At 34.8% G+C, this 144,179-nt stretch overlaps 1 protein-coding gene and 1 long non-coding RNA gene across 2 annotated transcripts in view; both read left to right on the forward strand.

Annotated features, from left to right (window-relative positions):
• The first annotated feature begins 3,228 nt into the window (after window positions 1-3,228).
• LOC121725563 (lachesin-like) lies at window positions 3,229-106,835 on the forward strand. The gene is made up of 9 exons (XM_042112576.1): window positions 3,229-3,339; window positions 46,378-46,458; window positions 47,245-47,366; window positions 57,189-57,374; window positions 63,945-64,134; window positions 98,240-98,371; window positions 100,322-100,441; window positions 105,751-105,930; window positions 106,646-106,835. The coding sequence occupies exons 2-9, from the start codon at window positions 46,395-46,397 to the stop codon at window positions 106,801-106,803; spliced, it is 1,152 nt and encodes a 383-aa protein (XP_041968510.1). The 5' UTR covers window positions 3,229-3,339; window positions 46,378-46,394; the 3' UTR covers window positions 106,804-106,835.
• Window positions 106,836-121,346: 14,511 nt separating this feature from the next.
• The window catches only part of LOC121725515, a 22,991-nt gene continuing 158 nt past the window's right edge, over window positions 121,347-144,179 (forward strand). Inside the window, exons 1-2 of the long non-coding RNA XR_006035395.1 lie at window positions 121,347-121,356; window positions 131,152-131,158. This is a non-coding gene — a long non-coding RNA (uncharacterized LOC121725515). The remainder of the gene's footprint in view (window positions 121,357-131,151; window positions 131,159-144,179) is intronic.

Here is a 144,179-nt window from a genome sequence, read left to right on the forward strand (position 1 = left end):
CTAAGCACGTTATGCATGATCATACGCCGAATCTTAAGTCAAGTACATTATCATGGCCAAAACTCCCACTCCCACAGATTTAGTGAAGTCCTTATAAATCTTGTAATACCAACATACCGACGTTTGATACCAGCTGGATCGGACGTTCCGCTGGATTACAGCGGTGAGATTAGTTCGAGCTATCGAGCTATTTTCGTTCCGATGAGCTAGTTGAGTTGAGTGGTACTAGCGCGTAAGAAACGTTTGTCATTTACTAAGGAAAAGAAAGCTCCACTGAGCTTCCATCTAATTTTTAGCCGACTTCAAAAAAAGGAGGTTATCAATTCGACGCGTATGTATTAAAATGTTTGTAAAATTATCATGGTGAATTAAGATTTTTGTATTTGTATTAATTGTGTGTAATATTTCCAGAACTGCCCAGTTTTTGCCTATGTTAATCTATATCAGCTTCTGAACAAATGTACCAAATTTCAAAAATGTATGTATGTACGTATGTTTTTATGCTAGTGCACGCATATCTCCGGAACTACAAGTCCAATTTAAGTGATTTTCTTTTTATTGTACCAGGTATGGTTAAAATTAGGGAATACTGCAAGTTTCATCAAAATCGATTCCGTAGTTTTTGAGATAGGGAATTTTAATTCTTCATTACGTAGAATTTGAAGTCGGTTTTATTTTTTAAGTACTATTTCCGGTGCATTGCTGGCCAGTGGCCTTATTATATATTAAAATATATAATAAGGCCGGCAATGCACCTGCAGCTCTTCTAATGTTGCGTGTGTGCGACGACGGTAGTTGCTTTCCATCAGGTGACTCGTTTGCTCGTTTGCCCCCTTATTTTATAAAAAAAACTATAGATACATTTTTAGGAACATTAGGTTAATTAATAAATCGATTTTAATAGAAAGATTTTACGTCGCTCATGGACGCTTGCAGCAAGGCCGGCAAGTTGCTATGATCGTATAATTTTAATGTAAAATATTTATACAATTTAATTCTATTACTTGCCTGAAACACTCAAAGTGCTTAAATACCCATTAAAATCAATATTCAATAGCTATGTCCACACTGTGCCTATTTTTTTTTATCAAGGGCATGCGTTATAGCGAAAACAGCGCACGTGAGGCATGCCAGCGACGCATGCGCTCTGACTGTATCCAAAACTTTCGCTTTGTTCTTTTTTTTGAATTTCTTATGACCAAATAAGCCGCACATATTCCACCCAGTAAAGTGTTCTCGTCGTACATATGTTACAATAAGCTGACAGACCCTGCAACTGAACAAAAATTACTATGTTGGCGTTGCGGTCATTGACGCATTTAATTATTGAATGCGCCAAAATGAAAGTTCAATGAAAGAAGATGACGAAAATTGAAGATGAAAGTGGATAGTGTGAACACACTACAATGAAACCAACAAAAATCCCCTATATCTCAAAGAAGTCAGATCTATTTTTCCTTAGTCTATGGCTATATAAATAAAAATGAATCCATAAATTCCTTGGTCACGAGATCATGCGTAAACGGCTGGACCGATTTCACTTATTCTTTGGTGGAAAATTACAAAATTTAAGATTATTATTTCTAATCTAATATTAGCGCTCTATCTGGGCAATATGTATAAACTTATTTGATGTAAAATTATGACATTTGACATAGAATTGACAGAATGCTTTTTTTGTGCGACGGCATGGCGATGGAAGTTGTCATGATGTCATACTTATTTAGTCACTTCAATAAAAATATGATGGGCAAAATCGGAAATACTTTATATGGCAAAACAACGTTTACCGGGGCAGCTAGTTTAAAATCGAAAAGATTAAATTGACAAAGTTTTAACGCACACGCCGCATGCGCAATTTTAAGCCTTTGGGACACAAAAGATGTAAGTCTTTTGAAACAAGTTAGGGCTTTATTCGTCGAGTGCAGATGCGACTGAGTGTTGTTTTATCAAATTGTTTCTCTTTATGCAGACAACGCTGCTTTTTATTACGAAGTGCACAATGCACATGAATGGAAAGATACCAAGAAAAGGACAAGGTTCAGAAAACATTTTCGAGCGTTTCGTTTGGTATTTTCTAACACTTTCTTTGACTTTAGTTTTACATACACAACGAAAAATAAAATTAGAATAAATTATAAAGAGTAGGTAAAATAAAAAATAAGATAAGTGCAATAGTCCAAATTTTATAGTAATTAATTGTATTTTTAAGTGGTATAATTCAACCAAACTAGAGATTCGACTTCAAACAAAAAATTGAATTATAAGTTTCAAATTTCAACACTTTTCTATTGATATTCTATTGTCAAAATATTGACTTTACTTTTAAAACATAATTCCTGCGACAGTCTCAGATTAATGAAGTCAAATGATGACAGACTGGCCATGTAATAATTGTCTAACATTATTTAAGATTCAATAAAAAAAATCGATTTTCAATTTGACAACAGACTTCAACCATAAATAAAAGAGTACAATTCGTGTTTATAGGCTTGTCAATCAAGATCTCCTAGTGGGTGTGTTGTAGTGTGTGTAATGTTTTATTTGTAAAAAAAAATTATGATAAAAGTATAATTTCAATATAATAATTATTAGATCGATGCACTCCTTCACCATATAAACTATAGCTGTGCAAAATTTCAATCACCTACGTTTCCGCGTTTTTTGTCAAATGGGATCCAAAGTTTTTAGCTCGCGTATTAATATTAATATGTAGATTACTTAAAATACATTCATAAACGTTATATACTTAATACGTATTTATTTACCTAATCAGTGATTTATGTTCTACTTTATTGATAACACAAAATACAAGAAATATTACTTACCACTAAATTACTACTTACCACTTATTACGTAATTACAGTATGACACCGGTAGATACAAAACTGCAGCGTAGCTACCAATGCCTCTTACAATAATATTTATCAAAGTAAGAGGGTGTCTAAGGGTCAATTCACATTGCAAAGTCGCGAGGCGTAGTGATGCAACTTCAAATGAGACATTCAAAATTCGAACAGGCGGTCAATGCATCCCATTGCATCAACGCGTCGCATTGAAGCCGACCAAAACGCACCAGCAAACCCGCAGCGCGCACCGACTCATTGCCCAAAAGTCTGAACAGAGTCTCCTCCTTAAAAAATGTTCATTCCACCTAAAGAAGTGGCTTCCAAAATCCCCATATTCTCAAAGGAAGCTCACGAGTGTCAGTAGTTACCAGACCTCGGGCGGGGATGGTCGCGTCGCGTCGCACTCCCAGCTGTATCGGTGAACACGTAACTTTGTGACAATGTTGTGTGTGGACTTATGACTGTGTATTGCTTTCCTCGTTGGTTACAAGTAAGTGAATTTTTTGAGGAATATTGAGGGGAAACAATGGATTTGTTTTTGATAAAATAAAGTTGGAATTTTTTTCTTTATTTGCAAAATGATATTGTGTTACAAATTAATAGTTGAAGTAATTAAAATGCTTATTTTTGATTTTACAACCTGTTCTCTGCTTTGGAAGTCATGAAAATAATCTTTATTCTTTTACTTCATAAGCAGAGAACAGGCGCAAAAAAAAGGCAAAAAAATATTGAATTCAAAAATATCTATCACATATTATAAGTCTTTAGTAAATAAGTTTTATTTTTTAAAGTATGTATTTTAATTTGTATTAGATATTATTATTTATCTTTAGTAAACATTTAAAAACGTGGTTAAAATGACAGCGTTACTTTGTTTTTATTATTGTTATTTTATTTTGATCGATTTAACTATTCTTCTGGATTATCAAAATACGGAAAAAAGAAAAATATTACAAGCATAAAATAAGTATTGAAAAAACATTCAGAGAAGAAAATTTGCTGGAAATTGTTAAAGTATCGTTTATGATTCTGCACGTGACATTATAATATTATACTTTTTTTCCTTATCGCAAAGTGGATTTCTTAGTATTTGTGTTAAAATTTCTCCCGAATTAACAGGATAAAAGGATACATAAAAATGTTTTATTCATGGAGCTGGGAATTATAACAGGTTTTTAATGCGCGTAACGCGCGGCTCTTACGATTTTAACGATGCTCTCAATAATGGTGGAGTCCATAATGAGAAATCGACAAAATCGTTTAGAATTTTTTACATTTTTTTGATATATCTGATACATCAGGTTTGTTGAATTTAGTTTTGGGAAACAATCGGATACTATAGACTGATAATAAAATAAGGCATGTATTTAAATCAATATCCCTTTTCTCGATCATTATATTTGTAAGTTTCACCAAAAATACTGACTGACTTGCACACTAATTATGCACCCTAAATAATGCGAATTCAGCATACTATTTAGAGTTATTTGCGAAACTGTTTTACTGAACGAATAACTATTATTAAAATAGTATATCTAACAATTTCTTAGTTCAACAAACATACTACAACTTTTTAAAGGAAAACCATCACCTAAATTACTTTTAGGAACATCATTTATTCTAAATAAAACCCAATTTAATCTGTTATGTTCATATAATTAAGAACACATAAAAATCATCTATAAATAAAAAAAATATCAGACTAAACTTTGGCACAGTGAATGGTAATCAGTTTATAAACAATAATAATAAACAATCGGCAAAAAGCGAGTTGGATTCGCGCACAAAGGGTTTCTTACCGATATTGGCGGGAGCTACGCTGCGCTACGCTCCCGCCTTAGCCGTCTAACCTAACCCAATCAAGTTGTATTGGGCCAACATTGCTATTAATTACTTAAGAATCATTAATGAATTTATTAACCCATACAATTACAATACAGTAGTGAATTTTGATAATTTTTCTTAATTTTTATCAAGAATCCTTGAATTATATAGTTTTGTAATGATAAAATCTTTCACCATATCTCATTTAATTTCATAATTACCAAAAATCTTTGTCGCTACCACAGAAATAGATCAAGATATATCTGTGGTCGCTAAAGAGTGAAGAGCTAGCGCAAAGGAGTGAGTGCGGCGTTTGATGAGGAGGCCCCAATATGTTTTTCAGTAAAACAGAGAAACATAAAAGAAAATAAAGTTAGGTTAAAAATATTTTAGTTGCACGATTTGTCAATTTGTAGACTTGTTTTGATAATAGAAATTGATTTTATTGTGGTGCACCTTTCGATATCGTTTTTAGAAATTCCGTTGTAAGATTGTCCAATTTAGAGTGCAAGTTAGTATTTTTGATAAACAATTTAAATTTTAATTTTACAAATAATATTATATCCGATGTATGAACCATATTTTTGGTGTGAATTCGGTTATAAAGGTCGTCTCGTTTTGTATGATATTTAAGTTTTTTTTGAAGGACATGTTCAGTTAATCAATTGTTTTTTTGATCAGCATTAGTTTTTCTGGTATGCATTCAGTTAATTAGCGGAGTTAAGTGTGCTGAAAAATTATTCTGATGTGCATTTAATAATATCCCATAAAATAATGTTAACGTACTTAAAGAAAAAAAAAACAAAGAATTTAAATAACTTTTATGCTGGATGTAGTTTGTATAATATTTTGGTCAGATTTATTAATAATAACAAGAATATTATTAACGTAGGCACAAATTATGGTTTTGTCTTCAAATAATAATATCTAACATGTCTTGCAAGAATACCTAAAACCAATCTAAATACCCTGTATCTTGTCCACACACAAGAGGAGAAAGCAGCCCTCACTAATACAGGCTATGGATCGGGAACGGACTCTCGCGTCCTCACAATCCATGAAGCTCAGGGATTAACGAGTCCCTCGGTGATCATCATACAGACCAAGTCCCGAAAGCTGGCAATCCATGACAGCGTTCCTCATGCAGTTGTAGCCATATCCCGGCACACTAACACCTGTGTCTATTACACTGACACTGATGGAGACGCTGTGGCAAGCTTCATAAAAAGAGCCACGGAGGTGTCAACCGAACACATAAGAGATTATAATATAAAAATGGCTATAAAAGACAGGAACGATAAAGTCCTAAGCCACATGGCGGGTAGATTCGACACAGAACGATGTCTTTTTAACAACCTAGAAACTCCACCCAGCTTGAGTGACCCCTCTCCACCAAGCCAATGTCACAACATCTAAAGGCAAAGGGTGGAGCAGCATAAAATCTAAGGAAATCGGAAAATGTCGGATCTACTGGCCGCCACACCGACTGGGACCTCACCGTTCAAAACATTAATATTATTATTATGCAATCTATAAAACAATAAATGTATATATTTATTTATTATACGTATAACATATTATACTCTATTCTATTAAATATACATATACACATATATATATATATATATATATATATATATATATATATATATATATATATATATATATATATATATATATATATATATATATATATATATATATATATATATAAAAAAAGTGTCCATGGCGTGATGGACCACAATTAATTAAAATTCATAATATTATTTCAATTATCCTTGGTGCGAAAAATCTAAATAATAAAATAACAAAAAAAGGATATGGACGAACAGTCTATAGACGGCCCCAATTTAATAATAAAAAAAAAAAAAAAAAAAAAAAAAAAAAACATGTCTTGCAATCAAAAATCGTTAGTCCACCTACGAGATCTAATATAGTCTATATCTTATTATTTGTCCTTTGTATAAAAACACAATAAGACTTCGGGTAAAATATACTTCTTTATACAGCATAAAATTATCACAGAAATAAAATCTCTCCAGACATCTAGGGGATGACAGAAACGAGTCGGATATTATACTTCCTTGAGAGGAAAAAAAGTTAGGAGACAGCATTAATAAGTGCTATAAAGATGTCAAAGCAAAAGAATAAAGAAATTTAATCTTTGCAAAGAAAGTACCTGTAGGGTAATGAAATAAAGAATTATGACATCCGCACCGTTTCCGCAAGTCTACGCGACTTTTACGCCGTAGCGCTACGCCGTAGCAGCGCTACGCCGTAGTGGCTCTACGCCGTAGACTAATATAGCACTGTCAACCACACAAATAGGTTTAAATTTCATTTGAGAGAATTAAATTCCGTAAGAAAACAGCTGAAATCTCGGGTATTGAAATTTCGCGTTTCACCAAGTAAAAAAGTGCTATTTTTGCAGCGAATAAATAGACGTTAGTACATATTATTGTGATGTAAGGGCTAAATATTTAACGTTAATTCATACACAAAATAAATATATTACAGTACAGTAAATATACAAAACTTATAAGAATTGCAAAAAAATCACTGGTCGAATAATAAAGAACAGAAAAATAAAGAAATAAGATAGAAATTTGTATATACATAATACCAAAATTTCGCCACGAAATTTTTACGTTACAACACTTGAGTTCCGGCATCAAAAGGTCAATGTTTGAAATGCTAAGACGCTCTCAAATTAAGCATTTATTTTTACATCTTTCTAAAGCAGAAACGTATTTGAAAATTTAAACAAAATCATTATTATCAGCAAGATAAGAACGAGAAAAACAATATTTTCTTATTCGAATTACATTATACCACGTGGCTCATATTCTTATTAGTCTTCCTAGAAATTCCTTTTATATATAAAAATATGTACCTGAGATAATTATTATATTACAAGTTTTTTTTTATTACAACACGTCACTTCGTAACGGAAAGTTCTAATACCGGTAAAATAATAAATTTGAATACTAGATGACGCCTGCAACTCCGTTGCGCCAAAAATCGTTTATCGCGTGAGAACCATAAAATATCCGGGTTAAAAAGTATCCTATGTCCTTTCCCGGGACTCAAAGTATCTCCATAGCAAATTTCAGAGAAATCGGGTCAGCGGCTTGGACGTGAAGAGGTAACAGACAGACAGACTTTTAAGTATTAGTATGGAAGTATGCATTTTGCATTAGTATAGTATATTTATTACTTCATACTTTCGCAGGTTTGGCGGTACCCATAATACGCCTAACATTCCTGCATCGCACTATCGAAGTTTTCTGAGCGCGTCAATATAATAATTATCATAGACATAATATATAGGTATATATTATGTCTATGATAATTATATTGACGCGCTCAGAAAACTTTGATATATTTCAGCTGTCGTATATAATAAATACGACAGCTGAAATATATCACGTGCGCTCCGGCCTGACCGAGCATAAGGCTGCGTTTTCACTGAAGTGGAGCGGATCGGAGCTTAGCGGTGCCGAATTGACCAATCACCATGCTCGAAATCTTCGCTGTCATTCCGCTGGAATAGCACGATTGGTCAATTCGGGCACCGCTAAGCTCCGCTCCGCTTCAGTGGAAACGCAGCCTAACACCTCGCTCGGTCGGAAGATCTTCCTTTGTGGCCACCACGCTTATCCCACACAGGATTCAAAGTAGCACCATCAGGCGATGTGGTATTTTAAAAAATAACTCCCCAGTTTTACAAAAAGGCGTAACATCACCAAAACTCATTTACATCGGCAAAACAAAAGCATTAAAGGCGCATTTAATGTTATTAAAGCAACACTATCCGGAGCGCGCTGCGGTAATTCTAACTACTTACAGAACAACGGAATTATTTTAAACGGGTTTTATCTTCCTCTTAAAATTGAAGAAACAAAAGTACGGTGACATGGATACGAGTTTTTTGTTTAAAAAATAACAAGTGCGCTCGAGAATTAAACCATTATTGGAATTAAGTATACAGGATGTAATAAAACAAAGTGATATAAATACTTTAGGGCAGGGGTCACCAATTAATTTCACTCGGGGTCCGTTTTAAAACATGAAATGACCTTCGCGGTCTACAAATTTTATATAAAAAAACTAGACGCTCCGCGCGGCTTCACCCGCGTAAGTTAGATATTTCACAGACAAATTAGTCCACAAAAAAAAAAGACTATGATCCTTTACGTGGTCTACTTCATATCTGTGTGTAAATAACAAAAAAAATCTAATTCGTGAGACAAGCCCTTTCAAATAATTTCCCCCGTTTTTTCCACATTTCCCTCTATTTCTTCGATTCTGTTAGGCGTAGTGTGATAAAATATAGCTTATAGCCTTTTTCAATAAATGGACTATCAAACACTGAAAGAATTTTTCAAATCAGGCCTAGTCTCTTAGTTCCTGAGATTAGCGGGTTTACTAAAGCCCTTTCAAATAATTTCCACCCGTTTTTTCAACATTTTCCTCTTTTTCTTCGCTCTTATTAGTTGTAGCGTAATAAAATATAACCTGTAGCCTTTCTCGATAAACGGACTATCTAACGCTGAAAGAATTTTTCAAATCAGACCAGTAATTCCTGAGATTAGCGCGTTCAAGACCTTTTCAAATAATTTTGCACGTTTTTCCACATTTTCCTCTATTTCTTCGCTCCTATTAGTCTTAGCGTGACAAAATATAGCCCATAGCCTTCCTCGATAAATGGGCTATCTAATACTAGCCACTAGCCATGCTTCGGCACGAATGGGCCGGCTCAACCGGAGAAATACTACGGGCTTACAGAAAACCTGTGTTTCGCCGAGTTGAGTGAGTTTACCGGAGGCTCAATCCCCTACCCTTTTCCCTTCCCTACCCTTTCCTATAAAAGGGAAGTGAAGGGAAAAGGTAGGGAAGGCCCTACCTTCCTCTATTCCCTTCCCTACCCTCCCCTATTACCCTATTCCCTCTTAAAAGGCCGGCAACGCACCTGCAGCTCTTCTGATTCTGCGAGTGTCCATGGGCGACGGAAGTTGCTTTCCATCAGGTGACCCGTTTGCTCGTTTGCCCCCTTATTTCATTAAAAAAAAATTAATTCTCGGTTCTCTTGTAAGCTAAGCCGCAGTTTCAAAACAATGCAGTAACGTGCACTTAAAACATATCTTTGTAAATTAGTTTGATTTTAAGGATACCACTACTCTTCTGTATCATATTTATACTGTGTAAGTAGTCTGTGATATTTATTTAACTGGCGCTTGTTAGTAAACATGGCGATAGTAAATACCTGATAAAGTTGTTACTAGTTTACGGTAGACTACTCGGTAAAACAAATACAGAATTCAATTTAACTGATTTCATGTGTCGTTTTACAGTGCCGGTTTTAGGTGAGATGTCTTCGGCGCCCAGGATGCTAGTAGTGTTAAAAAAGCCCCTGTTTATCCGGCGCCCTGGACGGTCGCCCAGCGTCACCTCCGAAGTTATTTACGAGTTTATACAGTGTTACATTAAAAAGAGTACCTATTTATATAATAATAAACAGTGGGACATTTTAATAATAGACCGCCCAGACCTTCAAGTATCAAAACAATTCCGCATAACGTGATAGAGCACGTGTATTGTTGGTTTAAAAGGCATGGGTGGGTTATTATATTTGGCTGACTAGCCCTAATGAAATAAGTTATTTCTCTATTTTTATATCAAGTATATGTACTTGAGCTAAAAGTTCCACGCATAATATAATGAAATAATACAATAATATCTACTCAAATTAATGGAATGAAATTGATAAGTCAAATCAAATATCAAGAACTTTAATTGAACATTCTTCCTTGGGAACCGTTCAAATTCCGTGTGTCCTAATTTAAAAATGATATTTCATAAAGTTTTTTCGAATCTATCGCTTCGTTTAAAACGGCGCCAGCAGTAAAAATGTCATGAACACATTGCATTTGAGCAGCGGAACAGAACAAGAATGCCTCTTTGTTCGCGAAAGAACAAAGAGGCATTTATATGCACACTAAGTTATGTTGCAAGTAAATTTTCCGACAGCTCGTCCAAATTTAAATGAAAATGTGAAACCGTTTGCTATTATCTATATCAACTTATGTACTATTATAAATGCGAAAGCCTGTCTGTTACCTCTTCACGCTGCTTAACCGATTATGCTGAAATTTCGCAGGGAGATATTTTGAGTCCATGGAAAAGATATACAGGGTGTAACAAAAATAATGATAATACTTTAGGGTGTGTACGTGTTCCTTGTAGAGAGTTCACTGTGAAAGTAGCAGCAGTACCAGCAAGTTTTCACTTTTGTATGGGAAAACTCGTGACGCTCGGGCCCTTGCCCATACAAAGTATTATCACTTAATTTTGTTACAAACTGTAGAATACTTTTCATCCCGGAAAATGTACGGTTACCGCGCGATAAATGCATTTTGGTGCAACAGCGCTGCGGGCACTAACTATTGACAATATAATTATGTGATCTAGTCATCAATTGACATTTTCCTTAATTTATCATTTCTGTCCCTAGAGAATTATAACAAAATTTATATAAACGTCTTTATTTACACAATTTTTAAATTATCGTAATAAATTGGCAAAATATATAGAAATATAGAAGTCAAAAATACCATTGACATCTTAAATAACGTCTTCTCTTCTTTCTGCGCTGCTATAATATTCAGAGACCACAGTAAACTTTAAAATATAAGGGGCATGTACATAACCTAACCTAAACCTCTTTATTTTGTTGCACCCTCTTTAAAGGTATATGCATAAAAGTGATCGCACATTTATCAGCACTCACGCGCCGCATAATAGAATTCGTTGCATGAAATAATGATTGACGACCTTTGTGGCTGAGTGGTGAGCGCGTCGGTAGCTCAAGCCGGAGGTCGTGGGTTCGAATCCCGCCGACGGAACAAAGAGTTTTCAAAGTTCCCGGGTCTGGATGTGTATTAAATATGTGTATGATATAATAAAAATCTTAAATATATGTATAGTATAAAAGTATTAAATATATTTCCGTTGTCTGGTACCTGTAACACAAGTCCTTTAGGTACTTAGCACGGGGCCAGACTGACGTGGTGTGAAGCGTCCATAGATATATTAAAAAATATATATATATGAAAGGTCGCACATTACTCCGCACAGTACGCGTCGCATTTCGTGTATTATGCGGCGCGTTCGTCGCGTACGGCGCTGAAAAATGTGCGCATGCGATCAGCTTAAGACGCTAAGGAGATGCCAAAATTTACGGTTTTTAGAGCCTTATTAACTCATAATTTGAAAGCTACAAAATTATATAAAAATACAGCATTAATCTTCAATATACAATATTCCTTTCTCCGTTATTAATTTCCTATTTTTGTTTCTAATACTCATGATGATATCTAAGTAATACCAATTTATTCAAATTCAAGCGTACATTCAGAATCTCCCTAGTATTTACAAATTACGTTTATTTGAAACACACGTCAGTAGATCGATAATTTCATTACTTACATATTATTTGCCGTTTGAATTTTTTTTTGGTCAATTTTGAACTAATATAGTAAAAAAATAGGATTTTGGTGCGATCTCGGCTACGCGGCAAATGTATGGTCAAGGTCGTTTGCTCAGGGGATGGCTTTAAGTATGTCATATATTTGGCACTTAGGTATTCGTGTTTTAAAGTTTCCCAGGTAAACAGCAACCAGCAATAATTTTGCACTAAGTGATCGTCTGCGTCTCTCACACTTATCACCTTACAAAGCGATGCCGTGGATTCCGCACCGGAACTGGCCTTTGTACAACGATATTAAGTGAAAAAATCTTGATGCTTTTGAAAGTTGAGTCTCTGACCTAATTGTAATGTACATTGTACACTGTACAGTGTACAGGTTTGTTATAGTTTTGATTTCCTTGGTGAAAGTGAATATTCTAGATTCACATAGTAAATTATCGCTTATTAGCGATCAAGATAGTATCAATATGATAATAATAATTAATTAGTGGTGAAAACTAATTCTCTTTAACTAATATAAATATTTTTCCACAAATAACTTTACAATGTTTTATCTTAGTCTGGCACATTAAAAAAAACGATTGACAGACAACGACATCATAGAGAAAAATAATACACGCGAAGTCTACTACTGTTTATTAAAATTGCCATGAAATTATATTTTAACCTCATGTTTCTGTTGACTTGAAAAATTCTAAATGGAAAATATTAATATTATGTCCTAGAAGCTCAATTCAAATTGTAAGGAATTGTCAATTTATCCTAAAGTGTACCTTTCTATGATACCTACCAGTAGATCGTTTAAAATATAAAATTAAGAGGAGTCCACACCGCCGTTTTTCCATACAAACGTTGTCCCCTGTTTCCTCACTGGATAATGCCGGTAGAGTTATAATTTTTTTCCTGAATATGTATGGCCACTATTAGCATGTCCCTATGTTTTCTTTTTTTTTCATAATGTTATTATTAAAAAAGATAAGAACGTCCAAAAACCCAAAGAAATGGCAAGATTTTCCTCTGTGTTCAAATATCCAGAAAACAAAACTGACTAGAATATACAAAAAATAAAACATAGGAACACAGCTCAAGCCTTGTTTTAATTTTTAATGAAAAAAGTACTTAAATCGGTTTAGTTTTGGAGAAGGAATCAGCGGACAACGAATCGAAGATTTTCTGTTATTTTATTAGAACTTTTGTCGTGTTGTCTCTATCTGCGGTGGGAGACTTGAGATTGGTGAGACAGGAATACATTTTCGAATACCTATTTTCAATTTCTCTCGCCCCTGGTGTATCCTCTTAACTAGCTATTTGACCGAGCTTTGCTCGGTATTCGATAAAACACGAATAAAATAACATTTTCTAAAAATGATTCCTAGCTAGATCGATTTATCGCCCCCGAAATCTACTAAATTTAACATACTAAATTTCATCAAAATCGTTGGAGCCGATTCCGAGATTCCAATTATATATTTATATATATACAAGAAATGCTCGCTTAAAGATATAAGATTAATATAAGCAAAGTTTTTGTATCGGTTTTAGAATTACGATACAGATGAATACGACACAGGAAAACTGATAGAGGTTTTGTTTAAATTAGACTTTGCAAGATGGATTACCGGGGCCGAGTGGTCTTGCATCGTGCATGTTGGAATTTTATCTATGAAAATATAAAAAATTCTTAGCATATTCCTCGATACTTCATACATGCACTAGCTTTAAACAGAATAATCTTCGAAGGAGCTTCGTATTTGGAATCCAAAATTGAGTCGATATCAAAATGAGAGGATATATAGACGGAGTTGGCGCTCGAACAGACTCAGAATATATATTATGTTGTTTCTGTAGAATGCACCAAATGTTAAAACTCACAAATCTTGACCTCAACGACTGCAGACGTGAAACGTACATACGTAAGAATGATCACGCACAATTCAATAGCGCTGCTGGTCTCATCCTGGTCGAGCGTCAATTTTGTCGAAAGCACCTATGTCGTTTTGTTAAATCTACACACAAGATCTGTCGATAGTATGACTCATCTTCATTTAGTATATACGCTATCCCAGAAGCAGAATTTTATCTCACATTCAGAGCCGCGGTGCGGTCTTCTGAAAATTTGGGAGATTATTATACGTGGGAGAGCCATGCTTCGGCACGAATGGGCCGGCTCGACCGGATAAATACCACGTTCTCACAGAAAACCGGCGTGAAACAGCGCTTGCGCTGTGTTTCGCCGAGTGAGTGAGTTTACCGGAGGCCCAATCCCCTAACCCCTACCCTATTCCCTTCCCTACCCTCAACTATTTCCTTCCCTTCCCTTCCCTACCCTCCCCTATTACCCTATTCCCTCTTAAAAGGCCGGCATCGCACTTGCAGCTCTTCTGATGCTGCGAGTGTCCATGGGCGACGGAAGTTGCTTTCCATCAGGTGACCCGTTTGCTCGTTTGCCCCCTTATTTCATTAAAAAAAAAAAAACTTGTGTAGGTACAAGGTAGGTAAACATTTCGTTACTATAGATAGTTTAAGAATATATAGTTTGTTAATATTGAATATAATATATTATGATGTTCTTTATGTTAATGTGGTACAAAAAGTGTAACTATAATACTGATTGATGCTGGCATTTTAATATGCAGTTATATTTGAGCTTGCGGTGACTCTTTAGTATTTTCGAATACAAGAATGATAGAGTCTAAAAGCTCTAGTTTGTCCCCATTCGCACAATCGCCTCAGTCAGTATATCTGACGAAATTGACATTTGAGTTTTGACTAAGTTTTTTGGCTAAGGCTGGCCGCATTGATTTCGTATTGATTTCCTAATGTGTGGTATTTCAATTTGGAATTCTGTGAGACTAGAGGTGGCTTACGGATATTTGCCGCGAGCGACCGCGACCGACATAAATTCATACAATTTATGATATAGGCATAATATAGGTTTCACTTTACTATGCCACTAGCTTTTACGCCGCCGCTGGCGGCAGCGTGGGTCGCCACACAAATATCAGTAGAACATGATACCTTAATAATGTATGTCATAGAGTAGCATTTTATTTGAATTTTTATCGGTCTCGATGCCTAGTCTACACAAACCAAAAAAAACATTGGGAAAACTGGACAAAACCTCCGTTCTTCGAATATTTATCGGTAGTGCTTTCTTTGTTCCTGTAGGTACGTGAAGGTTCTCCCGCCAAAATTCATCCCACTCACGTCAAGCAATAGGCACTGGTATAGTGTATGTCATAGAGTAGCATTTTATTTGAATTTTTATCGGTCGCGGTTGCTCACGCGCTGTCTGGCACTCAAAACGTACATACGGATTTCGTCCCGTTCCGAAAACGTGTGCGTAAGTATATTTTCTACTGATTCTACACATTCAGATTTTCGAAAACGACTTCGGAAATCGAATACGGAAAACGTGTATAAGCCTGCCTATCTACCTAATCGTAAATCGCATCTACCTATCAATTTGTACCGGATTCCAAAAAAAATACAAGCCAAAATGAGTTCCAATAAAACCAAAGTGCATATAGGGAAATTCTAGTGATTTAATTCACAGATAGGAATGCTCCGTCCGATCCCGAGCGAATTCGCCGAGTCACAGCGGTCGGAACAACAATGCAAACTCCGAAGTTCCTAACTTTATCCCACCGTCCCGCAGGACGTCGTATGTGACCGAATAGCAGAGCAATTATGCAATGCTATTTATGCAACACCCAAAGCCCTCTACGCTTAGAACAGTATAAAGCCCTTTGATTGATGATAAAGATTGATTTCGTAATTCGTATCACTTTCCTCCTAAAATACTTTCTCTCCGTACAAACGAATTTAATATCAATGGGCGAATTGCACATAGACGGCCCCAAATTACGTAATAAAAAAATATATCAAGAATAAAATCAGCCAAACTAATTCAGCCATTTTCAAATTTTAGCGAGACTAACGAAATTGAAAATTCATTTTAATCTGTCCAGGGAGATACTTTAAAAAGAAGAGATTTGTTTATTTTTTTGTTTGCATGAAACAAACTTCAACATTACAGAAATATAGTGGACGAGTCCACACAGGTTTCATTTACTTCATACATACGTGACTTCTAAGTTTAATATAATTTATTATTTCAAATTCAAAATTTGAAGTAAGAATCAAAATATAGGAATAGTTTGTTATTACTAATAATAATCGATTACTTTATAAAACATCCCCTTATATTTTTTACCGATTTGAATCGAAAGTCTTATGTGGCAGTTAAGTACTAGTGTTCGGTGATGATAATTATAACAAGAAGATATTTTTGTGTAAATATATTATACAAAACCAAAGTCAATTTATTAAGCTCAGCGGCACCACAGTTCTACAAGATGTACACTTGAACAATTTTCTGCAGTAACATTTCACGACAAACTTTACTTGAAACTAGCTACAGCAGAATTTGGATACGTATTACAAAGCTGTAAGAAATAGAACGAAAATTAATTACTAAGATATAAACATAAGTACTATATAATATGTTTGAAATAATAATGAGGCTTATATTATAAATGTTCGTCAAAATACACTTTCGCCAAATCATCATTTTTCCTGGCTTGCGCCTATAATAGCGCTCTTAAAACTTGGCGGTTTTAAGAGTGCTATAAGAAGTTTTGTGTTTTATTAAATTTGTGATGAATCTTCAATTATTTTATTAGATGAACGACTTTACGAGCAATAAAGATTAACAGTTCCGGTGTAGCGCAGATTAGGCAGTAATCGCCGAGGAGACGGGACTGGTGGCTATTTCCCTTAATGTTTCATTTAAGATATAGTTTAACTTAGGATTTGAGAACTGAGAATAAAGTATTGTATTTATTGTAACATCAGCTTTCAGATATTATTGATTCATAGGCAGGTGGCAAATTTACGTAATTTGGTCGAGGTATGTCAAGACATTATTATTCGTAATGAATGGCAAGTGGCAGCTGAGCTTGACATTAACCGACCAAATTACGTAAGTCCGTCATCTGTCTATGAGTCAATTTATCTTATAGTACTTACTTTTTACTTTTTTTTATAGATTACTTACAGAGCTTTTTTATAGGTTTCTTTTGTTTATAGAGTTGACTATGACACTGCTATATTATTAATTTTACAATTTCTGGGTTGTATCAATAAAAATAGATACGGTTTTTTAATCCACTTATATGTGAACAAAAAAAGAATTTGAACCGACAAGGTTTCGTCAATGTGACACAGCAAAACTTTCTCTAATATTGGACATTCACACAAAAATGATGACACAATAGAAGAATTACTAACTTCACAATGGAACGCTGAAAGCTAGTACAACTTAAATTTGAAGTCACTAAGAAAAACACGGAGTGTAATTAAAATTGAAGCACTAGAGCGGAAAATGTAAAATGATTTTCTGAATAATCTGTGTATTTATGTAGTCAGCCCAGAGTACGTTCTGAGGCGGGCTTAAATCTTTAACCCGTTAGGTTCTGTGTCAGAGTTCGCGTGGGTAAATGGATTTATGTTACTCTTTTCCATTGTAAGATTTTTCAATTATAATTTAATATTATGCAGCTTTTCAGTTCTGCAATTATGATTTCAGCTATAGCTAAATTTATAAAGCTAAGTTTAGTTGCGAGAAATAACATTAGTGTATGTTTAACTCCCAACTAAAAAGGGTTTTTTTGAATGTTTTTTTTTGAGATAGCAGCAATGATATTCTACTTATACAGATCTGTTACGTTCATACTATTTTCCGTTTTAAATCTCTTCTGAACCACATTGACAAATTTGGCAGATAAGTGAAACAAAAGATACGAAATGCCATTTACATAAAAAAGACAGACTAAATAAAAGACGACCCAATTGGGTCGTACTTGAAGCTTCACAACGCGCGCGGTAGTAACATATCTGCTTTGAGTTTTTTATATAATAAGATATCATTGGATAGCAGTGTTCTTATAGCAGCACTTTATCACCATCAACCCGCTTTATACCGGAAAATTAGGGTTTTTTAAGAAAGTAATTAGATGTTGTTTTCAAGTATCTTAATTTTATATTATTATAATTAACTAACTGTAACAAAAGACTGATAATGTTTCACAAATTACGTTTGTGTTTATTTTTTTAGCACGCTCTAGAATTCCAACGGCTGGTCGAATTTAAGCATTAGATTTGTCTTGTGTTTGGGAGTGACTCCCACTGGTTTTCTTCTAAGATAAAGTAAAATCATTTCATATTACACTTAAATAGAAATTTACACACGTAAGCAAATAAATTTAAATAAATTCTGCGAATAAACAGAAAAGGTCTAAAAAATACACTTAGCTATTCCGAAGCGCACTTTTTATTTTGCGGCAAATTATGACTCGCCTCGATGCCTAGTCAACACAAACCAAAAAAAACATTGGGAAAACTGGAGAAAACCTCCGTTCTTCGAATATTTATCGGTAGTGCTTTCTTTGTTCCTGCGAGTACGTGAAGGTTCTCCCGCCAAAATTCATCCCACTCACGTCAAGCAATAGGCACTGGTATATTGTTGAATTCATCGCTTTGTTCCCCGCACCTGGGACTCTCCCGTTGTTCGCAACTGGGACACATGGACCGCGTCTTTTCATTGCAATTGTGTTGCATCGCATTGTCTCGTTCCATTTATTCTCCACATTCGGTGACAACCGCCTTATTTGTATGCGATGTTTCGAATTGTTCTTAAATTTTTGATTCTTGAAAACTCCTCACTTTGGTTACTTCTTAGGGTCAGTGTACAGTGCCATGTCGCGAGGCATTTTAGCTGCCTGTCCGAATGGCTCATTTTAAAATGCTCATAATATTCGAGAAACGGGAAAGCTATAACCTTATAAAGCTAAAACCTTAGCTTTTAGTTTTTTACTTATTTAATTTCTGGATAAGCAAACTGGACTAATATGGGGAGTTGGACTAAAATATATAAAATAAAGTATATTAGGTATGCTATATACTTTAGTTACTTACAAGTTTTATTACTTTTATTTTTGTTCCAATTACAAATCAGTACCTCGAACTACATTAAGAAGTAATAAATAAGTAAATAAGCACTTAGCTGCGTCGATTTATAAACGTCGCCTTAAATTAAGATTTATGTCCCGCTGTTTTTATTTTTTTCGTTTTCGATTTTGTATGGACTGAAAAATTCAAATTTAATATCTGTAGCCTATTAATATTTATGTACTAAAAATACGAAATTAGGACCATACTTACATTATAATAATTCTCACTAATAAAATTAAATTACACATCGAAAACTTTTGAATATATTTCAATTTAGAAACATGTGAAAGCTTTAAAAAGCGAACCGAATTATTTGAAGGTTTGTTTAATAAAGCCTGTAAATAAAATACACTTTTTGCTGGCTGTAAATGAAACATTTTTAACATCAAAAGAGAATATAGGTGCGGTGGAATCGTGGTTTTTTGCTGGGCATATGACAGGTAACCATCTATCATGCAGATATCGCTTTATGCACTATGTATGGATGTTTCAACAAAGCATTGTTACAGTTCTTCAAATTAGTTTTATTTTACTCGCCGTTATAAATCTACACTGGATATAACGAATTTACTCTGGTCTGTTTTGTCTTAGTCAGAGAGGTTTGATTGCTATGCTGAATTTCATAATGTTGTTTTTTTCGAGGCTGGTATTGTTTAAACAATCCAATTAATAGATAAAACGATGTTAAAATATGCTCGCACCAAGTCGCCGTCATTAAGCGAGAACATAAAATCTAGTAAGTAAATAAAAAAAAGTTCTGAAGTAGGTACTATTGCTGAGAAACTGTTTTTAAAAGAATGAAAGGGTTGAGAACAACAAGAAAATATTAAATTAAGAAACGATTTATATCTTGAACGAGTCAAGTTTTTGTTACTACTAACAAGTAATGTTTAAAGAAATAGAACTTCATAATGAAGATACAAATGAGAGAGGAATAGCTTGCCTCAAAGGCGAGTGAGGCCTGATAAAATTGAAGTGTATATTGTTAATACAATATCACTTCACTTTTTTCAGGCCGTAATACCTAATCGTTTATGTTATTTAACCTTGATTTTATTTAATCTTTTATCTTCTTCCGTGATACATTTTAAATTTGCAGTCTGGTTCTTGTCACATGAGAACATAATAATATTACTACACAGGGCGAAATTTGATTCGAGTCCCGGGACAGGACAAAGGATATTAATTAAAAATGTGTAAATATTTTCCCAAGTAATTAAATAGGTGCTGCGCAACGAAGTTATCAATATAATAATATAATAATATCTGTATAAATAAAAATAAACTTTACCTTTTGCTAAAACTCGAGACCGGCACAACCGATTTGGCAACTTTTTGCTTTGAAATATTCGTGGAAGGTGGTTCAGATAAGGAGGGAAGTAATAATAAGTTCGCCGAGTCATCTATGCTAAGCTAAAATATCGAGTAAAACCGTATGTGAGTAACATACGGTTTTGCACGATATTTTTACTCCAAATCGAGTAATAATTACTGTGTGGAAAAAAATCGAAAAATCACAGCTCGATGGCTCGCATAGAGCCAGCTCGAAGGCTTACATTACAACAAACCAGCTCAATGGAATTAAATATATCGATTTAAAGTAAAACTATTGAGCAATGCTGAATATGTGGACGAAAGCCCGAGCCGCAAGTTTTGTTTGACGCTATTGCTCGATTGAGCAAAATAGTGAATAATAATAATAATATTTTGGTAAGTATAAATATTGTATAATATTATCCTAAACGTACTCAGGTATTGGTTGAGATGTATACAGTAATATGGTCATTGGTCAATTCTCCGCAAGTATATGCGACACGCAATATCAAAATGATTGATGAGAGGATCCCGCAGCTTTGTGTGCTGACGGTACACTATCTGATTATACTGAACCGGACTACGCGAGCAGGTTGATTCATGAATATAATATATATAATTTTGTTTACGTTACACGTTCAATGTATTTTTGTAGAAGCAAAAAATCTTGCTCCATATTTTCTCATGTATCTGTATCTCGAGATTAACTAAATCAATTTGGATAATTTTGAATATACCTAGAAGCTCCTTAATTGATATTACAAAACCTTATCTTATTTTAATGAAATTTCAATAATTATAGAAAGGAAATAGCGATTATAGTAGGCTCTGTCCCTTGAAGTTCATTAACTCACGTCTTCAGCTGTTTCTCACCTGTAGTAAATATCAAATTGCCTCGAGCATATTCCTAATTAAAACTTTGCATAGTTAAAGGATTAAAAGTGGATGTAAGCTACAAAGTTAGACAACAAAACCTTTTTATTAGTTATTATAATACCCATGTAAAAAATACAACGCGCATTGTGTGCAACAGCTTGAGTAACGTAGCTTCTGATTTAAGGTTGGAATTACATGCGCCCGCGCGAACCAGTGGCCTGGCCGCAACACTGCAAGACCCCAAGCGATAGTATGTGACGATTGATTTAAATAGCGGAGCGGTGGTGCTGTCATATTTTCCATACAATTTCGTGTGATCTCGCGGCGTAGCCGCCAAACCGCATAGTGGAATCTATGGTAAAATGATTATGCTAAATATACTGCTTGGAAACAGTCTCGTTAAGTTAAAACCATTAAATCATTCTGCCTTAGTAGACAAGTGGCATGCGATTATCATAAACGCTAACAAAATGTATGCGATTTGACATAAGTCGTCGCTTCGCTAGCGAATACTAATGTACACATACATTATATCCCATACATTTTATGGCGTTGGTGTTTACCTCAGAACAGGAAAATAAGGAGAAGTGTTATGTAGCGCCGTTTATAATTATGGAAACCTATTGGCTCATTTTCATTGGTCGATAGGGCCCGCATGCGGGGTGCGGGAGATTTCTGAAACGCATGCCACAGGGCCCGCATTCGGGGTGCGGGAGATTTCTGAAACGCATGCCACAGGGGCCGCATTCGGGGAACCATTTTCATTAGTCGATAGGGCCCGCATGCTGTGTCCGTCAACGTCTGTAACCGTCGCCAGTTACAGACATTCCTACCATGGAACATGGCATGAACGTCTGTAACTACATGGAAAAATAGAAACAGGCATGGCGCGTCAGAAATATTGTGTTGCATTTGGAGTGTGATACAGTAGAAGATCATGATAAGTCATTAGACTTATTTGAACTAACTGACTAATGACTTATAATTGCATTCGGTTCATTTGGATAAAATTCAACTTTAAAAAAAGTTTGTAACCATACTATAACTATGGGGTGGAAGACATCTTGAGAAATCTTTCGAGCGGTGGGAGCCGCAGAATATTATACAACATAACATCTGTTTTGACAAGGTTGCCGCCACCTAGGTGTTTGAAACTTTGTATTTATATATTTTGTTAAACCTCAAACTTACAGAAAAATTAGTGCCATACTGTTACAAATCGTTCGAATTACGAATGAAATCTTAGGATTTTGAAAAAATATTGTTCACATTCACGACCTCCCTCAGGTATGGCATTATCAGACTTCTATTTATGATCATACAGGGAACTGTTAAAAAAAGTTTCAGGGTGGTACAAATAAAAAAAAAATCTCCTTTGCAGTAGTATGGCGGCCATTGGGAACTGTCAGAAACGTGGCAACTCGCGTCCCGCAAGCTGTATATCGACCGATGAATTTCATTGGTCGATATCACGGTCGGTATAAAGCATGCGGGCAATCCCCGCAGGCGGTGTAACGAACACGTATCGACTTGTAACTTTATTAGTCGTTATCTCAGCTGCGGGGACTGCCCGCCTGCTGTATAACGAACGAGTTAACGACCAATGAAAATGAGCCAATGTCTGCAGAGTAGACAGAATTATAGAGTATGCCGACTTAGAACTAATGTTTAATTTTTTTGACGTATTATGACGAAAATCGTCGCTAGGGTTGTTAAATTGTTACCTACGAATTTAAAACTATGACATATTCGCTGGACGTGTTCCTCTTTGGTCGTATTGTTGTTTGTGTTTTGGCATATGCGATTAAAATTGTCAGAATCCAATTTTGAAATCTTTATTTTAAATATTTAAAAATAAATTATATCAGCCAGCGCGAGGCACATTCCGTTCATAATCCTAGTGAAACCCGACGAATTTGACAGATATTGAAACCTGTCCGTTTCTTTGCAGTCGAACTACTGGTCGTTATGTCTATTGTGCCTATGTCGCCGACTTCAATGACACTGTATTGTCAGCATAGTGTCAACGGTACACGGTCTAGTGATGTCCGGTCTATCTACGGTGTCGATTAATTATTATTACGACGATATGGATGTATTTGGTAGGTATTTAAATAATATTAAAAGAATGAAAGTGATAAATAATTAATATTACATTCTAACAAAAACAACTTAAAGGGGCCGAAAGGGGTTGAAATGATCCGTGATTACGAAAAACTTTTACTATGGGATTAACTTAGTTCGGCAAAATAATCAGCTGTTTGGCAAAATCGTAACTAGGCAATAGATAAACAAACATTCATAATATTATATAACCAGATTTTAAGTTGGAAAAAGACAAATATATCTGCGAAAACCGCATTCAAAACGGATCAGTAGTTTTTGTGTGATGCTTGAACAAACATACAGACAGACAGACAAAAAACTAGCCACAGTTTTGGCTTCTATAGCGATGTAGTAACATCCCCCGCATATTATTTTTTGAATATCTTTAAGAAGGAAAAAAAGGACCCTATTCCTAAGACTTCGGTTTTATTGTCTGTCTCGGCTGTATATCTCAATAACCGCTACACTTCTGAAATTTTCACAGATTGTGTATGTCTGTTACCGCTATAATAACAGATACTAAAACAAATTAAATTAAATATTTAAGGGGGGCTCCCACACAACAAACGTGATCTTTTTGCTATTTTTTGCTCGATATCAATAATGGCAACAGGTACTAGGTAGGCACTTAAAAAGTCCAAATAATCCATTGTATTTATACTTTAACAATTAATAATAAAATTAAAATAAACTAAATAATGAAGGATTCGTACAAAAACACATTATTTGCCTAATTTTGCTCTATTATGATAAGGAACCTTTCGTGCGCGAGACCAACTCGCACTTGGCCGATTTTTTTCATACATTTCTCTTTGAATTTTGCGTCTCTGGGAAAACTAAAATAGGACTAAAAGCGATGAAGGTAATACAAATCATTCTTCAAAGATGTATTAATTATTGTGAGTTATTATATGAGTAAGCATTAAGCACCACTTCTTTCGACTATAAAATAAAACTTCCGCATATTTATAATAAATTTAGACCTTCCGCGCGGCTTCACCCCCGTAAATTAGGAATTTCAAAGACAAATTAGCCCACAAAAATAGCCTATAATCCTTCACGTGGTCTACTTTTTATTTATGCCAAACAACATAAAAATTGCTAGATGGTGCGTGAGATAAGCCCTTTCAAATAATTTTCCCCGTTTTTTCCACATTTTCCTCTGTTTCTTGGCTATGAGCTATCTAACTCTGAAAGGATACTTCAAAATTTCAAATCGGACTAGTAGTTCCTGAGATAAGCGCGTTCAAACAAACTCTTCAGCTTTATAATATTAGTGTAGATAATAACGCAACCGCATAAAAAATGTCGATAAAAATATCGATACCAAAATCTGCATCACACCACATCACTAGTGCCTTAGTTTGATAGTTCACGGAACATTTTTCGTGAAGAATATTTTTCGTGAAGAATAATTGATTTTTAAATTAAAAAGTCGTATTAATTACAGTTGGCTGTGATAGGTGATCCCGCTATTTTTGAAATTCACAGTATCGCTGCAATTTTTGTAGGTAATTATAGGACAAGTCAGCATTTTGTTCACAATTTACGGCGTAGTGAAAACGTGTAAGCCGTGGAGTGATTGACATACGACTGACAATTTGTGCCCATATGGGCAGGATCTGGCGACATGTGACACGCTCTATAACATATCTCTTACTTCTAAAATCTGTGGTGTTTACGATAATTGCTTGCCGCTTGTCTAGGCCCTGATAGGATAGGTTAAAACTTCAAAAATCTCTCGTTTGAAGACCCCAGACTGAATCAAAGTTACAAACTTAAATGTTGGATGAACTGACGTTATGCTATAACGGAGGTTGATGATGTTTGGGCGTACCCAAACAACGATACGTTATAACGATTCGCTTTATTTTATTATTATAAATGTGAAGTGTGAAATTTTACCTTTTCACGCCCAAACCACTAATCCGATTTTGACGAAATTTGGTACAGGGATACTTTGAGTCCCAGGGAAGCACAACGGATACTTTTTTACCCCGAAAATGTACCGTTAAACAAATTTTAATTATATCGCAACGGAGTCGCGGGCGTCATCTAGTACAAATATTTAAACGTGGGACTTGGGAGAGCCATGCTTCGGCACGAATGGGCCGGCTCGACCGGTGAAATACTACGTTCTCACAGAAAACCGGCGTGAAACAGCGCTTGCGCTGTGTTTCGCCGGTGTTTCGCCGAGTGAGTGAGTTTACCGAAGGCCCAATCTCCTACCCTATTTCCTTCCCACCCTCCCCTATTCACTTCCCTTCCCATCCCGACCCTCCCCTATTACCCTATTCCCTCTTGAAAAGCCGGCAACGCACCTGCAGCTCTTCTGATGCTGCGAGTGTCCATGGGCGACGGTAGTTGCTTTCCATCAGGTGACCCATTTGCTCGTTTGCCCCCTTATTTCATAAAAAAATGTATTTAAGTTTTGGTATTTCGAAGTAGAAATCACAAATATCAAATACAGCTTTTCATAAATAAAATGTATAATGAAGGAAGCACGTCTCAAAATAACGATCACTTCAAGCGTGTTTGTTTCTCGTCAGACAGAATTGTGTTTGAGCACTAAACGTGACCGCGGGGACAAACAAATACGAACGATTTAACACGTTTTCCGAAAGCCTTTGAACTTTCTATCATTATGAAATATGCATAAATGTGGGTTATAATTATAAACGATGACTTACGTTTACCTTTTTTAGGGTTTCGTACACAATGGGTAAAAACGGGACCCTATTACTAAGACTTCGATGTCTGTCCGTCTGTCTGTCTGTCTCCAGGCTGTATCACAAGGACCACTATAGCTAGACTTCTGAAATTTTCACAGATTATGTATACCTGTTGCTGTTATAACAACAAATACTAAAAATCAAACTTGATTTTTTTTGCAATTTTTTGCCCGACATCAATAATGGCCAAAGGTTGGCACTTTCACAAAATAATCATACAAAAAACACAGTTTTTGGTATATTTTTGCTATATAATGATACGGAAGCCTTCGTGTGCGAGTCCGACCCGCAATTGGTTGATTTTTATTTTTAAGTTTTTGTTTGTTTACCTATAGTCACTACTGGACTGCTTTTAAATTAATTTGATTAGAATATTATGCAGAAAGCTGTATTCTACATTTTGTCAGAGAAACATTTGTGGTCTCTTCATGTTTTTTGACGTATAGTTAAAGATTGAGAGCGATTCAGAGATTTAAGGAGATTACGGGAGATTTAGAACAATACTCGTAAGGAAAAGGGTATAAGAAAAACTGTTATGAGACTTCGATTGGTAAAGCGTTACTATGTTCGCAAAGAAGACGTCTCCAACGATTTTCCATTCTCTGAACAAACATAGATCAATTAGTTTCCATCTTGAATCTGTTTGATGATCTACTATGAATTGCAGGATCAACCCGGATAGACGACAAACATTGGCTCTCCAAAAAACGTACACTTAAGTGTAAGGCTGTGTAGACTTAAGTGCAAGATTAGCGTAGGCGCGCGAATTTATTTTGAATAAAGTACCGAACACCGCGGCAAAGTGATGCGCGGCGAAGAATCCGTTACAACCTCGGATAGAAAATGCGAGAAAATTCAAATAAACGCCAGCGCGGAACAGATAGAAAGAAACTGATTTGGATTTGTTGTATAGAGTACCAATAAAGCTTACGTATTACTTGTTATCTCCTTATAAAAGTCAATACGGGTTTTCTTATTTTTGTACCGATTTTCAAAGTGTATCACTCACCGCTACTCTTATTGAGATATTATAATATCGTTGTTCTTGTGAATAATCGTTATGATGTTTACAAAACATTTAATTCTAAACATTTAACTCGATTGTAATTAAGTATTTAATTGTTGTATGATATTGGTAGTAATAATTATTAAAAATAGACTTTTTATGCTTCGAAAATTTCCGAAAGAAGATAAAAACATAAGATCGAAAGACGCTCAAAATATTTCAATTCCTGTGGCCGTCTTAATTAAAATAAATATAGTCCTAATAGAATATTGGAAAACTTTCAAAGCCTCGTTAGATTAAATAGAAAAATTTCATGATAGAAAAGCAATATTTAACTATAATTCAGTACAAGAAAGACATCTTCGCTTCGTATTTAAATAAAGAAAATTCAAGTCGTTCGGTCTAGTAATATATCAAACAGAATAAAATTGAATAGACTCCGATAAAGTAACACTGAAAGCGGCTTTGCTGGGTAGTAACTTGTAAATGTAGAAAGGAAAATGTTTGTACAAAAACCGTCAGCGGTGCCATTGTAAGGTTAGCGTTGGCAAGCGTTGGCAAGCGTTGCGGGCCGCGGCTGCGATCGAACAAAAAGTGTGTGATTGCGATACAAGAGAGCAAAGTGGGATATTCCTGTCACCTGTCAGACCTTCAATTGAGATCTTTTCAAACATTAATGCTCCTTAAATCTGTCTCTGGATATACGTCTGTTATTTTTGCTTTTTCGATGCGTCTACGTACGTTGAGTGCTTTGAAGTAGTTTCGCAGAGATTTAGAATTTGTTATTTATGATGCAAAATGTGAGTGCCTCGAATACAAAAATAAAATAATTATAAAATCGTCAAATATATTACTTATAGATTGTCATATCGATACGAGAACTAATAATCGCAGGAAAAGTTTGACGAACATAGTTACGGTTTGGTGTTCAAAATATAATAAATATGTTATTAAGGACTCTAAACTAAACACTATGTGGGTTGTGTTTTAGAAAAAAAGATACCACGTGGAAGAGCCATGCCTCGGCATAAATGGGCCGGCTCGACCGGAGAAATACCACGCTCTCATAGAAAACCGGCGTGAAACAGCGCTTGAGCTGTGTTTCGCCGAGTGAGTAAGTTTACCGGAGGCCCAATCCCCTACTCTATTCCCTTGCCTACCCTCCCCTATTACCCTTTTCCCTCTTAAAAGGCCGGCAACGCACCTGCAGCTCTTCTGATGCTGCGAGTGTCCATGGGTGACGGAAGTTGCTTTCCTTCGGTAACCCTTTTGTTTGCCCCTTATTTCATAAATAAAAGTTACCTTCCACTTACATAATATTTTCTTGCAAGAGTGTTTCGTCTTCAAGTTCAATGTTAACGATAATAGCTTCTGATTTTTGATGACTTAAAAGGGTATTTGAGGCTGTCTAGCGGAGTGTTGATTGTGTGACGTAAGCGAAATTTAAAAGGCACAAATGAGAATGGGATTTAATTGCTTTGATCTCAAACATAATTATGTCGAGTCATAGAATACGGGGGAGTGTAATAGAGGGGCGAAGCGACACGTTTATTATTTCGTCAGACATTTCACTTTAAATTAATTTTGCTTACAACCGCTCACAAAATATTATAATCCTCGCAAAGGAGTAAAAATAAAGCAATAATCCAAGAATAATCCTTTTATATATCTAGATACTTGATGACGCCCATAACTTCCAAACCAAAATCGGTGCAGCGTTTTGGCGTGAAGAGACAACAGACAGACAGACACATTTTCGCAAATAGTAACAAGCAACCATCCATCCTTACAATCTTTTAAATTTTGAAACAGAAAATTAAAAACAAAAAATATTAAAGAGGTGAAACTCGACATCATTTTGTAAGTCTGACATGATTGAAATATATTAAGGTAATAAAAGTCAGTCAGTAATAAAACGTTTAAGTATTCAGAATCTTAATCAGTAATTTGTGAATTAGATATCTCAAGTCTGAAATTAATCGGGTGTGACGGGCAACTAACGCATTAATTAAAAACTAAAGTAATTATTAATTAAAAACTCGAGTTCACTTATGCTTTTTTATTTGACGCGAATGACAAAATATTATTTTAATTTCGTGTCACTGCTATAACCTATAAGATATTTTTTAATTAGTTCGAATCGTGATTATATTAGAGAGTCATCAGTTAATCTCTCAATGAATCTACGAAAGAATCTCTTAGTTCATCAAAATTTGTTTAATAACTTCAGCTAGAATATAGCAGTAAGCCATTTTAAGAATAATACTAGATTTATAAGGCTTCAGCATTAGATAAATTTTCAGATCAGGCCACCGCACCAAATTCTAACTACAGCTTCCAGCCTTGGATTGACCGAGGCCTTACAATTACGTCAAGGATTGCAAGCTGCAATCGTACCTACGACGTTGGTTAGTGGCTACCTACACTGTACTCGTACAATATGGGAACGTATATACTAAGCGTACTAGCTTTGAACATCCTTCGTTTAATGTTAGTATGGTAAGTAGTTTCGGAACTCTTTTTTTAAAATGAACCAGGACCTTAGAAGAAGGATCGCATCTGAGAGTTGTGTTTCTAGTCTTTCAAGCCCCGACTGTTTTCTACGCACAGCATATTATAATATCACTGAAGCATGGCACCGCATTTGATAGAATTTAAAAAAATATGTGTGGTGGGAGCTGCTGCATCTTATACCTGTTAAGTGATATCGCAGAAATTCATAGGCAAATTGTGGACCTACGTCCATTTATTTTGGTTAAATGTTAATTCAAGGTAAGTCGTAATCTATCGCCTGGATTTGACAAAACGCAAACAAATTTCGTACGTCTGAATAATTTTCCCTGATAGCACATCCTAATTTTATTCTAGCATTCCACGAGTTAGGTACACTGGAACTTAGTTGCTATTCGTAGCCGAAATGCCCCGAATATTGTGATGGATGTGAATGTTCCTAGTGTTCGAATAAGGTAAAATAATTAGCCCGAAAATATTATCGGGCAACATAAGTAATTATGACGGTCGTAATAAATGTTCACAAACAATATTTTCGTTTCTTGTCTATAGCGTCTATAAGTAATTGACTTTGTTAGTTCTTTTATTGAGTTGCGAGAGAGAGTTTTGATTGATTTACGCGGGAGTGTAAATATTTTTAAGCTCGGCTGACAGTTGCAGATAAATGACACAAAGTAGGCTTTTCTGAAATACATTTTTTTTTTATGAAATAAGGGAACAAACGAGCAAACAGGTCACCTGATGGAAAGCAACTTCCGTCGCCGATGGACACTCGCAGCATCAGAAGAGCTGCAAGTGCGTTGCCGGCCTTTTAAGAGGGAATAGGATTACAGGGTAGGGGGAGGTAGGGAAGGGAATAGGGAAGGGAAAGGTAGGGGATTGGGCCTCCGGTAAACTTACTCACTCAGCGAAACACAGCGCAAGCGCTGTTTCACGCCGGTTTTCTGCGAGCCTATGGTATTTCTCCGGTCGAGCTGGGCCATTCGTGCCGAAGCATGGCTCTACCACGTAAGCTTGTTTCTGTATCGTAAGGGCGTGTTCGAACGAGAGCGACCTCTGCGCGTTTTCTGCGCGCGCGGATTCAGTTCGAGTGTTTTCGCAAACGCTACAGCAGAAAAACGCACGCCTGAACGCGCTGTTAATGTTATGAATTTTACTTGAAATAGCAAATTTTTGTGTAACATGGTGTATCTTAGAAACGTCTTCAAATTTCAAGTTGTATGTGATTAGGATTAGGTTAAGATAGAAAAATCGATCTAACCAGGTCTAATCTCTGGGGAACTGTGTATTTGAGTTTTAAATATTATCCTTTGATGTATTGAAAAAAAATTAAACACTATTTTATCCATTTCGAGGCTAATTTTAATTTAGATACGTAACATTATTTTAAAAGCTTTTATTTAACTTGCTCTGGGCCTCTATCATGAGCTCTTAAATCCATTCACTTTACGTCCTTATACAGGTATAAGGACGTAAAGTGAATGGATTTAAGAGCTCATGATAGAGGCCCTGTATGTATGTATGTATGTTTGGGTGAAATTTTGGAACTCAATTTTGAAGCAGTTATATTTAACCGATTGAGCCCAAATTTTGCATACACGTTTAGTTTAGATGACAATGCACGATATGATATGTGACATTCCTCTAAATCCAATATGGCTGACCATCCAAAATGGTGAAATAGTTACTTTCTATGCAGTCCTATAATATGGATATTAAATGAAAGGGCTTTTTAAGAGTAACTCGAAAACAAATGTAATGTCATTCTACATCCAATATCATCACACATAGGGAAATAGTAATTTTTAATGCACTTCTGCAATATGGGTATCAAATGAAAGGGCTCATCGAGAGTAACTCGAAAACTAATGTAATCTCTTTCTACGTCCAATATGGCGGCTCATCCAAACGGGAGTATTATTTTTAATGCACTTCTGCAGTATGGGTATTAAATGAAAGGGCCCATTGAGAGTAACTCGGAAACGAATGTAATGTCATTCTACATCCAACATGGCAGCTCATCCAAACGGGAGTATTATTTTTAATGCACTTCTGCAGTGTATGTATCAAATGAAAGGGCCCATTGAAAGTAACTCGGAAACGAATGTAATCTCATTCTACATCCAATATGGCGGCTCATCCAAACGGGAGTATTATTTTTAATGCACTTCTGCAGTATGGGTATTAAATGAAAGGGCCCATTGAGAGTAACTCGGAAACGAATGTAATGTCACTCTACATCCAATATGGCGGCTCATCCAAACGGGAGTATTATTTTTAATGCACTTCTGCAATATGGGTATCAAATGAAAGGGCTCATTGAGAGTAAATTGAAAAGCAATAGTGTCGTGCCGTGCCGTGTCGTGTCGTGTCGTGTCGTGTCGTGTCATGCCGTGTCGAGCCGTGTCGTGTCGTGTCATGTCGTGTCGTGTAGTGTCGTGTAGTGTCGTGAAGTGACGTGTCGTGACGTGTCGTGTCGTGTCGTGTCGTGTCGTGTCGTGATGTGTCGTGTCGTGACGTGATGTGTCGTGACGTGACGTGTCGTGGTGTCAGGTGTGTCGTGGCGTAACGTGACGTGACGTGTCGTGTCATGTTAAGTTAAATCCAGCCGGGTTTTAGAAAATGCCCTGTTAAATCCAGTTACTTTTGTTAAGTGAAATTAATTTTTTTAGTCGTATAAAAATAAACGGAATAATTACAAACTCGCACGGTATTTTACTGATCAAAATCAAGTTCAATTTCTTCAGGACTTAATGTTATCAGATTTTATCAAATTCTTGAAACAAAACAAACTGCAATCAAGCAGAATAAGAAGTCTAGCCAAAGATAACTAAAAAACAAAAAATAAATTATAAGCAAGAAACTTTTTGAAAAAAAGCTTTTATTTAAATGCTCTGAAAAGAAGAAAAAAAAATTCTCCTAAAAATTCTAACAATTAAGATATAACCTCAATATATTAAACAATTTGCATGTTAATAAAAGCTTGTCGCGAGACTTAACAATATGTCAGTATTTAATTACTTAATAATAAAATAAAAAATATAATATTATCAATTAACTCAGTTAAATTTATACTAGTTTATTTACAAATCAAGCGACAAGCTTTTATTATCATGCAAATTGTTTAATTTAAGTATTGAGGTTATAACTTAATTGTTAGAATTTTTAGGAGAAATTTATTTTCTTCTTTTCAGAGCATTTAAATAAAAGCTTTTTTTCAAAAAGTTTTTTGCTTATAATTTATTTTTACATTAGTTATCGAGATTGGTAAAGTAAAAATGTAAAAAATGCAATTTAATTTGAAAATGCTAAAGCTGTGACTACGATTATTTTGAGCTTACAATTTTTGAACAAGCTTCGAGTAACCTAGATAGGGTTTCTCCCACCTGGCTCGGGTAATCCATTAAAATTGAAACAAAAGCATTAAATATCTGAATCTTCCAGTGCAACAGTTGAAAAACTCTCCCGGTATAAAATATCTAATAAATCATGCGAAATTTTTATAGCTGCGGGAATTTTTAAATATTAGCTGGAGGAAAGTTACATTAATTATTTTCAGTTTCAAATACATACTCCTTTAGTTTTAATACCGCACCGAGGTTGATTGTAAAAGCGTTAGAATCGTCATCATTATTACGGTTGTACGGTGTGTACCATCAGAGAAATAATTGATTTGTGGGCTGTTGATGGACCTACGCCATTTGGTGGGATAATGTCAAGTCAAAGAGATTCGTGATCTGTCGCCTGGGATTTACGTAACACGACCAAAATACGTAGAACCGCCATCTGACTATGAATAAATTCCTCTGATAGTACAAATATAAAAGCATATCTAAAACTCAATAGTTTCACTCAAAAGTATCAGAGACCAATATCGGTTCTGGAGAGTTATTACCCGAGTTTTTGATAGCGGAATGCAATTTTAGAAAATAAACGAATATTCGACAGGAAACCATTCCGTTGATATCGGTAACGTATCAGCGGAAAATCTTATTACAGTGTGTGGCTCCCAGCAGACCCGACCTGTCCACGTTTCCAACTCTCATTAGATATGGCAGCCTGGTACCGAACTGTCCAAATCTCATATTCTAATAGCATAACTTTGGCACAGTGAGATTAATTGAGCGCTTATCTTCTGTTTTGGTTTTCAAAGTTTCGGCAGGCCGGCCTTTCATAGAAAACAATAAATGGAAAGGGCGTAAGCGACAAAATGGTTTTTGTCGGGTAATTTAAAAACCATAAATATGTTTCATATAAGCTATGGGCAAATTAAAGTGTATGCTTGAACCAATCTATGTACAAATTTTGGAAGCTTAAATCACTCTCCTCTGTTAGCAAAATTAGAATCCCTTTTTTTACTGTGTTATAAAATTTGACCAATCGTGTTATGCTATGGGTAATTCAAAGACAGAGACATGATGAATACTGACAATGAACTTTAATTTCTTAGCTTTAGTCATTGCTGAGAAAAATCGATAGCGATACAACCAAATTATCAAGGCGTCGCCATAAATATTTTATAGCATGCATTCTAATCATATTTTAATTTCATATTCTAATAGCATTACTTTGAGACAGTAAGAGTAATTCAGCGCTTATCTTCTGATTTTATTTTCAAAGATTTGGCTTTTTTCGAATAGAAAGTATAGTTGTGGCACGGATTAGAAAGGGCGCTAAAATATTTATAACATGCGTATTGCGTAGGTACTTGTCATATTTTTTTGTCCGAATCTCATATTCTAATAGCATTACTTTGGTACAGTGAGAGTAATTGAATCTTCTGTTTTGGCTTTCAAAGTTTTGACTTTTTTAGCATAGAAAGTAGCAATTGCGGCACGGATTTTAAAAAGTGGGTGCTTATAATATGTAACATATATAACATGCGTACTTGTCATATTTTTTACTGCGTAAGTATGTCTTTTCTGTTTTACGAAGATGTTAATTACTTATCTATACTCTTCTCTGTGTTTTTAATTTTTCAGTCCATATATTTTATTTCCGAATGATCGGATTGAGCACAAATATAAACGTACCTGCCTTAAATCTCATATTCTAATTACATTCGATAATTGCAATTTGATTGCGGTACCGAAGCACACAATAATTTGCAAATAGACAAATCCTGTAAATAGATTTTCATATCGAAACTGGAATTAAAATTTAGATAGTAACCTTTATAAAGTAAGTTCACTTGTTCTGTGATATCTGTAATTTAGTAGTATTTTTGACCGACTTCCAAAAAGGAGGAGGTAATACGTTCGGCTGTATCTTTTTTTGTATGTTCAACGATTACTCAGCCGTTTATGATCCGATTTTCAAATTTTTTTTTGTGTTATATACATAAGGTTTAGCTTGAATTTGGTACCATGTTCACAAAAGTGGTGATTTGATGATGGGATCCATGAGGAATCGAGAGGACTCCTTGAAATTTGTATGGAAACATATAGTGATTTTGATTTTTTCTGAAGCATTCAAGGTAAATACTATCAAATAGTAAGACTTTGCACCAGGTTATACCCTGGATCCGAAGGTACCAAACAGAACTTTTGAAACCTTATAGATACAGGTTAGGGGATTTCGGCGTCATTTAAACAATTGAAAGTATAAGCCAATATATAAATTTGATTAATCATCATCATCACAACCATAATTATACCATGGGTATATTATGACCTAATTATTAGTACTTTTCGTGATATTTTGCATCGACGCTGATGTTTTTGATGATTAATGATTATTTCGCTGTTTGTGGACCGATTTTTAAAATGCTTGTGTTGCTATAGTGTATAGGATATAATCTAAATTTTGTATAGCAATTACGAAAGTGGTGATCTGATGATGGGATCTATGAGCAGTCGAGGTAAAGCCTTGAAATTTATTAAAAATCAAACGGTGGTTAAGAAGTTGTTTCTAGTAACTTAAACATAATAATTAATATGTTACAAATAAGTGAAATTTCAGACAAAGGAGTCTCTTGATCCGAAGGCACTGAACAGAACTCCCGAACCTTTAAAGATAAAAGTTTGGAAATTGCAGCATCGCTTAGATAGCTGCAAGCATTTACCACGCTTACAGTAACATAATTTGAATATGAAGTTAACAATCGTAGTGGTAATTTACGCATGAAGCTTTATCTTGTAAATAACTAAAAAGAGTAAAATTATTATTTTTTAACAAAAAATTGAAACTGACTTCCAAGGTAACAGAATTGGTTAAGGTTTAGTGGACTTTCGAAAAAGGCGCTAATGAAGAATAAGAATTATTTCATACTTTTTAGATCATATTTTTAAGAATATTAATTTAAGAATATTAAGTCGGTTTCAATTTTTTGTTAAAAAATAATAATTTGCAATAGCAATTTATATTTTTTAAAATAAAATAGTTATTAAAGATTTTTAATTATTTGCGAACCGTTATAATGTCCTAGATTTACTTAATAATATTACAATAATTTTCTGATGTTAAAATAATTTATAATGCACATACTGGATAATATGTTTGCTCGTTATTTTTAAATTTACGAAGTAAAATACTTCATAAAAGTTAAAGTTTTAAGACAACCTTTGACTTTATGAAGATTCCTTTTGTTTTCCAAGTTTGTTTAAAACAAAATTACCTTTTCGAATAACAATGTTTTAAACTCTACTTTGTAAATAGACAGACGCTAAAACTGTGCAATCTTTCATTTTCATATGCTTCAAAAAGTCCTTGACATCAGTGAATTCGCTACTTAAAAAAAACAAAAATAAAATGAAAAAAAAAAAGGATTCTGAATTTAAATCTTCAACAATACTCGAACGGCATTTGTTTGTGAAAACAAATTTGTCACCTATGTAGGGTGCGGGTGACACATGGAGTTGTTCTGAGTAATGGTCAGTGACGGAGGGCAGCCCTTGAAACTTGAAGGTAAAATTATCTGAAAGTTTACGTATTAATTCAGACGAATACTGAAATTGTAGGTGGTAAAAGATGTATATATATACTACGAAATATAAAATGCACTACATGACGCCCGCAACTCGGTTGCGCCATTTGTTGATCGCTGTACGGGAACCGTATCCGTATCCTATGTCCTTTCCCAAGTCTCAAATTATCTCTATACAAAATTTCAGCAAAATCGGTTCAGCGATTTGGGCGTGAAGAGGTAACACTTGGCACTATAAAATTACTACGTAGCTAGCGATTCAATGAAACCAGTTACCGTCACCGAAAAGTTTTATTATTACCAATAATTCACCGTCTTGTTGCTGAGCCACCTTTATTTTTCCTTCCTTCCTTCCTTCCAGCTGCTGCTACCTTTAGTTAGATTTAAAATACTTCTGTACAAACATTTAATCGCCCCCGCCCAACTCGGTATGAGGAAACAATCATTATTCATGAGAAGTCGAGTGTTGATTAAATTATAGCGCTTTTGATTACAGTACGGTGAGCGTTTCGTAATACAGCATGAAATACTGATACCATCAAACTTGGCTAAATTATGTTCGAATTGGTTTCTATACAATATCATTAACATGGCCATGTCAATGTTACATGCATATCCATACTAATACTGTAAATTCGAAAGTGTGTCCGTCTGTCTGTTACCTCTTTCCTCTCACGCCCAAACCGCTGAACCGATTTTAATGAAATTTGGTATGGATATAATTTTAGTCCCGGGAAAGTACGTAAGATACTTTTATCCTGGAAGGAAAAATGTACGGTTCCCGCGCGAATTTTGGCTCAACAGAGTTGCGGGCGTCATCTAGTACGGATATAACTTTAATGACAAAGACAAATTTAATATATTTAATCGTATATTAATGTTTGAACATTAATATACCATTAAATATATTATATTAAATTTTAAATACAGTTTCTATGTTTATTCTTCTTTATATAATACATCTCGGAAGGTTGCTGAAAAAAGGATAATTTTTGGGAATGGCAACATGTCAAGAGATTCCCTCATGACACACACACAAAATATCGACTTCGAATAAATCCAATTGCCCTAAGTGTAATATTTTCTCCTGTGCGAAATTTGCTCTATTGCTGAGTCCATACCAATAATATAAATGCGAATTAAGTATGTCTGTCTGTTACCTCTTCACGCCCGAACCGCTTAAGGTGAGGCCAGTTCGAAAATACTGATTTTTAAACTTCCAATCTGAAGAAATTATGTGGAATTCTCTTACATCAAAATTCATGTAGACACAAAAAGAAACAAAGTAACGAAGTAACCGAACAGAATATTGAAAAATGGCATGGTAATTCTGTAAAATAAACTTGAATATCACATCTCATCTCGTAATTTTCAATGACAATGATATGATGTTTTTACAAAAAGGATAGCCTTTTTATAGTTCTAGCAAAATAACCGAATAGATTTTTAATAAATGATTCGGTCATTAAAAAAATTAAATAAAATGTAAAATTTTCTCCTATTTCGCCCTATCAACAACGCGGCGAGCGTCGTAACCGCCCTATACAAGGCGCGCTGATATGAATGTTATTTTAATGTCCTTAACGTCGATATTCGCACTGACAGACAGCCTTGCCTTAACCGATTTTGCTGAAAGGTATGGAGATACTTTGAGTCCCGGGACTTTTCCCGGTAACATAGGGTACTTTTTACCGAAAAAATTTACGGTTGCCAAATGATAATCAAATTTTGGTTTTGGTTGCAAATTGCAATGGAGTTGCCGACGCCATCTAGTAACTACTAAATGTCTCATCTGTAAAATTTAAGAATTTTAAAATTGGTCGCGTAACTTTTTGAATAAGCTACTTAAAAAAGGTATATGTTGAGACCCGGGAAAGACAAAAAGATATTCTGATATAATGTCGTGATCTCCTTTTGTCTTTCCCGGGTCTCAAAGTGTCTTCCTACCTGATCAGCCGGGCTAGCACGGCCACCAGTAGAAATGCGAAAGTATGGGCAAACTGTGGACATAAACTTAAGGTCCATTCCGATCTTTACCGCGGTTAATCACGACCCACAAAAATTCAATTAAAATGCCACTTTATGACAGACTATAATATATGTCATAAAGTAGGATATTATTTGAATTTTTAGGACTATAGTCTGTCATAAAGTGGCGTTTTAATTGAATTTTTTGGAACGAAAAAAAAGATCGAACCACGGAGGCGACAACGCCTCCGTGGTCTAGTGGTATAGAGCGCGGCTCTTGACTCGGAGGTCGTGGGTTCGATTCCCGCGTTGGAAACATGTTATTTCCAAGTTTGGTTAAGACGATGCAGGCTGATCACCAGTGTCTGACAAGTAAGATGATCCATGCGTCGGATGGGCATGTAAAAAGTCGGTTCTGCGCCTGATCTCTCGCCAGTCGTGTCGGTCTTCCGTCCCACTGGGTTATGAGAGTAAAGGAACAGAGAGTGCTCTTGTGTACTGCGCACACACTTGGGCACTATAAAATTACTCCTGCGTAGCTGGCCTGGTTTCAATGCAACCGGCCACCGTCACCGAAACCGGTGTGGGAGCTATTATTATTATTATTATTATTATACTTTCGCGTTTCTACTGGTGGCCGTGCTAGCCCAGCTGATCGGCGTGAAAAGGTAACAGCACTAGTGTAACACAACGATGCAATGTTGACTCTGGTCTCTGACTAGGTTATAAAATTGGGACTTGCAAACGATATAAAAAATTTATAGCCTTTATAAATTCCCTATAAATTATGTAAAAGTTTCCGTTACAAATTAGCGAAGCGTTGTCAAAGCATCTAATTTATCGTATCTGCTTGTACTGGATACAAGACAAAGGAACTAGAGAATCCTTCTGTTCTTTACTGAAAATTTGTCGTTTATTTTTGTTAGATCTATCTAACGTCTTTAGGGTGAAGAGATAGCGCTCACACTAGACCTTAGGGAGGTCTAAATATTGGATTCTATTCTTCTATTTTGTTGCCAGAGTTTCAGTTATAGTTTTTTTGACCTGGATGTTACACGCGCCTTATACAAATATAAGTTTATAAGCGGGAACCGTACATTGGAGAATCAATAATTAACAGTTTAAAAAACTTAAAAAACGCTTTTAGCACGCACTAAGACAATCCAGCATCTTGGATGTCCGCCGTGTTGGATTTAAGTCACGTGACTATTTTTTATCTTGTTCCTGACAGCAAACCCTTTATTTTCAAATAGTCTGTCCGCCACATGAGGTTTCGCCGAGTGAGTGAGTTTACCGGAGACCCAATCCCCTACCCTATTCCCTTTCCTACCCTCCCCTATTCCCTTCCCTTCCCTACCCTCCCCTATTACCCTATTCCCTCGTAAAAGGCCGGCAACGCACATGCAGCTCTTCTGATGCTGCGAGTGTCCATGGGCGACGGAAGTTGCTTTCCATCAGGTGACCCGTTTGCTCGTTTGCCCCCTTATTTCATAAAAAAAAAATTGGGGAGGCCGTCATATTGGATTTGAAATGGTTAATGATGTTTCTTAGTTAGTCGTGTATTGTCATCAGAACTCAGAGCGTGTGCGTCATCCTAATCAAAGACATGGAAGTGTGTCAAATTAAGATTCCAAATTTTTCTTACATACATATTTAGTTACAAGTGAAGTTAATATAAAACGTGTAAAAATTATTATCTTCCTTACGAGGCTCAAAGTATTTTTACACCAAACTTTATTTGGTTCGACAAGTTAGTCATAAAAATTGCATTTAAGTCAGTGTAATAAGGTGCGAAAAGAACAGTAAAAGCAACTTTTCTAACATAATATGCTCAACTCAAAAAGTATTCAAATGAGTTCGATTGCGCATATTATAATGCACAATCAGACCTCATTAGAAATTTTCTTTTTGTTCTCCGAGCGAATACTTAAACGTTTTCACCTTTTTACATTTCTAAAGTAAAATCCACAATCACGCGATTTGCTAGAATTTCTTGTCTTGCACAACTATTCTCGAAGCTACCTGCATACCCATTTCTTGTGGCTTCGCATTCTTCGTTAAAGATTTAAATGTTTTTAAAGGTTTTCAGAAATTTTTCTTCCTTTATGCATTGTTGAATGATCAACGATGCTCAGAGAAACATAATTCAATCGATGTTTTAGTTTTTTTAAAAAGGCCAACGTGTTAAATTATAACATTTTCACAATAAAAAATACACTAATTTAATAGTTATGGAAGAAACCCTGTCATACTTATTTTCGCCAAATCTCCTACACTCCTTAGACGTGAAAGAGCCATGCTCCCATCCCCTACCCTATTCCCTTTCCTACCCTCCCCTATTACCCTATTCCCTCTTAAAAGGCCGGCAACGCACCTACAGCTCTTCTGATGCTGCGAGTGTCCATGGGCGATGGAAGTTGCTTTCCATCAGGTGACCCGTTAGCTCGTTTGCCCCCTTATTTCATAAATCTTATATATAAAAATGGATTTTCAAATGTGTTAGTCGCGCTAAAACTCAAAAACGGCTGAACGGATTGGACTGATTTTAGTCTTAAAATATTCGTATAAGTCCAGGGAAGGTTTTAAAGTGACACGAAGTTCACCGGGGCAGCTAGTAAAAAATAAAAAAAAAACACTCTTCGCATCCACTATTATCAGCAAACACATAACACCCAGGATTGGTCGACTGAAGGGCGTTGAGCAAGTTTATTAAGAGGATTCCACACCGCCATTTTTTCCATACAAACGTTGTCCCCTGTTTCCTCCCTGGATAATGCTAGTAGAGTTATAATTTTTTTCCTGAATATCTACTGCCACTAATACCATGTCCCTATGTTTTCTTTTTTTTCATAATTTAATTATTAAATAAGATATGAACGTTCAAAAACCCAAAAAAATGGCCAGATTTTCCACTGCGTTTAAACGTCCAGAAAACAGATTTGGATAAATTATACAAAAAAAGCAAAACATAGGAACACAGCTCAAGCCTTTTTTTTAATCTTTAATGAAAAAAGTACTTAAATCGGTTAAGTTTTGGAGAAGGAATCAGGGGACAACGAATCGTTGATTTTCTGGATTTTCTGCAGTTGTCTCTATCGCGTTCTGCGGTATAGGCTTGAGGTAAGGGAGACAGCTATAGATATTACACGTACTTTTTTTTCATTTCTCTAGCCGCTGTGGTATCCTCTTAAGAGGAATACTATAATAATATTATGAGGAATATTATATTTTTGCCGCGTAGAAGACAGAATGGGTATTGCTTCCTTTTATACGTCTTGCTGGTAGTCTACTTTCCCCTTTGCTAAAAAAAAAAAAACTCGCGTGTCTTCTACTTCGCCCATTCAATTCATGAACAAATGTTGGGATGGAAGGGAGTGGGAATAATGTCCCATCCCAAAAAAAATGCACAACGGCCAAATTAGTTTTTACTAAATAAATTAAATACATCTCTTTACTCTATTTCATGACGTACCTATTCCATTAAATCCCGATAGTACAACTGTACCCAGTATAAATACTGTAATGAACGTCGGTCAAAAACCCGAAACAGTTCCATAAACACGCTGATCCTATACATTTGTGCCATCAATAGTGATAGGGTCGCAATTAGTTAGTCCCACACATTCATTCCTGCAGATTCCGGGCTCCAATGATACGTTATTGATTCGTGGTCAATGATTAATGTCTTTCACTCGAATAATGGTTTTCGTTTACATACAAATTATATAAATAAATCGGTTGGTGATTTTGTGTTATATATTGTCGAGGTTTAAACTGTCCGTAGTGTAGAAGTAGAACACTTGGATTGCAAGTATAGCTAGTTTGATGTTTTATACACGCCACAAAATCGTGTTTTTAGGATTCCGTACCCAAAGGGTAAAAACGGGACCCTATTACTTTGATGTCTGTCCGTCCGTCTGTCTGTCTCCAGGCTGTATCTGAAGAATCGCTATAGCCATGCTTATGAAATTTTCACAGATAGGCAGGCACTTGAAATTTTCACAAAGCCCTTGATTATACATAATATGTGAACTTTATGATTTTTTTTAATTATATAAAAAATAAGGGGGGCTTCGATACAAAAAACTAAATATTTGGCATATCTTTGTTTTATAACGGTACGGAACCCTTCGTGAGCGAGTCGGACTCGCAAATGGCCTATTATTTATATTATGTAATTGATTTTTGTTTGAATTAATTTTTATTATTAAGCTATAGTAGAAATGGATGAAATAAGATTTGACACACAGATTACTATCACATTCTATGTAACGATCTGCGGGGCTAAAATGGTCACATTTAGCAATTCCTCTCAATCAATTCAGCAAATGATTTGTCAAAACTGTCAAACTGACAAATGTCAAATCTGTACAAAAATACAAAAATGAATTGCAAGCACAGTTGCATTTCGCGATTTTAGAAAAATGAATCATATTATGATTCATGTCATGATTCTTCAAAGCGACCATTTTAGCCCCGCTGACTAAGAAGACTCGAAGCAGTACTCTCAAGTACTACTAGTAACTCTCAAAACAGGAAAGCACACGCCAAAAGATAAAGTAGAAGAAGACTTTATGCTAGTAATGATTTTATGGCGAGCAGTATAAAGTCATTCAATTTGTCAATTTTTAATTAAACACCGAGCTAATTGAAATGCAACTGTTGTAAGTACGCTACAATAAATGACAACGGCTTGTTACGTACTTTTATTCACTCACAATTCAAATTAATTAAGATAGTGATTTAATTGAAAACAAACCAGACTAGCCATTTAATCAAGTATTGTATTTTGAACTGGTTTTGAAAGTGATATCAAATTAACCACGAGCTTTGGAAGATGTGCCAGTGGGAGAGGGAAAATGATCAGTAACAATATAGGTTCCGATTCCGATTTTTAACAATTTCTTCAAGTATTATAAGCAAGCTGTAAGTTCAATCTTAAGCCAATCAAGTTCAACTCTTGAAAACAACATTTATTTGTTTCAACGAGGTATCGAACACGTGATCACAGATTTCACAGTCATCATCCAAACCATTATACTACGGAGGCCGTCGTTGAGAGCGTCCGTGGCCTAATGGGTAGACCTTTTGTTCGCACTCTAAGCGGGTGCAGGTTCTCCAACCCGGGTGGAGGCGTGTACCTATGAGACATTTTCTGATCTCAAGTAAGATTCGGACGCTCGTACGGTGAAGGAAAACTTCGTGAGGAAACCCGCACATAGTTGGTCCCAGACGTATTGACTAGTTCTTTCCTCTGGATTAGGCCGACTATGATAAGAGAATGCCGTATGCGCTTGGGCGCATACGGCATTCTCTTATCATAGTCGGCCTATAGATACGGACATTTAAAAATCTTGTCCCAGGCACTATAGTATTTGAGGAGTGGTTACTTCGCTCTGAAAAATACTGTATAAATCATCCATAACGGATGTAAGGGCCTAGTTTTTTTTATACTAAGGAGGCGTAAAGTATGTATTACTAGATAGCCCGGTGAACCTAGCTTGCTCTCAAACCATGCAAACCTTTCCTGGACTTCTGCAAATATTTCAAGACTACAATTAGCCAAATCGGTTCACCCGCGGGGCTAAGATGGTCGCTTTGAAGAATCATGATATGATCATAATATGATTCATTTTTCTAAAATCGCAAAATGCAACTCTGCTTGCAATTCATTTCTGTATTTTTGTACTGATTTGACATTTGTCAGTTTGACAGTTTTGACAATTCATTTGCTGAATTGATTGAGAGGAATTGCTAAATGTGACCATTTTAGCCATGCCGCAGTTTTAGCAAGACTAACAAAATGTTATATTAATCTAAGAAATTCCGTAACGAAAAAAATCTTAACCGCTGTGCCGGTTGGAGTGGGGGGGGGCACTCCGTCGGCACGGTGTCTATGTACGTGCGACTAGACGTATACTAATGAATAATTATGTTTGCATAAGTCGATAAAAACTGCTACGCAATAGCTTTACCGCGGCAGTCCCTGAGTGTACTTACCACACGTATTTTTTTTGTATTCGATCACGGTTAATGTGGACAAAAAGTTTTTTAATACAGTATAGTTACCGTACAGCGATATCGTTTAAGCCTATAAGATACAGCGCGGGCCACAGTAATAAATTAAGCCTAACAAGCTCAGTGAGCATTTGCTATACAATGCTTACAAATTAGTCAGTGGTTCTCTTTGTTTACTTAGTTTTTTTTTCTTTTAATATGAAAGTCATTGTAAAGAAGTTTTTCGGTTGGGATATATTGTAATAAATTCTAATATTATAAATGCTTAAGGGTGGGTTGCACCAGAGGCGTGGTTAAAGTTAAAGTTAAGGATAAAGTTATGGTTATAGTTAAGGCTAAAATTAACTTTAACTTTAACCTTAACTTTGACCGGAGAAATTGACAGATGACAGCTAGTCCAACAAGGTTATAAATGAACGTGGGCGGGGGCGCTGCTGGTAAAGGAAAACTGTCAAAAATTGCGTTTTTGTATAATAATAATAATATAATATCTATGGACGCTTCACACCACGTCAGTCTGGCCCCGTGCTAAGTACCTAAAGGACTTGTGTTACAGGTACCAGACAACGGAAATATATTAAATACTTTTATACTATACATATATTTAAGATTTTTATTATATCATACACATATTTAATACACATCCTGACCCGGGAACATTGAAAACTTTTTGTTCCGTCGGCGGGATTCGAACCCGCGACCCCCGGGTTGAGCTACCAACGCGCTCACCACTGAGCCACAGAGGTCGTCAAATTGTATGATGACAGCGTTAGTTCCTTTTTTTGCCACGTGCATTTAAAACCGTGTCGAGCTCTATGATTATTGGTTATGGTTAAATATGGCGTCTTGATGGCGTCCATTTTTAACTTTAACTAAAGATTTGACATTTTGCATTGTAGTTTTAGTTAAAGTTACAGTTACAGTTAAAGTTAATTGGTGCAACCCAACCTAAGAATTTTTAATAATTTGTCTATCGGTTTCCCCTTCACGCGTTATGTGGTTTAACCACAGAATAAATAATAAAAAGTATAAAAATACAAATTTAGCTACGACATGTGATTGGAAACACATTTCATCGCAATAAAGTTTAAGTGTTGTAATTGAAAATAAAATTTTACCTCACATCTTTTTAAATATAAAAAGTTGTGAGGTTAAATCTTTTAACCCTTAAACACTTTGAAAGTATTGAAATAGTTGAGAGATTGCAAACGCTCATCCCTATCTATAGACGCTTTTACGATGCAAAGAATTTTTTTCACGCTGAATAAATCTGAAGCAGAATTTTTTAAACTCAAGGTGACTCTACCGGGAGTTTTAAACAATATCTAATTTAAAAAATGAAGAAAAAAGACAGATGACTTTAAAATGCATTTACCTTAAAAAAATCTGTTGATTTCTATGTTAATTAAGGTTTAGCATGTTCTCAGTTTTACCTATAATATCATAAATAATTATTACTGTAAGAAATTAAATGAATAAAGATAGTTTATTTTCGTTACTTTTACACCTGATTCGTTAAATAAATCTGTAGGTCGATTCTTTATAATATTATGTAATATAATACGATTACATTATATCATGACAATTGGTTTATTCAACTATAGTAATTGTAATTATGATGATATTTTATATTTTGAGTTAAAGACGAGAATTGCTTGTTATATTATATTACACTTATCGTACATTTATAAAATGAGGTCCATTGTTGCTACGTATAATAATTCCAAATATGTTTTTTGTTTCAGAAAGATCATTGACACACATGCTTTCACCATCGACGAAAGCGGCCTGCTGGCTGACCACATTCCTGAGCGTCTTCGTCACAGGTAATTCAAAACAAGAAGGATATTCCAATCCAATTTAGCAATAGCCAATGGGGATTGTCCATTTTTTTTTTAATTTTGCTCATTACAAAAACATTTCGAGGAATAAGGTCAGTGATCGTTTTTCTGTATATAAACGAAAAAAATACCCATTAGTTACTTATATTTTTGAACAAATATGTTTAACCTTTGTTTGACCTTCAATGGCGTTAAATTAGCAATAAATTCGACCAACATTACGTTTCGAACTTTTGGTAGGCTTCTCGTATCAGCTTTCACATAATGAGAACTTGCATTTGACGAACCAGCCATTATAAATAAGATTGAAAGGAAAAAACATACTGCAGAGGTCAATTATTGGCCGCCGATGATGACGTCAGAGCGGAACTTTAAAAATTTATTGAGAAAAAACTAGCCAATGAATTTCAAAATTATTTAATTTATATTCTTAAAATACCTTATTTTAACGAAAAAAAATATAAAAAGTACATGTGATTTTTTTTTGACAATGCCCATTTAGATATAAAACTCAGCTTCAGAGATGTACTTCAGACTATAGGTAACTAAATTATCGTTTTTAAGAGCCAAAGAAGGTCTGAGCCTCTTGCTAAGTTGCCATAACCAAAAACAAAAAATGTTTAAAAATTTAACAAAAAAAGATATCAAATTCATAATAATATGTAATCTAATTTCTTTACAGCGTGTAAAGTGACATTTAAATTGCTATCACTATAGTCCAGACTATATTTAGATCAAAATTAAATTAAACTAAGTATATTTCCATTTCAGGTGAACTTCCAATCCAATCGGAGGCTGAACCGGAGTTTCTGCAGGCGCTGGAGAACCACACTGTGACGCAGGGCAGGGACGTCCACTTCACATGTGTGGTCAACCATCTCTCTAACTACAGAGTAAGTGGAAAGATGAAACAAACATATTTTTTTCACACGAAAGGTCAAATAAAAGTGCCAATAATAGTATTTTAAAAATATTCACGACTTCAAAATGGTAGGTACCATCGAGGAAGTTGATTCCTATGCAACGTTATTTGGTCGAATATGTCAATTCAATGTTAATTGTGATCTGTCAGCTGGGTTTGACGTAACGCGACCAAACTACTTAGGCCCCCGATTTGCATAGGAATCAACTTCTCTGATAGTACATAAACTAGCATTAAAATTCCCATTTCAAAAACTACTGTCTTTGATGAAACTTGCAGTATTCCCTAAGTTGAACAATAATCGGACTTGCAGTTCCGGAGATGTGTGAACACAAAAATAAAAACATACATACAATATACATACATGCATATTACTTTTGAAATTTGGCACATTCGTTCAGACGCTGATATCTAAGACTAACATGTTATAAAATATGAAAACTGGGCAGTTCTGGAAATATTACATGTCGATGGGCCGAATTGATAAGCCCCTTAATTATGTCTATTGTGCAGCTAACATTGAATTGACATCAGTCGACCAAAATATGACGTAGGTCCATCAACTCCCTAGGAATCAATTTTCTCGATGCCAGTTCATAAAGTTTTAATTATTATTAAACAAAACTTCACTATGCAAACAGACTGCAGCATTTAGTGTAATTCAAAGTAAATAAAAGCGAAGGTGACTTGATTTATTTGTGTTTTAAAATAAACGCAGTTTTAAAATCACTTGGAATAGCTTGGTGCATTTTTTCAACTTTCATACACAAGAGTTCTTGGAAAATTTAATATGGCTTGCCAAAGAAATAAGTTTAAATGAAAAAGTTTGAATTTTCATGGCAGATGATTTAAAATTTCGAAAAACTTTACTCGAACTTTTCTTTATGCATTTTTTAAAATAAAATGCAAAAATTACTACTGTGTTTGCTCTTGTGCTGCTTCTTAGACAATAATCTAGCGCAGGTATCTGATGAAATAATGATAAAATATCGAATAAAAATTGTACGGTTTCAATAAAATATTGCTTGAAAAATGTTAAGCCCTTACCTGATCAATCATATAATATTTAAGGCTGCACTGGCCGCATACGGTTTTCGTTTTCCGTATTCGGAAATACGAAAGCATAGAATCAGCAGAAAACACGTTAACTGGCACACGTTCGCTTTTTTCAGAACGGAAGGAATTTAATCACGTACATTTCAAGATTCGCGTTCTCGCGTGAAAAAAAAAACGAACATTCTCATATAATTCCAAATCATAATTCCATATTAGGAAATCGTGTGTATGCGGCGAGCCTAAATCTATTGACGGTATCGACTTACGGCCAGTCGGCCTGGGGCTGTAGCCAAAGTCCCTTTCTTTAAAAACAATGACGAAATTCGTTATCAAAATGTTGACAATGACATTAGTCTTCGCAAGCGAAATGTCATTTAGCGATTACTTATGTCAAACCGCATACATTTTGATAACGAATTTCGTCATCGTTTTTAACGAAATATACTTTGTCTAAGGGGGCTGTTTTGTTTTGCGCCATTAAATATGTAAGTAATTGTCAATTAGTACCTATTATTAAGAATATAAACGTCTCTCGTACGAATAAAACTTCCCGAAGTAATTCCAACAAAAAGGGAATAATTGTATTTACAATTCATTACCTTTGTAGAATTTCAAAAAATATCCGAACGGTTCCGACGAATTTAACTCTTTGTTTGATTTTATCCATATTTTTCCAGTCGACCCATATATTTTGAGCTTATCAGACGCGGTGGTTAAATACCGCATTTGACTTATCACGGGTTTGAATCCGAGCCCATATTTACGTAACAATGTATAATAATATGGTATTCGAAGGGAAAATGTTTGAACACCTTACCGTATCTGAGAGACAACTGCAGATTTCATGATGTGAATCCTCGTTGGATGTAGTAATAAAAATAATTTAAATTTTTGTCTTACAAAATATTAATAAAAATTATGATTTATTCATTAACGAAGTAAATCTAATAAAGGGTCGTCCACAAATTACGTGAGGTGTTTAGAGGGGGGAGGGGGTTGAGTCAAATCTCATCTAATCTCACGTTGGGGAGAGGGGGGGTCTCGGCAAATCTCACGTAATTTTTTTCTCAACAAAATAATACTATTTTGGTCCATTTCATCCAGATTGTACGTATGCTTAAGATTTAATCGTAAGCGTAATCGTTATAATAATATGATTAAGATCATTCACAAATTCGTTCGAAATAAAATCTACTGACTGTTAAACCAAACGTTTATGTAAGAAACCCACATTTTGAAAAGTCTCACGTGAGATTTGTGGGGGGAGGTTGAATAAAATCTCACGAAATGTCACCAGGGGGTAAGGGGGGTTAAAAAAAACTCAAAAAAACACCTCACGTAATTTGTGGATGCCCCCTAATATAACAATAATTAATGACTAAGATAATATTATTATGATAATAATTTACTTTGTTACTAATAAATAAAATCTTAGTATCTAATAAAGATTAAATCTACTGAATATATAAAACTACTGAAAACTTCTATAAAATCAGCTAAGTATTGTCATAGTTGTTGCAAAAAATTAGACATTAAGACTCGGTTTCAAGCGGGCATTTTGCTCGCCTTCCAGATTTAATTGTAAAAACTAAATCAGTGTAAGTGTATACAAGCTATAGAACTATCTCCAAGACGGGGATACATTAGCAGTTTTTGCGTTGTTCTTATTGCTTTGTATTTGCGGATCTTTTGTTAGTTTCTCACAATAATTTATCTTCGTACAACAAATACCACAAAACATTTCAGTTTTAAAATATTCAAGGAAATCTTTAAGGTTTTCCTGTTTAAATATTGTGATATTTATAAACTGATTTTCTATCATAATCAACAGGAGTTTGTCTTTAAACAAAAAATTCCTACGTCGTTAAATAAATCAGCAAAATATAGATGAAAATAATATGATATTTATATATTCGTAATTCGTATGAATAAATTTTAGTCTCTAATATCATGTAAAAGCCAACTTTATAGCAACAGCTTCCTATTATATTCCACGTAATCAGACTGTGTGATACGGGTATTGTTGTAAGGTAGAACAATAGTTGCATTGTGGTAATAATTCCGTCAAACGGCAAGACGTGATCTACAGACGCTACAGGTGAACTCAATTTGGACGCTATATTTTTTTATATAAAATAGTATTTTTTTATTTTAAGAAACTAAGCTGTCTCGGCAACGTTGTTTTGCCATAAAATGATTTTCCCTGTTTTCCTGCTTTTCTCTTGAAGTTTTTCTGATTTTTTTTTCTATAGACCTCACGGAGCCCGAGACCTTTCCAAAGAATGCAAAACCGTGGAAATCGATTCGTGCGTTCTGGAGTTATAGCCTCAGGAAGGAAAACCCGACTTATTTTTATATTGCAAATGTTTTTCATTGGAATGGAAACTTAAATAGAACATGATTTCATTTAAATAATATCATGTGGTATAGTTAGTTTTTATTATTCGTAGGGTATAGTATTATATATTTATGAAAATTGCGTTCTATATTATTTCAAATTTTCGAAAGTGAAAAAAAAAATTTCAAAACTCGATCAAGCTATTATAAAGATATTGAATATATTTAATTAAAGTTGAAACGTCTCACAGATAAAAAGGTAAAAATTTTGCGCAACTTAGAATTCTTACAGGAAATTAACTTGATTTTATTTTATAAACTTTTGAAAGGTGATCTCGAAATTCTTTTAGCAGATACGTAAGTTCTAAAGGAAAGAAAATCAAATAAACTGTCCTCTTTTAATATGTTGTGAATATTTTATTATATAAACTTTCTTTTTGATTTTATTTGAATAATATAACGTTCTAATTAACTGATAGACAAACAAGAAACTAAATATTTCTCAATCAATAATAATAAAATGTGGATCGAACGTTATTATGTAGATAAGGACCTTGTAAAAAAATTGGTTTTGAAAATAATACCTAATTATAATACACAAAACAGAAAACATAATCGTTATGGAAATTGATATTGTTTAAAATAAAATTTTGAATTTAACAGAAGTGATTTTGGACTTGCTAAAAAGTAGAAGAGAGTAAAATTCCAACCCTCCAAATACTTGCGACACTTTCGGAGAATATATTGTATTAAAAATGTTATAATATCAGAAGCCTGTAATAAGTGAAAAGCAAAATATTAATTTCTAATTTTCGCAATAATATTATTATAACTTCAATTAGGCTGTTATCAACCTACGCAACTTTTTGGATGTTTGATGATAGATTACTGTTACTCTTATGTTCTATATATAGACTGTATAGACGTGTGTATTCTTTTGAACATTTTCATTATATAAATTTTATGTTGCATAGAATATTATTTAAATATGTGATATCAAATATTGGAGCTTTTTTTTATGAAATAAGGGGGTAAACGAGCAAAAGTTTGCCCCCTGATGGAAAGCAACTTCCGTCGCTCATGGACACTCGCAGCATCAGAAGAGCTGCAGGTGCGTTGCCGGCCTTTTAAGAGGGAATAGGGTAATAGGGGAGGGTAGGGATGGGAAGAGAATGGAATATGGGAGGATAGGAAAGGGAATTGGGCCTCCGAAAAACTCACTCACTCTCGGCGAAACACAGCGCAAGCGCTGTTTCAAGCCGGTTTTCTGTGAGAACGTGGCTTTTCTCCGGTCGAACCGGCCCATTCGTGCCGAAGCATGGCTCTCCCACGTATAAATAGTAGAGAATAAATAAGTATAGAATAAATATACTCGTCAAAAGATATAATATTATAATAAGTCTACCACGTTGATTAATTTTAAAGATGATGTATAATTAAATTTTACTTAATGTTACTATAATAAATATAATATGTACCCTCTCTCGTAAAATTCAAGTGATATTTTCCATAACACAAAATGTTATTTTGCAGACATTCACGTAACATGGAATGTGAATTCTGCCCTTAAAAGGGCAAAGTTTACTCCATGTCTGTTTAATTACATGGTTTTTCACCGGGACAGAGTCATAAAGCTATTAATGCGAAATAATTTATCTGTTTCATTGTACACTAAACGTCCTTCCATTTAGACCTTCTATTAAGAAAGAAATGTATACTTTTTAGAAAAGTATTTTGTAATAGAATTTATTCTATAGTTAGAATATAATATTGACTAGCTGTTGCCCGTAACTTCGTCCGCGTGAATGTATGTTAATATAATCATAAAGATTTTTTTATTAATAATAACACATAATGTTATCTATGAACGCTTCACACCACGTCAGTCCGACCCGTGCTAAGTACCTGAAGGACTTGTGTTACGGGTACCAGAAAACGGAAATAAATTTAATACTTTTATTCTACCTGGTGTAACAAAAATAAGTGATAATACTTTAGGGTGTGTACGTGTTCGTTGTAGCGCTCAAAGACCAATTTTTTTTCCACTTTTGTATCGGGAAACTCGTGACGCTCGGGCCCTTGCCCATACAAAAGTGAAAAAAAAATTCGTCTTTTAGCGCTGCTACTTTCACAGTGAACTGTCTACAAGGAACACACCCTAAAGTATTATCACTTATTTTTGTTACACACTGTATATAGTAGGCTATATAGTACATACTACATATAGTATATAGTACATACTTATATTTAAGATTTTTAATTATAATATGATACACATCTCGTTTTAGGGTTCAGCTGTAGTCAAACAAGTTTTGTTGTCCACCAAGTATGAAATCCTTTCTATATCTGTTAGCTACCACTTTCGAGATTTTTCACAAATATAAATGTTGCTTGATAGTAATAAAAAAAAATTGTTCTAGGGCTCCCGTACTATAACCATATTACGACAAGGACAACCTAATTAGTGCCAGTTAGTGCTATGTCAATGTTTTTCTTTCGTTAGACCGAGCAATGTTCTAGTGTCCGAAAAACTACTGCAAGATTCTGTAATTGCTTGTTGGTATATAGGTATAATTGTTCTGATGGATGATTTTCAGTAATTTTCACTACCTACTTTTATTTTATGGTTTGTAATAGTTTTTCTCATTTATTTATCAACGATAAACTATACATTTTTAGTGTCCATACATAACTGTAGTGTATAATCCAAAATTTGCATAATATACACATATGTCAGGTAGATACATCTAGTTTGAATATTGCGGTCCTAAATCATACAAATATATCAGCGTCATGCTAAATAACATTAATGCTAACTGTCAATACCAGGAAGGCGGAATAGTGTTTGCACAGAATTACCTAGGTTACAATATAGGATATATTTGATAGCTGTAGTGGTATTAAGCAAAAGACTAACTCCATACTAATGTTATAAATGAGAAAATATATCTGTCTTTTCCTCTTCACGCCAAAACCGCTGAACCGGTTTTGCTGAAATTCGGTATGGAGATACTTTGAGTCCCCGGAAAGGACATAGGACACTTTTTATCCCGGAAAATGTACGGTTCCCACGCGGTAAACGAATTCATAAAAAGTTAATAACCCGAGTGCTATCACCCTGCACGTCGGTATCATAATTATTGTGACCAAGAGCCAGAGCTTCCTCCGTTTCTTCGCGGTTGAATTCTTCGCGGTAAGTGGAGGAATCTCGTCTTCCAGTGTCAGACATTTTTGACAGTTACTTCCCTCTGCTAGACACCCTCAAAGTCTAATACTTTAAGAAAGTTTAAGGGTGTCTGGCAGCCGTTGAGCGCGCGAAGAATATAAGCTATGAAATTGAGCTTTACTGTTTCTGGAAGGTCAGGTCACAACATAATATGTTGTCGGGAAAAGGTAGCCAATGTCAATCCAGAGTCTTACTTACTCGTAGCTAAGCCTGAGAAAGAACACACACGCGTACAGACAAATTTTCTCATTTATAATATAAAAAAATCTTAAATTTCAATAAAATAATCTTAAGCGTGTGCTAAACTTATAAAAACACTTGATGATTATCTTTAAATAAAACGACACAACACAAGGAAATTTTATTGTTGAAGAGTTCTAAGCTGCCCTAGGAAGTGCAAACATTGAAATTGTTACTAATTTGTTAGCCCGCCGCAACAAAGCGAGATGTCACATGAAAAATGTTTAGCAACATTCTCCGGTAAAGCTCAACAATTTGACAGTTAAATGAAACGAAGTGATAATAGTAATTTTTACGTGGTAGAGCCATGATTCGGCGCGAATGGGCCGGCTCGACCGGAGAAATACCACGGGCTCACAGAAAACCGGCGTGAAATAGCGCTTGCGCTTGCTTTATTCACTTCCCTACCCTTCCCTATTCCCTTCCTTACCCTCCCCTATTCCCTCTTAAAAGTCTGGCAACTCTTCTGATGTTGCGAGTGTCCATGGGCGACGGAAGTTGCTTTCCATCAGGTGACCCGTTTGCTCGTTTACCCCCTTATTTCATTAAAAAAATAAGTTATATATATTGTGTGCGACTTTCTACTCACTTAAAAAGTAGCAGCACTAAAAGCGTTACTTTTTAAATTATTTTTAATATAATAATTACCTCGATCGTGGAAAAACCAGACACAATGCTATTCAATTCTTGTTATCGCGGTCGCCCGTGACCGTTTGGGGCTTGAGGCGTTACCTATGATGTCCCCAATGCTGGGCAAAGGCTTCCCCCCCCCCCCCCCCCAGGCTACTCCTTTCGATCAAACGCAAAAGCTGGTTTGGCTTCTTTTAGACGACGTCTTTTAGTGTCTATATGCCGAATTTCCGCGGCGGAAGTTCGGCTTGATTCCGCCTGCAATGTATTTTAAATCACTGATTTAAAATACATTTTTATATTGTATATTGTTATATTGTATGCGTTTGACATTGCTGACGTAATAATGCTGAATTTCCGCCGCGGAACTTCGGCATGGTGTGACGTTTGTATGAGTAAATTCATAAGATTATTTTTTATAAAAATTAAAAGTAACTTTTTCACAGTGAACTCTAATTTCTAAATGAGGAGTCATATAGTACACCCTAAAGCAATGTCACTTTGTATTGTTACAGCCTGTATAATATTTTGTACTATCAGAGAAGTTTATTATATAGGCAGATGGCAGACCTAGGTAATTTAGCTGTCCCTCAGGGCTGTCATTGGCAATGACATCTCACTGCCAGCACTGATCCGCTCGATGCTGTGCGGTGAGGAGGAGTGGAGGGCAGTCGAACACTTCGCAGAGGAGGTGATGACTGCCAAGGAAGAGGCCGAGCGCACGAGAGAAAGGGAGGCGCTCGACTCTAGAAGACGACCCAGGCGGAGACGTTGCGCCCACAATGGCGACAACCTCCCGCCATAGATCGGGAGCTCAGGGTGACGGCAAGGGGAAGCCGTCACCCATTGCACCGAGCCCCTGCGAGAGTCGTGATGCGCAACGTGCTCCCGCGCATCGCGACAAAAGGAGAGGAATGGCCTAGACAAGCCTGCACTGGGGCCTCTGTTCAGCCTGGGGGGCGAGTAATCGCCCCTCCGAAGAGGGGTCTGTCGACCACCAGGCAGACGACCGCTGGTGGAGTTGCGGTCGCGGTGTCGTACCCGTGGCTCCGTCGTCGAAGAGAGGGCGCACCGCCAAGTTTTAGTGGGTAGGGCTTTCGAGTGAGTCCCACATATCCGCGTCAGGATCTCCCTCATCCCCCGCGGAATGCGTAAATGCATTTCTTGGCGTTAAAAAAAAAAAAAAAAAGGTAATTCAGTTATGTTATGTTAAACTTAGCCGACCGATCATGACTAACATTGAATAGCTTTGTCCACAATGTGCCTTTTTCTGTTCGTCAAGGGCATGCGGTATAGCGCAGTCAACAGCGAACGTGAGGCATGCCCGCGACGCATGCCCTCTGACCGTATCCAAAACTTTCGCTTTGTTATTAAAAATAACATTTGGCGATGCGTTCGATGACGCAGTCAATTATTGAATGCGAAAAAAAATTGAAGACGAAAGCGCATAGTGTGGACATAGCTAATTGACATAATCCGACCAAATGAAGTAGGTCCGTCAACTGCCTATGAATCAATTTCTTCGATGGTACCTATCCCCAGTTTTACATTTAACGTTTAAGCCACATTAAGTTTCGTCTTCACCATGAACAAAACAAACGAATTAAAACTTGGAGAAGCGCCGAGGAATTGCAGCAATTTATGACATTAATCCTAGACGTAAAATGAAATTTCACTCGCAATCCTTATAGTATTTTGTTTTTGCTCGTATTAATTAAAGAAATTATATTATGAGCAGTAGGGAAAGGGTATTTTACGTACTTTCTGTGATTGCGAGTATGAATGTTAATTCTATTACGCTGTAATGTGTTTTTTGCAGTTAAAGGTTGTATGAATATAATTACTTTATTAAACTCTTTAAGCACGTTATTTAATAAAAGTAACAATAAGGTGTTATTTACGAGGATAAAAAGGTTAAATCACTATATTGATATTTAAAGCTGTTTAGAACTTTGCTATAATACGAGTAAAATGCAATATACACCTGTACACCGTACTAAAAACTACGCTATGACGGTCTCATGTAACTATTGTTAGAGTTATGGCCGGAGAACTAAGCCAGCTTTATATTACATACTAATATTATAAATGTGAAAGTGTATACGTCTATATGTCGGTCTCTTACCTCTTCATACCAAAACTGCTGAACTCATTTTGCTGAAATGTGGTATGCAGATACCTTGAGTCCCGGGGAAGCACATAGGATTCTTTTTATTCTAAAAAAATGTAAGGTTCTCGTGCAATAAAACTTATTTTGGCGCAACGGAGTCGGGTCTATTTATTATTAACAACCATCTGTTTCAGGTAGCCTGGATCAAATCCGACTCGAAGGCGATCCTCGCGATCCACACCAACATGGTTGCCCTCAACCCGCGGCTGTCGGTGACCTACAACAACCACAACACGTGGAAGCTGCACGTCAGCAACGTCCAGGCCAACGACTCCGGTACATACATGTGTCAGGTCAACACAGACCCCATGAAGAGTCAGGTTAGTTGGTCATATTTTGGAACGAAGTTCCTTATCGCGCGTTGCGAAAGGAGGCTACACAGAAAAAAATGAGAGGAAAAGTTAGCACGGTTTACAACTATAGCAAAAATTATATAGTTGTAAGCCGTGCGGTAGTGCAATATGTATCTGTATCTCTCTCTCTCGCATTGAACAGTGTAGTGTAGCGACGTTTTTTAGTGTATACAGGTTTTTTGTACATAGTAAATAATAAACTGGAACTTCGTTCTATCCGGGTGTCACTTGACACCTCTCAACATGCTAATTTGTGTACTCTACAAAATGCTAATTTCTGTAAAACTGCTATTTCTTGGAAATAAGGAAATTATAGTAAATTCGTAATTTTTGCATCCAACTTACTTAAAATTTTAGTTTCTCACAGATTTCTTTGTACAATAGGGTTAGTCTTTTACAATAAATATTATTACTTGGGGAGGGGAAGAGGGGATTTCGGGAGAAGCTCCAGCGTGTCAGATTAAGCTTGTATAGGCTTCCCACATGTGTCTAGTTATCATGGTATAGAAATCAGATTTCTCATGTGATGGGTTAATTTTTTTTACATTGAAATGTCATTGATATGTCAGATTAAGATACTGGATGTTTAGTATACCCCAAAGAAGCTTCCATATAAAGCACTGACGATTCAAAGGTTTGGTAAGCCTGTAGGTACATTTTAATATATAAAAAAGTAAAGCTTCATATTTTCCTAACTAAGCTTCGCAGATATTTTATTTTGCACTAAACTAAATGATTTAGTCCTTGCTGTCTAAAATATATTTATAACTGACTTTATAAGCAATTTTCTGAATATATTTTCTTTTTCAAAACTTTAAAATGGCTGCAGTTTCTGAACCCACTACTAAAATAAAAAACGCTCTTATTATTTTTTAATCAGTTTTTTTAATGTACAAAACCTACTAAGTCTCCATGACGCTCGAGTGATTACAAAAATAGCACCCTCCCGTCCTCTACTATATGTGACTAAGAAGAAAAACACAATAAAAACCCTATGAAATAATAATAATATTATTGCACCTAATCTGGGTGCACGGGAGTGCCAAGACGAGCCAAGCGAAGCGCCTACGGGCACTACCTACCTTTTCTCGAAACGTTTCGTCGTATTTTTGCACCCTCGTAACTTTGGTTCGGATAATGCCAGATAGTTGAAATATTGCAGATATAATGGCATGAGTATAATAATTAAATGCGCAAAGTTTGAATATTGTTACTATTATACTTTAGATTTTACAGTTGTCCAAAAATCCACATTTCTGGCACTGACTCACCGATCATCAAAATTGTTAGGGTACTTCCTGAAGTCTGAGAAAGCTGAAATTTGGTATGTAGCATACTATTAGTACAGAAACAACAAAAAATTATCAAACCCAACCTAACCTATCCCGTCCCCTTGATATAGAGGGGGGATGTTAGTATGGGATACCCCCGTTTCTTGTGCTGGATACAAAATTAAAAATAGAGTATATAATACATCTTGTGCCAAAAAAAAAAATACGTGTTAGCCATGTGAGACCACAGACTCACAGAAAACCGGTGTAAAACAGCGCTTGTGCTATGTTTCTTCTAGCGAGTTAAGCGGAGACCGGAAGCCCAACTGAACTATACCTTATTCCCTATCCCTGTTCTCTTCTACTTATTCCCTTAGCCTATTCCTTCATAAAAAGGGTGAAAATGTACTTGCAACTCTTCTAATGTGACAGTGTCCATGGATCGCATGGACGACGGCAGTTGCTTTCCGTCAGGTGGCCCGACTGCTTGTTTGTCCCCCAATTTCATAAAAAATCGGCCAAGTGTGAGTTAAACTCGCGCACAAATGGTTCAGTACCTCAATCTAGCAAAAATAGGCTAAAAAATTTTACTTTTTTGTATGGGAGCCACACTTAATTATTTAATTTATTCAAATTTTATTATTGATTATTAAAGTACAAATATAACTGAGTATTTCGTCAATATTACTAGTGCCTATGTGTTGCAGTTATTGATATCGAGCAAAAAATATTAAAAAAAAAACACGTTTCTTGTATGGGAGCCCCCGTTAAATATTAATTTTCTTTTGGTTTTAGTATTTTTTGTTATAGCGGCAACAGATATACATAATCTGTGAAAATTTCAGAAATCTAGCTATGCGGTTCTTGAGTTACAGCCTGGAGACACACAGACAGACAGACGGACAGACATTGAAGTCTTAGTAATAGGGTCCCGTTTTTACCCTTTGGGTACGGAACTCTAAAAAGGGAAAAATAACTTTTCTCTCTAAAACGCCGGCAACTCTGCGACGATAGTTACTTTCCATCAGGTGACCTGTTGCTCGTTTGTCAGCTAATTTTATATTTAACCGATCCTGACAAGACACTTGCAACTTTTATAATATTGTGAGTGTACATCCTCGTTTGCACCTTAATTTCATAAAAACGCATGTGGTAATTTTTATTAAGTAGGTACAGAATCATTCTGTAACACTTTATAAATAATATTATATTATACTAGATGACGCCCGCAACTCCGTTGCGCCAAAATCAGTTTATCGCGCAGGAACCGTACATTTTTCTGGGATAAAAAGTATCCTATGTCCTTTCCCGGGTCTCAAAGTATCTCCATACCAAATTTCAGCAAAATCGGTTCAGCGGTTTGGGCGTGAAGAGGTAACAGACAGACAGACACACTTTCGCATTTATAATATTAGTATGGATTATTATAATATTATATTCGTAATTACTTCACTTTGTAGACTCTAGACCTTAAATCGTCTTAAAAATATGTACGAGTAAGTTCAAACACTTCAAAGTATAGTCATAGTCTTAGCCCTCAGCAATAATTCTTTGCGAATATTTAATTTTTAGGTTGTTAACAACGTCTTACATCGGTTAGTTCAAATAATTATGAAACCTACACCTAAAAGTTAAACGGCTATATCAAACATCTTCGCGTCAAACAACAGTGCGATGTGGATAGGTGAAAATTGAAATCTCTTAGACTCACAACTCTTATTGACCAGAGTACATTAACAAGTATATGAAACTATCCGTGCTAGCTATATCGCGATGTTGACGACCAGCAGCGACATCTATTATTATCAATAGAAAAAAATAGCAAAAAAATCACGTTTGTTGTATGAAAGCCCCCCAAAAAATTCAATTTATTTTGTTTTTAGTATTTGTTGCTAAGTAGCAAGGAGGCGTCCACAAATCACGTGAGGTGTTTTTACAAATTTACTGATCCCTCCCCCCTCACCGTGGTTAGATTTCGTGAGATTAACGAGTTGGATTGTTTGACACTCAGTAGATGTATCATGTAATTCTCGTTTATAAGGTCAATGTATGAATGAAATTATTTTCTTTGGAAACGAATTAGGGTGGGTTGCACCAGAGGCGTTATAGCTGTTATTAGCTAAAGTTAAGGTTATCGTCAAATATTAGGTCCATTATTGACTTTAACAAGGGATTTGACAGTTCATTTGACATTTTTATACCTATAAAAAACCAACTTACTTTAACTTTAACTACCTAGTTAAAGTTAAAAGTAAGTTGGTGCAACTCACTCTTAGATTGGGTTGCACCAGAGGCGTGGTTAAAGTTAAAGTTAAGGTTAAAGTTAACTATATAGTTATGGCTAAATTTAACTTTAACCTTAACTTTGACCGGGGACATTGACAGATGACAGCTGATCCAACAAGGTTATAAATGAACGTGGGTCAGCAACAGCGCCCCCTGCTGTTAAAGGAGAACTGTCAAAAATGGCGTTTTTGTATGATGACAGCGTTAGTTCCTTTTTTCGCCACGTGCATTTAAAACCTTGTCGAGCTCTATGGTTATGGTTAAATATGGCGTCTTGATGGCGTCCATTTTTAACTTTAACCAAAGATTTGACATTTTGCATTGTAGTTAAAGTTATAGTTATAGTTAAAGTTAGTTGGTGCAACCTATTCATTCTTGGCCATTTTGTTATTCGTCATGCGGCTTTGAACTTAATATATACTTTTCTGTTGTACTTACAAACTTTTATTTTAAAATGGCCAGGCCACCGGTTTTGACTAATGTGTAGAGTTTTTAGATTCTTCTCGTACGGCTGACACATTATACTCGTATTATTATCACATATTTTGCCCCGCTATAGTGTAAAATTAAGGTTATTAAATTTAGGGCTAAGTCTGTAACGTTAGAAACTTGGCTCTACATGAGATCTCACTACTTTTTGACACCACGAACTATATGTTCTCATCTTGGCAACATTTTTACATGAAAATGTTTTTGGTGGGATACCTAATATTCTGTAACTATTATAGCCCGCGTCCGGTAACCCACGGTGACCGCAATATGTCAGGTCATCTTGGAAGCATGAAAAGACAGATAACGTTCATAATATGGAATTTATACGAGTAACAATTTAAATTGAAAAGACCAATAATAATAAGCCACTTTTTAATAGTAAGTAGTAACAATAGTTACTACATGAATATTTATTTTATTAATGTGGGAAGTTGAAACTAACAAACGTGAATATAAAAAATAGGAAAATCAAATACTACATATTTTTAATCTAGAAGTATTTGTCTTCTTATGTATTTTGTTACTATGTACGGAAAATAATGAATATATAAATAATTTATTTAATAGCAAGGATCTCAGACTTAAAGTCTTAAGGGGCCGGGTGCCATCGAATTTCTTATACATACGTAATACCAAAATCATTTTCACATACGAAAATATTTAACATGTTTGAGTTATTTTTCGGCTTAAAATAGTAATTATCTGGGTTCTTGCGCAAAAATAGATTATTACTATTTTAAGCCGAAAAATAACTCAAACATGTTAAATATTTTCGTATGAGAAAATGATTTTGGTATTACGTACGTTGTAGCGTATGTATGATAATTTCGATGGCACCCGGTCTCTTAAAAGCCGCTCTCATGTTGTTCTTAACGTAAACAGTGTTAAGGTGGAAACTATATTATTAACAAACTTCAATATTAATAATCTTCTCCTCATAGGGCGTAAACGAGGATACTTTATAGTTCAGTACCGTTTTGGGTCGACGAACTTGAGCCCTCGCCCCTCAGTTATTACTGCCGTGGTTATATAAGATTTTGCACAACAGTTTGAGTGTTCTTGAGATAATATTTTGCCTTATAAAATTGTTATCCGCAATTAGCCTGTATGTTTTGTACATAACTTGTCTAAAAAGCGTCTATAAAGTACTCGTATGTTAGTGCTCGATCGAGCAATAACATCGAGCGAAACCCGCGGCTCGGGATTTCGTCCACATGTTCAGCATTGTTCGATAGTTTATTCTAAATCGATATATTTAATTTCATCGTGTCGGCTCGATGCGAGCCTTCGAGCTGTCAGTTTTGCGGTCCACACAGTAATTATCACTCGATTTGGAGTAAAACTATCGACCAAAACCGCATGTGACTACTTAGCATAACGCAATGGCTACGTGCGATTCGAAGTTCTTAGGCCCTAAGGTAATTGTTCAGAAAAGTCAATTTCATATTTCGGTGCTCTACCAAAAGCAGCAATGAAATACCAACAACACAAAGTGTTTCAACTTTAAAAAATAACGCAAACCAACCGATATCACCTTTAATAATTAGGTATTCTTTTTAACCCATTGATCGTGGAATAACGAGACACAATGGCTTATCTATTGTTATCGCGGGCGGATGCGGCCGCTTAGGGCTTCATGAATTAATAGTATTTAGTAGAATAGTCTCGCTCTATTACGTAAAATGTTTGCTTATGACTTAAGTTAGATTTAGATTGCTCTTCATTTATTTTATTTATTTTCTTCATCCTTTCGCACTATTGGCACCTACCTACACAATTTTGTTTCTGGACACCTAAAGGTTGATTGGAAGAGAATGCCATCTGGCATTAAGTCCGCCTATGTACCAACATTGTGCAAAAAGCATAAATATATAAATAATTCAGGGTGTAACAAAACTTAGTGATCATAGTACGTTAGGGTGTTTATATATAATATAGAGTTCGCTGTAAAAGTAGCAGCGCTGAAAAAGTAACTTTTTTTACTTTTATATATGAAAATTCATGACGCTCGGTCGGCTTGCCCATACAAATCACAAGAAATTTGCTCTTTCAGCGTACTTTTACAGTGAACTCTATAATATACATACACACGTTTTATACGTGGGAGAGCCATGCTTCGACACGAATGGGCCGGCTCGACCGGAGAAATACCACGTTCTCGCAGAAAACCCGCGTGAAACAGCGCTTGCGCTGTGTTTCGCCGAGTGAGTGAGTTTACCGGAGGCCCAATTCCCTTCCCTACCCTCCCCTATTTCCTTTCCTTCCCTACCCTCCCCTATTACCCTATTCCCTCTTAAAAGGCCGGCAACGCACCTGCAGCTCTTTTGATGCTGCGTGTGTCCATGGGCGACGGAAGTTGCTTTCCATCAGGTGACCCGTTTGCTCGTTTGCCCCCTTATTTCATAAAATAAAAAATAAAAAAAATACACCCTAAAGTATTATTACTTTGTTTTGTTACACCCTATATATCTAATTCCTTTCCTTCCAGATGGGTCACCTCTCAGTGGTGATACCGCCGGACATAATCGACACGGTGACAGAGGGGAGTTCCGCACGGGAGGGGGGCAGCGTGCGACTGACGTGCAGCGCGACGGGCGTCCCGCCGCCGACGGTCATGTGGCGGCGAGAGCACAGCAAGCCCATAGTCTTCAGACACGACGGGGGTAGAGAGAGAAAAGGTATGTTTTTATGAAATAAGGGGGCAAACGCGCAAACGGGTCACCTGATGGAAAGCAACTTCCGTCGCCCATGGACACTCGCAGCATCAGAAGAGCTGCAGGTGCGTTGCCGGCCTTTCAAGAGGGAATAGGGGAGGGTAGGGATGGGAAGGGAAGGGAATAGGGGAGGGTAAGGAAGGGAATAGGGTAGGGGATTGGGCCTCCGGTAAACTCATTCACTCGGCGAAACACAGCGCAAGCGCTGTTTCACGCCGGTTTTCTGTGAGAACGTGGTATCTCTCCGGTCGAGCCGGCCCATTCGTGCCGAAGCATTGCTCTCCCACGTATGTAGACTTTTTGTGAGCCCGAAGGCGGGAAATACACTAGACGGACATACTACAACCAAGAGGCAAGTCCGACAGGCTACGCAGACCTCATAGCAGAATAGTGTTATCCCCGCGTTCAAGCCATGTGGTCAGTGTAAATAGATATTCAGTTGTGACTCCTTTGCATTTGAGAACCATTTCCAACGCTGCTTTTGAATTGAATGTGGATTGAAGTGCAGACTAAATTTTTAGCCCATATTTTGAAGGGAAATTCAGTAAAAAAGTGGTTAGATGATAAAGTGTAGCTGTTATTAAGATTCTAATTATTAATGTATGTTACACATTAAGGTATATATTGTATGGGCCTACGTAGCCTGATTTAAATAAATAAATAAATAAAAATAAATAAATGGAAAGATTACGTGACCTGAGAATACGAATTACGAGACCTGGGAAACTAGTTTAAAAGGAATGTTATAGGTATTGAGAATCCAGTTTTATGGACGATGGTAAAAAGATAATTCTCGTTCTTCTTGAGCTACTACGGCTCCGACTTGACCCGGCACTTTGAAAGAGAAAGAAGAAAGAAAAGTATTTCTTTCAAAGAGTAGGGTCAAGTCAAGCCACACAGACGATGTGATAGGCATTTTTGTAATTTTTATGGCTATAATTGAACTGGTTAAACAAACTATGGTGTGACTGAGACATTAAATTAGTATTTTGTTTATAATTAGTAGGAGAAATTCTTATTTTTCTTTCAAAAACTACACAGGGAACTACACTGTTAATTTTATTTTAACTTCATATCCTTTTATTATAAAAACTTATAAAAGCTAATAACTACAAAGTGTCTTTATTTTAAAATGACGCAAAGTTTTTAACAGAGAAAGTTACATACAATAACATAATTTAACGTAGCTTAAAGTATAATTCTTTAAAAGGTTTCCTTAGCTAGATATAATAAAATTTAAGTTTCAACTTGGTGGTCCATTCTCTGGGAAACGAATTAAGATTAAATCCAGACTTTTATCTTTCATATTGCGTAGCTGAGCAACTAGAAAAATATTGGCCTAGTCCCTTTTTGTGCTATTTAAAAATTCTGTTCCGAGTTGATCTGTCTGAAATTTCTCAATATAAGTATTTTAGGATATAACTTCCATTCATCAGACATTCATAAAAAATATGGCAAGGCAAGGGTTGGCTTACCATTAGCTGCCTTCACCGATAGTAGATTGGCTTGTATGATTAGTATTTTTAACCGATTTTCAAAAAAGGAGGAATTTTCTCAATTCTATGTCAAGATTTTTGACATAGAAATCACGCTAAAAAAGGTACAAATTGGAAGCCGGCTACATGAAGCAGCAGTAGACGACGTGACGTCGCGACACTACTGGTTTTTATGTATTTATATGAATAAGTGTCGCAAGCTTCGAGTCGCTACGATACGTTGTCTGCGGTTGCTTCATGTCGCCCGCTGCCAACCGGCAGCTTAGGGTCAATTCAAACTGCAATGCGACGCGTAGATGCATTTCTTTTGTATGGAATTTTCAGACTTCAATTGCGTGAGACGTCATGCAAATCCGTTAAATCCATACAAATTCAGAAATGCATCTACGCGTCGCGTTGCGGTTTAAATTGACCCTAAGTTAGTTTGTTGACTTCAAAAGTTTTTGAAGTTGAAGATTGACCACAGATTGATATAGTTGAGGCTTACGCCAATCCTATAAAACTTAAAAGGCACTAATATAGAAAAATAATTATTTCACACTTTTCAGTTTATTCACAGGAATGTTAATAAGTATTCTTTTTACTGCGGAAGTCGGATTAAATGTTTTGTTTGAAAATAATTATTTTAATATACTAGACTTAGCAATGGGGAAGTAGTTAAACAAATGGGTATCACAAACGATCACTTTTTCCTGTAGTTTTAATAGATTGTATTTATAACTAGTGGTCCGCCCCGGCTCCGCCGTAGTTCATACGTAGCTTATACCATTCAGGGACATCTTAGCTGTATATTGGTGAAAGAATTTTTGAAATCATTCCAGTAGTTCCTGGGATTATCGCGTTCAAACAAACAAACTCCTTAGCTTCATAATATTATATTAGTTATTCTATACTATAAGATTAGATAAAAATAGAAAGGGGCGGATGTGGGTAATGATTTTGATTATTACTTTATTGAACAAAACAGATTTCGAAACGGTTATACAAAAGTATCCACGACTGCATGCAGCCACAATGCTAGTAAAACTTATGCCGCACATTTTCGGACTTAGTTCGCTGGATCAGCACAGCTTTGCCGAAGTTTACTTACATAGACGCGGACCGTGTACTTGTCTATTACATATCTTAACTTTGATCTACATCTAAAAGTTACAGCCTAAATACCATCTCTACTTGATATTGTTAGTGTATACTAGCTTGCAATTGGTTTTGTATAAAAACTTATAGAACTTTTGTAAATATTAATAATTATTATGACGTGTGTAAAGTATTTGTACTTTTTCTCAATATTGTTGTAAATAATCTTGATGTACCGTAAAATGTATTAAGTATTATTTTAGTTTGAACTTTTTCATTAATTGCTATTAGGTATCTAAAATTATGCAAAAATCGATAAAAATATAATTTTCTCACTCCCACTATTTTTCTGTACTGTACACGAATGAATTCTCAAAATAATTAATCAAATAATTATGACCTAATTAATTTAAGGCCTCTTTCATTAATGCGGGTAACTGGAGCGTCGCCTTAAATTGCGGTAATGGTGAAATAAAACGTTTAAAACCAATACATAGTGAGGTCTACTTCCGAATATGAGTAAATATTCAATATATTACGTACATACGAGTATCTTTGAATTTATGGTCGGAATAAATTGTGTATGATTTACACTGGGAGTATAAACGGGTGTGGGATATTATATTATGAAAATTCAAAGTGAGTATAGCGAGGGAGCTCTAGAACAAAATTTTTTGTGATTACTAACAAGCAAAATTTTTGTGAGTAGCTACATTTTGATAAGACGAACAACATTTTTATTTTCGAAAAATCTCGAAAGTGGTAGCTAACAGAGATAGAAAGGATTTCATACTTTGACTCGATGGTCCTAAAATATGGATTGTTTTATTTGTAGGACGAGGTTACTCTTAAATTATATTATTTTTAACCTACCAATCTACAAAAAAAGAGCTCGTTAGGGTACCGTTTTAGGGTACAGTAGTCAACCAAGTTTTGTTGATTACAGAACCCTGAAACGGAACCCTAACCAGTTGATTTTTTGTATATTGGTAGGCTAATAGTCATTTAGAGTAACCTTGTCCTACAAATAAAACAATCCATATTTGAGGACCATCAAGTAAAAGTATAAAATCCTTTCTATCTCTGTTAGCTACCACTTTCGAAATTTTTCGAAAATAAAAATGTTGTTCGTCTTATCAAAATGTAGCTACTCACAAAAAATTTGCTTGTTAGTTATCACAAAAATTTTTGTTCTAGGGCTCCCTGACCAGTATTTTAAGGTTCATAATATACTAGATGTCCGCGCGGCTTCGCCCGCGTAAATTAGAAATTTTACAGAAACCGTAAATTTTCCCATAAAAAATATTTCCTCCGTTTTTCCCACATTTTCCTGAGTTTCTTCGGTCGTATTAGTATTAGCGTGATAATATAATATAGCCTATAGTCTTACTCGATAAATGATCTATCTAACACTGAGATAAGTTTTTGAATCGGACCTGTAGTTCCTGAGATTGGCGCGTTCAAGCAAACATACTCTTCAGGTTTATAATATTAGGTAGGTATAGATTTTTTTTAATTATCGCTTGACAAACTCGAGTCTCGATCTAAAAGACTATGAAATGGTATAATATGGTAGTGATGATGATGATGATGATGATGATGATGAATGTAATTTGCATATGCTTTCTGTTCTTAAAACAACGCCGAAACTCCCAAACTTGTATCTATAAAGAATCAGGACTTCTCTCAGAACCTTCCGAACCACGGTATACCAGGTATATCTCGGTGCAAAATCTTACTTGTTGGTAGCATATGCTTAGAATACTTCTCACGAAACCGAAGTCACCACATGTTTCCCTATAAGTTTTGAGGAGTTCCCTCGATTACTTACGGATCCATCATCAGATCACCACTTTTGTGAATATAATACCAAATTGGGATGATATTCTATATACCAAAAGAAAAATTTTGTAAATCGGTTAACAAACAAATCGGTAATCGTTGAATATAAGAAAACAAACATAACACCTCCCCCATTTTGAAAGTCGGTTAAAACTGTAGCCTATGTGTTATTCTGATGTATAAGCTATATTATTGTAAAGTTTCATTAAAATCCGTTCAGTAGTTTTTGCGTCAAAGAGTAACAAACATCCACACATCCATACATCCATACATCCAAACAAACTTTCGCCTTTATAATATTAGTAGGATTACATGGCCGATCGAAACGGAGTTCTACCTAATCGAACTGAATTCCTGTATGGCACCAATCTCGTCGAGTATCTGTGATCAGTTCAATCGGTCTAAAACTTATAATGTACATTGAGGTTTAATAAAATAAGGTTATTATTAATTTTTAACTTTTATTATGATTCTATTATTTTTTATCGTTATTATAAACATCCAAGTAGTCAAATTCCAAACTCGTACTTGCCTATTAGTTAAAAGACTAAATCAAAAGTAGCATTAAAAGAGAAGAATCAGAGTACTGATTGTAACTAAAAGGAATTTAATCGGTAAATTCAATCAAAAGGTTAGATTAAGAAAATCATAGAGTGTTGGAATTCCGTATTCTGTTTCAACTCGCGACTGCCGTTTAGAGAAAAGAATTTCTCATTTCAACCCTTTATTGCAGCATATTTTGAAACTACTCCGCGATAGTACAATTTTATATTTCTAAGGGGAAATTAGCGCAGCAAGTGCAGCGAAAGAGTTAAAATAAAAATATTATAAAAGGCATTCTGCTACGATAGCCGGCCGCCTGAACATTTGTCGACTGTGAGAGACTTCATTTGAAGATTTTTGTAGAAATTACACGACAATATTGTCTTTTTGTGAGGTTTGAACATTATTTTAAAAACAATAGTTAGATTCCGCATACACTATTAGAAGGAAGAAACATCACATATACATTATATAATATACATTAATTATTCTTCATAGTACGTAGACTCGAACTGAATCATAAATATAAACATTATTTGAACTAATCGAATCAATATTAGACTCTAATTATAAATTCACAAAGTATATTTGGAGTTTACCAAAGTTTAAAAATAGGTTATCACAAACTCATTACCAAAGTTTGGTGATATATTATTCAAGATAATGCTTTAACTTTTAGCATTTATTCGTTTCAATTTTGTTGTTTTTTATACCGTTTGCACTCTATATTGTATTTATTTATGAATATAGATAATTTCGTAAATAAATCGTGGTTTGTTTATTAATTTTAAGATACTTTATTGTGTTTAATATAATATTATCATTAAGCATCGATAATTATATCGTGCTATCTCATGCTAACCATGATGTGAAAATATAGAGTTATCTGAACCAATATTATCGTCATCTATTTTGGACTTAAATAAACAAAACACTGAAACAGTATCATTTTATCTGTGTGTTAGTCTCGTTATTGTCACATCTGGTACAAATGTGACAACATTCCCAGACCTCTTTGAAAATGCATGTCGTGTCTAAATATTTGCGAGTCTACAGAGCATAATACATTGCAGAGATTTTCGTCACCGCTAGCTTGCCGGTAGTATCTTTACGTAAATATTTATGGCACTCACGGGACAGTATGAGAACATTGTTCACGCGAGCACCTGAAAGCTTACCGGTGCAACCTTACACGGTTAGCGACTGTAGCTGGCAAACGCCGGTGAAAGTTACATTTTGTAACTGCCATGCCGTGACCATCTTCTATCCTTTTTATCCATACTGATGTGTGTATCTGTCTGTCATGTTCATCTATCACATCCTCATGCTTAAACCGCTGAAACAATTTTGATAAATAAAAGGAGTAAAAGGACATACGTAATAATAATATGATACTTTTTTAGGAAAATGCCATAAACCTCCCGCACGATATACGAATTTTGGCGCAACGGAGTTGCGGGAATCATCTAGCAATTATAAAAAAATGTGGCTAGCTTGTAGCACCCACCTTGCCTCGTAGGTACTGGTAGTTCCGTCAATTAGCACATCAAGCTATGGATATAAGTACATTATAAATAGCTTAATATATTTATAGATACTAAATGTAATGATGATTCTGAACGTTATTATACTTATTTGGTTTACATGTTAAAGGGATAAAAGAAAATATATTAATACCTCGATCGTGGGAATCGCAGACACAGTAGATTTTCAATTGTTATGCGGCATCCGGGTGCCGCTTGGAGATTAATGGGTTAAATTGACTTACCATTTTAACTCCTGTAATACAAATTGAAAATAATATACATTTCACTAGATTTTACGCGCGGCTTCGCCCGCGTAAAGAAAACTTACATTTCCCACAAAAAATAGCCTATGTCTCTTCACGTGGTCCTCTCTTTATCTGTGCCAAATAACATGAAAATTGCTGCAGCATTTCGGAAGATAATCCCTTTCGAAACATTTTCTCAGTATTTTTCACATTTTCCTCTGTTTCTTCGCTCTTATTAGTCTTAGGGTGATAATTATTTATATCCTTCCTCGATAAATGAGCTATCTAATACTGAAATTGTTTTTCAAATCAGACCAGTAGTTTCTGAGATTAGCGCGTTCAAATTAACAAACAAACAAACTCTTCGGCTTTATAATCTTAAAGTATAGATATCTGCATACATTTTGGTACACAATAATATATTAAGCTTTTGTAGCTTTAATATTCGTTTGCAAGTAGATGTTTCAAGTAAACAAGCATGGGGGGCTTACTCTTCATTTCGCAGCGATTATACAGTTACAAATTTAGGTGCGCTTTGCTTTGTATAATCCGTATAAAAATGACTGCAGTCTAAACTAAACTTGTTAAAATACCAAAGCTCATTAGGTAAAGTTGAATAAGAGGTTTTAATAATAATTAAAATCCATCTTTGAATAGTACACGTGTATTGACAAATATATATGTATATAGAATATCATAGTATAATACGATATAAATTTTGGGAACTCAATAAAATATGCTTTTGACTGGCTTACGTCGAATAGAAATTGATCGAGTATTTCATCACAGATTATTTCATCCAACACAGATAGCTCGGTTGAAAAGAATTTTTGACTGTTAGTTCGCTGAGGAAATATATTTTTTATGACATTTACAAAACGATGTAGTTCAATAATTAAAAACATATTTTTAGGCGCAATATTCAACTAAAAAGATTTACGATTAAAAAACTTCAGCTGGACAAGATTTTTGTAACATAGTTCTTATAATAGTGTTCCTCAGTTCCATTCTTAGCATATTTAGACCAGCGGTATAATACTATATTATGTCATTATTTTATTGTTTTAGCTTTTTTTATAAGCTATATTATTATATGCAAAATTTTTGCTTGATCAGGACCTAGAAGTCGTTGTAATATTTTGATAACTTACAGTAGGGACGGAATATAAAATATAATATTATGATATAACATAATACTACAAAATAACTTGCTAACTGGTTACGTCGAAATTTAATCTAAAGGTGCCCCTCCCCGGGAGTATTTTCTTGAAATGTAACGTTACAGTACATCAGTGACGGAGGAGAACCGAGCATTACAATGCGCAGTGCACATTAAAATGCTCGGTTCAAAATGTTACAAGTTGTATCAAGATAATAGTACAATGTGTAATATTATCTTGATACAACTTGTAACATCAATGCTACGTGACAGTAAAGTCAACTTGCTATGATGCTCAAAGTCGAATATTATTTATTGTTACATTACACGTGAATGTTCCCGATGCACTATAAAGTAAAATTAGAGTAAAATATTTGTACTTTAATATCTGACTTAAATTATTACAGCCATCAAGCGACAAAACATTTTTTTTCTATCTCTACATTAAATGTTGCTCATGAAGCAACTCCTCTGAAAACCAATTTTTTTTGCCACAAAAACTTAAATATACACGAAGGTTTAATCCACGTTTTACATCGCACTTCGAATTAGGGTATAAATTCGTATTGATAGACCTTCGGGCATTGTTCTTATTGTTAACCCTTTAAAGTGAAGCACCCTTTTCTCCAAAAGTGCTGAAAGCCTTCAAAAGACTTTTTTCCCAATTCAATCTACTTTGCATTGTGCCCGGCACTCACAAGCCGCGTTACCTCCCTGCACTTGGTCCCGAGTCCCGACACTTCTACTCAATGGATTTTATTTACGCAAGAGAAAGCAAGCTTAATACATATATCGCCCAAGACAATAAGGCGCCTCACAACGAGATATAAAAGCTTTGAGTTACTTCGTTCCTTTTAGTGAGATTCCTTTGAAATGAATCGAATAATTTTGCGGACTTTATGCTCATCGTCTTTTTTTTTTCTTAAAATATCTTTGTAAGTGTGTAAATAATGATCGTCTTTTTGAGGACGTTCTCGCTTTATAATGATTCTTTGAATACGACGGATGGATAAATATGTCCTTAATTCTCACCACAAGATAAAATTAAAGGATATTTTTTAGGATTTCATCTCGCACAATTCTTGTTTATTCTGGGTGGAAAAATAATTACGAAAATACGTTTAGAGGTATGAGAAAGGTATAATTGAGAGCCTAATATATTTTTTAATCATAATTATTTATAGATTTTATAGTAAAATATACTTTGTATAATACAAGTTGAGAATATAAAATGTATTTGGTGATTTATTGGTGTTATTTTAATATAAGAGAATTAGGTAACTTTCAGCCAAGCTAACTTTTTTTTTTTTTTTCAAGATGTTATTTGTTAAGGGAGATTGCAGACGGCACACTTTTTGTGTGATCGAGTCTGCGGCGCACATACAGTCGGCAGGCGCGGCCATACAGACTGTATGTGCGCCGCAGACTCGAACACACAAAAAGTGTCCCGGCTGCGATCTCTCTTAAGCATAATATAATATTCAAAGCTATCTCATGCCTATTATATTGGGTATAATGTATCTTCCACGCTTCAAATCTCTTAAAATACATGTAATATACCTTTCGTTTTTATATTTTTTTTCTGAGAATAAATGTTTAATAATTAAATTTGTACGCTTATCGGCACGGAAAAATATTACAAGATGATATCTTAAAGGTTATTTGTTATTAAAGAGTTTAATATAACAAGCTTGTTAGGCGGAACCCTAACAAGCTTGTTATATTAAACTCTTTTTAGGGTTCAGTAGTCAAGTTTTGTTGATTACAGAACCCTATAACGGAACCCTAACGAGCTAATTTTTTGTATATTGATAGATAATAGTCTTATAATTTAAGAGTGACATTGTCCTACATATAAAACAGTCCATATTTTAGGACCATCAATTCAAATCCTTTCTGTCTCTGTTAGCTACCACTTTCGAGATTTTTCGCAAATAAAAATGTTGTTCGTCTTATCAAAACGAAGCTACTCACAAAAAATTAGCTTGACAGTAATAAAAAAAATGTTCTAGGGCTTCCGTACTATAAGTAAAGTTAATCAAGACCAGAACAAAATTTTGAGAGCGATTGAAATGAAAGTTTGTTATTATTATCATCATACTAGCCATATCTTACTATGATATTTCATGCTAGTACTAGTTAGTATACAATACTAATATATATACTAATATACTTCCATACTAATATTATAAATGTGAAAGTGTGTCTGTCTGTCTGTCTGTCTGTTACCTCTTCACGCCCAAACCACTGAACCGATTTTGCTAAAATTTGGCATGAAGATACTTTGAGTCCCGGGAAAGGACATAGGATACTTTTTATCCCGGAAAAATGTACGGTTCCCGCGCGATAAACGAGTTTCGGCGCGACGGAGTTGCGGGCGTCATCTACTTTATTATAAAGGCGAATGTTAGTGAGTTTGTGAGTGAGTGTGTATGTTTGTTACTTTTTCACGCTTAAAAGGCTAGAGCGACTTTGATATGGCATGGAGTTAGCTGACGTCTAGGATTAACACATAGGCTACATTTTACTTTGGAAAAATGTCTTATTCCTATAGGAAAACCAATGAAACGGATTTTGCGAAAAATCATTGACTGTTAAAAAACAATTTACTTTCACTAAAAAACCGCGGGGCACAGCTAGTATTAAATAACTATGACATAATGTTAAGAATGTATGTAAGCTGTTTAAAAACATTGCAAAAATTTTAATGAAATAAAAAAAAACAAATACTTACTTGAAAAAAGCATGTAACAAACAAATACAAATAATACATATTTGTAATGTTATGACTGTTTATCTTTGATAGCTGGTGTTCGATTCGATCGATTCGATAATTCTACAATATTGAATCAAAATAAAGCAAAATATGTAGGTATGTAGTTGTATTTTATTTATTTACTGTGTGAAAGTATTTCGTAAAATACTTATTTACATTTTTACGAACACGATTTTGCGAGATGTAATTTATGTACTTTTAACTTAAATCGACTTCTCTCAAACTTCCGTCGTCCCCACATCGCTGTTTCGGAGCGCCGTAAAAGGACAACTTGCTTTTAAGTGAATTTCATTTTTGTTTCCGTTTCATAAGATGAAATGTAAAGTTACTTGGAGGATATTAATTGAAAAGTCTGTGTAAACCAACTGGGACTAATAAAGTTGTTTGAAAGTGGACTTTATTTCTTTATAAATAAAGTGGAATTAATGACAATAATGTTGTTTTCGCTTGTACTATATTTTATTGTTAGGAGACGTGGGCATGGGTTTCACTGTTTCTTTGTACGCTACTTTGCACTACCCGTATGGTACATAATAATAATGTTAAAACGGAAAATTAATTTCTGACATAGTTATTATTATGAACAAAGGAAAAAAATTGTGACGTAGGTATTTTTTCCAAAAATACCTACGTATATTACTTAAACGTTCCTAACCCTATTTTTATCATGCTAAACGAATTTATACCAACCGCTTTACGTATTTATTATTCAATACAATGGAAATGGCACGGTAACATTTTAAACTCGGAAACGATTACTAGCATTTGTTTGAACAATGAAACTCAGCGGAATTCGCCTCAGAAACCAATATGTAAATGCGTAATCTTGGAATGCTATGTTGTGGGTAAACATCAGATTAGAATTACTCGGCATCTATTAAGTTTAATACAAATAATTAAACTGTGTGTCGTGTCTTTTGGCTTCAATAATTTGATTCCGCGCCATTTACCTTATTTGAAACGTACATGTAATGAGTGCTTTTGTAAACATAAACGAATCACCGTACGAAATTAAAAAAATGTGAAATTAAACATGAATTTTTACAGTTAAAGCTTACGTTATTTGGTTAAGAGTGATAATATTACTACACTAGTACTTTCGTATCCCTAACTTATTTTTTTATAAGTTATATACCCTAGTAAATGAATGCTCAAAAACGGGGTGTGCTTGGAAAAGTTGAAAGCAGAAATTTTGACTACGGAACGGAATGATGTCGATGGCCCCAACGAATAAACGTGCAAGAGCTCTTACCCAAAAATATTTTTTTAATTTTTCGTTTGCGTGGCCTATGATACACCTACTTATATAAATTTTTTGGATTTTTTTGACTTAAAATAACGATTTTATAGCAATATAGACCTTTATTGTACGGAAAAAATAATAACATATATCACATTAATAATAAAACATGCGCTTATTGCAGATTGTTTTGTTTATTTGAGTTCACCAGAATAAACGTGTTAAAACAATCTGGCGCACGTGTCTATCCTTTCCTTTGGGTTATAACTCTTGGATGATTATTCGTGTAAAATGCAAGCGACTTCTATGAGTAATGCCTCATTGCAGATAGCGAAACTTTGAATATAATAATCACAGCTATTCCATTATCTTTTACTAATTTCTCTTGTCTTTTCTGTTTCCTTAAAGGTTATTCGAAGAGCTATTGTAAAGTTTATCAGAAGAGCTGCTGGTGAGTTGCCGGTCTTTTTAAGAGGGAATACACTCTCTTCTTGAAGGTTTGCAGGTCGTATAGGTCCGGAAATACTGCTGGTGACAGTGCATTCCAATTTTTACAGCGCGCGGCAGAAAGTTACGCGAAAAAAGCACGGTAGAAGACTGCCACTCGTCAAAGTTATGAGGATGGTATATTTTTCACGTGGAACTATGGCGAAAAGTTGCAGGAGGTACGATTCCGAACAATTGCTCAGAGCACTCCCCATGATACAACCGATTGAGGATGCAGAATAAAGCTATTTACATCTCTGCGTAATTCCAAGGGGTTCACCCTGTTTGAAACATTATGGTAGTTCGACAACAATTCGAGCAGCCCTTCGTTGGATACCATCCAAAGGGATTAGTTGGTATTTTGGGGTCCCTGCCCAGAGATGAGAACAGTATTTCATATGAGGCTGAACCTGCATCTTGTACAGTTGCAGGCATTGGTACAGACTGAAACACTGTCTCGCCTGTTAAGAACACCAAGTTTTTTCGAGGCTAACTTGGCATCACCCTCTAGATGACATCGGAACTGGACTTCGCTCGATATGTTTACGCCAAGTATTTCAATGCTGGGAGGGGATTGTTAAAGAGGTGCCCTGACAATGAGGATATACGACCATTGGTGACTTTTTAGTTGTGAACGTGCAGAATTGGCGGGGTTGAATTGGACTAAGTGTCGTCTACCCTATTCAGAGACTTTCTCCTGTGAATTCTCTATTTGAGACATAAGTTCGTTTCGACTGTCAATGACATTTAACCGAGAAATATGGTGGAAGCCGGTAGATAGGGCATCACCTGTACTATCATCCGCATAGCAATAAATGCCGTTGGTTTGTAGCATGTCATTGATTTGCCAAAAAACTTATGACCTATTTGCATAAATTCTCGGGAAGCCCATATTATTATGACGGAAGCTTTGATAGTAGCGCTTTAAGCCAAGCTCAATCAAAGGCCTTCGCAATATCCAAACTAACAGCCAATGCCTCTCCTCTCCACACAATCACCTGAGCCCAACGATGAATTTGGTACGCCAAGAGATAACCAGCCAAGCGACCCTTTCGGAACCCATACTGTTTGTCGTGTTTGTCGCTTAGTAATGTCTGACCGCCCAAGTATCGATGGATTCCATTATCTTCGAGAAGACGGAGGTTTTAGCAATTGGTCTGTAGTTGGAAGGATTTGAGCGGACACCTTTTTTGGGGATCGGGTACACTAAGGCTGTAATCTAAGAAGCTGGGACAATGCCAAAAGAGTAGGAGAACCGAAAACGACGCGTTAAGACAAGAGCCAACTCTAAAGCACACTTTTTCAACACAATAGGAGTGATTTCGTCAGGCCCACGCGACTTTTGGATATCAAGGGCACGCAGGGCTATTCACTTTGAGCGCTGATGTAACCTAATATCCGATATGATGCCCCTACATTGTGGTATGGTCAGTGGTTTTTATCCCAATGTCATCAAGGGTCAAGTTTAACGCAAAGAGCTAACCCAGAAGATCGTCTTTGTATTTTGCGTCGTGGGCTAACGATCCATTTCCTACTTGTATCCCTGGTAGGATGGCTTTCAGAAATATCCTTCAATAGCTTAGGCCAGAGACCAGAATTCACGGGTTCCCAAAGGAAGGCACTCGAGTCTCTCACCAATACTATTGACGTGCTGTTTCTTTGCCCGAGTGATCTCTCTCTTTAAGGATCTATAGGCAAGGTTGTACTCCATTGTATATGTATATATCCACGCATAGGCGCGAGGGAGGTCAATATTCATCAACAACAACAATAGGTCAACAATATTTTTTACTGAACCGTCAACAAGAATATATTAGCTAACTAGACGTTCCACGCGGCCTCGCCCGCATAAATGAGAAATTTTACGGAAACCGTACATTTTCCCGCAAAAAATACCCTATGTTCCTTAACGTTATGGTCTACTCTACATCTGTGCTAAATATCTTAAAAATTCATTCAGTAGTTCGCGAGATAAGCGCCTTCAAATATTTTTTCCGGTTTTTTCCACATTTTCCTATGTTTCTTCGCTTCTCTTAGTCTTAGAGTGAAAATTTATAGTCTGTAGCCTTCCTCGATAAATGAGCCATCTAAAAACGAAACAATTTTTTAAATCGGACTGGCAGTTCCTGAGATTAGCGCGTTCAAACAAACAAACTCTTCCACTTCATAATATTAGTATAGATTTACATTTTATACCATGCACTTGTAAGGTCGTATTACATAAATAATAAGTCGATCTTCTTAACACTAACATACGGGTTTTTATCTTTACAAACATGTAAAAGCAACAAAATACACAAGAATAAGCGTGTAAATGACCAGAGCATGGCTCAGGGGGAAAAAAATATACGTGGAATAACCATGCAACATTTCACTGCACTTGTTAAAACTTCATTTATGACACAAATAAACGTGCATTGATACAATAGTGTTAACAGATCACATATTATTCACTAGAATAATAATTTAGTATGGCTTTTCTTAAATATGTGGTAAACCGTTATTATTGGATTTTTAATAAATATATGAGCTGAAAGATAATTTTTTTACCTTTAATTTGATTATATATTTGTCTATTTATTATGTAGTCAAAGTTATGTGGTTCCAAACGTTTTTTTGTCTTCCTGAAAAGTTGTCTTTTTTCGATTGCACGTTTATTCGTTGGGGCCATCGATGTGTGTATTTGAAAATCGACCACTTTTAGAAGCTCATAGGTAGGTAACGATTGGAGATAGATACAAAGTGTAAAAGACAAAGTTGTAGAAATTTTATTAGCTTTTACTATGTAGTACAATAAAATTTCGTGCGGAGCACCGTTTTCGAAAATTAGGCAAAAACCAAAAAATCGGTCCTTCTTTCCCCCCTCTCCCCTCAGGCTCACCTCGGAGGGGTCAGGACTTTTAGTACGTTTATCTCCTAACTAGTCCATACAAAGTTCCGTAGTCAAAATTTCTGTTTTCGACCTTTCCAACCAGAATCATTCGTTTACTAGGCTAATAAGCTATAGATGGGCACCAGTTGAGTCGTCGAATCGAACATTAGTTCCATAAATTCTACTGTTCACTGCAAATTCAAGATAATATCATAACTGTGCCCACGTTTTCACGTTAAGTAAGTATACTTACCACGTCAGGCAACATAAATTTCTTAGCAACATATGTGGTCTTATCTAATCTAATATATCGACGGTCTAGCTGATGTGATAGCTCATATTATGTGCCAACTGTGTGCATTGCTAGTTACGAGTTGTCACATCTAGAACGACGATATGTAATTCTTTTTTTAATATTGTCGTATAATGTAAGCGTGGGCCGTAAAAGCTACGCCCACGATGTATTAAGTGGTAATCAATATTCAAATATTGTGAATGGTCAGATTTCAGATTGATTGCGTTATTAAGTCATCAATATAATCGTAGAGTAGATAGGGTCGATGAACTAAAACTTTTAGTCCCTAAGGTCACAAAGTACCATCGAAGAAATTGACGGACCTCCGTCATTTGGACGGGCTATGTCAATTCAATGCACCGTGATCTGTCGGCTGAGTTTGACATAACGTGACCAGGGGGGTGAGCCAAAATCTTTTCGTTTTCGCATCGTTATAGAATCGCCGATGAAAATGTTTGGAATTGACATAAGCGTCCGTTAATATGATGTTGACGTTCAACTCGTCTTATGTCAATTCCATACATTTTGATCGGCGATTCTATTACGAAGCGAAAACGAAAAAGTTTCGGCTAAACGGCCAGGGGTGTGAGCCAAGATCTTTTCTCTATCACTTCTTTATAGAGTCGCCGATCAAAATGTATGGAATTGACATAAGACGAGTCGAACGTCAACGTCAAATTAATGAACGCTTACGAAGCGAAATCAAAAAAGTTTTGGCTAAATGGCCTGATTACGTAGGTCCCCACAAGATGGGTACCTCGTACCAAACTACGAATACTACAAAAGAAAATTTGGATTTAAAAGTATCTGGCCTCGTCGTTTCGAACATTAAAGTTTTATTCAAAGTATAAAATATTTGCTCTAATCATTTTCCATTCAGCACTTATTATTTTACAATAAACATTATTTATGTTGTAGCAGCTGCCATGATTTATATTTATTGAATATTGAAAGTTAACGTAAACAGAAATAAACAAATTACAAACTTCGAAGAATATAAGTGAAACAAATTGAACTAATGAAAATGTATACACTATACAATTATACATGCTTTAGTACAACTGCTTACAATCCATACTCAATTATGAACGCGAATGTGTGTCAATCCGTCTATATGTTGCCTCTTCATGCCCAAATCACTGAACCAATTTTGCTGATATTTTTTTATCCAATACGTGACAATCGTGTTCATTTCAATCATTTTAGTTTTTCAGCAATGGCTACGGCTGCAAGCATTATTTTAAATTTATATTAATGAGGAAAAATTAATATTTAGTTAAAGTTCTTATTAGGTGAGAAACAACACATTTTAATTTCTGTTTTGTTATTTTCTTTTACTTTGCATAATATAATAATTTGTTTGGGCTATTAGTTATAATAAATTAAGTTTGATTGGTACGCCTATAACTCCAATATCATCGAAATACAAACTACCTATAAGTGTACTCTAAACACACTTTGCCGAAGTTTTCGCCTGCAATGTATTTTAAATTACCGATGACTCACCATGCCGAAATTCCGTCGCGTTATATTGAATTCGTTTGACATTGCTGACATAATCATGCGGAATTTCCGCCGCACTTCGGCATAGTGTGCTAAACACACTCTAAACTAATAAACACTACAAATTGAACAAATGGATAGAGTTGAATGATTTCCGAATATGTCTTCAATCAATGTTCAGCGCAATAGTAATTAAGTGGCCTCCGAAGTTTAGATGAACCATAACACTTTAAGTGCCGATTTAATGTGAGGTAATTGTGCAAAAGTCGCCACAGAGGCCATAACCTTTTAGTGGTCGTTCGCCCCTTGTTGGAGCCGTGTTTTAATAAAAATGCAATATAGTCCGTGCAAGAAAAGGAAGCCGTGGAATCTCTAATTTTAAACTAACTCGATTTAAGTATTTCTACGCTGAGTCGTTAAAGTTTTATATACAACGGTTAATTTTTTCTTTAAGTTTTTTAACGTTTATTCTTGGTGAAACTACTTATGTTTTTTTGTCGTTGATTTTCGTTTATAATCTGATGTTTTATATCACAACATTATAATTTCTACTTTCTAGGTACGGTACGTGATTTACAAACATTTTTGCGTTTTTAATGTATATTAATTATAATATTATAAAGTGTGTCTGTTACCTCCTTACACTTAAATCGCTAAGATGTCGCTTAGCTGATTATGATAAAATTTTATATAATGTCTTGGGTCTCTAGAAAAGATATAGCATAGTTTATATACCTACAAAAACTACATATTCCACTTGAAAAACATGATTTCTTATGGCAGAAACAATTATTATTATTTCCATTGTTCAATTTTATAAATTCACCACCATTTTAAAATTTTGACGAAAATAAAGATGACATAATTCTGTCTCAAACATTTCAAGTTTCCTCCATAATTTTTCTTCTTAAATTTCCATAAGCATTGTACCAGGGTCCCATGGGGCGTCCGGAGTTACAAACGACCGGCGTCAACACTTGGAAGTAAAGTTGTAAGACATAGCGCCCTCGCGTCCCATCAGATATAGACCAGGGAAGCAGAAAGAGGCGGAAAATACTAATAGCCACGACGAAATATGAATTCTTCGTAGTCTTTAAAATTGAAGACGTGAGTGGAAGAGCACAATAACTAAATTTTATAACATAAAGACTTTACTCATTTTTTCCCTTATAATTTGAACAAACCTTCTTATCTACTTCATCACTTGGATTATATATCTGGCTACACATAATATTATTATCCACAGTTTTTTTTTTAATTTCAGATATCATTTATCCGACCCAAGAATTTTCAAGGCCAATTTTTTTTACTGTTTTTGCGATTTCAATTATTTAAAAAGTATTAGTTTCTACACTGTGTTAAAGAGGCTGCAACCATTGTATCGATATTGTATATGCTTAGATAAGGATACACAATATCGTGCATGCTTATTTAAGCTTGTGGGCATCAGAATCTGGTAAAATTTATTTTTGATAACCATATAGTTAAAACTGATCCATCCCATTATTTCTTGTGATAACTTTTGATAACCCTGAAAGAACAATATAAAAAAAATCGGCGCTTGCGCCTGAAAACCTACTATTTCAGGCGCACGCGTACATAAAATGATACCTATGTAGGTATCATTTTATATACTTCAAAGGGCAAAACAATGCAGATACTGAATTGTTCCTCTCGCATCTTCATAAATATGATTTTAAGAACTTACGACTACGTTTGTAATTGTGGTAAAAGTGTGAACCGTTTTTATTTGTCACAGCAAAACGCGAGTTAAAGTGAACACGGCGACTATAACTGCAAGGGTGTAAACCCGCCTCATATAACAATAAAAATAAATTAGATAAAAGCTCGCAATGAAACTTCGCCCGTTACTCCGGCATAAAACAAAATTTCATGACACAGTAAGATTTAATTGATACAAATACTCCGCGTCTCGGCTTATCTCACAGCGCTCGGAGTTGCTTGTACAATACTAATTCTATTAGGATAACTAAGAATAATCCGGCATGTGAATATTGTTTAAGAAGCTCCCGACGAGCTATTGTGCTGCTCGAGAAAGATAATTTAAGGATTTTGTATGTATTGTGTATTTTAATTCCTTGTGAAATCAAAGGTACTCGCTACGAATAATAAAAACTAAAAGTAACTCCGTCAAAAAACATGCTCCACAATACTTGTCAAAAAAGTGTACCGGTACACATTTCAATACTTTTGCAATATTTAGGTGACCTTGAGAGGTATCAGGCTGACGTTACATGACAGTTTGAAAGGAACCAAATTTAAAACGGTAATAGTATAATAGCTATGTCCACACTGTGTACTTTCATCTTCAATTTTCGTCATCAACTTTCATACAGCATTCAATAATTGAATGCGTCAAGGAACGCAACGCCAATATTGTCATCTTTGAAGTTTTGGATACGGTCAGATGGCATGCGTCGCGGGCATGCCTCACGTTCGCTGTGGACTGCGCTATAACGCATGCCCTTGACGGACAGAAAAAGGCACAGTGTGGACGAAGCTATTGGGAGTAATGTTCCTTAGTTTTTATTATTCGTAGGGTACTCGTAAATTTTTGTAGCAGATTTCGTAGCACCACTACGCTGCGTGCTACGAGCTACGACAAAACTTGTACTACATAGTATTTTTATTAATAAAATAATTATATATTTTAACCATGCTCGTGCAGTTTTTACTTAATTAGCTTTATATATTTTTATTGTTATGAACGATCTATCATCACTACATAGTATGAAACAGAGTCATTTCCCGCACGATTGTCACATATGTGCCTAGATCCTTCAAAGTACGCAATCCATTTTGATACATTTCTCACAAATTTAGAGTAAAGCACAGTTAATTGCCGTGTTAAAAATAGCCTAAGTCCAGGCTACTTCTTAGTATACTAAAACTCTAAACTAGGCTTGGCTTCCCAAATATCAAAATCTACATCTCTGAAACTTCGATCTTTTCTCGGTTATAACATAAAAAAGAAAATACTTTCGAACAAGTTATTTTTTTTATTAAATGCCACGAAATACAATTCAAAGAAAACAATTAAAGTATTTTCAATATAAAACCGCTTACCAGCGCAGGCTGCGAGGCTGTATTACCGCAATAACTGTAATTGCACAGAAATACCGACTGTCTAGTGTAATGCTGACATACGCCCGCCCAACGCCCGCCCAACGCCGCAGACCAAGAAGATCATCTTAAGAATTATATTAAGTTTAATAATATTTTTTAGAGTGCAGTTTTTGGTATTTCAAAAAACATATTTTTAAAATAAATCTTTACATTTTTTCCTTTGACGCGGAAGAGTTTTTCCTTTTTTGAAAAGTCTGTTGCCAATTTGTAAAGTTTTAAGGAACTACAACAAATGCAATTTTTATAGTCATTTAAACCTAGCAATGCCTAATAAGTAACAAAACTTTACATTCAAGTCTATTTAAAACGCAAACAAGGAGTCACTAGTACTTACCCAACTTACGGATAGTAAAAGTGAGGTAAACTAAATTCCACGAATGTCAAACTGTAAATAGAAAAGGGACGGACCAGGTACCAGTTTCAAATTTCATTACATCCTAAAACGTAAAGTATGTGTAGATCAGATGTTTATCGCCTCATACAGCCTCCACACTTAAATAAAGGTACGTGTCAGGTAGCAAATGTAATGAGGGATCATTTTTATTGTTTTCAATATAGGGTCGGCTAGTCTCTTTGTGTTTTTTCATACGAATTCCTCGCCCGAATATCCTATAATGTTGGACCTATTACGGGCGAAGTAATGGATATTATTTTCGTTGCGGGAATCGACCAGCCATGAACGTTTTAGTGATAATATTAAAACTACTACATACTTTGTGCTATTTAATACAGTCAATTAAAACATTGGCACTTCAATCAACCCTCCTATTTTTAGTTATTTTCAACTTAAAAATTATTTAGCAAATAAAAAACCGTTTTAAATTCGACAAGACATAAAACAATATTAAAATTGTTAACAAATAATTTTAAATACAAAGACACAATTTCATAACAAAATACATTTTTTTATAAAATAAGGGGCAAACGAACAAACGAGTCACCTGATAGAAAGCCACTGAAAAACCAACAACAATAATATTATGATTAGATCTAAATGATTTTAGATACCGATTTGTATAAATTCGCAAAACATATTACATAACTCGTTTAATTAAATGGCTGAACAATAATAACCATTAGAAGTATAATAAACAGTTGTTATGAACTGATTATTACAACCGTGTATTAGTATTCAATGTGTGTTACGACTAGGTTACGACACATAATAGTGGCAAAGGCGTAATTGTGAAAATATAGTGGCCGGGCTGGCTCCGAGCACCGTTACCAGAAAAAATATTCTTACTAAAAGTATTCCATGTTGTGACTTTTCTATTCGAGAAAATTATTTGTTTTGGTGGTAGACAATAATCTTATATAATATAAAATTCTCGTGTCACAATGTTAGGCCGCGTCTTTACTGATTTTAACCAAATTTTATATTATGCATATTCAGTGGGTCTGAGAATCGGCTACTGGGTACTTTTTATATTGATAAGTGCATTTGTTGAATAAATAATAGTAAATTATTACAACTCGAGACTGACGGTGACCATTGTTTGTGTTGTGCGACGTTGCCACGTTGCCATGGTAAGTACCATAATTATTTAGTAACTTCAATAAAATAATACGGACGAAATACTTTATATTATGGCAAAGAAACGTTTGCTCAGTACTTATTACAAAATACTGAATATAGTAGAAAATATGCACGTTAATAATACTAATGTTCAAAATATGGATACACCTAAACATAGTTAAAGGGTTTTCTTAACATCTAGTAATTTATATACCATAACAAGCTACATCAACAAACACAAGACAAGGTCCTGATAAAACTTTACAATCTACATAATCAGTGCCAACATCTAAAAAGCAATATAAACTAATAGGGCACTGCAGCAAATAGTATCTAAATATATAAAACTCAAAGGTGACTGACTGACATGGTGATCTATCAATGCACAGCCCAAACCACTGGACGGATTGGGCTGAAATTTAGCATGCAGGGAGATATTACGACGTAGGCATCCGTTAAGAAAGGATTTTGATCAATTCTACCCCTGGGGGTTAAAAAGGGGATGAAAGTTTGTATATTATAATAATACTTCTTAACGCGAGCGAAGCCGCGGGCAAAAGCTCGTTAAAGAATAAAGTTGCATCTTTTCTGTAACATAAAATTTCATTACTTCGCGTCATGTTTACGATTACTGCTTCAATTTAATTGCTTATTCATTTTGTTTGAAAAACTTTTTCACTGAATTGTCAAATTTCATTTTATGTTTATTGGAAAGCACATACAGTGATTTATCAAATGATATAATACGAGTTTTTAGCACTGTTAACTGGTTTTGAGCGTCCGTGGCCTAATGGGTAGACCTTCGGTTCGCACTCCTAGAGGGTGCATGAGACATTTTCTGATCTCAAGTACATAATATGGACGCTCGTACGGTGAAGGAAAACATCGTGAGGAACCCGCACATAGTTGGTCCCAGACGTATTGACTGGTTCTTCCCTCTGGACTAGGCCGACTATGATGTGAAAATGCCGTATGCGCTTGGACAACCATACGGACATTTAAAAATCTTGTTCCAGACACTACAGTATTTGAGGAGTGGTTACTTCGCTCTGAAAAATACTGTATAAATCATCCACAATGGATGTAAAGGCCTAGTTTTAAACTGGTTTTCATATTTAAGGAATGAGTAACAATAAAGGCCTTTCTAAAATGCTTCTTAAGTTTAAAAATACGCGTGGCACTCGGGGACCGCCGCGTTAAAGCTATTGCGAAGCATTTTTTACCAACTTAAGCAATTATGAGTATACATCTAGATGCACGGTATTTGTGTGCGTGCGACTAGTCGCCGAAGTCTGGCGACCCCACCGTAGGAGTAGGGGGGTGTTAGGTTTTTCGTTATCGTCAAAGCCCGCGATAAAACCTATGTACTAGCTTAATAAAATGCTAAGTAGTATAGTGAGTAAAACATGCAGTTTTCTTTTTAAATAACTTGTAATTAAAATATTTACACATGATCGCGTAGATAAATGCTTACTTTAAAATCACTAAGCTAATGGAGGCGATAACTAACCGCAATTAAAAGATTAACCCACAACGTTTTAGTAAGTAATGCACAACACGTGTAAAATAACAAGGCTTGAATAATCCCCACCCTCCTAATGGTTTAATTCGATAGTCTGTTTGTCTATCGCTACTTTTGTAGACTTTAAAAGGTAAATATCAACACGCAGTTTCATTTTTACACAAAATTTAAATACACAACAGGATACCTGAAGCTAAAGTATTGAAGTATTGTATTTCGCTAAGCAAAGACTTACGCACAAGTAGGCAATGTCCAATGTTTATAATATATTATAGTAATATACCATTTCAGTAAACGCAAGAAAACAGCAATTACACATTTCCATTCTCACTTTGACCACTGAAAGTACCTTCGTACACAAAGTTTGTTCGTACCAAATTTCAGCAATATCGGTTCAGCTCGGGCGTGAAGAGGTAACAGATAGACAGTCAGACAAACTTTCGTATTTATATTATTAGTACAGTATACATAATACAATTACTCTATTCCATTAAGATTATACAGCTGTTATATCACACTGCCGTTTCAACAAACCGCATAGTGACAAGTGCAGCCAAATTGTGCCGCCAAGAACAAGCTATTTGACTTTAAAATGTTGCATAAATTAAAGTTTGTTTACAATTTAAGTAATACAAATTCATAATAATTGTTCATTCAAATTTTTGTTTACCACCGAACACGTTTGATAAGCTAAACCAAATTAAATCTTATTCATTCTTTAGTAAAAAAGACAATAAAATCATCAGTTATCTACACTCAAATACTATAGATAACAATATAAAGTTATTAATAAAACGTAAACATTTTTGTTTAAATATTCAACATGTTCAATTGTCCAGACCTTAAAATAATATAAAAAGAAGTTATCAAGCAGCTGCTTTATAAATTCATTACTAAAGTTAATCCAACTGTTTTAATTAACGTCTCAACTCAGAAGGAAATAGTATGAAGTTTACAAGTTAACTAAAGTGCGATTTAAAACCGGGAATAGTAATTTTGTATAACTCAGAGAGTTACGATAGATTGAGCTCCGCGCCTTTCTATTAGTTGACGGAACTTTAAAATAATAAAGTTTTTATAACCCTCCGATGAAGTGTTTTAGAGAATTTCTGGGAGTTTTGTAATGAAAACTTTGAAATTGTACAATTGGCTTGGTCGTGAACTAGGTATAAATAGCATTTATTGTTTTAGTAAAAATATTTGTTTTATTTTCGTTTTTTAATATTATGACTTGCTATTTTCAAGGTTTCAGAAGTACAACGGTCTCTGAGATCAACTGAAATTAATGATAATATAAGGAATTGGGATGTTTTTAATATTTATTTTAAAATTTTATATTTTATAGCTGGTCACTAAACAACAGTTTATTCTTTCATTCCCGCGAGAAAACATCTATATTATCATATTTTATGTGTGGATGATAGCGTTAAAATAATTAGGTAATAATGTAGCTGTACTAGATATTGTGTGCTCTGATTCTACTAGATTTAATTTATGTTTATTGTCAACTTTACCGAGACAGTATCGAAACGTTAATGTAAGATTGTTTAGCAGAATACCAGTTCGCCCGTAAGACATGTCTATAGATTTACATTAAAATGAACAGGATGAAATGATATTAAGCGAGAATTATGCAAAGTACGTCAGCCTCCCAAACAGGTGAAGTTATTTTATATAGACGAAATTGTGTCACGCTCAAATTGCTACACGTTAGAACTATACAACATTTGATAAGCCAACGTGACAAGAATGTGATAATGTCTGACACATTTAATATTATGAGCGTGAATGTCTGTCAGTGTCAACGTTTTATGATAACGTTCCAATAACGCTATTCCTGCCGTTTTAGCTGCGAATAAATTTTTATTTAACTGGAAATATTTATTTTTATATCTTTTATGACACGATTACCGTACGCTGATGACAGGAGCGACGTTTATTAACTGCATTTTCGGGCTTTTGTACAGTACGAGCCTGTATTTGACGTAGCACGTATGTACAAAGCCTATTTTTATGGACTGACTTAACTAGATCAGAATAATATTTTATTAGTAAAATAACCAATGAAAACTTAGTTTGGCAAGACTTACGTTTAGACCAAACTGACTGTCAGCTGCTGAAAATTAGCTCAAAACAGTTTATCGTAATTCCGTATATATTGTCGGTTAGATGTAAACTTTTCGTTTACATCCAACCGATAATACGTTATTACACTATTTCATTGAGAAAGTTAGCTTAGTTTAAGTTAGCCGCTGAAAGTCAGTTTACTGTTAATGTAGCGTAAAACTTCTGACATAAACTGAATGTCTACAATTTTATGTACACTTATACTATATTTGGAGATATTTTTACAGTAAACTATATAGCATAATAAACATAAATAACACGGTCCCAGCTGGAAATGGCAATAACCGTCCCTTCACAAACCGTTTTGTCTAATATTATGACGATTTACAAAGATAAATCCTAAACCACCAACCATTATTCTGATAGTGACTGACATAATATTATAAGCGTTTATCCGCTAAAAATATCTTATGTGGTTCACGGGGTGGTTGTGTTCTGTGTTATTTTCAAAAATTTTTATAAAAAGATTTCACTTCAAAAGTGTCTGTGTTATTCTTCTAATTTGAAAAATAATTTATTAATACTGATGCGTAATAGTAAAACTATTAATAATTAAAAATGCCTAGTATATAAAACACAATACACTACTAGTATATAATATAGCGCTTGATATCCTACAGTTTTTTTAAGGAATATTGTCTTCATCATAGAAGTTGCTATTCATGAGTATTCACTCTTGAAACTTTGGATACTATATTATTTTGAAACATCCTGTATTTTAATGAACTCGGAGCCAAAAAAGAATATCTCATTGCAGTTTACTTAACAGTTTTGCATAAATATTCATTACGAGAAACCAAAATAATTAAATTAAGCCGCGTAGTAATTACCGTAAATTCGATTCAATTTGAATACTAATTATTATTATTATAACTGGATATTATATTTGTGTCATATAATTAGTACACGGCTTCAGGGAAATTGTTTAATTTATGATAATGTCATGTACGTTCTAATGGCTAAAGTGTATTTCAATCATAATAATTACCATCGGCTTACATTGCAGATTTGGTTTGTTGCAGTTTGAATTTTGGTCGTTTGCATCATTGATGCTAATATAGTTAGTGTCAATAATATTATTATTATTATGCCACCTGCCGTTGTTGGAATAAGAAATATTACGTTTCTTTAGTTTTTATTATTCGTAGAGTAGTATGTACTTTTATTTAAATCGTGTAAATTAATTCGCTATAAAGCCTATTATAAAACTGGTTGAAACAATCGTTTTTATTTTTAAACCTTTATTACAATTTTAGCGAAGTTATTTCTGTAAAATTGTTTTGACTGAAAAGTTTCGAATACGATTATACGGACCTATGTTTCGGTACCCGCAGACCGCCTACACGGCTTCTTACTTATAGCATAATGGGTTTGGCATGTACCTTGCATTTCGGATGCCTTACGCATAAATAACTGGGAAAGAATCGCAATGATTTCTGAAATTGGAAATAGGAATTTGAAAGGATTCATTAACCCTGTCTTACACACCCATCAATCCCCAAGCGGCACCCGGCTGTCGCATAATAATTGAAAATCTATTGTGTCTGCGATTCCCACGATCGATCGATAAATACTTGAAAATCATTACTATCCATATTAATATAATATTGTAAATGCGAAATGTATCCATCTGTATGTCTGTTTGTCCGTCTGTCTGCCTGTCTGTTTGTTACCTCTTCACGTTAAAACCGCTGATACGAATATGCTGAAATTTGGTATAATAATTGAAAATCTATTGTGTCTGCGATTCCCACGATCGATCGCTAAACACTTGAAAATCATTACTATCCATATTAATATAATATTGTAAATGCGAAATGTATCCATCTGTATGTCTGTTTGTCCGTCTGTCTGCCTGTCTGTTTGTTACCTCTTCAGGTTAAAACCGCTGATACGAATTTGCTGAAATTTGGTATAGGAATACTTGAGTCCCGGGAAAGGAGGTAGGATATTTTTTATCCCAGAAAAATGTACGATGTTCGCGCGATAAACGATTTTGGCGCAATGAAGTTGCGTGTGTCGTTTATTTAATAATTTTGCGTTTTTGTTTAATCAAGTGCGCTTAAGCGCTACTCGGCTTTGAAGGCGTATAAAATACGACCTTTTGCCCGCGGCTTCGCTCGCGTTAGCAAGTATTATTATATACAAACATTCATCCCCTATTTTGACCCCTTGGGGGTAGAATTGATCAAAATCCTTTCTTAGCGGATGCCTACGTCATAACATCTACCTGCATGCCAAATTTCAGCCCGATCCGTCCAGTGGTTTGGACTGTGCGTTGATAGATCACTATGTCAATCAGTCAGTCACCTTTGAGTTTTATATATATAGATACTCAGTTTTTATTCAAAGGCACTTGTTTCTTTAGAGCTTAAGTTTTTTCAAACTCGTTCTGTACCATAACTTCGAAACGCGAGTGTATTCAAAAAAGTTTGGCGTTGTGAAATACGAGCGGCGCGGGCGTAACGAATTCAAAAGGTTTCCCTTTTTGGTTGTATAATTTAGAAACTCAACCACACCACTGTAGATGGCAAAACACTATTTTTCCATCCATTCCTACAGCCACCAATCCGTCCATCATTCTGTCATCGGACCAAAACTTTCACACATTTCCATGCATATGAAACTGTTCGGCATAACGAACGATATTTTAATTATTACCCAACAAAAACTGCTAATGGTACGTTTCTTTGAAACAGTAGATTTTATCAATCGTGTGAAAATTTCAGCTCGAAATAGAAATATAACAGGAGAGCAGTTTTTAGTTGCATAATTTGATGTAAAAATTTCCAATGAAAAACAGCAATATATTTAGGGTGTCATGTTGAATTAAATACTGAGATTGAAACGAAACAATAGGCAGTGTTTAGTAGTGGATATTTTCGTGTTTTGTTCGTATTTGTTTTATATAAATTCCATTCAAATTAATTATAAAGTTAAGTAGAATGGTTACTGTCTATTTTAAGAAAATATAAAAATATGATTAAATTATGATATTATTATAGTTAAACAATAGAATTCAACAGTGATGTATTTAATTATTATCACACTCATCACTAGTCTGTCTGAGACGATTTTATATGCTCGTTAAATAAATAGAGTGTGAACAAACGATAATAATATTATGTTTGCGATCTTGAAGCGAAAGTTAAAACCCCTTTTTAACCGACTTCCAAAAAGGAGGAGGTTCTATGTTCGTTTGTGTATGTTCATCAATAACTCTGGCGTTTGTAAACCGATTTTCAAAATTTTTGTTTTGTTGCATAGGGTACAATCGTGGGATTGCTACTATGTTCATAAAAGTGGTGACTTGACGATGGGATCCAGGAGTAATCGAGGGAACTCCTCAAAATTTAAATGGAAACTTACGGTGATTTTGGGTTTATATGAAGTATTTCGGGCATAATATGTTACCAAAAAGTAAGATTTTGCACCAAGATATACCATTGTTCGAAGGTGAATAGAACTCCGACCTCCAAAGATACCTCCAAGTTTGGGGTTATCGGTGTTTTTTTAAAACTGAAAGCATAATATTATGCTATTAAGCATATTAGATTATTCAATTTGATAGAAAAATACACTTAACGTTTAATAATATAAAGCCTATAATAGAAAATAATATGAAGCACGACAGGGACAATTTAGTCGCCCGTGCGCGCTCAGGAAATTCCTAAGCGGATGCGGAGCTCGATCTTATCGCACCGCGTTATGACGTCATCAAACTATACCTTACGTATCTTGACGCCGAGTACGTGACCGTTTTCACAATTTTTCCGCTTGAAAAACGTTCCTCCACAAATTTAAGACCCAACTGACAGCTTCGAATAAATTATGGTAATTTGACGGTTTGAAAGCGCATCCACCGATTCCCTGATAGCATACCTGGTTTCATGATTTACATACATAATTACAAATATTCTTTGATTGCTTTTGAATAATGCATGCGATATTATCGCTGTAATTAGGTGATGTCATTGAAAATATCTTGGAAAACATTTTTTTGCTAAAACAAGGCCAAGTAAACCAAAACTCTATATTATTATAAACTATGAAACTGTTGAATCAACTCATATTGAATTAAATATCATTTTCAGTTTTTACCAAAAGGAATCGTTCGTATTTTAGAGCTGAACATAAATTAGAAAGTTGTATAACTTTCGTAAAAGCTCTTATACATTAGGTACCAATTTAATTAACTCTCTGTTTACGACCTTAATTACTTTTTTAAAAACAGTAAATTGAACTACTGAATTGTTTTTTCTTGTAGTGATCTTTGATACAGTTTAAAAATTAGAATTGTCACACTTTGAGTGTTTTTCATACTTACTGCCACACTCAGAGACAAACATTAATTACTTAACTGTAATATTATAATATAATAATGACCCCATACATTATCTGTCAAACTCTACATTAAATTGAAGTTATGTCTCTGAGTGTGACAGTAAGATCTAAGGTAAACTAACGGCCGTTCCCAATATTTGATCTATCTCTAGTTTTGCCCTACTAGAGATAGGAATAGCTCACAATTGACATAAAATATATGTCTCTAATGTCTAATGTGAGCTATTCCTATCTCTAGTAGGGCAAAACCAGAGATAGATCAAATATTGGGAACGACCGTAAGTATACAGGTCATAGCGGATGTGTATCTTGTAACATAAATTTTCGTTGAACGGTACTATAATAGTAAAACCGTCATTAAATTCTTCGAAAAAGACCATCTTATTATATACTTAGCTAGTATAAATAAATAAAAAATAAAACTTTAAAAAAGATAAAGATTGTTATGTCTTAAACGTCCTATAAAATTAATTATTCGGTTCAGAAGAATTTTAAAATTAAAACGTTCTTTAAATTCTATGGGGGTACTTACAAACCTTTACATACTTAACCGAGTTAAATTCTGCAAAAAGAATTTCCAAATCGAATTCAATGCCGCCCACTGTCGAAACATTTTTTATTAAATTCAACCGTTCCAGGCATTGTATTATTTTGATCACGTACAAGTTTATAGTCGACAGAATCAGCCTCTTTTTGGATTAAAATGTCAGTAGCAGATAAATTCGCGAAAAGAAATGTTATGACAGGAAAATCCAATTTCATAGAGATTTATTTATTAGTACAATTGTTGTAAAGACACAAAAAAGCGCGGCTGTTGGCAATAGGATCGCGGGCTGATCCGCTTACACTGGCTTTGTTTGGGAACAAAAAATACAACTGAAGTCGTAGTATTAATGTTGGTTACAAATAAAAAAAGAAAGTTTAAAATTGGTTAATGGCGTGCAAAAATAATATTTGTTGAAGCAAAATGCATGATACAAATAGTTTATAACAGTTAAAACCCCAAATTTGACGTATTAGCGAAAATATTATAGGATACAAATTATATAATACGAGCTTTTGCCCGCGGCTTCGCTCGCGTTAAGAAGTATTATTACATACAAACTTTCATCCCCTATTTTTACCCCTTGGAGGTGGAATTGATCAAAATCCTTTCTTAGCGGATGCCTACGTCATAACATCTCTTATGCGACTAAACGGAAATCGGGACCAAAACAGTCTGGTCGTGATTAAGTGATTTAAGCTGCACGCTGTGTTTAGCTCGTTTCTGAGCTGGGACGGTATAAAATAGTATAAATTAGCCGCCGTCGAAACGTGAAATGGTACATTAGAGTACTGCCGCCGGGCACTAATGAACAAACGTCCACCAAATTGAAACAGAGAAATGTCGAAGCGTGTTTTAAATTTCTGGAGCCGCATTTATATTTTAGAAAACACAAAATAAGGAAAAATTTGTTTCTACTTTTAAGTTTAATTTGGTGTTGCGCATTATCTCAATTAATGTCCGTTTTTATATAGAGAAAAGATTATACTTACGTAAACAAAAAAAATATCTGATAAAACTAAAAATATCTAAACTTGGGCAATACCACTCCCCCAGAATACTTACAAAACACATGAAGTACGTAATTAATAAATTTTATCACCATATTGATTTAACTAGTACTAGCAGCGTGGTAACACTCAACAAATTTTTTTAAACAATCTGCTTTCTACAACAAAATCCTAGAAATAATATTAAATTTAACTTTTAACTTTTATTTTTAAAGTTAAAAAAAATATCATATTCGTATGGCATACAATGAGATGGCAAAATATGACATCGTTAGTCGATTTAATTAAAAAGGGTTTATTTCGCTTCCATGTGATTTTGGAATTTAAGTACAAAATGAACTCTCCTGAAATATTTTTATATGGAACCACATTTTTGCGTTCCATTGGTTTCGTGTAATAAAAATAAAAAAGGATTAAAAGGTTGGATCGTACGTTTCTCTTTTGGCTTTTCAAATCAAAAACAGCCCACCGAAATAAACAATCGCAGAATATTTTATAAGGCCTTTATTTTCTAGACTCAACATGGCAGAGCACTTTGATCCGTAGAGAAAATAAACGTTTTTCGCTCATTTGCTAAATTTATTTTTAATTTATGTTAGATAAATTGTGTAAAATACTTTATTGTAAATATCAAGTAAAATAAGTGAATTTTTTTTTATGAATGAAGGGGGCAAACGAGCAAACGGGTCACCTGATGGAAAGCAACTTCCATCGCCCATGGACACTCGCAGCATCAGAAGAGCTGCAGGTGCGTTGCCGGCCTTTTATGAGGGAATAGGGTAGGGATGGGAAGGGAAGGGAATAGGGGAGGATAGGGAAGGGAATTGGGCCTCCGGTAAACTCACTCACTCAGCGAAACACAGCGCAAGCGCTGTTTCACGCCGGTTTTCTGTGAGAACGTGGTATTTCTCCGGTCGAGCCGGCCCATTCGTGCCGAAGCATGGCTCTCCCACGTATAATAAAAATATATCTCTAGAATATTTTATTTTGTAACGTATTTCTATAATTGTCAATGTACACATAGGATTCGTATTCAAGTAGGTGTTTACATGATATACACAATATCTAAAACGTTTTCAAATTATTAGCGTCAAAATTGAAAGCTGATAATATTTGAAATAATATTAATATTACAAGATAATTTAAATTTTAATTACTATTTAAAATAATTTATTTTTAAGGACATATTATATTCTAGTAAGTTTTATCACTAACGTAAACTTTAACATAATCGCTAACCAAGAAATCGTTTTCATCTAAAACATATTGTAAGCTGAGCGAGCATAAAGTAATATTACCCATTCTGAAATGGTCTCGGACATAAAATCTTTTATTATGCTAACACGGTTCATTTGGCATGGCATTAAGTGAATTCCAACGTTTTAAAAGTGAGTAAAATGAAAAATCTATAAACGTAAAATTAGAGGACCGAGCATTTTATTGAATTGGAATAGAATACCCCTTCGTCACTTGCAACTGCAAGTGATGAAGGGGTATTCTTATACCCCTTCAATAAAAATACGAACCGGTAATGAATCTCCGTGTAAATTTTCCGTAAATAAGTTAGGTTTCACATTAATACATTAATGTAAAGTAGTATGGACCTGCGTATAAGTTTGCGATCGCTTGCCAAAAGTAAAGACTACAGAACCTATCAGACAGAGCGGCCACGCATTCAAGGGTTCTGCGTTCGTGCGGTCAGCCACACAGGAGGAATCCCTGTTTGAGTATCTCTATATGGTACAACATAAGGCGCTTTGCTGACGAAGGGGCGGGGCGGGCCGGTCAGTTTCGCCGCGAACGATAGCACAAAGGGAATCCTATATTACCAACGCACACGGTGGGCAAAAAGACCGCGCCGCAGGTGCCCCGCGGGCACCGGCGGCGCATGTCTACGGCTGCCCGCCGTGAATCACACAAATCAGTTTACATGCAGTAACGCAGACGGCGTGTGCTTTGCGTACACGGCGCGGGCAGCCGCAGACATTCTAACCTCCTCCTTTTTGGAAGTCGGTCCAAAATGACGTTGGTTCTATTCCTATTAATAACTTTTGCACCGGTTTTGTTGACGGTGGCCGGTTTAATTGAAACCAGGCCAGCTACGCAGGAGTGTGAGCGCAGGACACAAGAGCACTCTCTATTCCTTTTTCTCTCATAACCCAGTGGAACGGAAGACCGACACGACTGGCGAGAATTAAGGCACAGGACCGACTTTTTACATGCCCATCCGATTATTCTGACGCATGGATCATCTTACTTGTGGGACAATCAGGTGATCAGCCTGCATTGTTCTAACTAAACTTGGAAATAACATGTTTTCAACGCGGGAATCGAAAACACGACCTCCGAGTCAAGTGCCACGCTCTTAACCACTAGACCACGGAGGCATTCTATTTCTGTTATCATCAAAATGACAATAATAATAATTATTATTGCAGTCATGGAGATTTTTCGCGGCGAGAGCCTGGAGTTGGGTCACGTGTGCGCAAACGCAAAATAACTGGCGTTTAAAAAGATGATTCTCGATTAGTTATTTTTTTTAATTACTATCGTATGTGAAAAAAATGCGTTACGGCATTTCTCATAAAAATATGGAATTCAAAAGTAACTCTATCAGTGCTGCAAATTTTACAATAAACTCTATAATGTAAGGGACACATAGGGATACCTTAAACACCCAAAACTTTAGACTTTCTAAAGTACTATCAGTTCGTTTTCTTGAACTGTACAATGCTGGCAATAGTTCTCTTTGTTTCTCCATCTCAATGTAAAAGATGATAATGATGATGGCAATTGCAGTTGTGGAAACCTTTCGCGGCGAGAGCCTGGAGCTGGGTCACGTGCAGCGCACGGACATGGGCGCGTACTACTGCATCGCGAGCAACGGCGTGCCGCCCACCGTCAGCCGCCGGTATCACGTGCAGGTGCACTGTAAGTTGCCAGTTTGATGTTGACTATTGCAGCCTGGAGCTGGGTCACGTGCAGCGCAAGGACATGGGCGCGTACTACTGCATCGCGAGCAACGGCGTGCCGCCCACCGTCAGCCGCCGGTATCACGTGCAGGTGCACTGTAAGTTGCCAGTTTGATGTTGACTATTGCAGCCTGGAGCTGGGTCACGTGCAGCGCAAGGACATGGGCGCGTACTACTGCATCGCGAGCAACGGCGTGCCGCCCACCGTCAGCCGCCGGTATCACGTGCAGGTGCACTGTAAGTTGCCAGTTTGATGTTGACTATTGCAGCCTGGAGCTGGGTCACGTGCAGCGCACGGACATGGGCGCGTACTACTGCATCGCGAGCAACGGCGTGCCGCCCACCATCAGCCGCCGGTATCACGTGCAGGTGCACTGTAAGTTGCCAGTTTGATGTTGACTATTGCAGCCTGGAGCTGGGTCACGTGCAGCGCACGGACATGGGCGCGTACTACTGCATCGCGAGCAACGGCGTGCCGCCCACCATCAGCCGCCGGTATCACGTGCAGGTGCACTGTAAGTTGCCAGTTTGATGTTGACTATTGCAGCCTGGAGCTGGGTCACGTGCAGCGCACGGACATGGGCGCGTACTACTGCATCGCGAGCAACGGCGTGCCGCCCACCATCAGCCGCCGGTGTCACGTGCAGGTGCACTGTAAGTTGCCAGTTTGATGTTGACTATTGCAGCCTGGAGCTGGGTCACGTGCAGCGCATGGACATGGGCGCGTACTACTGCATCGCGAGCAACGGCGTGCCGCCCACCATCAGCCGCCGGTATCACGTGCAGGTGCACTGTAAGTTGCCAGTTTGATGTTGACTATTGCAGCCTGGAGCTGGGTCACGTGCAGCGCACGGACATGGGCGCGTACTACTGCATCGCGAGCAACGGCGTGCCGCCCACCATCAGCCGCCGGTATCACGTGCAGGTGCACTGTAAGTTGCCAGTTTGATGTTGACTATTGCAGCCTGGAGCTGGGTCACGTGCAGCGCACGGACATGGGCGCGTACTACTGCATCGCGAGCAACGGCGTGCCGCCCACCATCAGCCGCCGGTGTCACGTGCAGGTGCACTGTAAGTTGCCAGTTTGATGTTGACTATTGCAGCCTGGAGCTGGGTCACGTGCAGCGCATGGACATGGGCGCGTACTACTGCATCGCGAGCAACGGCGTGCCGCCCACCATCAGCCGCCGGTATCACGTGCAGGTGCACTGTAAGTTGCCAGTTTGATGTTGACTATTGCAGCCTGGAGCTGGGTCACGTGCAGCGCACGGACATGGGCGCGTACTACTGCATACTGTATGCCTACTTGCCTGGCCGCGTAATTTACTTAGTGTCCATGATTATTTATTAAAAGGGAAATTTGGTCAAAAATGAAGTACCCAATTTTATTACATAATAATAATGAGAATCGAGTACCGAGTACTCTCCTTAAGTATTGAACATGATGTGTCACCAGTCATGCTGTATACTTAGTGAACGTTTTGACATAAAGACAGAATCTTCCCAACTACTTATGTAATCAATCTCTAACTGCGGCATAAGTTACTTTCAACGAGTGTTTCAACTGCTACCTTAGTATAAACCATAAAGTTAATATACCTAGCGGAATAGAGCAACAATCTCGAGCTGTCAAACGATACCGAAATTGGTTTTCATCTGTGTGAAAAATATGTGTACGTATACACTTACACAAGCATGATTGAACATGAATTCTATGAGATTAAATTATCAACGTGCGGCACGTGCCGACTGGACGTCAAAAAAAGAGTGCTACTGTCATGTATCACACGTCTCTTTTTACCACGCAGTGTTACTGATAGAGACATCTCGCTGTCTCAGGACTTTGTTTCTCTATTCCGCTAGGTATATTAACTTTATGGTATATACCTAATATGAAAATTTATTTCAGTCATACCTCAAGTGAAAGTGACGAACCAATTAGTGGGCGCGCCACTCGGAAGCGACGTGGAACTTCAGTGCTACATAGAAGCCTCGCCTAAAGCTATGAACTCCTGGTACCGAGAAGACTGTACGTACAAAATTAAACCCTAAAACTTTACATAGTTTAATTAAGAATAGCTGGTGGCTACGTCTCAAAGTTTTTATCTCGTTTCATACTCTTCATTATATTACATAGTTATCACATTATATTATCGTACAAAGTTTTACTTTCAAACACGCGTTAAACGTTATTGCTGGGGTGCGAAGGTAGGCGTATTTTGTTTGTAGCATTTATATGCAAAGAGTATTTTTTATTACGCAATGCGCATTCAATGAACGCTTTACGCTTATCATCGTCACTTATATTATAGTATAGTAGTTATTTCCTAAATATGAACTGAAATTGATGTATCGCGAGAGAACCGTACATTTTTGTGAGATAGACACTATCCTACTCCTTTCACGGAGCCCAATCGCACCATAACAAAACTTCATAATCTTTATATATAAAACTCAAAGGTGACTGACTGACATAGTGATCTATTAACGCACAGCCCAAACCACTGGACCCATCGGGCTGAAATTTGGCATGCAGGTATAAGATATGACGTAGGCATCCGCTAAGAAAGGATTTTGATCAATTCTACCTCCAAGGGGTTAAAATAGGGGATGAAAGTTTGTATATAATAATACTTATCAACGCGAGCGAAGCCGCGGGCAAAAGCTCGTATAAAATATAAATCGTTTGAGTTCCGTAAGCGTGTAGAGGTAACAAATAAATAGACAAACACACTTTCGTAGTTTATAATATATCACCTGCTCAAAATGCAATACACATTATAATAATAATATCTATGGACGCTTCACACCACGTCAGTCTGGCCCCGTGCTAAGTACCTAAAGGACGAAGAACGGAAATATATGAATAGTATAAAAAGTATTACTTTTGCCTATCAGCGGGATTCGAACCCCTTTCGAATTTTTCCCTTTCGATCGTGGAAAAACAGACACAAAAGCTTATCTATTGTTATCGCGGCCGGATGTGGCCGCTTGGGGATTCATGAATTAGGCTTAGGCCAAACCTACGCGACCAGGCGACTGCGGAGCGTCAAGTTGTCAAATGTGTTTTTTGTAGGTTTGGCCTAAGCTTTAAGCTATCAACGCGACGCGCTCATCCACTGAGCCATGGAGGTCGTCACAACATTACAAAATATACTACGCTATTACACTCTACACTTTAGCTTCGCATAGCTATAATATAATAATTTATGTTTCACCGTAAACTACAAAATTCATACGATCACCCGCTGAGCTAATCTGCACATTTTCTATATTATAATATATAATTTATTTCGATACATTAATATAATGTTTTAGGTGTTTAAAGTTTAAACATTTAGATTAAATGAGAAATTAATAATATTATTAGTTTATATAACAAATTTTTCCGACCTTCTAATGCCTTAAGCTAGCAGCCATTCAGCAAATACGGCAAAAACACTCGTACATTTGAAATGCAATGGTGTGTAAAAATGTCAAGTCAATCCATGTAATCATTTCGTATTGCGGCCCCGAAATATAAACCGTCCGAACAGGGGCCAATCTTGCTAAGCTTACACCGTTATTACATTTTTATTTGAGTGTAATATTTGCAATTAAGTGTATGTTTGTAAAATGTTTAATAAGTGAAGTTAATTGAAAGATTGATCAACCCACAGGCTTTACGTCTCTAAATAAAAATAAAAAACAAAAGATAAAAGTTCAGACAATATTTGAAAAAAATATTCAGAATAAAAAAAAATGAGTTTGAGTTTAAGCGACCTCTGATAAAAGTATCCGGGGGGGAAGGATTGTTAAAATTTTCTAAATAAATAAAAACTGTCATAATGTCTATAATATTACCAGGCAAAGGACCAAAAAAGGTAGTATATAAGAGCATTCACCATACGTGATACGTCAGCCTTCGCTTAACATATACTCTGATCCTATCGATCCGATGTAATTGAATTTGTGCTTCGGAAGTAATTTAAAAAGCATATTCAATACAAACAGTGTCCACGTGCGTTGGCACCGGGACCAATTATTAATTTCCCTTGATTGAATATTATCCCAAACCGTGATCGATGAGTTTCATCAATATTCATAAGTCCCGAAGTAAAATATTGATAAAAACATAAACAGAAAGCGGATTAATGTTTTACGTACATTCGTAGAATTCACATATACTTATGAAAACTCTATTACATTCTAGGTACTATTTAATTATAATTGTGACAATCATAAAATCATCATTAAAAAGATATAAAAATTTACATCACCTGAGTGTTACTTGTTAAATAAAAAGTTATTCACTTTATACAATTACTAAAGTAATAATTTTATTATTATATTGATTTTCAACCAATCTTCGTAAACAAACATACGAGACCTGTTAACTATTGTAATATTCAGATGTCACTTTTTTGAAATGGCTTATTATATGATTTTACATCTTGTTATTGAATTTTGTTGTCATAATAATTATTATCAATAGATAACTTGTCCAAATGCCCTGATTACACTTTAGTGAGAAGTCCACGATTGTGTGATTAATGCACGTCACACATGGAGTCTATTAGAGAGCTATTAAACATTCTCTCATCTCAAGTTGGGCGGGCGCCAGACAATGAGAGATTAACAGATGATCGGAACTTCACACACCTCGGCCACGTATGAACTACTCGTATTAACAACTACAATTGTTATGGAACTATCAATAATAACATAATGAGAGATTAGCAGCTGATCGAGAACTTCATACACCACGGCAACGTATGGACTATTAACAACTACAATTATTGTTATGGAACTATCAATAATTATAACAACTGTTAGTACCTTCGTCTCTGTTAGATTAGAATTTCGAATCTATAGATATCTCATAGTTTATAAATCTAATACATAAAATTCTCGTGTCACAGTTTTCGTTGCCATTCTCCTCCGAAACGGCTTGACCGATTCTCATGAAATTTTGTGAGCATGTTGAGTAGGTCTGAGAATCGGCCAACATCTATTTTTCATACAAAAAAAATATATATGGCAAAACAACGTTTGCCGGGACAGCTAGTTATAATACAGTAATCTTATGCTTACTCTAAATTTTCAAACAATAATTTGTGTTTGCTGAACCACATAAATACTATTTCTATGTAATGTAAAAGAACAATAAGCACTGCTTATTTTTCAGATTTATTTTTAACAACACCTTGATCGATCCACGATACTAAATTATTTTGTAATAATAATATATACTCAAGGATTGTACTTCGAGTATTTATTATTTCGAAATAAGAATAACTTATGACGCATTTGAAAATAATTTTGAACGCATTCTCAAGATTTGTAATAAGCTTTATAAAATCTAAAAATTGTTTCGAAATCGGTGTAATACTTTTAAATACAGGATTGATATCGTAGTATGAAAATGGCGTAGCCAGTCTACATTGCTACGCTCCGTAGCGCTGCGTAGCTCGTAGCAATCCTATATTAATATTCTTTTTACCATAAATACGATTTATTTCAAAATTATTAATTAATAACGTTCATCTTAATTATTTGTTTTCATTTGATATTTATATTATAGAAGGTAGATAATAATTGTAATTTAACATAATATATGTTAAAATATAAAATTCCTTAAACACTTAGGGTGGGTTGCACCAGAGGCGCAGTTATAGGTAAGGTTAACCTTAACTATAACTACGCCTATGGACGCCATATTTGACGATAACCTTAAGGTTATTGTCAAATATGGCGTCCATTATAGACTTTTACTAGGGATTTGACAGTTCATTTGACATTATTGTTATGGTTAAAGTTAAAGTTTAAGTTAGTTGGTGCAACCCACCCTTAGATATGAAATAGTTGCTAATTACAAAATTATTAATTAAGTACCTCGAAAACTTGAGGAACGCGCTTATTGTAGTCCGAGCATTGTGTCTGATACAATGAGAAGCTTAAAATCGATTATAATATCATGTTATGTACGAATATAATATTATTATTGTATTGAAAATATTTTTAACACTATTATCAATTTCAGTACTTAGTTAACAGTTTAATTTCTCAATTTGTTCCTTGAAATTTACATTCATACACACTACAAAGTATTTATTAAAGTTCATATATGATTTTTTCAAATCTTGTTCATTTAATAAAAAGGTATGATTTAAAATTACGCGCCTTTCATGAGTCGTTAAAATGCAATAAAAACATGAAAATGATTTCCCACACGTATTCACTTTGTTCGCTTTGGTGTATTAAATATTTGCATTTTACTTTCTTGTCTAGTATAAAAAGTAAAATGCAAATAATTAATACAAATTATAAATATATAATATAATATTCAAGTTCCTAGAAACTTGAAGTGTAGGATATTAAGGGCCTGTTTCACCACTTTCTGATAAAGTGCCGGATAGGAGGCTATTCACAACTTATTTAACGGATTCTCCATACTTCATCTGTCAAGTTAGGTGGTGCATAGCCTATTCGGCACTTATCAGGAAGTTGTGAAATAGGCCCTAAAGCTTGCTTAGTATAAAAGGTAATTGTAACAAATATGTATATTTGTAATTAGTATAAAAATTTATTGGGTTAAAAAATTCCAAGCAACCATTAGACCATATCCATCGCTTGCCAAAGTTTCGTTTATGTTATCCATACCAATATTCTAGACGTGAAAGTGTCTATCTGTCAGTTACGTCTTCTAGCTTAAGCGGCTGAACCGATTTATATGAAATATGGCATTGAGAATCTTTAAGTTCCGGAAATTGCTAAGTACTCACATACGGTTTTGCTCGATCGAGCAATCACGTCGAGCAAAACCCGCGGCCGGGATTTCGTCCACATATTCAGCATTGCTCGATAGTTTTACTTTAAATCGATATATTTAATTCAATCGAGCCGGCTCGATGCGAGCCTTCGAGCTGTAAGTTTTGCAGTCCACACAGTAATTATTACTCGATTTGGAGTAAAACTATCAAGCAAAACCGTATGTGAGTACTTAGCATATCATTAGAGAAAATTTACGGTTCCTGTACGATAAACATATAGCTGAGTGCGGGCAGCATATTATACAGGGTGTAACAAAACTAAGTGATAATACTTTAGGATGTGTATGGGTCCTCTATAGAGAGTTTAGTGTAAAAGTAGCAGCGCTGAAAGAGTAACTTTTTTCACTTTTGTATGGAAAAATTCGTGACGTGAGGGTGCTTACCCAATGAGAAATCACAAAAAAAATTGCTCTTTCAGCGCTGCTACTTTCACAGTGAACTATATAAGGGACACAAACACACCTTTAAGTATTATCACTTAGTTTTGTTACACCTTGTATTATGATTTTTTTTTTCTTTCCCGCAGCGCTGGTAAGCGACAAGCTCCTAGAGAACCCCAAGTTTCGCATCGCCGAAACCGCGATGAACGAGTACTCACTGTGGATGAACTTGACGATCAAGTCGCTGGCGCCAGCGGACTACGGCACGTACGTGTGCGCCTCCGTCAACGCGCTCGGCAAGATGGAGAGCCAAGTCAGCTTGCACAGTAAGTTGATTTTATTCACTGTTTTACTTTCGATTAGCTACTCTGGTTGTACTTAGTACTTACGAGCCGCGCTTACCACTTGCGCGGACGGTATAGTCACTTTATATACTAGGACATATTTTAGGAAAATTTTGCAAAGATAAAATCTGGATATTTTAATTTCATGTTTTTGTGTGATCTAATTTTGTTGGTGATTATCTTTTATTTATTTGTCAATATTGTTAATAATATGTTGCAAGGTTGGTGCATCGCAATTATATTATGATGACTTCCAAAAATATAATATTATATGACCATAGCATAATTCTTACATAGCCATACCATAGACCAAAGCATAATTCATAATAGAGGTTTAGAGGTTAAAGGTTATGGTATACAAAAATTAAGGCATTTTATTAAAAAAATCGACTTGACTATCTATATAATATGTAACTTTGAAGGCTCATAACAAAAAAAATACATAAGTTATGAAGCTGAAATTTTGGGAATACTTATATTTTATTGCTATGTCTTTCTTTTATTTAAAAAATCAGCTAATCTTTGACCTTGTCGTCATTCCTAATGTCCAAATTTGAACCATTATCGAACGTTGCTGATGTTTCCTATTTCTTACCCACTAGGATTGAAGCTTATCTATTAGAAAATAAAAAATCCTAAGTTTACATCCTAACACTTTTATCTGCTTATAAATCTACCACATCTACTCTTTCCCCAGGGTTGGAGCTGAGCATGAACGGTTACGCGGAGGAGCCGATGGTGTCAGGCGCGGCGCAGCGCACGCGAAGCCGGCCGGCCGCGTCGCACGCGCACTACGTCCCCCCGCCGCAGATGTTCGCCATCCTGCTCACACTGAGATATGTACATACTTACTAAGCTGTAATATACTGTGGTGTACTTTATACAATATGTGGTGTACTTTATACAATGTGTGCGGCACACAACAAAATCTCGGCCAGTTTAGCTTCGTGGATACCGCCGATATTTTGTTGTGTGCGGTACGTGGCGACGCATTGATACTATGGCGCACACATACAAGCCGCGCGCGGTGCCTTTGTATGAAGATAACTTACTTCCCCTCCTTTTACTGTGCTTAAGTTCTCCCCTATGGTCTCCATTTCTACTTATAGTTTCATTAAAATTAGTCCAGTGGTTTACGCATGACGGCGTAACCACGAGAAATTTCATTTTTAAATTTTAAGACTTTGTTAGTGAAGAAAAAACTTTACGTACAATGACCGTCAAATTCGGAGAATTATACACTTTGAGCTTTTGTTTATACAATAAATAAATAAATAAATAATGTTTTAAATACATTATTGTTTTGCTCCAAAGGTGGTACGGCAAGTGATGTTTAAATTCATAGCATGTATATTTTATTTATATTAAGTTTTATATTGCATATTTTAGAAAAAATTGAATTAAATTAAAACATGTTTTAAAAAAATAAAATAAAAACTTCTCAAATGTCACATATTTTTAACCACAAAGTCTATACTAATTATAAAGCAGTTACACAATTCCATGTTGCCCATTAATTTTGTTTTTCCACTTTAGTAAAAGCAATTTCCTCAAAATAAACTATTTCATGTAATGAGTTTCCTTCTTCATCAATATTGTGTCAGGTCATATTTGTCGATATAATTCAGAATTTATTATCTGGCTGTCTCCTTAGTTATTTATAAAAAGTGCGTATTCATTTCAATTTATATTTTAGATATATTATGCTGCCATACTTTTATGTCCTCTTTTACTTCGTTTAAAAATCGACAGTACTGCAGTACTTCCTATTGCTGATTCTGGTCGCAATAAAATAGAAATTAAATTATAATATACTTAATAATTATATCAAAAATGTATTCTAATAGCAAAATAGGATTATTTGGGAATAAAACGATTGTATAAAGTGCGTCAACTTTAGAATACTTTTCATAAATAATTAAATACGATTAATGTTACAGTAGTTTGAATTTAAATTTACAACTATAAATAAATTGTAAAATTTTGTTGGATGAATTGTAAAATGACCTTAATTTTTTGTTGAAACTGAACACTTAACCATATATTAAATTTAATTTAGGATAAATTGGAGGTTTAATCTCTGGTTAGGTGTTGATAATTTTCAGCCAAGATGTATTTTCTAGAGATAAAATTCAAAATGTAAGCCTGTGTAGAATCCGATCGTTTTGGGCTAAAGAGTTACGTTGACTTTGACAATAAATGTGTTATTTATAACTGGTGTAAAATGTAAATTATTAAATAAATGTCCAAAATAAGAGTTGTGTTTTTTTTTCTGCCAATTCTATGAGTGTTTTGTACCTATTTTACAGTGTTCTTTCGAAGCGAATGGGTATAATCCTCAGAACAGGAAAATAATTAATTGAACAGTTGAACATAATATTTAGGAAAAATATAAAATGGAGATACTTTGACTCAAGTAAGAGAAATTTTCGTTTTGGCGCTAACGACAGATACAAGGTACTAGTACTTGTGTGACTAAGGGAGATCGCAGACGACAGACTTTTTGTGCGATCGAGTCTGCGGCGCCCATACAGTCGGCTCGATCGCACAAAAAGTCTGTCGTCTGCGATCTCCCTATAAGTAACTCTTTGAGCGACCGCCGACTTACAATTTCAAGTTGGCCAACTGAATCGCATAGTATCCAATTATAGCTGTCTGACTTATGAGAGCTCGCAAATTGCATCAAACTAAATTATACAACTAAATAATTGGACACCAATTATTTTGTTGTACAATAGGCTAGATGACTATTTATTTTTCTTATTGGTAATTGAAAGACCATTAAAAAATAGAAACATCTCTGAAAGAATGACTCTGATAGCTTAAAAATTCACCAAGATATGACAATTAAAACATCTCATAAAATATACCTGCCCGAAACGCTCCATACAAAGTGCTACGAAAGACTGACGTCACTCTTTCGTAGTTTGTACGCATCGGGAGACAACTTTGTTCGATAGGTATATCAAATATTGCGTTTATGAAAGTGGTTTCATAACAAAAGTTACTTTTAATTGCATAAGTTATCGATTGGTATACAAATATTAAGAAATTTAATTGAAACCTTTGAAGGCGCATAACAAAAAAAATAAAAATGCTATCGAGCTGTAATTTTGGGAACACTTATTTTTTACCGTGATTTCTTTATTTTATTAACAAAACGCTAATCTTTGACCTTAGAGTCTACAAATTAAAAAGTTTTACGCAATTTAGTTGTACGATAATCGGCCAAATTGAAATTGTAAGTCTGCGGTCGCTCTTAATTTCTTGATAGTTGATTATGATGCGAAAGAAGAGAAAGAATATACAGGATATTACAAAACAAAGTGACAATATTTCTGTTCTTCTATGAGTGTACCGAGATCGCTGTAACTTTTTTTTTAAACTTTTGTATGGGCAAATTCATGTCACCGCGCTAGGGCGCTTGCCCATACAAATCACAAATATTGCTCTTCCAGCGCAATATTTGTGATTTTTACTTAACAAGCTCAAATAATAATATTATGCTTGTTCCAACTACCTTATTGTTAGGGATATATTATGGAGGAAGATAGCATGTAATATAGGTATCTATAGCAAAATCTATAGCAGTATATGTCAAACCTCCTGGTGCTAAACCACCGTCATGAATAGATATGGGAAATAGTTTATGCTTTCGAATCGTAAATTCTGCGGATTTGAGGATTTGTGAAATTGCCGATACTGTTTGACAAAATAAGCGCCATCATAGTTTGTATTGTACAAACGATTAACAAGCAAAAACGGGGCCATTATTTAAACCACGTAAAATTGCATTCGCTACATTACTATCTGTGTAATTTTATTTCACACCGCAATCACTGCATAAAATGTGGATTTACCTACACATAAACTATGTTGCTTATGTCTCTTGGCAAACTTTCGAGTGGAAATTAAGTATGTACAATAATATGTAAAAATATTTTATGCTACTAGAATCTAATGATGGCCGCTACTCCTTTGCACCAAAATTATAGTTTATCGCACAGCTGATATTGTACCATCGAGGAAGTTGATTCCTATGCAATTGACAGATCAACGTTATTTGGTCGAATATGTCAATTTAATGTTAATTGTGATCTGTCAGCTGGGTTTGACGTAACGCAACCAAACTACTTAGGTCCCCGATTTGCATAGGAATCAACTTCTCTGATAGTACATTTTAAAGGGATTGAAAGTATCCTATGTCCTTTTCTTGTCCAAAAAATCAGCTCGTTAGGCTTCCGTTATATGGTTCTGTAATCAACAAAACTTGGTTGACTACTGAATCCTAAAACGGAACCCTAATAAGCTCTTTTTTTATATTGAAATGTGAATAGTTATATAGTTTAAGAGTAACATTGTCCTACAAATAAAACAATCCATATTTTAGGACCATCAAGTCAAAGTATGAAATCCTTTCTATTAAGCTAACACTTTCAAGATTTTTCGTATATAAAATGTTGTTCGTCTAATTAAAATAAAATGAAGCTACTCACAAAAAATTAGCTTGATAGTACTAATAAAAAATTGTTTTAGGGCCCCCGCCCCCCGTACTTTTACATTCAAATTGACAAAATAAAGCCGTTGACAATAATTGTCACTTCTTTAATAACACAAAATTCTTGCATGTATTCGGTCCTTTTTTGCATAAAGTATGCATGTTTTCGGGTCACATTTTGTAGAATCGGAACAAATTTTTTGGCACAGTTACTCTTCCTTAGTTTTTATTATTCGTAGAATAGAAGAATAGAAGAATAGATTGATTGCACGGTAGTTTCTGGGTGGAAATTCATGTTTGGTAGTTATAAGATACAGTCTTCTTAATGGTGGAAATAATTAAAAAAGTGTTTTTATATTAACGTTAAATTAACGATTTCTTAAAATCATTGATATCGTGGTCAAACTTTGAGTAGGTACTATCAGAGAAGTTGATTACTAAGCAGATGGCGGACCTAAGTAATTTGGTCGCGTTAAGAGGATACCACAGCGGCTAGAGAAATGAAAAAAAAGTACGTGTAATATCTATAGCTGTCTCCCTTACCTCAAGCCTATACCGCAGAACGCGATAGAGACAACTGCAGAAAATCCAGAAAATCAACGATTCGTTGTCCCCTGATTCCTTCTCCAAAACTTAACCGATTTAAGTACTTTTTTCATTAAAGATTAAAAAAAGGCTTGAGCTGTGTTCCTATCTTTTGCTTTTTTTGTATAATCTATCCAAATCTGTTTTCTGGACGTTTGAACACAGTGGAAAATGTGGCCATTTTTTTTGGGTTTTTGAACGTTCATATCTTATTTAACAATTAAATTATGAAAAAAAAGAAAACATAGAGACATTGTATTAGTGGCCGTAGATATTCAGGAAAAAAATTATAACTCTACTAGCATTATCCAGGGAGGAAACAGGGGACAACGTTTGTATGGAAAAAATGGCGGTGTGGAATCCTCTTAAGTCAAACCCATTCGCCAGATCACAGCTAACATTGAATTGACATAAGCCGACCACATAACGTAGGTCCGTCAACTACCTAGGAATCAATTTCCTCGATGGTACGTACAAGAGAAGCAGGTCTTTGAAAGTTTACGTGCGATGAAGGTAAGTTACATTAATCTGATTTGCTGAAAACTGCTGAAAAATTCTGCTCTATTTGTAGAACTTGCTACTTACACTATGGAAAAACCAAAAATTTCTTAAATAAGGTGAAGTATATTAATATAGTTGGGGAACTTAAAAATCATATTTGTTTAAGGTTTTAGGTTTAAATGGAATCTGACTTATTAAGAGAATAAAGGGCCGAAAAGAAACGAATGAGACGATGTATACCAACAAAATTGTGGTGGAAGAACTTTTTTATGAAAGTTTCATGAACTAAGTATTTTTATTTGGGAATTTCAAAGTGATAGTAGGTACCTAAAACCCGTACTTTGAAAAAATATAGTATGTTTTAAAATCAAACACGTCATGTTTATGTTGTATAAATAAATTCAACAAAAGCAAACCAGACAATTTCCAAGCATTGTTAATATTTACATGTTGGTAAACTTGTTCTATTTTTATTGTTTTGCCAATGAGTTTTTAATATTATAGATACGCATCGGTCATATTGATTTATTGAAAAATATTAATCCATACTAATATTATAAATGCGAAAGTGTTTCTGTCTGTCTGTCTGTTAACGATAAACAATTTAGGAACTGTGGGCAAAAAAGTGTGACCATAATTTTCAGATCACAGACTTAGAGCATGTTGAGTAGGCTATTCACAATTTTTTTGACAGATTCCATACTTGATCTGTCAAGTTAATTGGTGGATAGCCTATTCGTGATTCGAGCCTTATCAGGAAGTGGTTCACCACTTTCTGATAAGTAAGTATTAACTTGACAGATACAGTATGGAGAATCTGTCAAAAAATTGTGAATAGCCTATTCGGCATTTTATCAGGAAGTGGTGAAACAGGCCCTTAATAAAATGTTTATTAATATTTTATATGTAGGTTTTTATATATATCTATATCCAGAAATATATAACAATCAAAAGATTTAAAGATTTACAAAATTATCATGGCAAGCTAGACGTAGCATAGTATCTTTACCTGAATCGCACAATATCATTAAGTTCACAAAGCATGCATGACCGTATCGGAACACAAAATCTCCGCATGTGACAGTTCTATACATTTCTCACTCGAATATCATTGGCCGACATCGTTTAATTTGTTTTTAAAAGCGTCAATTAAAACATCGGGCCTGAAAGCGTTGAATCACAACGGTAAAAGCCGAACCACAGAATGAAAACAAACAATAGATAGGCTTTCACGCTGAAAATGCAAACGAAACGTTATTTTTTTGTAGAATAATCTACTGCTATCTAAAGGTATTTAGGGTCGAGGTAAATAAACATTATCTAGAAAATCATACCAATCATAACTTTAATAATAATAATATCGAACTATTTGTTACTTACTAACACCTATTAAATTAGTTAATTGTCTGGTAACCATATTTTCTTTAATGAAAACTATCCTTTACCTTTCTAGGGCAGAGGCAAAAATAAGGTGTTAGTGCAAAAATTTCATAGACAAGGCACAAATTCTTTTGCATTTATAGAACAAGTACGGATTAACTATTATTGTATATACCTTATGTAAGTTATTATTACCGAGTACAAAATAATGAAACCGATTATAGTCAAGTCTATTTGTTTCTAAGTCTGCAAGTGAAACCAATGGCTTGTGGCTTTTTAAACGTGGTCGCCCTAAAGAAACGTAGCAGGACAATGACGAATGGTCGGCGTCCACTAATGCATTTTTCGTGTTGCACTTGAATTAATGCCCGTTTTATTCTAAAGGTCCACTTTAACAAAATCCACTTTCATCGAGATAAAAACCTTTATAGTTTCTATCTCACTTAATCTGACAAAATCTAGAATTCCGAAATTCGGCCTAAGCTGATTTCTTTAGTCATTCTTAACTTACTTTCTCATAATATAAGCATCTCGAAAATACGCTTATAAAGACGCTTTATAATTCAACCTTCTTTAACCTTAATACTCCAACTACACCTTAAGATCAAAAATATCTTGATTTTTAGTTTCAAAAAGGTCAAAGTTCTGTGGTCACTTGGGTGAAATGCTTTATCTTTATTTGATACGGCGAACGGAGCGAAAACTAGCAATAGCTCTTAGACTAATATAGTATAAGAGACCCCCGCATATCATAAAATACACTGGCAAAGCTAATTTACAGAGACTGTATCCATAACACTGAAAATTGCTTGCACGAGAAATACTTCGTCGCATTCATCTGGGGACTGCGAACTATTTTGATATCGGTAGTGCATCGAATTTATTAGTTAATAACAACTACGTTACAGCAAATGGCTTTGCGAGACCGCTCAGTGCTCATACAGCGTGATCTGCATTAAGTTCGCAAAATTGTTCAAAATTGTTTGATAAGAGAAGCTAGTGTTTTGGAATTATGTATCGTCAACGTTCTATTATTGTAAATGAGCTAATTACAATGAGAAAAGTTTATCTTACGTCAAAACTATACAAGTTTATAAACTTACACATCGTCAGTTAAGACGTTACTGGAAATTACAATGATAAAGTGAAAAGATAATTTAAAATATGTTTGAATGTTGGACATATTATTTAGCTTTGAAACCAACTGATTATTTGTTCTTAGAACCTTTCCTAAGGGCCAAGGGCCGTACCACGAAACCGTTTTGAGACTCAAACAATGTGAAATGACATTGTTAGAGCAGGACGCGGCATTCTCGTCCGATTGTTTGAGTCTCAAAACAATTTCGTAGTAGGCCTACAGGCCCCCGAAACGAGACGAGATGAGTTTGACGCGATACATAATATTTAAAATGTAAAATGGTGCTATACTTTTTGATTGCCAAAGCCAACGTTGTAATAAAATATGGTAAGTATTACTGAACTATTCCCTAGTTGATACAGTACAAAATCCTCAAAACTTTGAAAAAAAAATTTACAATGCAGAGTATTGTAGGTACTATCAGAGAAGTTGATTCCTTCGGGGACCTAAGTAGTTTGGTTGCGTTACGTCAAACCCAGCTGACAGATCACAATTAACATTGAATTGACATATTCGACCAAATAACGTTGGTCTGTCAATTGCATAGGAATCAACTTCCTCGATGGTACTATATACTTTTGAAATATTGTGTTTGCTAGTTCACTCAATGAAGAAATCCAACAATGAATTCTGATAAACGGCAATAAATTCATTACGAACCTACCGTTAAATTCACGTCGGCATATCCGTTAATTAATTCTATGTTACGATAAATATGTCAATACATGACCGGCGCGCGGCGTAGCGCTGACCGAGCGTAGCACTATATAATCCTACCCTTACCTGTGATAGCAAAATTCAAAACCTATAACTATTTTATGGACCTATCTGAATGTGCCTAATTTCGTACTATAAATTAATATTATTAAGGGTATATTAATATTTTTGAGTGGAATTAGAAACAAAATCTGATACTTTATCTACCTTTGAATGATGTGAGTATTAGAAAATACCGAAATTGTCAGGAAATGAGGAATGTATTAGCTAGTATTTTTAATAGTAGCTGACCCGGCAAACAATGTTTTGCTATATAAAATATTTCTAGTACTTAATGTAAACAGTAGATAAAAAGGCCTTACGAATGTACTATCAGATAAGTTGATTCCTAGTGAGATGGGGGACCTACGTAGTTTGGTCGCGTTACAGAATCAGAATCAGAATCAGAATCAGAATTTATTTATTGCTACAATGAAGTTACAAGGTCTTAAGATTGATTATTTAGAGCTTTCATTCTACCACATATACATGGTGTGCAATATAGTCTTAAATCTAAGTACATAATAGTCATTTATAACAATTCATTTCAATTTCCTAAAATAATACTCTATTATAAAATAAAAAATAAAAAATTACAATTCAATCAATACTCCTAAAATAAATTATACTTAATAAATAATGAACCATTAATTTTATACATAGCATGTCAATTTAAAATAATAAAATTAAATATAACAAATACAACAAATTAGAAATTAATCTCATTCCATATGTCATTTTAGCATCCTTAAAATAATAATAATAAAAGATAATATATCACAGGTAAGTTTACGACCCTAAGAATTCTTTTACACTGTAATAACACTTATTCATTAGCATTTTTTTCAGTTCTCTTACAGATCTATTGTATGTTAAACCTTTTAAATGTGCCGGCACCTTATTGTAAATTTTAACACACATGGAGTGGCTATTTTTAAGGAAAATAGTTGTTTTGGGTTTTCTGTCTATAATTAATCTGTGTTGATTACGAAAATATTTCGTGGGGTATTTATCTATCAATTGTGTAAAAGAATTCTTATTTTTGATGACAAATTTAAAAACCTCTAGAATGTATATGCACGGTAAAGGCAGAATGTTAAATTTTTTAAACACTGGCTTACAAGATTCATACGGCGGTTTTTTAGCTATTGCTCTAAGGCATTTCTTTTGAGCTATAAATGCCTTGTCTATATGTGAGGAATTTCCCCAAATAATAAGTCCATAGCTAAGAACAGTTGACACATAGCCGTGATAAGCCATTAACGCTGCATGTTCGTTCACTGTTCTCGTAAGACTACTTAGAACAAACACAAATCTATTAATTTTATTACATACTCTATCTATGTGAGCCTGCCAATTACAATGTCTGTCTATCTGAATCCCCAAGAATAAGTTATCATGAACCTCCGTAATTTGTTGATTTTCGTAAGATAGTTGTAGTCTTAGTGGTTTTTTATTGTAATTTATGAATTGTATGTATTTCGTTTTACTTATATTTATTTGTAAATTATTTAATGTCAGCCAATCAATGATGGTCTTTAGTGTTTTATTAATGTCAGATTCAATTTTCGCTATGTCAATTTTCTTATGTGTAAATAAAATAGAAATGTCATCTGCGAATAATGTCAATTTATAAAGCTTAGTCAAATAGGGAATGTCATTTATATAAAAAAGAAATAACAGTGGACCTAATACTGAGCCTTGAGGCACTCCATAACGATTAAACTTACTTCTAGATTTACATTTATTTAATTCTTTGTATATATTTATATATTCTATTTCAGTATATTGTGTTCTATCGGAGATAAACGATTTTATCCAAGCTAAGGCAGGCCCTCTGATTCCTAGTCGTTCTAGTTTGTTGAGGAGTATTTTATGTGATACAAAGTCGAACGCCTTGGTCATGTCAATAAATATTACAGTAGCATATTCTCGATTATCCATGGCATTTATGATCTGGTTCGTTAGATTGTAACAAGCTTGTAGCGTTGATTTATTTTTTTGAAAACCGAACTGTTCGTTTTTTATGATATCATATTTTTTTATAAAGCTAGTGATCCTTCTATGCATAGCTTTTTCAAATATTTTTGAAAATATAGGAACAAGCGTAATAGGTCTATAATTATTTAGTTGTTTTTTATCACCCTTTTTGTGTAGAGGCTTGATAACTGACAATTTTAATTTATCTGGAAAAGTTCCTTCACAAAATGATTGATTTATTAGATATGTTAGGATTGGGGCCAACACGTGTTTACACTTTTTTATTATTTTTGTGGATATCTCATCATGACCAACAGCATTTGTATTTTTTAGAGAGTCAATTATCTGAAGAGTTTCTTTACATGTACACGGATATAAGAAAATACTTTTATTATTATGATTAGGCATGTCAAATTTTCGGTTATTAATAGAATTAGAATTTATGTCCAGATTTGATGTATCAATAAAATAATTATTAAAAGCATTTGCTATTTCTTGCGGAGTATCTATTATATTCTTGTTAATATTAATTTCTTTAATAAATGTTTTGTCATTGCACTGATTAGAACACTTTTTGATAATGTTCCATGAGGCTTTACATTTATTTTTCGAATTTTCAATATACTTGCTGTGGTAATTTTTTTCGGCGTGCCTAAAACATGTTCTTAGTATTTTTGAATATTTTTTATATCTATTTTTTGCTTTTCCAGATTTACTCTTATAATATGTTACTTGTAACTTTCGTTTCGTTTTGCTGCTAATTTTAAGGCCTTTGGTAATCCAATTAGGCACGGTTTTCTTATTAATAGATGTTTTAAAGCGAATGACAGGAAAGCAAAGTAAGTATAATAATAAAAAGAGGTCATAAAAGTTATTAAAAGCGTCATTGTAATTATTTTTATTCAGACATTCCGAAAATGTGAGGCTAGCTAAATATTTTTTAAATTTTTCAATATTCATGTTACTATAGTCCCGTTTAAATGTGTAATGAATTTCAGTTATAGAGCGTTTTTTTATATCTATCGGGAATGATATTTGTTGTGCCGTATTGTGGTCTGAAAGACCTAAATGCAATAGTTCAGCTGTTACATCTGGTAAGTTGCTTATGATATTATCGATACAGGTTAAATGTCTAGTAGGGTCACTAAAGTGTATAGTCATATTATAATTTTTAGATATATCACGTAAGAAATTTGCTTCTTTATCATGTTTTAATAAATTTATATTTAAGTCCCCAGCTATTATAATACGTTTGTGTTTATTTTTGGTTAGCTTATGAAGTAGCAGATCTAATTTTTGGAAGAATACAATACTGTTTGAATTTGGAGTTCTATATAAACAAAGTACAACAATATTAAGTCCTAATATTTCAATTCCACAACACTCAAACACATGATCGATAGACATATCTAAATGAAGATTGTTATATTCAAATGACCAGCCTTTACTAACAAGTATACATACACCTCCCCTTTTTTGTTTATTTTCTCTACTATAATGTGCTGCTAATTTGAAATTATTTAGATGCAAGTTACATTCAGATCCCTTTTTAATAAAAGTTTCACTTAAACAAACAATATCAGGTTGTTTATTAGAATCATGGAGTTGTGCAAGAGCAGTCTCCAGTAAACATCTTTTGCTGTGAAAACTAGCTATATTTTGGTGTAACAATTTAATTTGTTGTTTTTGATTTGTCTCGAAAAAAACTTGTAGTAGTCTTGAAGTAGTCTGTAATTTTTTTCTGTAATTTATTGTCAGGGTTTGTAGTAATTTTATTATTTATTATATTTAAGTTTTTATCTGAAATGTTATTTTTGTAAGTATGAGAGTTCCTACTATTTAAATGTATATTTTTACGGAATTTTGAAAAGTTTAATTTTATTTTATTTTGCATGCTGTATATTGTTCTTTTTGGCTTAAAATGTAAGAAATTAGACTCATAATACTTATTATCAATAGAAGAACTAATTAATTTACATATGTTCAAATTATTAATTTTATATAAGTTAGACAGATTTATAAATTCGCAATTCTTAAAACTATTACATATCATCTGAATCATATTATTCAATTTCCATTCATTAAGATGTATGTTACGGATAACACTAAGAATAAATATTGGAACATTCAATTTCAAAGTTTTAAGGAAACAACATAGCTCTGACATAATTTTCATTGGATTACGATCATGTTCACCTATACATAACACTAATTTATCGTTACTTGTAATGTTATATAAATTTACAGTCTTTATAATTTCTTCCGTAGACGCTCCAATTTTCAAAAACGATACAATTTCAAGCTTTTCATAATTATTGTTCTGTCTTGTTTTCCTCAGCGTATTAGCTAAACCCCTGCATTGACGTCCTCCAAATATGTAAATAGTATTTTTAGACTTTACTTGTTGCAATGGAGAGTTTGAATATGTCTCTGTCTGGACCTCTTTATGATTACATTCTTTTGTTTTAACGCTGATCTTGAAAGGTGTTATTATTTTATTAGTAGGCTCTCTTGACAATTTTTCCGCTGCTTTATTCTTTTTAGAAGACCGAATACTGCTATTTCTACTTGGTTTTGAAGAGCACGGACTAGCACATAGTAATTTTAGTGACTCTACTTGTTGGTTTAAGTGTATTATTTCTTTCTTGAGGCTGTTATTCTCAATAATAATATTATCTAATTCGTTCTGTGTGCTCTCTAATAAAGACGTTAGATTTTTTACTTTCTTTTGCATACTTGTCATGTTCTCAGGTTCTAACGTAGACAGATCAAAACTTTTGTGTAATAGCTCAGAGTTAGATGAACAACTTGACAAACTGAGGTACTCATTATTGTTCTGATTAAGTGATTCAAATGATTTAGAATGGAATAATTTTTTTGGTCTGATCGTCACATAATTCGGACTATCCATTTTACTAATATTGAAGTTCTGTTTTAGTTGACGATTGTAATCTTGTTATAGCGCCCTCTGTTGGCTGATAGGAGTACTAATATTATGTTTTATGTCGAATACTAAACAGAAGTGTGAATACAGTATATATCTTCCTTTCCTTTTTACGACATATTATGCATCAATTCGTTTTAGTAGTGTTTTGTTTGAAAAAGTTTCACTTGCCGGATAGCTGGGATCGAACCTGGTTTCATACGTTAAAATAAACTACTGGAGCATTACGCCAACCAGTGTGTTACGTAGACGTGCTACTTTTACAGTCTGTTTCTGCTTAATTTATTTGTTAACAATAATTTAGTCTTTAGGGTAGAATTTAATTAGGATAGTTCTTTGTTCTTTTTACTTTTATTAAAAAATGTTTGTAATTCACTTTTGGCACTGGAATGTTAATATTTTCATTGAAGACACTTTTTTAGGCACTGACACAAATTTGGTTCTAATAATTAATTATTGTTTTTGTTATTTTGTCAAGTTTATTTTGGTTGGTGTTCATTAAGTAAAAAACACAGATGCACTTAATTTTTCACAAAGATAACGTTTCCACTTATGTATTGTCACTAGATATGTTGTTTTTTAATGCACTTGTTGTTAAAAAGTTTTTATTTATATTTTTTAGCATTTTTTTTCGCGGAGCTGACGTGAATCGTGTCAACTAGAGACATCTATATCCGTCAAATATATCCGTATATACGTCAAACCCAGCCGACAGATCACAGTTAACAATGAATTGACATGTTCCGACCAAATCACGTTGGTCTGTCATCTGCCTAGGAATCAATTTCCTCGATGGTACATACAAAATTTCATTAAAATTGGTTGAGCCGTTTTGAAGGAGTTGGCGCACAAACACAGCTGCGACACGTGAATTTTATATATAAGCTGATAATATGCTAATTTACTTACTGACATAATATTGTTTTTTTTTTTTTAATATAAGTTATTGTTCGTTCACCTTTGTAAATGCACTGTAAGGACGCTCGATTTAAGATAATAATTCGTATCATAACCCCTAAAGATCAAGCACCAATTAAAATAATAAAACCCGCGATTCCATGTCATCCAAAATTCAATTATTCAAGTCAGATAGCGAACTTTTGGCACCGTTCCCTTGATTTCCATTAAAATTATAATTATAATTTTAACTAAAGTATTAGTGATGGCATCTGTAATAATTACGTCACGTAACGGAGTGGACTTTGCTTATGATAACTCTGCATACTAAACGCTATACATGTATTCTTTAAAATGTATAATATTATTATATTGATACTAATTTAAAAACGCTAGAAAGTACTTTAAGCAAAAAAAAATTATTTTTAATAACCTAATTATACCCTTAGAAAACTTCATCGTGAAATATAATTTCACCGAAAATAAATTATTATCATTGCCAAGTTACACAAAGCACTGGACAAAATTTTCGATAAAATAGTCTAAGTAAAAGTTTCATCAACATAATAATATATGCAGAACACTCGGTGGCCGAGCGATATTTTTTCTGTTTTGAGAATGCTTGTGAGTGTTTATGATTTAAGCAAACTTTAGTTGCAGCAATCACGTTTTGAAATCACTTAAATTTTGAGTCTGGGTATCGATTATAACTATTTTCATTCAGTTATGGTACGTTTTTTCACAAGTTGCTTATTTTTGTTTTCGTGCTTAAAAGAGACTAATGAAATGTTTTTTCTGCTTGCAAATTTGGTCATTTAGCATTATCCTGGCGGTAATCGATTAACAATACGAGACATCGTTGAATGATGATAAACAAATGAAAAGTATAATAAGTGAGTTGTAACTTCACTGTACTTACAGTCGTCTTATGAAACATCTACTTGCTTGCTTCGCCAACAAGTTTATTTTTCATAAAATATTCCTTTGACGTTACAGTATAAGCGGATAAAAAGTTTTCTCAGAATTCCGCGTACACGGATGTCACGTATCCCTGTTAAGGGGGCGACTAACCCTAAAATGTCGATTTTATAATTCATTTTTATGAGCCCTTGAGAGCTTGAAAATAAGCCCTGAATTGTTTCATTTTCTTAAATTAGATACTACATTATATTTCCGAGAATTCGATCTGAGCAAAAACACGATATCTTAAAATTTTCTCGATAGAAAAAAATCACAAAGATGCATCTAATTTTCACGATTTTTTCATTTATTGCCATAACCGTGCATTGAACTAAGTTAATATTTTAGCACAATGTATAAAATTCAATCATTGAGAGATCGACCTAGCGGATTTTTAAAATGTTGTATATTTATCGAGTTATTGAGAAAAAACTAATGTGGCGATGAATCCGCGTCGTCCTTTTTCACCTGGCATATGAAAGACGGGCGTGAGAGTGAAGAGAGAAGGACGATGTTTGATTTTTGGGGTTAGTCGCCCTCTTAAAATAACTAAATGACAGGCACCGGAAATGTGACATGAAAAGTATTGAATAAAACTTGGAATCGATTGAAAACTGCCAACTAGCAACATAGGGGAACGGCAAAATATTTCCATCCTTTCAAACATTGCGCATCAAAATATCACAGCCATCAGTATGATTTGCAGCAGTGTTGTCTCCCGGGCGACGTCATATGCGATAATTTAAAAAATCCGCCCGACAGCTGACAGCGAGCTGCCATCGCAGTCCTTCTACTCTTGAGGATTTAGTATTTCCAGGATAAGTCTGGAAGGTAATCGTTTTTCGAAACAGCATGCCTTCTCTTTCGTATATAATGATAAATAAGAGAGAGAACGCATATTAATGCGTTCTCTCTCTTATTAATAATTATTATTTTAATATTATACCTATTAAGGTATAATATTAAAATAATAATTAATTAATCTATAAACAACTTTAACCATTACTAGTGTAAAATAGATTGTAGGTGAGTATGAACATTTAGGACAACATCTAGCTTCTCGTACAAGTTTAATTAATTCAAGCCCTTACAAAGAGATTTTTTCTACATAGAGTCATCCACAGAAGCCCTTCAAGGCTTGGTTTATAAGGTGCCTTTCTCGACTCTCACTTAACTACATCTAGTTAAAAAAACTGGCCTAAGGGATGAAAATAAATCTTTTTCACTTTCAATTAACTTTTTACTAACGAAATTGGAAGTAAACTTCGGTCGCCCTTAAACATTTAAAACCTAAACTCGACGGCTCAATAAAAGCGATTGCGTCCCTTTAGTAAACAAAAGTGCCAGTCATTAGTCGGCAGACGGACCGTTCCCAATTATTGGGCCCTGCGAAGGGCTCCACTGGAAAAACGGCCCTACCTAATGACGTTGTCAGTGGGCCCATCAATCTATTGAGACCTTAAGACCTAATTCCACTTTTTACTCAAAATTGGCGACTCATTTTCGTATTGACCCTTGTTAAACGGCCTTTGGGTGTATGAGTGACGTTTCATTTAAATGAAAAATTTACGGTGTCTGCGTCATAAACTAATTCGGCGCAACAAAGTTTAAAGGATTTTATCCCCGAATAATCAAAACTAAGGAAGAGTAACTGTGTCAAAAAATTTGTTCTGATTCTACAAAATGTGTGTGACCCGAATACATGCATACTTTATGCAAAAAGAGGACCGAATACATGCAAGAATTTTGTGTAATTATAGAAGTGACAGTTATTGTCAACGGCTTTATTTTGTCTAATCTATAACGCCTCCGAGGTCTAGTGGTATAGAGCGCGGCTTTTGACTCGGAAGTCGTGGGTTCGATTCCCGCGTTGGAAACATGTTATTTCCAAGTTTGGTTAGGACAATGCAGGCTGATCACCTGATTGTCTGACAAGTAAGATGATCCATACGTCGGATGGGCATGTAAAAAGTTGGTCCTGCGCCTGATCTCCCGCCAGTCGTGTCGATCGTCCGTCCCACTGGGTTATGAGAGTAAAGGAATAGAGAGTGCTCTTGTGTATTGCGCACACACTTGGGCACTATAAAATTACTCCTGCGTAGCTGGCCTAGTTTCAATGAAACCGGCCACCGTCACCGAAACCGGTGTGGGAGCTAATATTATTTGAATGTAGTGTTTCGTAGCTATTGCCATATTATTTTAGTGTGCGAAAAGAACCTTGAGAGCCAAATTCAAAACGATTGAAGTATGTGAGTTACGTTTCCTTAGTTTTTATTATTCGTAGATTTTTATAATAATTTATCCCATAATGTTGTAATATACAATACGCATTTAGTCTGTTACAATAAAAATGCAATTTTTGCATCAAAATCGTGCCTTTTCTATCTGAAAGTCATGTAAAGAAAATCGTTGTGTAATATTTTCAATAATATGTCAATTTAAATATCCAATACATTTTCACCGTAACATGTAATATTGGAAACATGTATCGTGTTCAATCAAACTGAGTTCTCCACAAAATTAATGCGTTGTCAAATTTCTGGTAATTAATTTCGAATTACAGGTACCGTTATATAATCAAGATAAAATCGCTGGTGTATTGATTTTCCTTTAGCCTTCCTCACCTAGTAATAGTTTGTTTTATTAGTTTTTATTTAATCACCGAAAGATAAAAGGTTAATTTCTCAAATAGTAATTAGATTTCTTGCTGTATTTTCAAGTCGAAAAAATAATTTCAAGCTCAAAACTACCTAACGTCAAACGTGAACTCTTGCACTCAACTCGTTTCTTAGAAAATTTCCAGCGAAGCATTCCCACATAAAAGTATGGGGAAAGTAAATTTAAATGAAGACACTTGCAGCGTCTACTCTTTAACTAACAACTCCAAATGAGAATTATTTTTCATTACGGCCCGATGCGCACTGCCAACGGAATTAAAATCAATTACTTCCTTTTGCGTTACAAACTTCCCGAGAACTCTGTGCTGATTTCCTTAAGAGTCGTTCAGCATTTACTCAATTGTTACTTTATAAATAAGTTTGAATTAGCCACTTAACTCATTAGCCTGTACGTCACTAATTGCTATTACGCTAAACGTTAAGTACATTCATTTAAGACGTATTATTTTACTTTGAGCTACAATGACTGTAGTGTATTGATAAACAAAGATGGACGCCTACTGTAGTGGGGGGTGCTTGGAGTGGTCGCTCGTCTTCGGTCTGATGATCACCTCTTGACCAGCCGTCGCGTCACCAGAGTAGTACAGTGTTCAGTGATACAGTAATCTGTGTTTAATTCACTCGCCCAGCCATTGTACACACTGTACAATGACTATTCTTCAAAATGTGAAATAGCTTATATACGATAATTTATTTATTTATTTCGATTCACCAACAGAATATCATCTCACACATTCAATAAAATACAAACAATAGTAACTTATAGGTTAAATGACTTCCAATGACAGGTGAAATACAGCATATAATGGCGACAGAGAAATTAGTACTAGTATTAGCACAGAATATATATTAGTAGTATATTAGTATAATATGTAGCTACATAAGCAAACTCCTGAGCTTGCTCATTGATTATTTTATAAATATACCCGTATTATTTATAAAATAATCAATGAAAATATTACAAATAAAGAGTAGAGTTTTCATAGAAATTAAGTAATTTTTTATTTGAACTCACATTTTTATTTGTACACCACAAAAAGCAACAAAACTTAACTCAATTACTAACCTAATTATGTATTTATATTCCCCTTGTATTATCAAGAAACGAAAAGTTAACAAGCTCACTTTACCCAAAAATTTAATAAGGCGACCTTTTCAAATAGTATTCCCGGCTCGGTTATGATATTGTTAAAGAACCTTCGACACTAAAAAATACGTGACTGTTTTATACGATCCTATCTGCCGGTAGAAAATTGACTTGCCGCAATATAAGGAGATTCCGATAGGCTTACTTCCGAGCTCTATACAAAAGATTACTTGAGTTATTCCATCAATGCTACGTTATTGAGTATCGGTGACAGTGCTTTACTTAATAATACCGCTGGAAATACCTTTTTATCATATAAACGAATGTTCAACTTATATTGCTTGATTCTGATGTACACTGAACTTTCTGACTTGAAGACTATTCAATTGAAGAACAATTATTAGTATTACCTATTTTTGTCATGGAAGACTCTACATTGCTTCTGTGCGTTGCATTGCGTTGCGTTATTGCAACGAAAAAACGCATCTGCGTTGCATAAATGCTGCGACACGACAACGCGATTAAAAGAAATTAAGAAGCCACTCAAATATCACCGCACCAATAGCTGCGCGACCACAACAGTATCGACCAATTAGCGCGCTTCATCTTTCCGTGCGCTCGGTTTCGTCTTCGTCAATCTTCTAAAAATATATTGTATAACGACGCAACCAAATTTCAGCAAGATCGGTTGAGCGGTTTGGGCGTGAAAAGCTAACAAACAAACGGACTTTCACATGCATAAAATAAGTAGAATTACGTCGTAGCGTTGCCACAGAATCTGAGTAAGAATATTTAAGAAGACTGAGAAGTAAAAGTACTTGAAAGTATAGGCAGCCGACAAAAGTTTTTTGATGTAGAACAAAGTCTAATCCTCTTTGCATTCCAGTGAGATAAGTGCCAGAAGTGAGTTTGGTAGTGCATAATGATCATGATGATGTATAAAAGTGGTATAAATAGTGGTTGAGGAAAATGTATCGACGGAAGTGTTTTTGAATTTGATTCGTAGTCAGTTCGGGTCTGGTGTATTGAGGAAAAAGAATATATATCTTATTTGAGGATTATCGACTATTGTTATTCGATCGATTATTGTTTTTTTTATTTTCTCCGATTACCGGTATCATTGAACGTTAAGGACCGATTACGATGTACATATTTTATGATAATATTCTATAACTACTTAATTATAATGGGGCCTTAAATAAATTTAAATTTATAAAATTATATAAGAATAAATATTTTTCTTATCCATACTTCCATACTAATATTATAAATGCGAAAGTGTGTCTATCTGTCTGTTACCTCTTCACGCCTAAACTGCTGAACCGATTTAGCTGAATTTTGGAATGAAGATACTTTGAGTCGAGGGAAAGGTCAAACGATACTTTTTATACCGGAAAAATGTACGGTCCCCGCGCGATAAACGAATCTTGGCGCAACAGAGTTGCGGACGTCATCTTAGTGCTTTTATATTTAGAACAGCAAAATATTACGCAAATAAGTTTCGCTTAACGCAATAAAACGACATAAAAGTTTCATGGCTCGAAATATAATATGCACCTGAATACCTTTGCAGAAGCAATAACATGCCCGTTGCCACCTTTAAGGGACGTCATATCGAAGTGTAAGGCTGGTTTCACAGTAAAAAATACCGCTAGGAGCTCTGCTACTTACTTTGTTTTTGTTGTTGTTTGTATTTAAGAGCCCATATGACCCTAACTTGACTACATACTTTAACCTAGATCTCAAAATCTGTAAGGTCTAGAAAACTGATTTTTTGACACAAGTAACTTCAGTTCATAAAGATTAAATGCTCAAGACGAAAACACGATTACTCAAAAAATGCTCGATAGTTTCTTTTTTACAAAAAACCTTGTTTTAGACACATTTTTGCTTGGATCTTCGAAGTTTGCTGTCTTTTCTTTAATATTTTTTAATATCTAAAAAGGTATTGATAAAACCTAAATTTACTCAAAACACTTTTTTCATAATCATTATAGTTCGTCTTTTATTCAAGTAAAACTAACTCGGCGATGATTCCGCGCCGTCCTTTTTCACCTGGCATATGAAAGACGGGCGTGAGTGTGAAGAGAGAAGGACGATGTTTGATTTTTAGAGTCAGGTGAGCTCTTAAGCAAAAATGTAAATTAATGATAATAATTAATGAATAAGTATAATCTTCACTGTACGGCGAAATGCGAATACGCTATTTTCGTATCGGTAGCCTTATAGACGAACGTACTGAATTTTATCAACACAGATACAAATGAATTGAAACGGAGTTTAGACCCTATAGAGTCCTTTGCCTAAGTACTCTGGACTCAGAAATTGAATGCTAATAATCTCCGTTAGCACACAATATATAACAAGGTAATAATAACTTGTTTTTTAAGTATTGCTTTATACTATATTTATTGATTGATTGGGTATATTTACTATTTATGGTATTATAATTTATTGTTATTAATTTTATCGTTATAATTGTGGATAGTTATGAAATTATTATTTTAGCACCAAAATTATACTATTTTATGTACACTACTATCGCATTAGGTAAATGATAGTTGAAGTGTGTGATTAAATAAATAAATAAGACGAACCCAAAAAACGGGGTAAGGAACTAAGGAAGGGGTAATAGACATCCTTAAAGATACTTATCAAAGTAGAGAACTGAAAGGCTTGCTTAGCAGCTATAATCTAAGGATAGAAATAAAAAAACCTACGAGACTTGCTAGTAACACATGCATAGATAATATGTTTCATAATATACCACGTAGTGAATCTAAAATCATTGATACCGCTTTGTCTGATCATACTGCGCAAGTATTAAAATGTCCATGTAAAAAAACAAGTTTATTAAAATATTGGTACAAAGAAATTCGCGACTTTAATATACAAAATAAAATAAAGTTCAAAGAGTGCCTCAAATCGCTTAAATTTACTGAAGTCTACAATGAGAATGATCCAAATACTGCATTAAATAATTTTCATGACTTGTTTAAACTGTTTTATGAATTGTGTTTTCCTATTATTATCAGAATAAAAATCTATGATAAAGTTCGACCAAAATGGGTTACCAGAGGCATTAAAATATGCAGTAAAAGAAAGAGAGAACTCCTATGGAAATATCGAAAAAATCCTAATGAAATTAATAAAAAAATGTTTCAAGAATATTATAAAAGATACAGGTTAGTCATAAAAAATACACAACGAGCACAAAACAATTACTATATACAACAATCTAAAATAAAATCAAAGGCTGTTTGAAAGATAATAAATAATAATAAAACGCAGTTTATTAACGAAAATATTAATGAAATAGATGATGATGGATTTATCATAAAAGACCCAAAAATTATTGCTGATCGTTTTAACGACTACTTTGTTAAAGTAGGAAAACCCGAAAATGGTTATAATAATAAAATAAATAATAATATAACACACAGTTTAAATTCATGTTTTATGTCGTACACTACACCTGAAGAAGTAATTAAGATTATCCTCGCGCTCAACAATACAAATAATGTGGGCATAGACGGTATAAAAACAGAAATATTAAAAGAAACAGCACCTATTATAGGACCGGTATTAACGTATTTAATTAATTTAAGTATTGAAAACGGCATCTTCCCTGACAGACTAAAACAATCTGTAATTACTCCAATATATAAAAAAGGCTTAAGGAGCGATAAACGATCATACAGACCAGTGGCTTTAATACCTACAATATCAAAAATATATGAGAAAGTCATATACACTAGGCTTTACAAGTTCATGGAAAAAAACCAAATTTTAATATCTGAGCAATATCGATTTAGAAAAAGTAAAAATATTAATGACGCTATTTATAATTTTGTTAATAAGGTATACAGCAGCCTGGATAGTCGAAATTGTGCTACAGCAATGTTTATGGATATGTCGAAAGCATTTGATCGAGTAGATCACAAACGCCTCCTACAAAAACTGCACATGTACGGAATCAGGGGTATCGCGCTTAAACTAATAAAATCATATTTATCTAACAGAAAACAACTAACCCAAATAAAGAGATTCTGTCCTTCAAATAGATGTGAACAGCAATATCTATCTGAGGCTCAGAAAACAGAATATGGAGTCCCACAAGGGAGCATCTTAGGACCTCTCTTCTTTATTATATATATTAATGACCTCGTCAAATGCAAAGGTAAGAACATTATGACATTATTTGCTGATGATAGCACAATTTTATTTATAGAAAAATTCATAAATGATATAGAATCAAATATTAAATTAACTATGGACAAAATTATCGAATGGCTAGAAACTAATAACTTAAAATTAAATTTTGATAAAACTAAACTAATGAATTTTAAACGTGTAACATCTAATACAGAAACTAAATTTGAAATTAACTACAATGGACATATTTTTAATTAAATTGACACAACAAAGTTTTTAGGAGTAGTAATTGACAACAAATTAACATGGAAACCACATATAGAATATGTAAGTAAAAAAATTAATCAAAGTGCATACGCTCTATACAAACTAAGACCTATAACAAATTTATCAACACTGTTAACAGCATACCATGGATATGTCTCATCTATTATTAGATACGGCATAATGTTCTGGGGCAATTCCACTCATTGGCTAACGGTATTTAGGGCCCAAAAGAAATGCATCAGGGCTATTTGCAATATTGGTAAGAGGGATTCGTGTAAACCGAAGTTTATTAATTTAGGTATACTAACATTACCATCAATGTACATTTATGAATGTGCTTTGTATGTTAGGAAAAATCTAGAGAAATACGAAACATGTTCCTCGGCTAGACATAAAGATAAACTGCTAGCAATACAAGCTAAATCGGAATTAAAAAGTAAAAGTATAGTCTGTATGGCACCCAAAATTTATAATAAACTACCTACAAATATAAAAAATATTGAGGAATTAAAACACTTTAAAAATAAATTAAAGAACTATTTAATAAGTAAATGTTATTACACCTTAAAAGAATACTTAAACGAAAAGGAGACATAATCGGTATAAATAAATATAAATTTTATATTTTGTTAGTCTAGCTAAAACTCAAAAATGGCTGAAAGATTCGGCAGGTTTTGGATTTGAAGTGTTCGTGGAGGTTCACGGAAGGTTTTATATTAGGATGGAAGCGATACAAAGTTCATCGGGTTAGCTGATATAAGTGAAATGGGCCATTAATGTATTGATCATTATTATTGTTACTAACACCAGTGCATATACTTATAAAAAAACAAATAATTGTTAGACTAATTCTGATAAAATATTAAATGACTTATTATTATTATTGCACGCCTTAACGGCTAATTGTAGATAAGTACCAGGACATCTTTGTAATACCTTATGTTACCTACAATTGCAAAAATAAATGATTTGAATTTGAACTCGTAATATTGTCACTATGGACCCACCCTAACATGATATCGAAGGCGTAAAGTGGGGGATGCACATTTTGCGGTTATAGACGTACGGGCAGGTGGCGCCCTCTATTATCAACATCGCCTGTTATCGCCCCGCTGTCACTTTTACAGATTTACTGCCGCATTTTACCCAACTGCCTAGTACATTTCATATACTATTATATGAAATTGTGTAATTTATTTTCGTGATATAGAATTTTATTGGAACTATTTATATAAATGGGACAAGGGAAAGTAATTTTAGATGGCTTCACCTAAAAAGGGACGAGTTAGGCATCTTTGGTTATCGTTAAATCAATCGATATAATATCTATGGACGCTTCACACCACGTCAGTCTGGCCCTGTGGTAAGTACCTGAAGGACTTGTGTTACAGGTACCAGACAACGGAAATATATTTAATACTTTTATACTATACATATATTTAAGATTTTTATTATATGATACACACATTCATGACCCAGGAACTTTGAAAACTTTTTGTTCCGTCGGCGGGACTCGAACCCGCGACCCGCGGCTTGAGCTACCAACGCGCTCACCACTGAGCCACAGAGGTCGTCAAAATCAATCAATCGATATTTACAAGTACTATCACACTAGACTAGAACCATAACATTTAATTAAATTACATTAAAAGTACTTACTTTTAGTGAGTGTGTACTTACACTACTACCATTAATTACTTACTGGCTTTTGTAACCATGTTTGATGTAGTAGGTTGTGGAACCTAGTAGCTTAAAAAGGCAAAATTGAATGCATCGACCCCTAAACTTAGTCTGATCACAATGATTTATTTATCCGTTCTACACTTTTTACGTGAGGATTGTTTAATAATTGTATTGTACTAATATTAATAGCATTAGTCATTACACTACGAAATATATCTACACGTATTTTTGCACTGATGTGAATAAGGAAAACTAAATCTTATATCTTTAAACGAGCAATTCTTGTATATGTATATAAATTATAATTGGAATCTCGGAATCGGCTCCAACGATTTTCATGAAATTTGGTACTTATATAGAGAGTTTCGGGGGCGATAAATCGATCTAGCTAGGAATCATTTTTAGAAAATATCATTTTATTCGTGTTTTATCGAAAGTAGCTAGTAAATATCGAGTAAATAGCTAGTAAAAATTAAACAATAAATAAAGTAAACAACCATGATTATAAAAATCAGATTGCCTAAGCTCAGGACTAAGCAATGGGTCGTTAGATAGTTTAATTAGTCCAATCTACGTCTAGTGCAGAACTATTTGACTCCATAATGGCTTGAAGAGGTTTGTATCTCTTTGTAATGTAACTAGTTGTAAGGAAAGTGCCTAACTAGTTAGACTCTACAATTAAATCGGTATAATATTATGTATTGACAGACAAGTCAGATTATAATAAATAATTAATATACAAAATTAAAATTATAAAATGTTCTCTATACAATGGGTATAATATGCCTAAAATTTAACTGAACATAGAAAGCTGAATAAACATAAATCAACTTTATTAAATACTCGCACTTTTAGTGTTTTAGTTATAGAGAAAACAAAACATATAAATCGTGAAAATTTTATGTTTACTGCATTTTTACTGCCTTGTCACATAAATATTACGTTTATACAATTGCTTTACTGTATTTAAAGCATATTTCAATTCATTATTACCGTTAAACATAATATTTTATGATATTATTGTTAATTATTATTTATAATGTTAAAAGCGTTAATTATTATTTATAATGTTAAAGCTCAGGCGGCCTAATCTATATCTATACTAATATTATAAATGCGAAAGTATCTCTGTCTGTCTGTCTATCTCGCTTTCACGCCAAAACTACCGAACTGATTGTAATGAAATTATTTCGAAAGTATTTCTATAAGAGGTGGTATCATCTTATGCTCAAGTTTCGATTTTTTTCGATTTAATTCTTTATTACGTAATTAATTAACTCAGTACTTTATCTATGCAGTGACGTAATTAAAATATAAAGTTTAATTAAGTTAAAAAAAATTAAATATTATGTGCACACTGCACAGCTGTTTTGATTTAAGGGGTACCCCGTACCAGGTTTTTTTTTTTGTAAAAGCTTTTGACACCAATTTTGTTGACATCACGCGCTCTAAACTGAAGTCCACGCAGACGAAGTCGCGGGCAACAGCTAGTACGGTATATATTATAATAAGTTACGTACCGTTGACCAATTCTGTACAAAACATATTAGCGTAGTTGCAAGCTTGTGTGTGCGTAAACGTGTAAAAAGGCTTCGTTTATAACAAAAACTGTAAGCTGTCTTGGTTCTCAATTTAATATTAGAGTTTTATAGTTCTCCGGTGCTCACTAGTAATTAATATCTTCTTTTTATCTATTTGTAACCAACTTCCAAAAAGAAAGAGATTCTATATTTGTTCCTATTTTTTGAGTGTTCAACGTTGACCTACTCTACCTTTTTTGTTTTAATTTTCAGGCGTTTATTCATCGCGTACTAAACCTTTTAAGGTGACGCCGCGTTTAAGTAAAAATACTGTGTTGTATATGTTTTAGATTGCTTGTTTTCTATAGATATTATATGATAGGTCGGCCCGGCCTCTCATAGAAAATAAGTTATGGAACAGCAAGAAATGGAAAGGGCGTAAGCGACAAAATGGTTTTTGTCGCGTAATTTAAAAACCATAAGTATATTTCGTATATTTATGGTTGTGCTATGGGCAAATTAAAGTGTATGCTTGAACCAATCTATGTGCACATTTTGGAAGCTTAAATCACTCTCCTCTGTTGGCAAAATTGAAATCCTTTTTTTTTACAGAGGTCTTTTTGATTGATTTTTCTGTGTTATAAAAGTTGACCAATCGTGTTATATGCTATGGGTAATTCAAAGACGAAGACATGATGAATACTGACAATGAACTTTAATTTCTTAGCTTTAGTCATTGCTGAGAAAAATCGATATCGCTACAGCCAAATTATCAAGGCGTCGCCTTAAGTGTTTCAGAGAAAAGTGTTTTGTGAGACCTGCGACGACAAATAGAATATTCTGCGTATATCGTGTTATTAAATTTTTTTCCTTGGCTGCTTATAACAATCGTCTTGTTCAATTACATGCCGAAATTGGCGCGAAACTTTGAAGCCTTACAGCGGATTTGTCTTATAAAATCTCAACCTCCTTTATTTTTCACTCATACCCTTTTTATTTCGCATTCAATTTAGCATTTTGTATTTACTACAAAGTAATAAAGGTTATATATTGTACAACCTTTATTTCTTTGTAGTCAAAATAAATCATTAAGGGCCGGTTTCACCACTTCCTGATAAGGTGCCGGATAGGCTTATTTGACAGATTCTCCATACTCTATCTGTCAAGTTAAGTGGCGGATAGCCTTATCAGGAAGTGGTGAAACAGGCCCTTAATCAATTTTACGACTATCTGACATAATATGTTATAGAGCGTTGATAACGCTATATTTTGTTGCTAACTATAATTTTAGGTCATATACTTCAATTTCAGTTACAAAAGCAAAAGTTAAATTCCTACACAAACGAAGTATTTCTGGCCATTTGCTTTCAGAAAAATTTATTCATAGACAGATGGTGAACCTACATTATTTGGTCGTATTATGTCAAGTCAATGTGATCTACCATAACCAGTTCAAATGATTAAAGTACGCCATTTGTCTATGATTCCGTTTCTCTTTCATACAAAAACAAATACTAGAAGAACATAAAACGTTACCTTAACCATAAACATTAAAGACTAACTAAACATATTATATCATATAAAATAGGGGGTCACAGGCTTCGAAGCATTTGTTGGGCTGTCACGACATTTCTCCCCACCGTACCACGTAATTCTATTGCGGCGTACTAGCGGAAGGCTTATCTACGTCTAGTGTCCGTTTCCTTTTCCTTTATTGTACTACTAGCCTTTCTTGATATTTTTCTAGAATGCGTACACAGTTTTTAATATTAAAAATAATGATTTTTTTTTAATATTAAAAACTGTGTGTTATTACTTTATGTAATTTTGTTTCAATTAATGAAAAGGACTACGATAAGATTTTATTGTATGATCCACGCTGGAGAGGCAACTGTACTTCCCTGAGGATTTCGTTTCTGTACCCTGTGATTCCCCTCTATGAGTGGTAAAAAATGTCCACAAATATTGAGCACAATTTAGTCAGGAAACCTCCAACAAAGTTATTACAATATTTATCAGGGCTAGCGAAGCGAGCCCTAACATGTACCACAACCTGAGCACTTTAGTGGTACGCTTTACGGATTAACTATCACGCCTATTGATTTGTGCTTCAACATAGTAATTTTTACTTATATGTAGATGTGTTATCATCGGTGAGTCAAGGTCAGGTTACTATTAAAATATAAAAAACAACCTTAAAGATTATTACCACGCAGAAAAACGACGTGAGCCCTCAGAAAGCTCAGCTTTTAGCTAGCTTGATAGTCTTGACTTATTATTTCAGAAACGACCACCATACGAGACGCCATTTTTAGGGTTCCATATCCAAAGGGTAAAAACGGGACCCTATTACCTAAGACTTCGATGTCTGTCTGTCCGTCTGTCTGTCTCCGTCCTGTATCTTAAGAACAGCTATAGCTAGACTTCTGAAATTTACAGAGATAGTGTATAGCAATAGCTGCTGTAACAACAAATACTTACTAAAAATTAAACTAATTAAATATTAAAGGGGGTCTCTCATACAAAAAACTTGTTTTTTTTTTGCTATTTTTTGCTTGATGTCAATAATAGCAATAGGTAGGCACTTGAAATATTCACAAAATACTCAATTGTATTTATACTTTAATAATTAATAATAAATTTCAAATCAAATAAATAATTAAGGGGGGCTCCCATACAAAAAACCACATTTTTCACCTATTTTTGCTCTATAATGGTACGGAACCCTTCGTGCGACCAACCAACTCGCACTTGGCCCATTATTTTTCTTCTTTGCACTCGAGTTGTGATTGGTTAGCGGTAGATGGACGCGAATATTTGAAGTTAGAAATTTAGAGACGTTTCTCTAAATTTCTAACTTCAAATATTCGCGAATATCTATATAATATATAAAACTGAAAGGACTGACATGGTGATCTATCAACGCACAGCCCAAACCACTGGACGGATCGGGCTGAAATTTTGCATGCAGGTAGATGTTATGACGAAGGCATCCGCTAAGAAAGGATTTTGATAAATTCTAACCCCAAGGGGTTAAAATAGGGAATGAAAGTTTGTATATAATAATACTTCTTAACGCGAGCGAAGCCGCGAGCAAAAGCTCGTCTAAAAATATAAGTAAAAAAAAATATTATGTAGATGAGATGAGCCAATATATTATTATTTTTACGTTACGTTTAAAAAATATACCACTTTTTTAGCTTAAAACTTAGGTTTCGATGTAAAAAAATTAAAGTAAGAAATTTAAAAAAACCCCGGCCAAACAACTTTAAAAAGTAATGAAATAATGCTTTTTAAACGTGCGTTCGTTATAGTAATAATATATTAATAAGAATAATTCCTATCAACAGGATCTTAATATTATATCCCAATGAATACCATCTAGATCCAAAAGGACATTCCTAGGAATGTCCTTTTGGATGAGGCCATCAATATGAGTCCAAACATGAAACCTCCACTTTGGGCTCCTATAGAATCCAGGTGATGCTGCGGCAGCAGCATTCAAAAATTTACTGTTTATCTACGTCTTACTAGTTGTCGCAATTAAAATGAGCCCAAACACGAAACCATTGCTCTAAGTTGGTGAGGAGTTGGGTATCCTATTGATTACCAGGTGATGCTGCAGAACCAGGTCAACTTTCCATTAATGTGTAAATATTGATAAATGTCACGAACTAGAATGCAAAATATAAAGCCCACCAAACGACTACAAGTTGCTAATCGGCCCTTCACCAACCAGATGAACCGCGAGTTTTCAGCACAGAGCAGGCTGATGATGATTAATTATAGCTAAGAACACTCTCGATTAAGTCAGCTTTCAAACAAAAAAAAAACTAGATCAAAATCGGTCCACCCGTTTGGATACTACGATGCCACAGACAGACAAACAGACACGTCAAACTTACAACACCCCTCTTTTTTGTCGGCGGTTAAAAAGGCTTAATCACTCAAGCTAGATACTGATTACTGATGTAATGTATTGAGTCAATACTCAATACACCTTAATATCTAGACCTAGGTTATTGATAGATTGATAATATGGTTGATCGAATCCAGTAATAGTAACCAAGATTAATTTCAACAAAATTTGCACGGTCAATACACTTATTCAACGCCGTACCCAAATCCCATATTAGAAATATTCGCATACATTATGGATACGGTTTATAAAAATCTCCTCAGAAAGCAATCTGTGTTTGACATATCTCGTAGTTTTGATCAGTGAGGCGAAGCTATAAGGCCGCTCTAGCCCCTCGGTGCCTTATTTACTTTCTCTATAAAACGGTTTTACCTCACATTCACGATCCAAGCGATATTTGTTTACTTTTATAATATTTTTATTTGAAAAATATTAAGTATTTAGTTTCTACTGCTGAAGTAAATATTTGTTTGCTGAGTTGAGTTCAGTTGTTTATTATTGAACGATTTAATCTTTGTTGTAGAATAGAACAGTGGAATTTTTGGAAATACTACATTTTGAAACTACACTGATGGCAAAAGTTTCAAAAATTGCACTATGCCTTTCATACTAATAATATAAATACGAAACTGTCCGTGAAACTGTCTGCATGTTTATCTGTTTGTCATGTATTTCTGTCTATTTAATAATAATAATAATATCTATGGGCGCTTCACACCACGTCAATCTGGCCCCGTGCTAAGTACCTGAAGGACTTGTGTTACAGGTAAAAGGGTAGAAAATAATTTTAATCCTAAACAATTAAGGATAATATTATTGAGGGCAACAACTAGTTAGCAATAATATCCATCATTTGAGAGTCGATATAATACGGATATCGAGTTAACCAGTTTTGTGCGAGACTGTAGTAAAACCGCAGGCTGGCGACGCGCCAGGTGTGCATCACTGTACCTCATTGAGACAAGCGCCCGATACGGCGATAATGCGATGATAATGATGACAATTTAATATGCATCACTGTACGTGAGTGTACATTATACTAATAGGTTTTGCGGACGCTTATGTCAACGTGTGAACCCCAATTCTTCATTATGAGCTTGCGTTACATGCTGGATTTGCATGAGTTCAAAATAAATAATCCTGTTACAGCATACGAGTAATACATATTAAGGCTGCCGCACTACTCGCGACTTAATGTGAACGCAGCCTAAAGCGCTCAAGTCAAACACTAGTAGATAGTTCTGTCTCTTTTGGCACTATCCAAAAGTTCTATCGTATTTGTTTGCGTCGCGTTTATTTAGGTGTGAAATTATTCACACCCAAATGAACACGACGCAAACAAATACGATAGAGCCAGTGTCTGAATGCTGCACCGCTAACACTACACCGTTTTACCCCTCAAGGTGTCTCTTGGTGTGAAACATACAGATCCTTAAATTAATACAAGTGTAGTGAATTAAATTTTCAGGAACTGCGTTTCATCTCGTTCCGGTGTATAAGGCTGACAACACACGTTTTCCGTAGTCGATTTCATAACGCGGAATTTCGATCAGAAATTTCGAAGACCAGTGCAAACGTTCGTTTTTTTCCACGCGCGAAGGGCTTACACTTGAAACATACGTGCAAAATTCTTTCCGTTCGGAAAAAAGCGAAAGTGTGCGCCAGTTATTGTATTTTCTACTGATTCCATGCATTCGGATTTCCGAAAAACTTGCGTAAGTATGCGACAAGCCTAAGACCCTATCTTGAAGAGTTAGTATGCGTTTATTCAATTAATATTGATGCATCTTACAACAATTAAATGATAACGTATCTCCGTTTAGTTAATACACAGTAAATAATTCCGGGGCTGCGGCTGGCCGTGATTCATTAATCATTCCCGTCTGATTTCACTCCCCGGGTTCTGCCAATAAATATGACGTACTACGCTACATTTGATTTTCGCGACTGTACAAAAAACCTTACAAAAGTATTGTGCGTAACTGTACATAATGTAAAATGGTGGCTGTTTTTATAGAAGTTATAACGTCATTGTAATTTTAAAAGTCTTTAAATTTGAATTTTTTAAATAGACCCCTTTTTCTATGGTAAATTAATTAATTTTCCCTGCATGCCTGAAAATTTCTGCTTTTAAAAGTCATTATTGGAATGTTTCTAAAATACATAACAATCTATATTGGCAGTGGCAAAATATTTTCATGATTTGTTTCTTTAATTTTATACAAAAGAAACACATAAAAAGCTTTTACATTACTTTTATCGAGTAGTAGAATTACGACAAGTATTATAATACCCTGTTTAGGAGTGTAAAATATTTTTTCTTATCTCTCCCTCCCAAACCTACCCATTGAGTTAAATGTGGCCATATATAATAAAAGGAACATTCGGTAATATAAAATATTCGCGTTCGGGTCGCAGATACTATACCATGTATTCCTTATTTTTCTGTCTCAATGAAGAATGGGACTGGGGTTTCAGCAATAAAAAAGTTAAATAAGATGTAATTTACGTTACAGGAACAAAGATATATATTCCCAAAAAAATGCTGAAATAAGTGCGTATTTTAAGGTGCGCAATTTTTTAAAGCTTTCTAACATTAATTTTATTAATAAATCTAAGAATAATGACTATAATATATATATATATAAAACTCAAAGGTGACTGACTGATTGACATAGTGATCTATCAACGCACAGCCCAAACCACTAGACGGATCGGGCTGAAATTTGGCATGCAGGTAGATGTTAAAACGTAGGCATCCGCTAAGAAAGGATTTTGATAAATTCCAACCCCAAGGGGTTCAAATAGGGGATGAAAGATTGTATATAATAATACTTCTTAACGCGAGCGAAGCCGCGAGCAAAAGCTCGTTATTATTATAAAGCGAACTCTATAACATAAGAGATACGGCCCTCTAAGTATGTCGTCATGATGGAATAACTATGATTGTCACGCTAATCGCACATACTACGGTATGCACATTGCGCAATCCACATCAATCATGAGCAATTATAGACAAATATCCCTTGACAGGCTCTTAATGGAAAAATAAAATATTATGTATATCGTTGGCCAACGTGGAGACTTATCAGACAGACAAAAAACTGACCTGAATATCTTAATCAAAGCAAACTTAGCTTATTAAAGCTAAGCTCATTTTCGTAGGCCCTATTTAACTAATAAAAATACTTCAACCAACATAGAACCCTAATAAACGAAGCTAATTTGCGTATACATGGTCTTATATATTTGTTTTAATTTAATTGAATATTGTATACGATGGTTCCAGAGTGGAAGTCGCTGGGAGCTGTGTCAAAGTTTATACTAACTAGTACAGCTCCCAACGCTATTTACTGAGTGATGTTTTGATTGTGTTTTCCATATACCTATGTAAAACTCATGTTACAAAACATATTTAATTTAAATTATTATTATATTGACTGTGCTGTCTAAGCCGTACTTAAAGAGGTCGTTAAATATTAATTCTTTCGTCGGTCATGTACCAGTAATTTTCTGGTCCTCAGCTTAACTGCAAACACGGTAGGATAATGAAGATCCCGGCCACCCATCACTTTTTGGAGCGAAACGTTTTTGCTAAAGAGGGATTAGTACCCTCTTGGAGCTCGATCTTCCTAAGATGCTTTATCATTCGGGCTTCCGCCTAACATGAGGTTAACTTGTAATCTTAACTTTATTTGGTCGTTGTAGCCCCTAATACCTTAAATGAAGCGGTTTAAGCGACCTTTTTGTTGAGATTCATTTTATAGTGAGGATTTCGGATTTTAATTAATTTCGTTTTGAAGTTTCAAACAATGTTAGTTTGAGATTTCATTAGCAATTAATAAGAGGTGTTATTCAAGCTAAAGTTATATCTATATATTAATACGTGAGAGAAAAACTTTGTATCCCTTTTTACGAAAAATGGGGAAACGTAGGTTTTTTTTTTATCAAATAAGGGGGCAAACGAGCAAACGGGTCACCTGATGGAAAGCAACTTCCGTCGCCCATGGACACTCGCAGCATCAGAAGAGCTGCAGGTGCGTTGCCGGCCTTTGAAGAGGGAATAGGGTAATAAGGGAGGGTAGGGATGGGTAGGAAAGGGAATAGGGTAGGGGATTGGGCATCCGGTTAACTCACTCACTCGGCGAAACACAGCGCAAGCGCTGTTTCACGCCGGTTTTCTGTGAGAACGTGGTATTTCTCCGGTCGAGCCGGCCCATTCGTGCCGAAGCATGGCTCTCCCACGTATATATAAATGCATGAAATTTCGCACAGTTATAGTTTATATGGTGAATGAGTGCATCGAGCTAATATTATTTTAAAATTATGCTTTTATCATATATATCTTTAACAAATAAAACTTTACACACACTACGACACTACTACTAGGAAAAATGACAGATTTTTGAGTGACAAGCCTATACATACGAATTATACTCTTTTATTTATGGTTGAAGTCTGTTGACAACAAGTTGACAAATTGAAAATGGATTATTGTTTTTTTTATTATTGAATTTTAGATACTATTAGACAATGCTTAAACGGCCAGTCTGAGATCAGCTGAGTCCCAGATACAAGAATTGAAAAAAACTATGATTAAGTCAATATTTTTACAAAATATACGTAGTAGTCCTAATGTCGTTGCAGGTAAGGTCGAATTTCGACCATTGGGCGATCTCTAGTTTAATTAAATGTTTCTGAATTGGAGTATAATAGCTAAATAATTATAGCACAATAGTAGCTCTTTGGGGTGTAGAAAAATTTGCTAATTTTTGTAGCTTATTATCACAATATTGTCTAGGTTGAATTTGAATGAACATTGACGGGTATTTGTAAAAAAACTTTGCTCGGCACGTTTAGTATTTAAATATGTTTGACATAATGCTTTTATTTTAATTATTATTAGGATAATCATTATTATTTATATTAATTACTAGCTGTTGCCCGCGACTTCGTCCGCGTCAGCAAAATGTGATAACAAAGAAAATGAAAAAGAGAAAAAAAATCTCGTCCCGGGTACCGTCCGTCCCGTCCCGTCAAAATCGCTCCAGCCATTTCAGAGATTAGCCGGAACAAACAGACAGACAGACAGACATATAGACAAAAATTGTAAAAAATGTTGTTTTGGTGTCTGTACCCTATATACATTCATATGCATTTAGTAAAAAACGGTTCTTTCAATATTACAAACAGACACTCCAATCTTATTTATATGTACGTATATATGTATAGATTTATCTCTTTACTAGCCTATAACTTGCATCCGTATTTTTTAAAGTTAACCCTGGGCTAAGTATAATATTGTTATCTCCCTATTTATTATTTTTTGTTCGAGAAAAGGCAGTTATTTTAACACCTTTAACTCGCATTTTAACCAACATATTTTAACAAATTTTGATATGATCATTTTAATTTGTTATATTTTCCATACATTTTCATAATTACATTAGGACGTAGCATTAGGATCTACGGTAGATTTGATATTTGAATCAACTCTACCATGAACCCAGAGGATATTTAATTTAATTCTATCACACCGGATTATTTTCGGTTTCTACACTGCTAAAAAAATATTTCGACTGTTGTGTTACTGTTACAATTTAAGTCCCAAACTTATATTATAGGTATTAATAAGTTATAATGTATTTAATTAATATTAAGTAATGCAACGTACTTTTGGAAGAGTTTTCTTTTAAGATGAAAAACCATTGTTCAAATACAAACCATAACCTCGAAAAAACCAAATCCCAAAATCCAAAACAAAATTATACATTGTGCATTATATACAACCTAAAAGGCTCCTGGACCTTACCATAAAAATAACCTCCATAAAAAGCCTACATAAATTAGTTCTGTAGTATTGACGTGTACATCAGAAATCAATCTACATTGATTTACAACCTAGGTTTTATGGATTTCCCTCGATTTCACCCCGGATTTAAGAGTGGAATGCATTTACGAGTATTTGTTTGATTGGCTCTATGGCCCTGAGGCAGTAGTCGGTACCGTGAAACGGAACGCATTTTTCAAACGATCCTATGACTATTTGTGCTGAAAGACTGGTTATATACGTGTATAAAAACTGCCCCTTTGCAAATGCTTATTTACGTTTATCCGCTAATAACGCCTAACATAATTAGATGTTTGGAAGACCTTAAATTATTTTAGTTATAAAAATAAATAATATTTTAGTCAGTTTTTATAAGGCTCATAATATAATTTGTACAAAAAGCGTAATGATACCTTAAATAGTCGATATTATAAATCAATTCAACGAAAACTAAATCAACAAGTTTAATAATGTATTAACTCATAAAATTAATATTCTAAGGTGCAGAAAATCGTATTTATCTACATCGATGACAGTGAGTAATCTAAAATTGTGATAGAATATTCTGATTATGAAATCTATCAGTTTCAATGAGCAATCATTTGATTACCTCCAGCTGACTGGTCAGGCTAATCACGTTAGATAGCAAATGTTATTGCGATCCGAAACAATGCTACAAATCTACACAACACTTACTCAAAGGTACTAATTAAATTATTCTCCTGCAAGAATTCGTTAGAGAGATTTTACAAGCTTTTGTAAACTGCGCGTTTTTCTTTATTTAAACCTTTTTTTCCGCTTAAAAGTGACTTGATATTATCATCATCACTATGTTATACTAGTTTTATGATTAAGGCTACAAAGATATGACGAATCTCTATTCAAAAATGTATTCATTCTAACTGTAAAACTCATAGATCGATTCTGATTATATTTACACATATAAAATACATACATACAATACACATGTAGGATCGTGGGAATCCTGGATTAGGTAAAAGTACATGGTTGTTGTTTTTAAGTTTTTAAGATTTAGGTTTACTAGCCATTGTCCATTGTTGCTGTATTCTTTGAAGTAGCCGTAAGATGTAAACAGGGCCATAAATAATATAAAGTAAGAAATTAGTTAAAATATTAAGCCCTTTTTATTATTGGTGTTTTTAAAATAGATGCCGACGATTTATGATCTTGTTTTTGAGTTGAGATAATAGTTATTTAATATTTAGAATATTATAAAGGCGAGCCGACGTTTTATGAGACTATTGTGCATTATTAAAAATTGTTTTGTTTACCATTTGTTATTGTTTTGACGGCGTGAGAAATAAGAATCGATGAGTATAAGTCCAAGTATAAATAAGATGTTTTTAGTTGTATAGAGTGAGTCCCAAAGTAGAGTTCAAGACGTAAGGTTGTAGTCCCAATCTATCCGTAGAGAAGTACGCTTAGTCTTAAT

This window comes from Aricia agestis, chromosome 3 (assembly GCF_905147365.1).
Source record: "Aricia agestis chromosome 3, ilAriAges1.1, whole genome shotgun sequence".
Lineage (NCBI taxonomy): Eukaryota > Metazoa > Arthropoda > Insecta > Lepidoptera > Lycaenidae > Aricia > Aricia agestis.

Coding starts and splice junctions, on each gene's coding strand:
- LOC121725563 (XM_042112576.1), top strand. CDS start 46,395: ATGCTTTCACCATCGACGAAAGCGGCCTGCTGGCTGACCACATTCCTG. Junction 46,459..47,244: donor CCTGAGCGTCTTCGTCACAG/GTAATTCAAAAC, acceptor TTTCCATTTCAG/GTGAACTTCCAATCCAATCG. Junction 57,375..63,944: donor CAGACCCCATGAAGAGTCAG/GTTAGTTGGTCA, acceptor CTTTCCTTCCAG/ATGGGTCACCTCTCAGTGGT.